Source organism: Phascolarctos cinereus, unplaced genomic scaffold (genome assembly GCF_003287225.1).
Source record: "Phascolarctos cinereus isolate Bilbo 61053 unplaced genomic scaffold, phaCin_HiC Scaffold_5;HRSCAF=322, whole genome shotgun sequence".
Taxonomy (NCBI): Eukaryota; Metazoa; Chordata; class Mammalia; order Diprotodontia; family Phascolarctidae; genus Phascolarctos; species Phascolarctos cinereus.
Genome location: NW_027555958.1, coordinates 145,017,989 through 145,162,167, shown reverse-complemented (window position 1 = coordinate 145,162,167; position 144,179 = coordinate 145,017,989). Strand labels below are relative to the sequence as shown.

General features: G+C 37.1%; 1 pseudogene; it reads left to right on the top strand.

Annotated features, from left to right (window-relative positions):
* The first annotated feature begins 111,646 nt into the window (after nt 1-111,646).
* On the top strand, nt 111,647-112,364 carry LOC110203456 (catechol O-methyltransferase domain-containing protein 1 pseudogene; annotated as a pseudogene).
* Nucleotides 112,365-144,179: the final 31,815 nt, after the last annotated feature.

Sequence of the window (144,179 nt, the reverse complement as noted above, 5' to 3'; positions counted from 1 at the left end):
TGCCTCTTAGGATGTCACCAGGCTGTCCACTTATGGGTATCCCTTATGCCAATTAACCAGCTGCCTCTACTTTTTGTTTGCTATTGAATCTTCCCTGATAATCTCCCTCATTCCCAATTACTAGGCTTTGGGTCCCCATCCTTAACTGTCCTTTTTTCCCTGCTGACCTAAGCCCTAATTCTGAGATCTGATGACCTAGACTATGGATTAATATGGCTCTTCAGAATTTTGAGGGAGGGTTGCCCTCTTGGAAACTTTATGAATTGCCTTATATTATGGAAATTCAACCACATTTCTTTATGGCCTATTTGGGAAAGCATGCCTCTAGTGTCTAGCAAAATATATCCAAATATTAAATGCTTAATAAGTGCTTATTGAATTAAATGGGGTAGGGCACTAGAGACAATAGGTCATAAAACTAACTGCTTTCTTCTTATTTTGGTGTGCAAATTAGTCTAGGAAATGGTAATGAAATATTACTGCCTTGTTACAGGTGCTGCCATCCTAACCCAATCCTGTTACATAATTTCAGCTAAAAAGTGTATAATGAATTGGGTGAGAAGAGGCAAAAGAAAAAAAATATAATACTCTTTTGAGATTAGAGCAAAATGACTTAGGTAGACATGTTGTTAGGCAAACATGTTTATGTAGACACACTTTTTAAAAGCAAGGACTATGTTGATTATATCTTTATATTTCCATGGCCTAGTACATAGTAAGTGATTACTAAACATATTTTGCTTAATTGGTTGGTAGAGTAGACATAAGTGGAGATATAATTTCAGGTCTTTGGAGATTGAGTTGCCATACAAAACAAGTTCATATCTGTCTTCTGCTTTCCCCTTTGGATTTGTTATTCTCAGGAATTCTTTAAGATATAGGGTTTGATCTGTTATGGCCTCTGATTTACTCACTCTGATCATTACTTGGACCATATTCTCTTTCTTCAAGTGGGTTCTGCTCTCAAGTCTGTTCTTGCCCACACTCCTCACAACTGTGTTTCAAAAACTAGGTTCTTGCTTTCTTCTTTGTTTATCAAAAACTTGTGCTGTTCCCCAGATCTCACAGCTGGGTACTCATCTAGCTCTGCTATGTTTGAATTAGCCACTATCTTGGTTCCCTGGCTGGTTACCCCTGTCTTCTGTGTCCTATTTTGTCCTCAATTATTTCAGGCAAAGGAGTGCCCCTACCTCCAACCTCCAAATGTCAGTCCACACAACTGGGCTTTCACTACAGATGGTTAGAGCCATACCATCATAGATTTTGACCTGAAAGGGATCTAAGCAGCCATGTAGTCTAACTCCTTTCACAAACAAAGAAACTGAGGATTAAAGAGCCTTTGTGAGTTATCCAAGGTCACCCAGGTAATTAGAGAGGAAGGGTTTGAACTTAGAGAGGAAGGATTTGACTCCAGAGAGGAAGGATTTGACTCCAGAGCAAAGACTATTTCAATCATACCACATTAATGATATTCTCCAGACTGTACTATTATCTATTACCAATTTTCAGGTGCCCTGATACTGTTTCCCTTGTTTGATGGCATATCTTCCTGTTGCTAATCCATACATGACTGTGACTGCCTGATTGCCTGGATTCCTCTCATTTCCCACTGCTAGGACCTCCCCCAGTTATCAGCTTTGCCCTTGTGTGCCTCTCTCTTCTCTAGATTCCAGACACTTTTTGTCAGAAATAAATTCACACTTAGGGTAAAAAGGAAGATGAGGATGTCTGGGACCTTAGGGTGTAACAAGAAGGGTCTTTCAGTAAGAAAGGAAGAGAGTTGAGAACTTGAAGCTGCAGGTTCCAAAAAGTAACCTCATCTCCTTCACAAATTTTCCTTGGGCAGATGCCCCTGATCTTTGACCACTTCTAAAATTTTCTCAGTTTGTTTTTAATCCAGTATGATTATTATTTTTTCTTGAAGGAAAAGAATTGATTTTTTGCACGATGTTGCTGGATTCCAGTTTAAATCATGACAGAATTTGCAAGGATGTGCTGAAGCTTCATCTACTTTCATGAGAACAATAGTTAGTAGATAATCATCCCTTTGTAGAAGTTCAAAGAAGTAATTGTGTTTTCTTATTAGAGTCACATACAGCTGCCTTGGATTAAGTTCAAACACAGAAAAATATTATAACAGAGTTTGTGGGGATCACATAATTCCTTGCCACCATAATCTTTGCTGGACTCATAAATACTCTCTCTGTCTCTCTGTCTCACTTTCTCTCCATATCAGTATGTCTGTCTGCCTGTCTCTCTTCTCCTACATGGTTATATTTATCTTTACATTTATATAAGGTGAGACTGAGGTATAAAAGAAAATCTCCCAAGCTACAAGAAACAATATTAAGGAAGTAACTTGAGGGAATTGCAAAATAGTCTATGATTTATCAGGATTTTTCAGTTCCAGATACCTGGTTTTACATTTTTTGCATTACTCAGTTATCACTCATCAATGATCCATTTTGGAAACCTCTACCACAGGATTTGGTAGCTTCATTTTTTTCAGGTGTAATGCAAAGAAAGAAGAGGAGAGATTACAGTCTGCTGACTATTACAGAAATGCTTGTTTTTTTCTTTTTTGCTTGGCTGCAACACTTCCAGGTTTCTTGACAAGAGAAAGTATGTTCTATTTTTCTGTTCTTACAAATGCCTATGGAAGAGAAAAAAGGTATTCCACCATCACACCTAATGCATTACAAATAGTTGTTTGTATATTACTTGCATTTGTTTTGGTCCATACAATTGAGACCTTATCCAGGTCAGATGCAATAGAACTTCAATGTAATGCTTTTATTTTATATGTCACCAGTATTCTAAAGGGCAGTGAACAGATATGTGGTGGATATTGTCGACTGACATTTAAATCCATTTAAAATCAACTTGAAGTCTACCTTTTCATATGTATAAGACTTTATTTCCCATTACATAAGCCTAGGTTCAGCCAAAATAGCCTACTTGCTATTTCTTACATAGGGAATTTCATCTTTCATCTCTGTTACATAGCTCTCATGTGTGAAATGTGTTCCCTCCTCATATGGATCTCTTAGAATCCCAGGCTTCCTGCAAGACTCAATGTAAGTCCTAATTCCTCCGTAAGGCCTTTTCTGATTCCCCTCTTCATCCCCCGTTGCTAGAGTTTTCCCCATGAAATTATTTTCAATTGACTTTGTATTTATTTCTTATTTACTTATATGTGCCAATTTTTTCTCAAAAGAATGTATATTCTTTAAAGGTAAAACAGTATTATTTTTGTCTTTGTATTCCTGGCACCTAGCACAGTGCCTGGTATACAACAGATGCTGGTTAATTTTTGTTAAATGATTGAATAATTGATTTGAGTGACTGCATTTTGCTAATAAAGGCTTCCATTTGAGAGCATAGGATCATGGGACCATAGATCAAGAGCTGAAAGGGGCTTCAGAGGATGACATGTTCATGTTTGTAGGTGAAGAAACTGAGGCCCAAAGTGGTAAGGTGATTTGCTTGAAGTCACACAGTTATTAAATGGGAGAATATGGATTCATACTCAGGTCCTCTGATTCCATAAGTGGATTTTCCAGTATGAAGTGTGAGGCAGAAATCTTGAGTGGTTGTGAACCTCATTTGGATCCTGTTTTGGGGTTTGGTACAATCAATACAGGGTCACCTGGCTATAAACAGAAGAATCTCTAAGACTTCACTAGCTGTAGAAAATGCATTCCATTTGAAATCCCATTGAACATTCTTTATGATAGTGGCAGGCACCTTTGACTTGCTTATGTCCTGTTTTGAAAAAAAAATGTAATTCTAACATCACCTTGATGTAGGATATATTTTAAGAATAGATTTTTGACTTACTAAGTAAAATGCTTTTTTTTTAATAGCAAACAGTATACACAGTAAGATGTAGTTTCTACAACTTTCAGTCAGCTGTGCAACTATAATCTGTGCTTTGCTAGAGTCATTTGCAAAGGTCTGCCTCTTCCCTTCTCATATTTTCATCAAAGATGTTCTCAATATGTATTAAAAAAAAATCAATCTTGTAAAGATGTTTTTTTTTTAATTTTTGTTTTGTTTTGGCTAGGCAATGGGGTTAAGTGACTTGCCCAGGGTCACACAGCTAGTAAATGTCATGTGTCTGAGGCCAGATTTGAACTCAGGTCCTCCTGAGTCCAAGGCCAGTGCTCTATCCACTGTAGCACCTAGCTGCCCCTAAAGATTTTTTTTTTAAAGATGAGAAAGTAAACATGTATTTTGGTAGATATCAATGTATGCCTTTTTACTCATCTCTTTTCAGCAGTAATATAATCCATGGTTTTTGACCATCATTTAGTATCTTTTTGCCTTTAAATATCTTCAGAATTAAACCCTCAATGTGCTCATGATGGTATGTATCACTTTTGACATGGATCTTTTTTATGCTTTCTAGCTCTGATGTAGCTGCTTTTCTTCATTTTCTTTGGTTCCTTTCTTGCATAGTAACAAAACCCACCTCCATATACCTTCCAATCCATTGATCCTGGTTCTCAGGTAGCCCCCCACCCCCATACCACACAAAGCATTTACTTCTTCCATGAGACTTCAAGTACTTTAAAACATTTATTCTATCTTCCCTAAATCTTTTCCTAAGCTAATTTTCCCTAGTTCCTTCAAATGTTCCTCAAATGACTTATGGTTTCCAGACCCCTCACCAATCTGCTTGCCCTTCATTGAACATATCACTCATCATACACACATGGCTCATTTTGAACTTGTCAACTAAAACCTCTGGATCTGTCATTTGAACTATTACTAAATGAATCATCCTAGGCCACCCTAAGATGCAATTTATTTTTTTAACCTAAATGTAAGGCTTTGTATTTTCCTCTCTTAAATTTTGTATTTACTTCTTTTAAATTTCATGCTTTAGTTGATCCCCTCAACATATCTCTGACTGCATTCTGTTGTCTAAAATATACAATGCCCCTTCCAGCTGTGTTATTTGCAAATTTCACAAGTATGTCTTTGATGTCTTCATCTGAGTTGTTGATGAAGTTGTTGAAGGAAAATGACTTTTGACTGGGGTCTCCTGAGAATACTGACTTTAATCCTATTTGGCTTTTTTCCTTCACTTTGCTGTTAACTTTGAATAATCTGTTTGTGATTATCAGCCAGAGAATCAGTGTTTGAGGGGCCCAGAGAACATTTAGTCAGAGGCATACCTAAGGAGAAGTAGAAAACCTCCCCAAATGGTCATCTAGCCTCTACTTATAGACTGTCAGTGACAGATAACTTTTGACCTTTCAATGAGGTTGCTTCTAGTCAGCTTGAATTATTATGATTTTTTTTGTTGTATCAATTGAAAATCTGCCTCTGATTTATACCCATTTCTTCTAGATCTTACCACATATCAACCAAATCTGAAAAAATCCACAGTGACAGTACTGATTTGAAATTTTGCTCCCTTTCTGTCTTTGGTTCTATGCTTTCTTTTCCTATCATAATTCTGAGAAATTATTGAAATCTTCTATGCTTGAGCTTACTTTAATTTCTGCTGCCTGAATTTAAGAGAATCGAAATGCTGGAATCAAACAACAAACATTGACTGAGTACCTCATTAGTGCCACACACTGTGCTAAGTGCTGGGGATACAAATAAAGGCAAAAAAAGGTTCCTGCCCTCAAGGAGCTCACATTCTAATGGAGAATGAAATGTACAAACACTGTGTACCAGCAAAAAAACATACAGGACAAAATGAAGAACATTTCAAAGAGGAGGCATAAGCATGAAGGAAGATTGAGGAAGACTTTTTGCATAAAAGTGGTTTTGGCTGTGACTTGAAGGAAGCCAGAAGCAAAGGGACACATTCCATTAAAAATGAACGATCTGAAGATGGAATGTCTAATTCAAGGAACGATGCTATAATGGAAGAGACCTTAGGGATTATTTAGTCTAACTCACTCCTTTTAAAGATGGGGAAACTGAGATTCAAAGTGAATTTTGGGCCTTGTCCAAATTCATACATCCAGGTATGAACTGAACTGGGGATTAAAGTCAAGTTGACTATCAGGTCCTCTTGTATTCATGACAGCTAAATCTGAGTCAAGGGGCAGAGCCAAGAGGGCAGAGTGAAAGCAGTGACTTGCTTGAGCTCTCCCCCAAACCCCTCCAAATACCTATAAAAATGACTCTAAACAAATTCTGAAGCAGCAGAACCCACAAAAAGACAGAGGGAAACAAATGTCCAGCCCAAGACAACCTGGATGATTTATCAGAAAGGTATATTTTGCTGGGCTGGGAGCAGAGCTCAGTGAGGCATGGGCACGCAGGCTGCAACAAACCTGGAGCAGGCCTCAGAGGACTGAATCTCAGGCAGCTGTGGTGGCTTCTGGGCTCCTCAATCCAAGAATGCCAAAGACAACTTGCAAGGTCAGTGGGAAAAGTCTGTTTCTGCAGTACTGAGAGAGGAGCATGGGGTCTCAGACTCAGTCCCTAAGCAAGTGTGGCCCTGGAGTGGTGGTTGTCTCCTGAGTTTCTGGCCCACAGACTGAGGGGGAATCCAGTGGCTGATCAGAGGGGAACTGCAGGGATCTCTTTGCCAGTGCTGAGGCAGGAATCTCTTGCTTTGCCTGTGCTTGAATCTGGGTCACAGTTCTGGGCGGCGGTCCTGGGGTGAGGAGGAGCACTGGCTTGGTGGAGCTTGTAGTGGCTGTCACTGACAGTCACAGGACAGAAAGCAGTACTTGTGGTCACTAATAGACCAGAGCACAGACCAGGAAAGGAGTAAGCATCTTGCCTCTTATCATAACACCTTGCAAGAACTGAAAATTTACAGATCCCTACAAGTATCTCTGAAAACAGCTGTACAAATCCCCGAAGCTTGGGACAGTACATTCTCCACATTGGAAGCAGACTCATACCTTAACAAAGAGTTTAAAACTCAAGTAACTGGCCAGGATCTTGAGCAAGCATCACAAAATGAGTCAGAGTATATTATCTTACTATGGTGAAAACAAAGATCAAAATATACAACCAGAAGAAGACCACAAAGTCAAAGGTCTTACATCCAAAGCCTCCACAAAAAAATATGAATCAGTCCCAGGCCTTGGAAGAGCTCAAAAGGGATTTTGAGAAGCAAGTAAGAGAAGTAGAGGAAAAACTGGGAAGAGAAATGAGAGTGATGCAAGAAAATCATGAAAAACAAGTCAACAGCTTGCTAAAGGAGACCCCAAAAAATACTGAAGAAAATAACACCTTAAAAAATAGCCTAACCCAAATGGCAAAAGAGGTCCAAAAAGCCAATGAGGAGAAAAATGTCCTAAAAAGAAAAATTGGCCAAATGGAAAAGGAAGTCCAAAAGATTACTGAAGAAAATACTTCCTTAAAAATTAGAATAGAGCAATTGGAAGCTAGTGACTTTATGAGAAATCAAGACACTGTAAAACAAATCCAAAAGAATGAAAAAATAGAAGACAATGTGAAATATCTCATGGAAAAACAACTGACCTGGAAAATAGATCTAGGAGAGAGAATTTAAAAATTATTGGACTATCTGGAAGCCACAATCCAAAAAAGAGCCTAGACATCATCTTTCAAGAAATTATCAAGGAAAACTGCCCTGATATATTAGAACCAGAGGGCAAAATAGAAATCGAAAGAATCCACCAATCTTCTCCTGAAAGAGATCCCCAAAGGAAAACTCCTAGGAATATTGTAGCCAAATTCCAGAGTTCCCAGGTCAAGGAGAAAATATTACAAGCTGCCAGAAAGAAACAATTCAAGTATTGTGGAAACACAATCAGGATAACACAAGATTTAGCAGCTTCTACATTAAAGGACCACAGGGCATGGAATATAATATTCTGGAGGGCAAAGGAGATAGGATTACACTCAAGAATCACCCACCCAGCAAAACTGAGTATAATCCTTCAGGGGAAAAAGTGGTTATTCAGTGAAATAGAAGACTTTCAAGCATTCTTGATGAAAAGACCAGAGCTGAATAGAAAATTTCACTTTCAAATACAAGACTCAGGTGGAACATGAAGAGGTAACAGGAAAGAGAAATCATAAGAGATTTATTAAGGTTGAACTGTTTACATTCCTGCATGGAAAGATGATATTTATAACTCATGAGACCTTTGTCAGTATTAGGGCAGTTGGAGGAAAAAATTATATGTATGTATGTAGATAGACAGATAGATATAGATAGATAGATAGATAGATAGATGGCACAGGGTGAGTTGAAGGTTAAGGGGTCATATCTGGACAATAAAATTAAGGGATGAGAGAGGATTATACTAGGAGAAGAAGAAAGGGAGAAGTAGAATGGGGTAAATTATCTCACAAAAAAACAAACAAAAAGGAAAGGCTCTTACAGTGGAGGGGAAATGGGGGAAGGTGAAAGCAAATAAGTGAATGTTATTCTCATAGGATTTGGCTTATGGAGGGAATAACATACACATTCAATGGGAGGGCAGGGTAGGATTAAGGGAAATAGAGTTAGTTTTTCACAACATGTCTACTATGGAAGTGTTTTGCAGAACTGCACATGTATAACCTATATTGAGTTGCTTGCCTTTTCAATGAGGGTGGGTGGGGAGGGAGGAAGGGAGAAAATTTGAAACCTAAAGTTTTAAAAGCATATGTTTAAAAAAAACGTTTTCACATGCTACTGGGAAATGAGAAATACAGGAAATGGGGTACAGAAGTCTGTCCTGCTCTACAGGAAAATAGAAAGGGAAGGGCATAAGAGAAGGTGGGGAGAGATAGAAGAGATGACAGACTAGGGGAAGCGATATTCAGAATGCATGCAATCTTGGAGTGGGGGGAGGGGTGAGATGGGGTGAAAATTTGGAGGTCAAAATCTTGTGGAAGTAAATATTGAAAACTAAAATAAATAAATTTATATTTAAAAAAAAATCTGAGTCAAATCCCTTCCAGTTCTGAAGTATAGGGTCATATTTCGTTTTCTATGTGAGGGACACATTTGGGCCCTAAGCAGGGTCATTCCTAGGTTATATCAAGAAGCTGTGTCAGCTACTCTAAACCCTGACTTAAGAGAGACTTTGCCAATCAAACACTAGAAGGTGCGTTAAGTGACAACATGCTATTAGCAGATTTTTGGTCATGTCATCAACAAGATGAAGGCCTAGACATTTTTTCTGATCCTCACAATGCCTCATAACCTCTCCCAAAAAGAAATTATGCACCAAAGGCAAAGCAACTTTGACTGTTTCGATGGTCTAGGACATCAGGAACTCAAAAGAAAGTTTAAACAAACAGAAAAAAACAAAAAAAAACCCATAAAAAACCCTTGATCTAACAGCCACCTTGAGTGCAGTCAGCAGTCCCTCCCCTACTGCACATTATGATTTTAACCCACAGACTTGCAACAAAACCCAAATCCTACACTTTGTCCCCACTCCTTTTAGCTATTGCCGCGATGGCAAAAAATCTCTGCAGGAAGATAGAGAAACAGAGAATATGGCAGACCACTCATTTTCTAACGGAGCTCAATTTCACACTCTGACCTCATCCTCCTTCTCCCAGAGCCAGAACCTCAGAGAGCTAAACCCTAAAAGACAGGAATCATCTCCAGTTGCAATAGTACCAACAGCTAAGTCAGAAAACTGGGGAACAGAGGGAACAGGATACTGTGTGTGCATCTGTTGTTGGGTAGGGGGAAAGAGGTAGGGGCAATCCTTTGAGCCTGAAGGAAGGAGTCTAGCACCCATTTAGGTGCAGTTTTGTTCCGTCAAAACCACTTTGGGCAGAAACTTGGATTAGTGAACCATAAATTGCTCCAGAGTGGTAGGAGGCTGAGATCCAGCCTCTGGGGAAATTAACATTAGAGGAGAGGAAGTCAGAAAGTGAGTAATTGGAGAGGATGGGTGGAGAAGAGTTAATTCATCAAAAACCTCAAGAAGAAGAAAACCCAAATCCCTTAAAATAAGCTAATATATCAACTGGATAAACAATAGAAAAAAGAAATATAGCCTCTAATATTTTGAACAAATTCAGACATCTATAAATAAATACTGCAAAACAAAGGAAAATGACTCAACACTTAAGACAGAAGACCCTGTGGAACTGAAGGAGAACATGGAACCACAATACCTTGTCCCTGAATGCATTAGAAGAGAAATGAGAATTATGAGAGCAGAATTTATGGGTTATATAGCAAAAATACTTGGTAGAAGAGAAAAACTTGAATCTGAAATAGCAAATCTCACCAAGAAACAGAAGAGAGGACAACTGATTGGGAACACAAAAACACAAAAATAAAGGGCAATCCAGAAGAAGAAAAGCCAAAAAAAAAAGCATTAATATTAAAAATGTTCTCAATTCAAGCAAAAAATATTGATCCTGAAGACAGGGTATCTAGAGACATTCTAAGGACCATAGATCTGCCAGAGAACATGACAAGTCAAAAAACCTCAACTCCATAATTCAAGAAATAATACAACTGCCTAGAACTTCAGATCACAGAAAATAAGCAATGATACTCATTGTAAGAATATATAGATTGCCTCTAGAAAACAAAACAAAGTAAAAGCCAAGGCTGCAAACTCAAGACATGTAATGCTTAAACTTAACAATTCAATTCAGAAACAACAAATTTTGTAAGGGAGTAGAAAGGTCTTCAAAGGCCTTCCCTGTCCTTCTCTGATGACCACCTTCCACATTCACTCACAAAGCAGATTTCTTTTCTCTTTCAGAGACTGCTGACCTTGATCTTAATTTTAAACCAATCTTGGCTGTTTGTCTATGTATCTATCTATTTATTTTTCAAAATATTTCTCTGATAAAGATCTCATACCCAATATATATATAAAGAACTTATTCAAACATATGTCATTCCCAAATATATACACTTATTTCTTCAAAACTTTTCCTTTAATTATTTCTTATATCATGATGATATTCTATTACATTCATATACCACAGTTTAGTCAGTCTTTGCCCAATTCATGGCAACTCCTTAATATCCTTTTTTTTTTTTGCTACTAAACATGAGCTTTCTCTCTCTCTCTGTCTTTGTATCTCTTTCTCTCTTTCTCTTTCTCTGTCTCTCTTTCTCATCTCTTTGTGAGTACATGGGCCTAGTAGGAATATCACAGAGTAAAAGGATGTAGACTAGTTTGTATATTTTTTTTGCTTTCCCAAACATCTAGATCAAGTCGCAGCTCCACCAATAGCACATTAATGTACCTTGACTAGGAAGTTTCCAAAGGAAGAAATCCAAGCTATCAATAACAATATGAAAAATGTTCCAAATCACTAACAACTAGAAAAAAATGCAAATTAAAGGAACTCTAGGGTACCACCACATACCTATCACTTTAGCAAAGATGACAAAAGAATAAAATGACAAATGTTAAAAGGACTTCACAACAACAGGTATAAAATGGTGAAATTTTGAAATGGTCTAGTCATTCTGGAAAGCAACTTGGAAGTGTCCTCAAAACATCATTAAGTTATGCATATTCTTTGACTCAATGATATCACTATTAGACCTATACCCCAGAGACCAAAGAAAAAGAAAAAGAACTAGATGTACAAAAGCACTTGGAATACAAAAAAAGGCAAAAAAGGGCCTGACCTCAAAGAGCTCACAATGTAATGGGGGAGATAACATACAAAAAAAAAATGTATAAAAAAGAGATTGAGGAATGTCATTGGGAAAGTTAGTAATACCTACTAAAATCATGAATTAATTCCCCTAATTTCCAATTGGATTCTGGGGAATCTTTGTTATATCATGATCGACCTGGGAAGAAGGGAAGAAGTGTCATTCGTTTCTGGATCTGTCCTGACTTAGAGAATCCCTAGGAAGACTTATCTACTTGGGAAGGCTGACAAATCAACCTAGCCTTGTGGTGTCCAAGACAAAAATCTCTTAGATGATCTTTGGAGTGGATCATAATATACATGCCTGCATTTTTGCATATCTTGGAGTACCTACAACAGAACAAGTATTCAGTAATGGGAGTATTCATGAACATGCCCTTCAACTAGCTACTTTCACTAGGTTGAAATAGCTGCATTATAAAGAAGATCTGAAATATGGACTATACATACAGTGGAAGTTGGATTAGACTTAAGAAAAAAAATCTTAATGTGAGGAGAGAAGAAACATAAAAATATTTTACCATTTGAATAGATCATATCTTTCTCCCAGAAAATCTTTTAAAATCTGATGAACATACAACAATAAACTGATAGTGATCTTTATTCTGCGGTTTGTATTAGTATAGACTGAATGTGGGAAGCTGGACTTGATGACCTCTGGAAATGCTAATTCTTTCATTGTGTAAGTCTACATGGTATTTCTTTCTTTCTTTTTCCCCAGATCAGTTCACTGCTATGGTGGGGAGTCAGAAATTTTCAGTATCATGGTATCCTAGAGGGCAGGGTTCAATCAATGGATTGTTTTTACATTTCTGTGTCTTTGCACATCAGGAGTTAGGTAAAAGGATGGGTTTTCTCTCTCTTAAGATTCTAAACATAACTAGTGGCTCATTGTAACACTGGTCCCTGGTACTCAGTGGTAGAGTAGATGAGCACTAGTCTTGGAGACAGGAAGATATGAATTCAAATCTTACCTCAGATATTAGTGTTGTGAATATGGGCAAGAGATAACCTCTCTCTCAGCCTCAGTTTCCTATTCTGTAAAATGATATTGAACTCCATGGCTTTTAAGGTTCTTTCTAGCTCTAAATATATGATCCTACTACCTACCCTATTTCATACACTTGTCATTTTATTATCACCAAAATGAAGTACTTTGGGTCTAGTTAATCTGGTCATTCTTACAATTTCATTCTTCCTCTCAAGACACTGCTTTTAAAAAGGTTTTATTTATTTATTTAATTTTTAATTTATGGAATAAAACAAGTATTTCCATAACATAGTACAATAAAAAAGATTACACATGAAATTGCAAATCTATTATATACAACTTGCTATTCCTTTTAAATATATAATAAAGTTATCATATAAATTTATTTTTTTCTTTCTTCCCCCCCCACCCTAGAGATGGTTACCATTTGTTGCAACCATATATGTATGTATGTATATGTGTGTATATATGTATAATCATTCTATACATACTTCTATTTATTAATTCTTTCTCTGGATGCAGATAGCATCTTCCTGTGTCCAATGAAGTATGTTTTGTGGCCAAAGATAATAGTTTGCCCCAACATTTTTATACTTCATGGATTCACTAGACAAAGAAATAGAGACCTAAGGGAATGAACTGCATACGATTTCCCCCCTTTATCTAGAATGTTTTCATTGTGGCCTAGTTTAATAATAACTTGCCCATCTTTTTTTTCTAATTGGTACATGGTATACATCTATGTTTATCATGAGAAATAAAGAAAATACTACTATGAGTGTAAATATATTCTAAAAACAGTTACAAAAAAGATTACAAATAAAAGTCTTCTTAAAAGTTTTCTTTATAACTTGGGTTATAAAAATTTTAGAAAACTGAGCACCTTACTATACATAGGACTATAATAATATAACTTTTCAAGAATCTAGAATATAGATTTTCTTCTTTGACATATTCTGGAATATTTCATAGAAAATCCCAAAATCTTCACTCGTCCAGGCTTTGCTTTAATGAGATGCTTCAGAGGTTCTTTTCTTTGGTGGCATGTGATTATCAGAACACTGGCAAAAGGGAAAGAAGAATTTACACATACATCAAATTGAACTTAGTATTAATTTTAAGAAAGTTATGAAAATAGATAAAGCAAGAAATAAAGCTCTTTACTAACAAAGTCAAAATTTAAGGTTTTAAGGGAAAGAATACAAAGTATTTTTCTTGTCAAATATTCTGTCAATTTTTCAATGCATTTATTAGTTTCTATACATGCACATATTCCTATATCAATAGACCTATGTAGCTGAGTATCAGATGGATTGAATAAAAAGGTTTGGTTCTAAAATATTAATTCAGCTTTAAACACTTTTAATACAATTTAGTTAATCAAATGCAGAGAATATATGAGAGCATAACATTTGTTAAATTAAGTTGAATTTCTTTTTTAGTGTTTTAAGCTTATAAGAACATAATAACATGTATTAAATGGATGTTATTATTTATCTTATGAAATGATTCTTCCTCATTTAATCAAACTATTGCTTTCTAACAATCACACCCTTTCCTCCACTGACCTAATGCTCAGCTATAACATTTATAGGTATATGTATGCATGTATAGAGAAAAATGCAGAGGCAAATATGTTTAACATTTTGCTCCTTTTTATTTTTTTTGAATTTTACTCCTGATCTTTTTTAAAAAAATTATTTATTTTTAGTTTTCAACATTCACTTCAATAAGCTTTTGAGTTTTCACTTTTCTTCCCTTTCCTCCCCTCCCCTTCCCCGAGACTGTGTGCAGTCTGATATAGGCTGTACATATACATTCGTATGAAATATATTTTCACATTAGTCAAGTTGTAAAAAAGTGTTAGAACCAATTATAGGAACCACAAAAAAAAGAAACAAAATAAAACAACAAAAGAAAAAAGAGAGATCAAACAGTATGCTTCAATCTGCATTCAGACTTCATAGTTCTTTTGCTGGATGTTAATAGCATTTTAGATCATTGGAATTGTCTTAGATCCTTGCATTGCTGAGAAGAGCTAAGTTTATGAAAGTTAGTCATTGCACACTGTGGCTGTTACTGTGTACAGTATTCTTCTGGTTCTCTTCACTTCACTCAGCATTAGTTCATGTAAGCCTTTCCAGGTTTTTCTGAAGTTTACCTGCTCATCATTTCTTATAGCACAGTAGTATTCCATTACCATATACCACAGCTTGTTCAGCCATTCCCTAATTGATGGGCATCCCCTCAATTTCCAATTTGTGGCCACCACAGAAAGAGCTGCTATAAATATTTTTGTACATGTGGGTCCTTTTCCTGTTTTTCTGATCTCTGGGATATAGACCTAGAAGTGGTATTGCTGGGTCAAAGGGTATGCAGTTTTGTAGCCCTTGTGGGTATAGTTTTAAATTGCTCTCCAGAATGGTTGGATCAGTTCATAACTCCACCAACAATGCATTGGTGTTCCAATTTTCCAACATTTCTCCAGCATTTCTCATTTTTGTGTTTTGTCATGTTAGCAATCTGATAGTTGTGATGTGGTACCTCAGAGCTGTTTTGATTTGCATTTCTCTAAGCAATAGTGATTTAGAGCATTTTTTATATGAGTAAGGACAGCTTTAATTTCTTCAACTGAAAACTGCCTGTTTATATCTTTTGAACATTTATCAATTGGGAAATGACTTGTAGTCTTATAAATTTGACTCAGTTCTCTATATATTTTAGAAATGATGCCTTTATCAGAGATGCTGGCTGTAAATTGTTCCCCAGCTTTCTGCTTCCCTTCTAATCTTGGTTGTGCTGGCTTTGTTTGTGGAAAAAAAACTTTTCAATTTAGTGTAATCAAAATCATCCATTTTGCATTTCACAATGTTCTCTATCTCTTGTTTGGTCATAAATTCTTCTGTTCTTCATAAATCTGACAAGTAAACTATTCTTTGCTTTCCTGGTTTGCTTATAGTGTCAGCCTTTTTATCTAAATCATGTACTCATTTTGACTTTATCTTGGGTGTGAGATGTTGGTCTATGCCTAGTTTCTGCCATTCTATTTTCCAATTTTCCCTGCAGCTTTTGTTAAATAGTGAATTCTTCTCCCAGAAGTTGGAATCTTTGTATTTATCAAACAGTAGATTACGATAGCCGTTGACTATTGTGTCTTGCATGCCTAACCTATTCCACTGATCTACCACTCTGTTCCTTAGCTAGTACCAAATAGTTTTGATGATTGCTGCTTTATACTACAATTTAATATCTGGTACAGCTAGGCCACCTTCTCTTGCATTTCTTTTCATTAGTTTCCTTGATATTCTGGCCCTTTTCTTCTTCCAGGTGAATTTTGCTATTATTTTTCTAGCTATATAAAATAATTTTTGGTAGTTTGGTATGGCACTGAATAAATAAATTAATTTAAGTAGAATTGTCATTTTTATTATATTAGCTCAGGGGCAGCTAGGTGGCACAGTGGATAGAGCACCAGCCCCGGATTCAGGAGGACCTGAGTTCAAATCTGGCCTCAGAGGTATAACACTTACTAGCTGTGTGACCCTGGGCAAGTCACTTAACCCCGTTGCCTAACCAAACAAAAAAAAAAAAGCAAAAAGAGTATATTATATTAGCTCAGCCTGCCCATGAGCAACTGGTATTTTTCCATTTATTTAGATCTGACTTTATTTGTGTGAAAAGTGTTTTATAATTGTGTTCGTATAGTTCCTGGGGGTTTTTTTGGCAGGTAGGCTCCCAAATATTTTATAATGTTGACAGTAACTTTAAATAGAATTTCTCTTTCTTCTCTTGCTGTTGGGCTTTGTTAGTAATATATAGAAATGCCACTGCTTTATGTGGTTTATTTTATATCCTGCAACTTTGCCAAATTTATTGTTCCCTTTTCTTGAAAACATAACATATGTATATAAATTCACTAGCAAGTATTTGTTAAGTGCCTACTATATACCAGGCAGTAGGCTAACCACTAAGGATACAAATGCAATTCATAAAACAATTTCCAGTAGCAAGGAGTTTATATTCTAATGGAGAAGACAAGTATATATATGTATGTATGTATGTATATATATATGTGTGTGTGTGTGTATGTGTGTGTATATATATATGTGTGTGTGTGTATATATATATATACACACACACACATATATATATAATATGCTGCATAAAATATAAATGTATTTTTGTGTATGCATATACATACAAATGCACACACATATATACACAAAGTAGTTAAATATAGGGTAGTTTGAGACCAAAGGCACTAGCAGTTGGAGATATCAGTAAAGTCTCTACGTACAAGATGGTTTCTGAGCTATACCTGAAATGAAGAAAAGGAATCTATGGAATGGATGTGAGAAGGCAGTGCATTCCAGACATTCAAGATGGCTTACACAAAGGCACAATATGGTAAGACTTAAGTAAAGGGGTTTATATTTTGTCCCACAGGCAATAGGAAGCCAGTGGAGTTGGTTGAGTAAGGGATTTACATAGTCAGATCTGTGCTCAGTGTGTGTGTGTGTGTGTGTGTGTGTGTGTGTGTGTGTGTGTGTGTGTGTGTACATACACATATATAGGCTAGAGGTTGATTGAATTAGTCAATCAACTCCACCAAAATGAAAATAACTAGCAATGCATGGGCCTTGATAACATTATCATGTGAGAACACCACTAATGAATGAATGCATCAATTAAAAGCATCATACTAGGTAAGAGATATCTTTGATCCATTTGGAAAGTGAAAGAGTTGGATGAAATGTCATAGGGTACATAGGAGGTATATTTAGGTTCAATGAAGAGACTTAATTTTACTCTGTGAATCTTGTATAAGAAAGAAAATTGATTAATAACTCAGCTTTTGAGGGTTGGGCCATCAATTCTAATCAACCAAGCCCCCAAGGGGGAATCACTTGGGGGAAAAAGGGAGAAAAGAGTCTCTGACTCCTCCACCCATTGACCAAAGGATGACCTGGTAAACTTTGAGGGATAATAGGATTTGCACTTCTCCTGGGCATCCTGGGAGTATTCCTTGAATAGTGGTAGCTAATGTCAATGTCTTTATCAAGATCTAAAGACAAACTAGACCCCTGAGGAGAGGCAACTGAGGAGATGCCACTTCGTGTCTTTACAAAGAACCTAGCAGTAAGCATGAACACAGCTAAGGGCAAATTCATGACCGCCTCATAAAGGGGAGAAAAGGACCTCCAGGATTTGTGAATTACTATTATTCCTTTTGCTGCATACGTTCCCTACACATGATCCTTTTTTCCCTCTGGACTGCATATGTACTTGTGGAAGGTGTGCCAAGCTTTTGTGAAGAATGCTTTCTGTATTTTCTTACATAAAAGCTCTTCCTATTTGTCCGGCTAATTGATATCAACTGATAAATCATAGGGCATCTGATGGGACTCATGAACTACAATATTAGAAAGCCAACCCCAACCTCTCAAGGAACTTTGAAGGGAGACATAGGTAGATTTTCTCAGGGAACCCAATCTGCCAGTGTGAATGGGGTTTTGTGATAGTAGTCCCAGGTTATGTATGACATTCATATCATACAATGTACACATATATATCTTACTTTTCTTTTCGTCCCCTACTCCATTGAAAGAAAAGAGGAGAAAAAAAAGCTTTGAAATAAATATGCATAGCCAAGCAAAACAAATTCCTCCATTGACCATATGTGAAAATATATGTCTCAATCTGTTTCTTGAGTCCACTGCTTCTCTGTCAGGAAGCGGATGACACATGTTTCATTGCTGGTACTCTGTTTTTAAGACATTCAACGTTATTTCTCCTTCTATCAATGTTGCTGTATAATAAATGGGTTGGATAGCATGTATATAAGTAGCAATATAATAGATATATACAAACAATGTAATAAGTATATACAAATTATCAAATCTACAAATAGACATAAATAATAATTAACCATGGGGGCATTAAGTATTGGGGTATTTAGGACATTCCTTAAAAATGAGGCATTTCCACCAATTGAGGAATGGCTGAACAAGTTGTGGTATATGATTGTGATAGAATACTACTGTGCTGTAAGAAATGACAAGCAAGATGGTTTCACAAAAAACCGAAATAAAACATGGTGAGTTTGTGCAAAGTGAACTGAGCAGAACCAGAACAGTGTACGCAGCAATAGCAATATTGTATGATAATCAACTGTGAATGTTTTTGCTATTCTCAGCAATGCAATGATCCAACACAATTCCAAAGGACTTATGATGAAAAATGCTATCCACCTTCAGAGGAAGAAATGATGGAGTCTGAATACAGATTGAAGCATACTTGTTTAAACTTTATTTTTCTTGCTTTTTTTGTGGAGGGGGGAGGGGCTGTGTTTACTTTTGCAACAATATGGAAATATGTTTTTATGGCTGCACATGTATAATCTAAGTCAAAGTGCTTGCCTGCTTAAAGAGTAATGGGAAGAAATGAGGGGAAAAATTTGGAATTCAAAATAAAAAAGAATGTTAAAATTGTTTTCATATGTAATTGAAAAAAATAAAAATTTAAAAAATAAATCAAATAATAGGGAACGAAAATGTGGCATTTGATTTAAATCTTGAAGGGGGCAGGGCTCCTGACATTCTGAGCTGGTTGCTCATTTTTCCCTCAATTGTAAGCCCAGATTCTCTTGAGCTAGTCTCCTTGGCATATTTCAACATTCCTATGCTACAACTATTGTTATCTTACTCTTAGGGTAGTGGAAAGAACATTGGATTTATAATTGTAAAACCTTCTCTGCTACTGATTACTTGTTTGTCTTCCTCTGTAAAATAAAGGTATTGTTTTAGATAATTTTGGATCCCTTTAAGCTTTGAAGCCTACAGTCCCACAGATTTCTTCTTTCTCACTGCTTCTCCTCACTCCTGTTCTTAGTTCTTCAGTTACCTACTGTTTGCCTTATCTCTAGGTAAGTGCTTTCCTTTTGACCTCTACCCCCAAGCTAACTGGGAATGGACTCAAAATAAATTAAAATAAAACTTAAAAATAAATAAACTTAAAATAAACCTTAAATAAAATGGGAGGGCAGCCAATTTGTACAAGTTTCATGCTAGGCATCTCCCTATCCATACACACATCCCTCTCTTTTAGTATTTCTGCTTCTCTGGAATAATGGAGAATGGTTGCATCAGACATGAGAGAAAGTGAAAAATTATAAGGCAATGAAACATATAATGGAAAAACAAAGTTTGGGAGAACAAAGTTGAGAAGGGGCCAAAAGGATCACTGGCAAAATTTTCTTGATAACGATGAAGAAAGTGGGAAGGACAAATGAGAGAGAAGTGGAAGGTAACTATGGGGGATGGTTGACCCAAGTTCTACTATTATATTCTATTCATCTTTTTAATGACACCATATCTTTATGGTGTCTAGCAAAGAAGGGTCACAATATGAATCAGCAAACATGCTGTGACTTGAGCTCACCATGACAACAGGTTTGGTCTCAATGATGTAATTATAGCATCATCTTTGAGAAGCTTAAATGCTCCTACTGCTCAGAAAATGCCTAGGGAAATGCTTGTTATACCCCAATGATCTTGCTCTGTCTGGTGGAAGTTTTTTTTGGGGGGGGACCTTAAATTATTTGACAGGGAAACAAGCAAAAATAACATTGAACAAAAAGGTATTTTTTTCTCATTTCTTTTCTTTATCGTACCCTGTGTTTTAAGGTTAAAACACTAGTATTATTTTGCTTTAACCAAAAGGGACCAATTCAGTGTTTTTATTGATTTGGAAATACCATGTTATATCAAATTTTAAATTCTCCGCTTTGAATGACTGACGGCGGGATTTTGCTGCAATACTCGTCCTTAATAACATTGTTTCTTTGCTGGGAAGTCAATAAAAACAGTGGGTCCCGTTTTATTGCAGGACAGCAATTACAGACTGGAAAGGGTTTTCTAAGTCAGGGTCTGTTTATTTTGCCTTTCTTCTTCCTTTCATTGAGATCCAGCAAAAGATAACAGGCTTTCCTTTTTTCCCTTCAAAAATATGTACAAAAGATAAAATAACCATGAAGTATTTTTTTTAAGAGGATATAGAAATTCCCTTGTGCATTGTAACATGGTTTTATTGTAACTTTTGTTTAAGCTTATGGATTTATTTCAAGTTTCTAATTGAGTGTTCAGCTCTATTGCTTCATTTCTTGTAAGAATCTGAACCACATCCCATTTGCTATGATAAACACATTTTCTTACCGACCTATTTTAAGAGGCTTAATCCAAATGTCTGAGGAAGAAAAGTGCATGTGGAACAGGACATTCATTCACTGAAGAGACATTTCAGTTGGAAGATTGTTCTTTGATCTGTAGATTCAGGTGACCTGATGTCCTGATATGTTCAGACCATAATGTTGTTTGTTTGTTTGTTTTTATCTATATTGGGCCAAGGAGTCAAAGGAAGCATTTCATTAAACTCTCAGGTGTTAAATACACCAATGGATCTGTGAGATCATCGATGATTATTCTCTTCAATGATGTAGATCAAACACCATTTCTGCCTACCTATACAGTGTAATTCTAGGCTCTTTCTGTAAGTTTGCCATAGGTGGCTGCCGGGAAAGGGAAAAGGGAACCATTTCTTCATTTTCTGTTAGCATTTCAAGAGTATGATTGGAGCTCCTGATCTGTCGTCAGTTGTTCTCACTCTTATAAAGTGGCCAGCCCTTTTACCTATTTCTTCACATGTTTCTTTGGTGATTTACATTCAGCCATAGTAATAATAATTTTAATATTCACATTCATTTAGTATTTAGGCAAACTAAAGTTCCCCATGTGCATTATCATAGCCAAAGAATCTTAGCTAAATTGGAGGTGTGATAGTTTATACAATCATTCATGTGCATTGCAGAGGCTAATTAATTGGTTTCCAGCTTACGAGACTAAGATTCCATAATGTCACCCTCTGTTCTATTTCCCATGCAACTGTGTTTGCTATAGGGATTTTGCCTGGGCTGTATGGTAAGGGGAGAGAAATTTGTTTCTCTTATCTTTTAACTCACCTGCCCCTGGTGCTGCCTACAAGGACTAGTTGGCTGGTTGTAAATAGGGTCTTTTTTAATATAGCTATTTTGATTTGTGATTAATTTTTGGCAAAAACATCAAAATGGATTTTGGTCACTTCCTTTTTAAATTCCAACCTGCTCATTTTGGAGTTATTTCAGAATGCTTATTACAGTTTAATCCCCATAAAGAGTCCCTTCTGAAATCCCCTTCCTTGGTTCTTTAAGAAATTATTTGTATCAATTACATTATAAATTACCAATTGATAAATGGTCATAGGATGTGAATAGGCAGTTTTTTCAATCAAGAAATCAAAGCAGTTTGAAGTCATATGAAAAAATGCTCGAAATCATTGAGTAGAAAAACGCAAATTAAAACAACCTTGAGATGTCATTTTACACCTATCATATTGGCTAAAATGATTGAAGGGGAAAGCAACAAATGTTGGAAGGGATATGGAAAAATTGGGACAATAATTCACTATTGGTGGAACTGTGAACTGATCCAACCATTTTGGAGAGCAATCTGGAATTATGCCCAAACAGTTATTAAGCTGCCTATACCATTTGACCCAGTGGTACCACTACTAGGTCTATTTCCAAAGATGATTAGGGAAAAAGGAAAAGAAACTATATGTTCTAAAATATTTATAGCAGTTCTATTTGTGGTAGCAAAGAACTAGAAATTACCAGAATGCCTGTCGATTGGGGAATGGCTGAACAAGTTGTGGTATATGATCATCATGGAATACTACTGTGCTGTAAGAAGTGATAAGTTCATTGATTTTGGAACAACATGGATAGACTTGCATGAAATAATGAAAAGCGAAATGGGCAGAACTAAGAGAACATTGTATACAGCAACAGCAATACTATTTTAACACCTTTGAGTGACTAAATAATTTTGGCTATTATAAATAACCAAGTTAACTACAAAGAACTTATGAAGATGCTAGCTATATCTAGGGGAAGAACTGATAAATGGATGTATAGAATGACTTGAAATATATATATATGTAATATATATATAGTATATATTATAATATATATACATATATATGCCTATATATGTGTATACCTATGTATGTTTGTATCTAATGGTAGTCATCTCTAGGGCAGGAGGGAGGGAAGAAGAAAAGGGAAAAAGAAAGTTACATGATAACTTCTTATAGATTTGAAAGAAACAACAATTTGTACATAATAGATTCACAGTATCATGTGTAATTATGTGTTTTTTAATTCCACTGTGTTATGGAAATGCTTGTTTCATTTCATAAATTAAAAATAAAATAATTACTTGTATCTATGTATCCCTTTATTTTTATCTCTGCAGTCAGTCTCTAGCACTTTCCATCTAGACTACTAGATTTTCATTCTACTCAGAAAAATTGATTCAGGCAGTGGCCTCCTCTATGATCTATCTTGCTCTAAAGCACATCTTTCTTACCTGATTGAGTGACCAACCACTCATTCCCTTCTTCAAAGCATTTGCATAGTTTCTCATTACACTATGTATTAAGAATAAACTTCCCTTTCTCCTCATATTTTCTATAGTAATAGTCTATCAGGCAGCATCAGATTACTTGTCTCCCTGTATGTACTCCCTGAAGTCTGTTTATTGAACATTCCTTATGCTAACTTGCCAATATTCACAGCATTTCAGTAGATTATTGGGTAACATGTGTACAGAGATACCCTAGTTCTCCAACTGGGTGTGTGATCTCATCAATGTACGTCTTATCTCCAACAATGTAGATAGAGTCTGAACACATTACTAGCTCTATTAAGTATTTTCTACTTTAACGATCCTTAGCCTTTTCTAAAAGAGAAATATATTTTTGTTTACTCAAAGTCTTATTGGCTACCAATATAAATTCTATTTAAATTTCTTAAAACAAGTACAATTCTCCACACACAAGTCCAACAATGAATGTCATCAGCTAGTTTGTTAAACTTTTATTGTGTATTTAGTGTGAATCATTCTTATTCAGTCATTCAGGAAGAAAAGGAAGAAAAAGGAAGGCCCCAGGTAGATGTAAATATAGAAGGTCAGGGGCAAAGAAAGGAGAGAGAGAGAGAGAAGAAGAAGAAGAAGAAGAAGAAGAAGAAGAAGAAGAAGAAGAAGAAGAAGAAGAGAAGAAGAAGAAGAAGAAGAAGAAGAAGAAGAAGAAGAAGAAGAAGAAGAAGAAGAAGGAGGAGGAGGAGGAGGAGGAGGAGGTGGAGGAGGAGGAGGAGGAGGAGGATTGCGATGATGCTGATGCTGATGCTGATGCTGATAGTCTGTCTGGTGCTTCAGATCCCAAGGGAAGGGGCAAAGTCCCTGCATCTTTGAGGTATGGATCCATGTCTAGAAGTCACCTTAGTAAATAAAACTGGAGGATGTATTAGTGGCTTATGATTAGGAAGTAAGGAACCCCCTTCCCCCAGCTCTATACTTTAAAGGCTTCCAAAGATCTTGCTGCTGCACATGCATCCTTGGGCACAAATCATGCAAGTTAAAAATGATGTTTTTCCATAAAGCTATCTCCACATATTTTCAAGCAAAATATAAGCAGGAAACCCATAATTTATGTATTTCTTAGTTTGAGATCTTGAGATTATATTTTTTAAAGTATAAAAATAATTATTCAGTTGTTATCTGATATTTGGATAAGGAATGGACATATGATTTCATTATTATGGGAATTTTTAGGTCAGTTAATTCCCTCTATCAATGTATGTCCACATGTTTTCAATAACTTATAGTCTTAGGGACTTTCCTAAACCCCTGAGAGGTCAAAGGATTTGCCCAGGATCATACAGCCAGTTTGTGTCAGAGGAACGACTTGAAGCCTGGCTTCAACGACACACACACACACACACACACACACACACACACACACACACGTAAATATGTTTGTATATATTGCTTCTATTATTGGATATTTGAATGAATTGAAATCTTGTAGAAATAGCAAAGGAATAGTGTTAGATTGAAAACTCATTGACTTTTAAAGTTTGTGGTATAAAGATTATCATCAGAGATAAAAGAAGTGGGTTGGTCATGCAGCAAAATCCAGGGAAGCCCAATGAAAGGTCTGAGTTCTTTATTGTTGTACACAGAGTGTCAAAAATCTAAAGGAAGCCCCATCCATGTTGGTTGTATAACTCATGATGGATTTGCCTGAGAACATGGGTAAGAGTTCCATAGGATAAGGATGAGTATTGATCTGCACTATTGAAAGGAGTACCTCCATAAAGTAAACTCAAAACAGCAAGTAATTTGTCATTCTTGGGAGTTTAGGCTGGTGGGGATTGTGATGGCAAGGAATGTTCCATCACTGCCTTATTATCACTCAAGAGTTTTTGCTTTCATTTCTCCAGCAGTGCTCAGCATATAGTAGGCACTTAACAGATACATATAGATTGATTAAATTTGCAAAGAATAATTTCTTACTCTTGAACATTGTTTCCTTTTCTTTGGTTTATATTTTTTGGGGAAAAGAACAAAAAATCCAGATAATAGGGAGACTCCTTCTCTGAAGGCAACATGAATTAATATTCAATGAATCAGAATTTTTACCTCACTGAAACATTCAGTTATTTCAATGTGCCAGAAGCAAATATTTTATAGTAATGAAAATTAAATATATGTTAGAATGCCTTCATACGTAGTTGTAAAACATTCTGGCAAGAAGCTGATATATTTACATTCTTCAAATTGACCTATTGATAGAGGTAGCCTAGGGAAAAAGAAAGATGACAAGCATCCAACGTCCACTCTGTACAGTGAGGCCTAAGTAAGTCTAAGGAACATTGAAGGTTCTGTTCTGATAAAGTTTATGATGTCCAATTTTCAACAAGAGCTTAAACTTGCTGTCTTCCTCCAGAACTGTTAAATTAAGATAGAAAATTACATTTCATTTAGGCAGTTTTTGAGGACACATTTAAGTAGGGTGACTTTGGGGAGGAGTGATTTTATTTTTTTTGCCAAGGGAGAGTTTCATTGCTCTTGAAAGTATGACTATGTTAACAAAATCAAGAGTTCAGCACAGAACATGCAGCTGTTATAGTCTATTATTAAGTTACAGATTCTTATGAAGCTCTGTCAGTGCCATATGATTTGTGACCTTGCCCTCTCCTTAGTGAAGACTACTGATGATGCAAATTATCTTGATGAATCAGTCATGGAAAGGCTCATTTCCTCTTTCAGTTGAGCAGAATTTGAACTAAGTTCTCTGGCTATAGAAAACAATGTTTTCTACTGTGCTCTTTTGTTTTTAAAGGATTTTCAGTTGCCCTATGCATCTATTCTTCTGTGTTATTACAGACACCTTGAGATTCATCTTATTTTTTTCTAGTACTTTGATGTAAAGTTGCATTTTGGGGAAAAATTTATTCTTCTGAGTCACTTATGACTATAGTAATCAAAACTAGACAATGGCTAAATAATCAAATAGAAGGTCGGTGACCTTAGTGCCTTTAACAGATTTTTTTTCCCTCCTCCTTTCTGCTCATGCTTGCCTCTTTCCTTTACCAGACTCCAGTATCTTCATATTACTTCCCAACTACTGAGACCTTCACTAAAAACTTTCTCATAATTCTATCCTTTCTGTAGAGTTATTTTGAGGAAAAGGATTATTTTTAAAGATAAGAAATGGCTATTCCAGTTCTGAGTTACACCAAAGCCTATAGTAACAGATCAAATCTTTGTAGGTACTAACCTTCATCCTCAGACCTCTCGTAATGCTTAGTCTATAACTCTCTAATGTACTTAAGTAGTTTTGTGATTTCATTAATATAGGGAGGTCCTGGTGAGGAACTTCCTTTGCCTAACTAGATCTGTCCCTTCTCTGTACCTAATAGCCTTATTTTCTGGGGACACTGAGGGTTTAAATGATTTTCCCAGCGTCACATAGCCCATCTGTGGCAAAGTCAGAAATTGAATGCAGATGTCCCTGGCTCTAAGTTCGGTTCTTTATCCACTATGACACACTGCTTATAATATTTCTGTAACATCGAGTATTATACCATGTGTTTGCATCATATCCTTCTATAACACAATTTTCTTGAGAGTATGGCCTTTCTTATTTAAACTTTGTATGTCTCCAGTGCCCACCAGAATATTCTGCACATGTGAGGGATTTATAAATGATTGTTATATACGTATGTAGCATATTATCACAACATAGTTCTCTTATGTTTACAATAAATTATTGTTGTTGTTCAGTCACATAGTTGCGTCTATGTGACCCCATATGTTTAGTCCATGAGGTTTTCTTGGCAAAGATACTGGCATGGTTTGCCATTTATTTCTCCAGTGTGTTCCCATTTTACAGATGAGGTAGTGAGGCAAATGGGATTAAGTGACTTGCCCAGGAGTATCTGAGGACAGATTTGTACTTAGATTTTCTTGACTGCAGACCTGGTTCTCTATCCACTGCACCACCTAGCTACTCCTGCAATAAATCATAACAACATAATTTTATTGTATTATTGTAATTTGTTCATTTTATTAGGGAATTCTTGGTTGAAAAGGATAGTGTCTGCATAATACCATAGCAACATGTGATTATCATGTTTAAACAAACTCCAAAACCTCAATGGATCTGTAATTTCATTGACGTGTATTCCCAAATTGAACCTAATCATGATAAACATATTGGTAAAAAGAAAAATGACATTTGAAATTATTTTCAAGTTCAATTAACATGGGTAGCAAGACTATAAATTCATTTCCCATAAAGAACATCTATGAGATTTTACATTTGAAATATTTCAGATATCTAAAGAGAAATATCTGGCGTTTTGTGTCATTCAAAATATATTAGTCATCCTAGATGCAAAATAGTTATAATGCCATGACAAAAGTTTTGATGGTAGGGTTAATGAATTTCTACTTTTTTTTTTTTACATAAAGAAGGAAATATGTACAGAAATTACTTGTAGCTTTTCCAGGGCTAGTGCTTTGATGGTCATGTATTTCTGAAGCTGCTGAAAGATGCCTTAAGTAAAACCAGGGAGTAGCTGAAGAGCTAAGAGAATCAACTTCAACATCTGTTAGCATACTATGTATACATGTATATGTGTGTATACATATATATATATATATATATATATATATGTATACACACATACACATATATATCATAATATATTTGTAGCATAGTATATATATATATGATGAGTGCTCAATAATAATTTATGAAGTACCTACTTCAAAAGCGTTTGGATTGATTTAGACTGTCTTAAAAGACAAAAAAATAATAGAGGGTAGAGTTACTCCTGTTTAGATTTTTTTTTTGAAATTCAGGAGATCTTGAACTGCCATGTTTTTTCAGGGTCCTTCTCCCCACTACCCTCTCATGACAAATCTATAGTTTAATATTTATTTTAGCTATTAAATATTTCAATAATCTTTATAATACCTCTTTAAAGAAGAACATGGGCATGAAAAAGAGTTCTGTGGGGTGAAGAGTGAATGGGTATTACCTGCTTCTTTGTATTAATAAATAGGAGGCATTATGGAAAAGTGGATAGAATATAACCTCTGAAATGAGAAGACTTGGTTTCAGATTCCATTTCTGACCCCACCTGCATGACCTTGAGTCAGTCTCTTAAGTGCCCTCAGCCTCAGTTTCCTTATATGTAAAATGAGGGGGTTGGACTAGATGACCTGTCAACCCTTTAATCCTCAAAAACTATGATTTTATAGTTTCAGAGACACTGAAGTATTTTTAAATCTATTAATTAAAACTGATTACAGGATCACAAATTTAAAGACTTTAGAACCAGAACAGATCTTTGCTATCATCTAGAACAACCCTCTCATTTCTGGAAAGAGGAATTGTGTCCCACAAAGGTTAAGCAACTTTCACAAAGCCCACATAAGGCTACATCATAATGTTCCATAAGAAAATGTCTCCCTTGCTTTTGCTCTGTTCAGTCCATCTAAATGTTACTCATCCTTCAAGGCCTAAATCAAGTTCCACTCTGCACACTTCAACCAATATTAACCCCTTTCCTTGATTACCACTGGTAGGCAGCACACCTAGTATTGACATCTTATCTTCCTAGGCTGATACAACTAGAGCTGGAAGAAACATTAGAGATCACCTAGTCCAGCTCCCTTATTTTGCTAGGGAGAGAACCAAGGTCCAAGAGGTTAACTGACTTGGCCAAAGTCATATACCAGCTAGCTCAAGTCAGGAGCTATCTCAATACAAACCTAGTGTTCTTTCCTCTTTATCGTATTGCTATCTAGTTATATTTAATTTGGCAGTGAATTACAGGCTGTCTTATGTTGTTCTCTGCTTTAGTTGAGCAACTCTTGTCTTCTCAACAAATTATAAAGTCCTTGAGACATGGACTTTACCATGTCATCTTTTTTTTTTGTTTGTTTTTGTTTTTTTGTTTAATCTCCTAGAACTTGGAGGGTATTCAAATGCTTGGTGGGCTAAATTGAAAGAAGTCCAAAGGTTTTATTTCTCAAGGATTTCTTCAATTGCACTAAAAGCATTTGTTAAACAAAAATCATATTATTACTAATGTTGCCATGATTCCTAAATCAGTATAACTCTCCGATCTCCCTTTCAATATGTAATGTAGAGAAAAATGCAGGACAAAGAACCATTTCCAAGCCAATTGCCTGGGTTGGGGGCTATATCGGTTCTTTAATTCTCCCTGCCCTTCCAGCCATTTCGTTGGTCATTAGCACCTTAATCAGTGTGTTGGCAGAGGAAGGGAAAAAATAAATAAAACTCAATCAGATAATTTTCTGTTTTTGTTAGCAGACTTGAAGTGAAAAAAATGTTGGTGATTGAAGGTGTTGGCTAAAATGAGATTTGGGCTTTTTCTATTTCAATTTTCCTCGCTCTTCTTATCTGCCCATTACTACAGATAATTAGAGTTGGTTTTCCTTCAGGAGGATGATTTGGTCCTTTGATTCTTTTGTGATTAGAAGAAAGTAGTTGTATTTAGCCAGAAAATATATATTGTGAAAGGCAGATGAATACAAGTTGAGTCTGCTCCTGCACTGTCTCAGGTTTTCTTGAACATTTTTGGTATTCTGATTGGAAGAAAAACATAATAAGGTGGAAATGTAGACAGATAATCTTCCATTTGAACCTTGTTTATAGGCAGCATGGTATAATGGATCAAGCAGTGGAGTAAGGAGGATTTAGGTTCAAATCTCATTCCAAATGCTTATGAACTATATGTCCCTGTGTAAATCACTTAAACTCTTTGAAACTCACTCTTCCTCCTCTGTAATTAGAGATAAGAATAGTACCTCCTTATCCAGAGTGTTGTGAATATCAAATGAGACAATCCATATAAACGGCTTTGAAAACTTTAATGTGCTATATTACTTGTTCAGTCATTCAATTGTGTCCAACTCTTTGTTACTCCACTGACAGCAGCATACCATTGCTGTTCATGGGTTTTCTTGGGTAAGATACTGGAATGGGTTTGCTATTTCCTTCTCCAGTGGACTAAGGCAATCAGAAGTTAAGTGACTTGCCCAGGGTTACGTAGTTAATAAGAGTCTGAGGCTGGATTTAAACTCAGGTCTTGCTAACTCCAGGCCCAGAATTCTATCCACTGAGCCATCTAGCTGCCTACTATTATTATGGCTGTGATTAAAATAAATCTTTCTTTTGATGTTTTTGTTGGAGTTCAGAGAGAAATAGTCCTAACACAAGTCACTATCTCACTATTTTTCTTTCATATTTAATATTCTGCAAACTTGTATCAGAGGATAAAATCATGATTATTTATAACTCAGTAAAAGTATGAGGATATCAGTTCACTTATAGCATCTTCCAGTAGTAGTCAGAACCATGGCAATGATTTACAGCTTATCCTGATAACATGTGGTTTTTATTTCTTCCTTTAGGTCTTTATATTTTGAAAGTTTTTTTTTTTATTCCATGTAGCTTAGAGACTAAAACAATTATAATTATAATGAAAATGTAAAAGTAAAATCAGAAACTTATATAATCACCCAGATAATGTAAACAGAGAATGCAGTTTGACTATGTGTATGTATGTACGTATGTGTGTATGTGTGTATGTGTGTATGTATGTATGTATGTATGTATGTATGTGTACAAACACATATTACACACTATACTTACACACATATGTGTATATACATACACACATATGTATGTGTGTATATATGTATGTGTGTATATATGTATATGTGTATATACATACATACATATATATACATATATATGTATATATGTATGTGTGTATATATGTATATGTGTATATACATACATACATATATATACATATATATATATATATATATATAGAGAGAGAGAGAGAGAAGAGAGAGAGAGAGAGAGAGAGAATTTTAAACAAAAGGCTATTTTGACCTAAAGTATTCAATGTAATTTTAAAAACATTCTTTAAGCAATTCCTACATGCTAAATTTTAGGCATATAAAAACAAAGATAGAACAATCCTTGCCCTCAAGGAATTTTCATTCTAATATGGGGAAAGAATACAGTGGCAAACCTATTAAAGCAAAATATATACAAAGGTAAAATATTACTTCCTTATTTCACTGTACTTATGGGCATAGCTTAGGTTTTGTTTCTAGAACTGGTTCTATTTCTTATTATAAAAAAATTATTTTATTCTTTGAAATTTAGAAGAATTTGTTTTCCAGACCTATAAACCATGGGTAGTCCAATGTCTTCATCTCTAAAGCGGTTAGGCCAGCTCTGATCTGATTTGAGTGTAAAGTGATAAACCATTTTATCAAGTACTGGCAATTTGGTCAAATGACATCTGCTACAGCTCAAAGAAAAATTGCTACACTGAAATGAATGCTTGTGCTTCCCTTCCAAGTTACTAATTTCATTAAGAAAATTAAATTTATCCAAGGCATAATTGACACAAAATTGTAATTCAGAGACTTGTCATTAAAAATTAAGCATATAGGAAAACAACAGGAAACAAACCTTGACTACCCATCCCTTGACTAAGTACATAGGGAGGAAATACCTACAAAGAAATAACAACCTGGAATGCTAAGAGGATTAGTAGATACAATATTATGAAACACTTTGTTCTTAAAGATAAATGTCACTGAATATTTCCCATTAATTTAAAAAAAAAGAGTTGCTTCTAATTATATAGTGTATTACATCTGGGTAGTCATATTTTTATTAAATGTGATGATCAGTAGATAAATCATGTGCTAGAATGCATTCACACAATGCCAAGCATATGGAGTGGACCCCTTTGAAGGATTTATAAGAAGACATGGACTAGAATGAGTGGGAATTGTTGGGTTGCAATTTGTAACCTTGGAGGGTATGCCCATAATAATATCATAGAGACACTGAAACACTAAATTATATTTACTTTTAAAGTACTATATGATTAATTTGGAGAGTGTCTGGAGAAGCAATCTCCAATTTTTTTATTGTATGTGAAATTATTTTTTATACATATCTCCCCTCCCCCACGCAGTTTATGCACAATTAGGGAAATTTGTTGGTATTGAACCTGTCATTTCATTGATATAGGAAATTCTTAGGTGCACTAATTTCCTCTACTAGTGAAGCTAATTAAAAATGATTGGTAACATTGAAGAAATAAGTTTCAAATGCATAAAGACTGAAGCTGAGAAATAAGTTAAATAAAGAAAATTTAATGAGAAAAATATGTATTAAAAGTGAAATGATTGTTCCGAGGTTAGATAGCTAGTTAGCAGCTGGCTAGATCTGATTTCTCGTTACTTAAGATACAAATTGTGGTTTACCAAATGTGACGATCATTTCCCCCTTTTAAAATTTCTACCAACCTTTTTATTTGCTTTTTATCTGCTCCCATCCCTCTGGAGTTCTCAAAGGTTTCATTCATTTACTTCACCAAACTTCTTTTTTTCCTATTCTTCTTTCCACACTTGGTACATGTAGTGATTGTTACTGTTTTTCCTTCTTCATGGCCTTGATTAGAATTCTCCATTACTGAACATGTTGTTCCAACAGTTACTCACATTCTCATCTCAAGCACATGTTTTATTTATAGGATGTAAGAAAACAAAATCACTGTTTTCAGAACTAAATAGCTTCATTCCAGAAGTGAAAGGTGAAGGTGAAGGACATCTGTAGTTCTGCTTTTTTTCAGGTTGCCTTTGGAACTATGTCTACAGAGGTACCCTGGAACCTTTCAAGACTGTTTTGGCTTTCATCAGTGGTTCTGTAACATGAATTTTATTTTGGGATTTTCTAAAAGGAGCTTTACCAAGTTGTGTATAATCACATATGAATGTGCCTCTAAACGTACGTATATCTCCTTACTTAAAAATTCAGCTTAAAAAGGAGAAAACATATATTGGTGGCTTTTGTCGCAGCGAAACAAAATCCTTGACCTAATGTTTTACATTCGTGGGTACAAAAACATGCTGCCCTGGCTTTGTTATAGTCAACTCTAAACACAATCAGCCTTAGTTTAAAAGTAGAATAATGCCATGAATTAATTTTACATTAAAGCATTTTTCTAAAGCTGTTTTTAAAGCAGGCATATCTTTCTTTTTCTTGCTTCTTTTCAAGTCCAATCTTATTACATAAGAATCCCTAACCTTTTTAAAAAAGTCATTACATTTTACTGTTATTTGCTTAATCTCTACTGAAGCCCCAATGTCAGCATAGTACAGTGGAAAGAACACTAGCCCTGAAGTCAGATGACCTTGATTTCAAATCCTATCTCTAAAACTAACTACCTGTGTGACCTTGGGAAAATCACTCAACCTCTCTGGGCCTGAGTTTCTTCATCTGTCAAACAAGGTCAGACTAAATGGCTTCTGAGCTGCCTTTTAACAATTAATATAATCTAGTATGATCTCATTGTGGCGTAGAGGTGACCTTGGTTTCTGGATGGCTCTGATGGTGCAGGACACATTCTGAAAGGCTTGACCAAGATAAGCCAGCTTCATGTTTGTCCTAGGCAATCTGACAGCTGACTTTGCTGAGTTTTAAAAAGCTCATAACCAGAGGATTCACTAGTAGGCAATGCTGATAAGGAAGAGAAGAAGAGGAAGAGGAGATGGAAGTATGGGGATGAGGATGGTTAAAGTAATTCCTAGACATCATCCACAATGAATCGATGTGGATGCAGCCAATATTAATGGAGGACTATGCTCACTAATGAAATCGAGGAACCTAGAAATATTGGAGAATTGCTTAACATCAACGAGATGCCCTCCCTCCAAAAAGTTCCATGTTGGCATCTGGTTCTGAAAAATCAAGTGAATTACGATGCACTTGGTTCGGGATTTTTGGGAAAATTTTGCAGCACACTTTGAGATGATTGGATATATTCTAGGCAGTTTCAAACCCAAGGATGAAGACTGTTTTTTCCTAAGCTACACTAGAGCCCCAGTCACAACAAAGGTAGCTTTGCACATAGCACCATTTTTATGTTATCTGTCTAGCTAATAATCGAAGTTTGTCTTTGGCATCCTTCTTGTCAGCCTTAGCCTTTCCCATGCCCTTCATGCCTCAAATGCAGCCCTCTCCAAAGTCCCTTTTCTCCATCAAGGACCTAATGCCCTCCTCCTCCTAAGCCTGTTTTATCTGTATCCTCAAACAGGAAAGGATAAAATTTCAGTCAGTTAAATTCATTTATTATGGATTTTAATATGTTAGCTGTCCAAGGCATTTGAATTTTAAATCTTTATCTTTCTACTTAAAGAAACAAATCTGGTTTCCATTATAAACATTTTAGGCATTAGTGAATTTTTTGAATAAGGAAAGATGTTTAAGGGAAAAGAGAGCTTTGGAGCTGAGTGCCACTTCAGAACTGTGATTAAAAAAAAAAATTCCACCACCTACCTGTGTGATTTTGGACTAGTCATTAAGCTTCTCTGTGCCTCAGCATCCTAATTTATAGAAAAAAAGGGGAAGGGGTATGTATGTGTACCAGAAGAACTCTAAGGTTCTTAAAAATCCCAATAGTTTGATTTATTGAAAGGATATGGAATTACACCAGCCTTAAATAGAATCCCTGTTTAGTTGGGTAATCAGGGATAGGAATTGTAGTGTCCTAAAGGATACTTTCATAATTTCCCAGACAGGTACCATGCTTGGTATAGTAATGAAATCACTAGATTTCAAGGCAAATGAGTCCTTGATTTGGAGTTTGAATCCTTTCTCCAGCAGTTACTCCTTAGGTGATCTTGGATTCTGGTCCTCAGTTTTCTCAACCATATGGTGAGGGAGTTGGATGGTATGACCTTTAAAATCTATTTTAGCTCCAAATTCCATGAGTTTTCTAGGTGCCCTAGCAAAGAGAAGAAAGTGCTTTACATGACTATAGCTGTTCTAAGCCTGTTCCCAGTAGTGAATATTTCTCACCGTATCATGGGTAATTTCTCCATTATTTTAAATATAATTTTCTAACCTTCTGTTGGGAAGCTAGGTGGCACAGTGGAGAGAGGAAGTCAGGAGTCAGGAAGACTCATCTTTCCAAGTCCAAATCTAGCCTCAAACACGTATTAGCTATGTGATGCTGGGCAAAGCACTTAACCCTGTTTGCCTCAGTTTCCTCATCTGTAAAATGAGCTGGAGAAGGAAATGGCAAACCACTCCAGTATCTCTCCCAAGAAAACCCCACATGGGATCACAAAGAGTTAGACAGAGCTAAAGTGACTAACCGACAACAACAAGAAACCTTTTGTACTCTTCCAGTGCACCTCTTGACCTAACTGAAACTTGGATTCTTCCCATAAGACATAATACCCCCAGTACTTTCCCTCCATTATTTAAATCTCACTTTCTTGCATATGTTCTCTTATATTGAATTATAGGATCACAGATTTAGAGCTGGAAGGGGCTTTAGAAGTCATCTAGTCCAATTTGTCCATTTAACAGGTAAAGAAACTGAGGCTCAAAGAGGTCCTCAGGGTAACAACGATGAAGTCTCTGAGGCAGAAGTTTAACCCAGACCATCCTGAGTCTAACTGCAGTTCTCTCTCTACTTCACTGTGCTGCCTCTTTCTCCCAATTAATAGAGAAGGGAGAGAATTGGGCCTTTTCCTCAGTCTCCAATATGGACTATCAACATTTGCTAAGCTCCTCGAAGCTCTTCATATCAGAAGTAGCATTTGAATCCACATCCTATGCTTCAAAATCCAGAACTCTTTTTATCCCCCTGTTGTTATTGTTTTGTCATTACTGAATCTTCATGACCTCAATTGGGGTTCTCTTGGCAAAGATACTGGAATGGTTTACCATTTCTTTCTCTAGCTCATTGTACAGATAAGGAAACTGAGGCAAACAGGGTTAAGTCACTTACCTGGGGTCCTATGACTAATAAGTGTCTGAGGCCAGATTTGGACTCAAGAAGGTGGGTCTTCCTGACTCCAGGCCCAGCACTCTATCCACTGTCCCACCTAGTTTGGTCTCTTTTCCCCTTATGCTTTGTTCATGTTGTACCTTCCATTTGAAGGGAAACCACCATGAAAGTACACTGGTTGTTTCAGGATGACATTCATTAATTAAAACAATGTATCCATAAATGAAGCATATTTCATCTACCTCTACCATCTTCTTCAAATAACAGCTGCTATTATCCATTTATTTTCCCCAACTCAGTTCCATGCTCCTAGAGAAGTTTATGCCATTGGCCTTTGTCCTCTCTCTTCATTCTGTCCTTCACTGTGGTCCTTAATTTAAATATTCTTTTAACTTTTTGTTTCTATAGATTAGAGTCACAGCAGAGGGAGAAACAAGAATGAAGTGCAAGCTGCATTATTGTAGGAATATATACATTTATGGGATCACAGATTCAGTGGAGTACTAATATATCAGAACTTTTGACTTGTCTTTTATTTCCAACTCAAATACAAATTCCTTAACCAATTCTTATATATCTCTTTGTTTCACCTTTCCCGCAGTGTTCAGAGTCAATGGCTTGTACATCATAGATACTTAATACATATATTCTAATTTGACTACAAGCAAAATAATAATAATAACAGTGAACAAATGTTGTGGGAAAGATAGGTAGAACTCTATCAAAATAGATTATCATTAACAGAATTACTGAAATCAAAAGCACACAAACATATTTCCACAAGAATAAGCAAGGGAAAAAAAAGTACAGAGTTGTTAAATCAATTGACTTCGTAAAGGTTCAGAACTTTGAAATCATTATTTCTAGGCAGTACATGTTGGTCTAAACAAATAATGATCCACCAGTCAACCAAAGATACAGACTCATCAATCTAATCTCCTTTCTCCTCCCTTTAATATTCATTTACTGATTTAGGCTGAGCCATTTGCCTGACATGCAAATGTCAGCCAAGGGGGTGAGCATTAGGATTTGAAAATATATGTGTCAGTTCAAAATTAGAAAAAAAGAAACAAGATCTTCCTGGTCAAGAGAGAGAAAAAAAGACTGTGGAAGATAATAAAGTTCATTGTAACCCAACAAGTCTTTTCTTGACTTTTTCTGAAAGTTGTACTTCATGAAGCCTGACACTATAAAAGCTCATTTTTAGCTCCTTTTATGATCCCAACACTACTACCTTAAATATAAATGGCATAGTTTGGAACCAAGTATCCCATAAAATGTTAAACACTGATAGGCTTAATAACAGAAGAGCTCATTTGAATATTTTTATTTCCAGCTGCTTCCATGGGAGCATTTAATAAATTCTTAGGGGGAGCTGACCCATGATTACATTTTCATAGTCACTCTTATGTTTTATATTTCATATTTCAATTAACTAATTCCATAGAGAAAAAATGCACATCCTTTTGAATTGGAAAGCTCAGCATAAATGAAGCATGGTATGTGACAAAAGAACAGTTGGTCTGGAATCATAGGATCTGGCTTCAAATTCTACCTCTAATACTACCCATGTGACTTTGGGTAAGTTATTTAACCTTTCAGGGCCTCATTTTCTTTATCTGGAAAATGAGGGGTTGGACTGGATAGCCTCTAAGGACCTTCTAGTTCTAAATAAATAATCCTAGAATTTGATGTGTGTTGGTCCCCACCAACACTAAGGTTGCCCAACATTGTTTAATTCTTGAAGTCCTTCTGGTAAAATACAGCTGGTGTTTCCAGGCAGTTTAATAAGACTGTGTGTTTTCTGATATAAAACAGAGTTGGTCATATCTGAGGATAAGAGTGTTGAATAATTTAGCAGCTTGTTATTACAGACCCTTTTTTTTTCTCTTAGAGAACAATCTCTTAGCTACTTTTTTTCCTCAGGCTTGTGATACGTACTATGTCTTCCTTTGTTGCCTGAATGGGTGACCTCTTCTTTAAAACTGACTTCTCTTTTCTGCCAGTATCTATCCTTGCTACTGAAAAACAGTTTGATGGTTATACACTATGGAAGGTGGACTCAGAGAAGTGTCACATTCTAATTGGGACACTACGTACAATCAATCAGCAAGCCTAAATTAAGTACTTGTTATATAACCAGGCATCTGCTAAGCACCTGAGATACGAAAGTGAATCAGTGCCTGCCTTTAATTAGCTTACAATCTAGTAGGGGAAGCATTGTGTACATTTATAGCTATTTTTTTTAATATAGAAGTAGAGACTGGAGCTATGATTTCATTGATACAGAGAATTCCTTCTACCAGGGCAGGTCATTACCTTACCTGCAACTTACAGTCTTAGGGAAGTTTTTTGACTTGCTCAGGGCCACAATGTGTCAGAGATAGAACTTGAATTCAGATCTACCATGGCTCTAGGGGTCACTCTCCACGTTGCCTCTCAGGTAAAATACACACACCTCCACACACATGCACACACACACAAATAATTTCATGAGACACTAACAAAAAAGACTCCACGTAGAAGGTAGTACCTCAGTTGATCATTGAAGGAAACTAAAGATTTTAAGAATCATGGATCAGGAGGCAGTGCAATCCAGGCATTGAGGTGGGGGGGGGGACAGCCAGTGCAAAAGCATAGACATAGGAGATAGAGAGTCTGGTGTAAGAAGTATAGTAAGAAGTTCAGATCAGTCACATTATAGTATATATTAAGGGAAATAATGTTTAATAAGATCAGAAATATGTATACTATTGTTATAATAGTTTTTATTTTATTCATATCAGAAGTAATATTTGAACCTACATTCTAACAATAATTGTTACTTTTAGTTTTTGAAAGATTTTCAAATATTCCCAGCAAGTAAGCAAACATCTTTTGATTTTGGCTTTAGCCCTTATTTCTCTAGGACAGATTCTAAGAAATGGAAATTGTCATTGCTAGGGGAATTGGGTGACTTTTTGTTTCCAATACATTGGATCTATATGTAGATTAAACTAGGAAAGCAGGATGTTTAAATATTTTTAATTAATAAATTCCCTTTCTGGGCTTTTGACAACAACATGGAATGCCATTTGTTGCTAGTTTTTCAAGTGATAAATTAAGTTGCTACAAATTTTCATTAAAGGTATTATTAATACCTCCGATTACTCCAAGCATCTGAGTGCTTCATTTATAACATTGCTGGCTGTTCTTTACTTACATTTTATCAGGATGACTTGCTAGAAAGATGGAGCATCTGATATGCAATAGAGATAAATGATAGCAGAAAAATGGATCCTGAATGCTGCATGAGTAACCACAACTCCCTTGCCTTCAGTGAGACCAGGGGACTAGCCATAGTTAATCACAGTTCACTTTTTCTGTCTCTTTCAGATGAGTGGCAAATAATGGAATTTTTACTCCTATTTGAAATCTCTGTTAAAATTATCCCCTTTCTCATTGCTAATGAGCAGTCAGTACTCTATTTCTACATAAAAGCATTCTATGATAATTTGTATAAAGGAATATCCACGAATTTGTTTTCTCTTATTTTTTTTTCATTCTAAATCATCAGCATCTCAGTAGTAACCATGGAGAAGAAAAAGTTAGCATTTGCCCCTGAAGAGCTTCCAGTTTAGTTATGGAGATGGGATGTGTTTTTATGGACATCGAGACAAGAACAAAGGTGAGACAACAGAACAGGGGCAAAATAAAACATAGTATCAAGAATTAAAGTTTCCCAGAATCAGAAAAGTTGGGGGTAATATTGTAAATATGAAAAGTGCACAATGAAAAAAATAAATAAATGACCAAAATATTATGTATTGTACTTTAATGAGTAAGAATTTTAAGTGGTGAATAGTCTTGACTAAAGTGCTCATTATGGATTTTATTCATTCCCAGAGGCTTTTCAAGGAGGCAGATTACTATCAAAGGGAAGGGATGGAAAGGAAGATGGCATAGACCAGAGAATTGTATTTTGAGTCAATAAGACCTGAATTCAAATTCAACTTCTTGTTAAATGTATGATAATGGGCAAGACACTCAAATCTTCTGTACTTCAATTTTCTAATCAATGAAATGGCACAGGCTCACAGAATACACTGCATGTAAAATATTTTGCAAACTTCAATGCAGTAAATGTCAGTTATTTTTGCTTCTTCCAAATAAGCTTGCATGTCAGAATAGGAAGCATCTTTAAGGTGCCAGGGTCAACTGGATAGCTTTAGATACTTTTTAAGAGAAGACTCAAGACATTATTATATAAATATTATTACTATGTTATAAGAAGCAATGACTATGAAGCATTCAGAGAAGTTTGGGAAGATTTATATAAGCTGATGCAAAGTGAAGTAATCAGACTCAGGGAAATATAGATTGACTATAAAAATGTAAATGGAAAACCAACAACAATAACAAATCTGAGCTTTGTGTGATTATAATGACCAAGTTTGTCCTCAGAGAAGAGATGAGAAAATGAAACTCCCTACCTTTTTTTTTTTTTTTTGCAGAGGTAGGGCTTATAGATATAGAACATGACATATGCATTCATACTTGGATGATATTTTGGTTAGTTTTGCTGAAGTATTTTTCTTGTTTCTCCTCTCCCCTTAACCCTCATCTCTCATTCTTTGTGTAAGGGATGATTCTCTTTGGAACAGCAAGGGGTGGGAGAGAAATATATTTGGAGGTGGAAATGATATGAAAACAGAAGAAATCAATAAACATTAAAAATAAAGGTCTGTTCTACTTAACAGAACAGCAAGTGTGTTCTGTGTAGCTATCTCCCACAGTATCTACTTTTGATTATCATAAGAATTTGTTTCTGCTTTTTGAGATCATTTTATTATTTGTTGACTTTTAGAGTTGACGCTGGTCTTAGATGTCTACATTATTGCCTTAATGATTTTTTTAACAAATAATTAAACCCAAGGGAGTCCAGGAGTACAAAACTATTGATAGAACTACTACGAGACTGCACTGTTTCCTGAACCTCAGGTTAGTGACTTTCATGACAGAATGCCTTTCTTTATCAAGATTTTCCCATGATCCAAGCACCTTGCCCTTGTGCCTGCTAGGGACAGGGTTCATTTGCAGATATTTGTTCTCTAAGGCTGTAGTTAACCTGCAGGCTCAACAATAGATAGCATAAAGCACACAGGAGATAGTAGAAAACAGCCTTCATTCTGCTCTTTTTTTCTTAATGACTTTGATGTTTCCTGTTTGCATGTAGTGATCTATAAGAGGTTTGAACTCTGTAACTTACATAAATTGTCCTTATCCTCTTTGAGTAATCATGATTCTGCCTCTTACCTGTTTGATCTATGATATTTTCCCTCTTGCCATGACTTCTCTAGTATTCAATGTCTTGCTTGCTGAACTTGGGTTAGATATACTCTAGGTAGTTGCCTAGTTGGAAGCAGCAACGTGTGTCAGGTAATAGAGCAGTGGGAGAGGAGTCAGGAAGACTGGAGTTCAAATCTGGCCTCTGACACTTAACTTCTGTTTGCCTTCTTCCAACGGAGAAGTAAATGGCAAACTGCTCTCATATCTTGACCAAGAAAACCCCATGGACAGTATGGTCCATGGGGACATGACCAAATAACAACAGCTGGCTAGTCCCATCAGACTGCCCAATACATTCCAATGCCCCTTTCATGACATTTTAATAGCCCCCAAATGGGGTTATAGAGCAAGAATATTTATCTGCCCAGGTGTTTATAATTGAATGCAGATCACATTGGAATGGGCAGGCATTTTAAAGGCAGACATGTTAAAGGCATATTAATCAAGTATTAAGTACCTATTACATGTTTAGCATGTGTTAAACATGAATACATCAAGGGTCTTATGAGAACTTCACCTTCCTCAGTCCTTAAATGCAGATCACAATACCACTGAAATTTAATCTTAGATAATTGCCTGAATTTCAAAGATAGCAAGTCATTTCCCTTGGTCACACAACTAGTAAGTATAAAAGGTGGGATATGAACCCAGGCCTTCTTTACTCCAAGTCTAGATATCTATCTATTATGCCATGATGCCTCTCAGTATTAGACACATAGGCAAATATCATTGTGATCAGTTAATGAATGATGTGAATTAATTGCATGAATAGTGATGACATTTATGAGCTGTATATTTCAATACTTTGAGGACTTATAGTTCAATGGGTATGAGTATTTCCTCCACTACTGAAGATTGCAACTCCTCTAAAAATTAGTGCATCTTATTTGAGAGTTGCTATGCTTCCCTTTTCCCCACCAAATCATCACTCTATGGTCAGCCAAGTGTTGAGCCTCTCCAAGTGTAGCTGGGCTGGTTTTTGGACAAAAGGCATGTGGAACTAAGTAGGGTCTCAACCTAGGGTCCTTCCAGCTCATCAGGATCTGCCAAAGTTGTCATTCTACTAGCATGATACTTGAGATGTGCTAATGTGACATTTTAAAAAAATGTGAACTTTTAAAAAAAATTTATTTTTATTTTTTAGGCAATTGGGGTTACATGACTTGCCCAGGGTCACATGGCTAGTGAGTGTCAAGTGTTTGGTCTGATTTGAACTCAGGTCTTCCTGACTTTAGGGCTGGTTTTCTATTCACTGTGCCACCTAGCTGCCCCCACCATGCCACCTAGCTGCCCTAGTGAACTTGTTACATAGAGGTTGTAAGTTATGGAGAATTTGCCACCTGTCCTTCATTTATTTGAAGATGTAAGCGATATGACCAGAGTTTTCCTAAAGTAGCTTCATTCACCCTCCCTGATTGGTCCCAGCTTCCCTGATGCAATTTCCTGGTCTGGGTGAACAAAAAGTCCCACTTACTTGTAGTCTAGACCTCTGAGACTTGGTGGGTATCTGAGACCCCATGAGTCAACATATCCTGATGACCTACTGACCAAACTAATTTTAAGATGGACCTGAGAGAGGCTGCATCCAGAGAAGCTAATTGTCACTCTATCTTTGTTGCATATTCTTACTGTGTTAGGGTAAAATAAACCTTCTTAGTTAAATGTTCAGTGAGTTGTGGGTGTCTCATTTTGCCCTAACATAAAGCCTGAACTAAAAAAATGCTGGCATCAGAGCCTCCTCCAACAAAGTATTCATGAAAGAGATAGATTTTAGGTACTGTTTAAATCACAAAAAGGTAGTAGATGTCTGAAACCTACCTGATTGTATATTTAATGCAGCAATATTTCAAATAGAGAGAATTTTCTGCCTCCCAGCTGCTTAATGAGTTTTCTCAGTGGCATCCAGACACAGTTCTGAGAGAAGGGGACACTTGCAGGAATCATGTTAGGAGATCAGAGAGGTGACTTTCCATCTGAAATAAGATGGAGTGTTTCTGATCCCATCCCAGCACATCACTTGTAAAGGAAAGTGTTACCCTGATACTGTAACCAGATATGGCATGGGCTGAAATGTGTATAGTTTTACCCCCTGAGTCCCGCCTCGCACCCAAGATTGGAAGAATAGCTGGAGAAGAGGTAAACTATAGATCTAGAGATTAAGAAGATGTTATACTGATGTAGAACACATAATCTTGATATTGAGAGCATTTTGCAGATTTTAGCCTGGAAGCATGCAAAGGCATGCAAGCTGGTAGATAGGAGTAGTTTTTCTCGTCTGCATACATATATTCTTTCTCTTTTGGAGTGGGGAGAGAGGGTAGCCAGAACAGTGGTGTGAGGCACGTAACTAGTGACCTAACCATTCTACAGGCTTCATGAAAGACCTTGAGTTCATGTTGATCTTGCAGTTCCAGCTCCTGACATATGAACTTTGGATTCTAGTGAGATATAACCCAGTCTTTCTTATAAGTACACTCTTGTGAGTGTACTTATAGCTAGGTGTTTAAGATGAGTATTAAACAATAAATTGTCCATCTATAGCAGCAATTTTGGTAAATGTGTCTATTAATATTAACTAAAATTTACTCTAAATAGTTAAAATACATTTTTCTCTTTATGATCTATAAGTATCCCATGTTTCACATATCTTTGTGTAAGGTACTATCTTTAATGACAAATGGACATTTTATTTACTTGAAGGGTCAGAAAAAGAACCTTTGTATGGGAAAGACAAAGAAAAGGTGCTTGGGGAGAAGCAAAGATATTTCTGAAAGGACTTGGAAGAAAGACAGACCCTCAGATAAAAGCACATATGTAAAGATAGATAATATGTTTTATAGGACCTGAGTTGAAGCAATCCCTTGGAGACAAAAGTGCTGGCTGATAGCAACAATGGTAAGTATTATATTGTTTACCAGCAGCTAACTTAATGGGTGGCTGTTTTTAGGACTGTGAAGTTCTTTGCTGGGAATTTCTGAATCAAGGAACTATTTGGGACTATGAGACAATTGCATATTGACAGTCATATCTGAAAGAAATGTGGTTTTGAGGTTTCTTCACCCACATGACCATATGTCACCATACACACACAGCAAAAAGCATTCTCTGGACTCATCCCTATGACATGGGGAAATTATAAGGAAAAAAATCTTGTATGGGATGACTTTCTATTTCTTATCCACCTATTTAAAGTCCTCTTCAACCTTTAATCTCAGCTTTCTTAGTCTTCTTTCAATTACCTTGAGTTCTGATCTTCCCTTCTTTGCACTCTCACACTTATTCCTGTTTTATTCCTTGCTGTTTACTTTAACCTGGGCCAAATATGAAAAAAAAATAAATGTTTAAGATATCCTGGCATTTAGGGATAATACGGTGATGACAGGTAATATGGAGTATGTATAGAGAGTTGACCTTGGAGTCAGAAAAACCAAGGATCGAGTAAGACCTGCCTCTGACCCATGGTGTCTCTGTGCCCCTGGGTGAGTCATTTAAACTCTTAACTTTACATAGGCAATTTTCTAAAACTATGTGTCACAAAGCAGTTGATGATATACGTTAGTAGTGAGAATTCATCACCTGGAACTCCTTATGCTGACCAGGTCTGGTAGCAAACAAAAAACAAACAAATAAACATGTTGATGTTAAGTAAACTCTATTTTACAGCTTCTGGCTTTTTCACTCCCTGAGTGTAGGCCTGTTTCATTCAAATGAGTGGGTGACTCAAAGTGAAGTAGATAGTATGTGGGTAGACTTAAATTGTACTCACTTTTAACAGCTGCAGAAGAAAAAAAAACAGATATTGAAATAAAGAGGAAAAAGACCAGTGATGAAAACAAAGCCATCTGGATCAGAGAGAACCTATCATTCTTGAGTACTTACTGAGAGGGAACACAAGATCGTAAGAAAAGATTGGCTTGGGGGAAATAATGACAAGTTCTAGAGAAAATGAGAAGTTTGAAGAAGAGAAATGAAGCATGAAAAGAAACCCAGAGCAGAAAAAAAGATGTGGGGGCATTGAGCAGAAATTAATTAGGCTGTCCTGGGGATAGAGATATACCCCATATAGAACCGAGCAAAACTGGGTGCCGAGGTAGAGTGTTGTCACTACTGGCACTGAACTACTTCTTTGTCTTTTCATACTCCAGGATGTTAAGCAATCCATCTAGTTGGAACAAACAAGTTTCATTGCTTCAGACTAATTTCCCCCAAACAACATTTTCTTCAAAGTGCTAAATGTTCCACAAGACATCAAAATATTTCTTAAGGCTTCAAATGTAATTCTACTGCGTAACAATTAGTAATGGGTACAATCCTGCAAAGATTTAGTTCTGATGAATGACTATAAGTCTAAAGCTCAGCTGAAACTAAATGGTTGATGTATTTCATTGGAGACATAAAAAAGACAATTTTCTGGGAGAATTATCAGTGCTTTTTGATTTCATCTGGATGACAAGAAAATGGTGGTTCCTGGTACTGAATGTAAAAGGGGACTTTAACCGTTGTCTTATCTCTTGGCACAGTGCCATCTGCCCTGTTACTTCCAAGGATGCAGAGCACTTAGAAGGGATAATGACTGATCCAAGGTGGAAGTACAGAGTTTTTGAATGAGGCAGAGACTGAAGGATGATGGTGAGAGGGTGTGAAGAGTAGGGGATGGCTAGTGCACCCTTAACAGTCCTCCTGCTATGGGATTCCAAATTGCATTAGCTTCCAAAAAACTTTTAAAGCAGTTACTTTCTGTGAGTGGAGGACTTCAATGACAGACAGGTACATGCATATGTGATCTCTGCATCCTGAAGGAGAATTCCTGGGCTCCTACAACTATCCTTTACACCTATGCAACAGAACATGAGAATCAGTAACAGTTTTCACAGTACTCTCTATTCTTGACATAGACAAACTATTTAGAAAATAAGCAAGTAGTCTTTGGTATTTGTGGATAAAAATTACTATGTGTTGCATAGTAGCATAATCCTTAAAATCTCTAACTTGTTCTTTTGGGAAGAATGATATACAAAGGATCAGAAACCTGAGTTTTGGTCTTGACTCTGCCATTAGCTAACTGAGAGACTTTAGACAAGTTACTTGCTACCTCTAAGCCTCAGTTTTCTCATTTGAAAAATGAGAGAATTGGGTAAGATGATGTTTTAGATCCTTTTTCGGCTCTGCTATCCTGCAACTATACATCACTAGCATGTTAGCCTAAATTAGTTCATTAGATGCTTTCTTCTTTGAGCTTTGGGCTTGGGTGGGAGCAGCAGGGAGGGAATGCTGGCTTTAGGGAATAGGATGTACAAAGAGTAGATAGGAAAATTCTCAAAACAAACTTCATTGAATTCAGTGTTTTTATTGCAGCCTTGGTAGAAACCTATGAAAATGACAACAAAAGGATTAATATTCCTTCAGACATGACAGATGGGAATAAAAAAATGCTTAAGATCTTTGGAGGATCATAGGATTATAGGATTTAGAACTGAAAGAGACAATAGAGATAATTTTGTCTAACCCCCTTATTTTGCATATGAGGATATGGCAGTCCAGTGCCCAAGGTTACACAGAAGGGTGAAGTAGGTGAAAGACTTGTATTACTTGAGATCCAGATAGAACAGATTATTTTTTAAAACTTTTACCTTTTATCTGCCTTTTACTCTGTAGGTATCTAGTATGCACCTATTTATTTACATTTTGTCTTTTCCATTAGAATATCAGTTCCTTAAAGTCAGGGATGGTTTTCATTTTCTTTTATATCCCCAGCACTTAGCACAATGCCTGTCACATAGTAAAAACATAATAACGCTTGGTGGTTGACTGATTTATACATTTATATATGACTAGGGAAGTAAAAGGATGGGAGTGGGGGAATTTCTTCAGGTCCATAATTATCAGTTGAATAAGGTACTCCATACAGTTCGGAAACAGAAAACTCAGAGAGAAATTCCATTCCTCAGTGCTAGGTGCCTTCAAATGCAACCAAATGCTAGAAATAAAAATTCAGGAAGGCTGAGACATGGAAATCTACTAGCTAAATCTATAGCAATAGAATTTCAATTGAGGCTAATTGAAGCAAAATAGTCAATCATGGAGGATGAGGGAACTAAGTAAGGGTAGATCTAGTTCCCCAGAGATGGCACATAGGACTTGACCAATCCCTAAGAACATTTGCAATTCATATATCTTCACTTTTTTTTTCTTTGTTATTGCTTGGTCTTTCTTCCTTTGTATTTTACCTCTGAAGAGAGATTTGTATGGTATGGCAAAAACAAACAAAAAATTGGATCTGAACTCAAAGGACCTTGATTCAAAATCTAATTTTTCCTTTTGTTAACTATATGACATTATTATTCAAATCACTTGATCTCAGTTTACCTCATATATAAAATGAGAAAGTAGGACTAATTGACTTCTGCATTTCTTTCCAGCTCTAAAGCTATGCTACTTTTATCCGTTTTGTGTCTTCCTTTATTAATTGACTCTAATAGTGTTGTATGGTTTTGGGGAGGAGGGGAAAAGTGGGGAGAAGGATCAGAAAACTTGTGATTCTTCCCAATTTCTTTCCTGATGGCATCTGGCCTTGAAGAAATCCAGAAAGTCTAGGGGGAAATTATGCCAATAAAAGAGAACTAGTATATCTTGATGTCAAGCTGGGGACAGGCCACAAATATAGACTCTGTAATCTGAGGCAGAAAATATTGGGAAGGTTTCAGTGATATCCAGAAGAGGCTGGTGGCCCTACTGCTACTTAATTCAACAGGAGAAATGGACTCTTTGGTCTAATGCTCTCCGCTTTGTATTTGAGGGCCAAGCAATAGCAATTCTGTGTTACTGATGCTGGGCTAACCATTCTTGGGCTTCCATATCCTGCCCAGGATTCAGGGAGTGGTTTACAAGCATTTTAAGGAGTCTTTGTCTACTCTCTCCGCCCCCCCCCCAACTGTGGTACCTGATTAGAGAGATAAATTCTTGCTCCTTGAATGACCCTTGTCGATTCCAATGGAACCCACCTGCAGTTCCTTTATCTCCATTTTAACGTACCATTCCATTGGCTGCTCCACAGAAAAGATGGAAAACAATTCATCAAACTGTGGTGTCAATACTCTACATGCTGTTAAGGATGGTGATACCGGCTATTTGCACAAATAATGAGCATGCAGAGCAGACACAAATTCTCCTCAAGAACTGCATAATCTAATCTAATCATTATATATAAAATGCATTGAGAGGTTCTAAAATCAGTTTAAAGTAACTTACAAAATGAAACGCCCACCATGTGCTCCTCAGTACTCACCTCCTTAAGCTATGTTAAGAAAAAGCAATTTTTTAAAATTCCCATTCAATTCCTTCTCCCCTAGGGTCCTGCTCCTTGCACCTTTTTCTCAATATCAAGTATCTTTTCTTCCTTTGTGATTTTATCCTGCTAAATTCTGGCATTTAACATAGTGCCTAGTGCAGAGTAGGAACTTAACAAGTGTTTATTGACTGACTGAAATACTAATGTATGTGTGGAGGAATGGAGTTGCCATTCAGAAGAACCCAAGTACACACTTCTGTTTGTCCAAAACAGGGTCATAACTACGAATTTTTCTACTCTTGAGTTAGTGTTGGGAACTTGCCTTCAGTTGGTAGAATATCTTCTCATGGTGGAGGATAATCAGAAACTCTAGGGTATCAGATGGATAAAAGGGTAGGGTAGGGTAGGATCAAGGATGTCTCAATCCAGTCCATCATCAGGTAGCTTCTTATTTGAAACTATTCTTTCTAATTAGGTTCTGAGAGCTATTATGCTGTTAAGGATTGAAAGTGCTATCTGTAGCCTTAAAAATTTGATGCCTTGGAACAAAGCCCTGGTTTACTCACCCTAGTTATAGTTCTATGTCTGGGAAATAGCATATTATATGGAGGACAGAGCACTGGCTCTGGAATCAGACACCTTGGGTTTAAATTCCATCTCTAATACTATTAATACCTGTATGATCTTTGGCAAGCCACTTAACTTAAAAAGGTAGGTGGTGCAGTGGGTAGAGAACTTGGAGTTAAAAAGACCTGAGTTTGAATCCCACCATGGAAACTAGCTGTAAGACCCTGGACAAGTCATTTAACTTGTCTCAGTCTCAGTTTTCTCATCTGAAAAATGAGAATAATAATAGCATCTATCTCATTGGGGCTATTATAAAGATCAAATGAGGTAACAGATTGTGAGCTCCTTGAGGGCAGGGACTGTCTTTTGTCTTCTTTGAATCCCCAGAGCTTATGACTGTGCCTGACACATAGTAGGTGCATAATAAATGCTTATTGACTAACATATATAAAAGCATTTTGCAAAATTTAAAGTGTTACATGGATGGTTAGTTGGTTGTCCTTTGTCCTTGAAGAGAACCAAAATGCAATCATTACGTTGGGGTCGAGCTGCAGTGTGTCTGACTGGGTGATCAGACCAATATGAGTTTGGAAGGCTTTACCATGGGTTGGGCACAAATAGTCCATATGAATATTTGTGCATGTCACATTTCTTTTGAGCTACTGCATTTCTGCTTCAATCACAGAGTACATCACTTTCTTTGGTACAGGCATTCCACACTGTGCAGTCTGCTGCCAGTGTCTCCCATGTCTCACAGTCGATTACAAAACTCTTCAGAGAGATCTTGAGAGTGTTCTTATATAATTTTTTTTGACCTGTATGTAAGTACTTGCTTTGGAGGAGTTCTCCATAAAATAGTCTTTCAAGCAAACAAACTTTTGGCATTTGAGCAATGTGGCCAACCCATTTGGAGTTACGTTCTCTGTAGTAGAGTTTGTATGCTTGGAAGTTTGGCTGGAGAAAAGATCTCAGTGTCTGGTACCTTATTTTGCCAGGTGATCATCAGAACCTTTTTAAAACTATTCAAATGGAAGTGATTCAGTTTCCTGTCATGGCGCTGGTATGTTATCCAGGTTTTATAGGCATACTCCAGCACAACAAGTGTGTAGACCTTCAGTTTGTTAGGCAGTCAAATACCTTTTCTTTCCCACACTTTCTTTTGGAGCCTCCCAAACACTGAGCTAGCTCTGGCAATGTGTGTGTCCAACTTCACTATCTATGTGTACATCCCTGGAAAGTATACTGCCAAGGGAAGTGAACTTATCTGCAACATTCAATGTTTCTCTGTTTGCTGTAACTTAACTGATAGTTCCATGTATGGATGGTGTGGTGCTGACTGGTGGAGAACCTCTGTTTTCTTGGTGTTAAGTTTTGTGACAAAATTAGCATAAACAGCAGAGAATTGATCCATGCTTTGTTGCATCTCGGCCACAGAAGCTGCATTGAATAAACAATCATCTATGAACACAAAGTTGCACATCAACTCTCCCTATACTTTAGTCTTGGCTTGTAGCCTTTTCAAGTTGAATAAGTTACTTCAGTTTAGTAGCTGACCTTGATGCAGTTTTCATCTTCATTTAATTATAATTATTAACTTTTGGGGACCTCAGTTTCTTTATCTGTAAAATGAGAGAGATGAACTAGATTACCTGGTGGTCTCTGCTAGTTCTAAATCTGTCATTCTATGAACACACACCTAAGTTATATTTTCCAGCGCCATGAAAGGGCTTGACTTTGTTAGGCAAGTTATTTAACTTCTCTCATCCTCACTTTACCTCGTATGTAAAACGAGAAGGTTCTCTTCCAGCTCTCTAATCAGAAAAATAAAAAGAGAATAATAAATACTTGTTCCTGGTTTGAGAGAGACTAAATATAAAGCTCATGGGTTGGATATCTTTTCTATATGCTTTATTTTCTTGGAAGAAGCCTGTCCTGCTACGCTGGTGGGTACCTTCACAGGTGGAGCCAGCAATTAAAGGAACCATTTAAATAATGAATAAGTGAGCCATGTTGAATCCATATGTACATTCTTTTCTTGACTGATTCATTTGCCCAAGGCCCTGTTGAATGAATGGAATCCAATGAACTTTCCAATAATGTCTCCTGCCAAAGATTGGAAGACCCTTAGAGATGAAACCTAAATTTTTCATTTTACAAATGAAACAGAGTGAGGTGCTGAAAAATTGTGATTTGCTTAAGGTCACAGATCTAGTTAGTCATAGAACCAGTACTAGGGGCAGCTAGGTAGCATAGTGGATAGAGGGTTAGTCCTGGAGTCAGGAGGACCTGAGTTCAAATCTGACCTCAAACACTTACTAGCTGTGTCACACTTGTTTGACTCAGTTTCCTCATTTGTAAAATGAGGTAGAGGAGGAAATGGCAAATCACTCCAGTATCCTCAATAAGAAAACCACAAATGGGATCAGGAAGAGACAGACTTGACTAATTGACTGAACAACAACAGAACCAGTACTAACCAAGGTTTCTTGACTGCTTCTTCAGTGAAGCTTCTTGATTTGATAACTATCCCCCAAGACGATTAATCTCCCCGTCTATGCTTTTGTTAAGACCATTTCATTTTGCTAGAATATCTTCTTCATTCACCTAATTGTTTATAACCCTAGAATCATAAGATTTTGAGCCGGAAGGGACGTTAGAGATTATATAATCCAGTTCCTTCCTTATGTAGGTGTGGAAGCTGATGCTCAGAGAGTAGAAGTGACATATTGATCAGATAGTGCAATTAGATGCAAGCAGCAATTAGAACCCTTGATTCCTGACTCTAAATCTAATGCTATTTCCCTGAGACCATAGGGCCCCTTCAGTTCTCTACCCTCCCCACTTTCAAAACAAAACTTTTGATTTTGAAAATGAAATATTTTATTTTAAAAAGATTGATTATGCTGCCATTTGTTCCTCTATATTATTGCTCTCTTTGGGGCCCCAGGATCTCTGACTTCGAAGACTCTATGTGCTATTCTTAAAGGCATCTTATAGCTCTGACGTCTGTGGTTCACCTCCCGGAATCTCTGTGCTTTGTTTCTGTAGCCCAGCTCCACTGTCAATTCTTCATTTCTGCCATTTTCTAACATATGATAATTCCTCTCACAAGAGGGACCAACTTTCTACCAGATGGCCCATGAAGAGCAACAGCACTGTCTCAGACAGATATGCTCGTAGCTCATTCCACCTCCAGACCACAGGAAATCTGTTCTTTTGAAACTTATTTATGTAAACCTAGGACACAGAGCCCCTGTCTGCCCTGCCAAGGGACTCTTTGGATCCTATGGAAACCCTCCCCACTTGCATTTCTTGAATCAATTTTTATTTTCCACTTCTGTCTACTTAGTATGAGACAGTACTGTTTGCATCCTTTCCACCCTTCCCCCAGCACTGTAGCTATTTGTCTCACTTGTTCATTATGTTCAATAGTGTTGAGTTCAAAGTCACAATTATTCTTTCCATTCTCATCTTTATCTTCTTTGGGACAGCTATACTGGGTAATTCATATTATCTCAAAAGCAATTTCTTGAAAGATTTCTAAAAGGGGAAAGGGAAAAGGGAAAGCTCATGGCTCCCAACATGGGTGCCTATTCAGAAGGCAAATATGCATATCCAGTCCTGTAATCATCATATTATGTTACTTATGCATGCATTCTTCCCCCCAAGCCATCACTCAAGCACAGACTACACTCTTCTTTCTGTATCTTGACCCAATTCAGCACTACACTACTTTGTACTCTTGAATGTCCTTTTGCTAATCAAGCCTTACCAAAGCCCAGCTCTGCGTGACTCATACTCTCCACATCATTCACTTTCTATTCATGTGCTACTGAACTGAGCTAGAGGAAATCACAAAACCATGCGAATTAGGTCTACTCTAATTTTGTTATCTAATATCAATTGGACCATCGCCATAGTGACATAATCATTTTATTCCTTCTCAGTTGATTCACTATTCCACCCCCTAAAAGGCAATTCCAAACCTACTCAAGCTTCTTAGAGCAGTCCTTCTCTTGACCTTCTCAAAAACTAGGGTCAACTGAAAGCACCTCTGTTTGGTATTTAAAGCTCTTCATGACCTAACCACTCCATTCCTTTCCAGTCTTCTTATTACTTTTTCTCCTCTTTACTATCTCCATGATGTACTTCTGCTGGCCTGAATGTTGTTTCTTGCACATGTCAATCTAACTCCCGTCTTTGAACCTTTATACCACCTATCTTCCATGACCAGAATGTTCTTCCTTCTCACTTCTGTTGTCTCCTACCTTCCCTAGATTTGTCCCAATCTCATATCAAATTCTACCTTTTGCAGAAGACCTTTACTGGTCCCTACCAGCTTTTAGTACTTTCCCATATGAGATAATCTTCCATCTCCTCTGTGTCTGTCCTGTATATTCCATTTTTTTCTCTTTCATTAGAATGTGAGCTTAATAAAGGCAGAAACTCTTTTTATGTTTGTTTCTCCAGCACTTAGTAAAGTGCCCTTGCATGCAGTAAGCACATAATAAATTCTTAATTGATTGTCTCACTATATTCTAAGTTCTTTGAGGATATGGATGTAATCTTATAGTTAAATATGTCCCTGTATATATTATATATGTGTGTGTACATATACATGTGCACATGCAAACATGTGTGTATATACACACATATATTCCACAGTTATAGCTCAGTGACACCATATAAAGCACTGTTATACATGTGTATATTACATGTGTATGTATACACACACACAGAGATACACACATACATGTATGCATGTATAGACATGTATATGTTTATGTATGCATGTATAGATGTGTGTATGTGTGTATACCTGTATATTACATGTGTATGTATACACACATACATGTATGCATGTATAGACATGTGTATGTGTGTATATACAAGTATGCCTACTTATGTATATATATGTATATATGTGTGTATGTATGTATATATATGTATATATGTATATATATATGTGTATATATATATATATGTGTGTATATATATATATATATACCTACATATGTGTATGTATATATACACAAGTATACTTACACACACACACATATACCTATATATGTATGTATACATATATGCACAGGTATGTAGATGTATACACATACACACATATACACATATATACACACATGCATATATGTATATATACATAGACATATCTTTTGTTCATATTTTTATTCCCTATGCTTAGCACAGTGCCTGACACATAGTAAGTGCTTGGTAAATTGTTCACTGTTGACTAATGACCTTTCAGGAATGAACTCTTAGCCAGATGACAGATTATAATTTATCAATACTTGAAGGATCTGAGGTTTCATCAGTGCTATTTATTATCTGTGTGTGTGTGTGTGTGTGTGTGTGTGTGTGTGTGTGTGTATCTAGGTGTCTAACCCAGTGCCTTGTATGCTATCATTGTGCTATCATTGTGGACTAGTTGGACCATCGGCTCACTTAGTTTAACATCATTTTGCAGATGAGAAAACAAGGGCGGAGACATTTAGTGAGTTACCTAAGGGGATTAAGATATCAAATCATAAAACTCAGATCAGAAACCAATTCTTCTGATATCAGAACTGATGTCTGATGTCACCTGACATCAGTTAATGCTGCTTCCCTTTCCATGAAATGGCTAAAGGTCTACTTTTTCTAGGAAGAAACTTGTGCCCTGAATTTTGCTGATTCCCTTGCTCCATCAAAATCTTTCTTTTTGTTCATATTTTTATTCCCTACGCTTAGCACAGGGCCTGACACACAGTAAGTGCTTGGTAAATTGTTTGTTTACTGTTGACTAATGACCTTTCAAGAATGAACTCTTAGCCAGATGACAGATTATGCTTTATCAATACTTGAAGGATCTGAGGTTTCATCAGTGTGGGTTCTCCTTCCATTAATGAATATCATAACTCATCCTCATCCCCCTCGTGACTTAGTAGCTGGTCTTCAAAAGTTGCTGGCATCAAAAACTTTATAACCTGATAGAGAGGTTTTTATCCTTTTGAGGGTATCATGTACTCCCTTTGGCAGTCTGGTGACGTATATGGACCTCTTCTCCAAATAATATTTTTAAATAATTAAAGAAGTGGTGATTTTTAGCTAGAGGTCAGTGAAATTAAAGAAATTAAAACATATTGTTTTTCCCCATGCAAGTTCACATACCCCTTGAAATCTATACCACCAGATAAAGAACCTTATACAACAGATGACACAGTGATGTTTTCTTAGCGTAGTTAGACTTGTCCTCAGATGACAGACGGCTACAATCTGTGATTGGTCTCATATTCAAAGCCTTTACAGCTTAGTAGGCTCTGTCAGCTGGATGGTATAGTGGGTAGAATGCTGGGCCTAGAATCAGGGAAGACCTCAGTTCAAATCTAGCCTCAGACACTTACCAATTTTGTGACCCCAGGCAAGTCATTTAACTCTGCCTCAGTTTCTTCATCTGTAAAAAAAAAGCCAGAGAAGAAAATGGCAAACCACTCCAGTATCTTTGCTAAGAAGACCCTAAATGGGGTCACAAAGAGTTGGACATGACTGAAATGACTGAACAACAACAAAAGCCTGTGTCAGAGCAGATGTTGTATTTTATAATCTCCCAGAACCCAGGGTCACTACTACATCAAATGAGGCATTGAACTAGGACATGAGTAGAGAAGATAATAGCTAGATAAAATAAATCTTTTAAATACATCCATGCTGACATTTTGGAGCTGCTGAGTTCATGGTGTTCCCCACAATCAACATAGTTTTATTTTAACAGAAGTCTTTGGAAGATAAAGCACAGCCAATAGATGGGAATTTCAGGTAATACAGTAGACTGGTGAGGAGATATCTTTGGATAGACTTTTCAACTCATAACACATAAACATGTAACAAACTGTGCATACACATGGCCCTGGCAGGCAGAGATTAGACCTTTTCCCATCTGATTCACAGAAAAGTATATGGACAGAGGGAGAAAGCCTGAAATGTTCCTCTTACTACAAAAGGGGACCCGGACCCATGTTTGAGTCAGAAAGAGCTTAAAAGATAATGTATCACTGTATATTCAGCAACAGCTGTTCTCAGCTCAGCTCACAGAGAAAACTGTTTTAGTTTAAAATTTTAAACCATTTTCTACAAGTAATCTCATAAAGTCAACTGTTAGATGTGTAAGTGGGACGCTGTGAATATCAGACAGAAAGTTTTAACAAATGTACCTCTATCCTTGGTTAACTTTGACATAAAGTTACCTCCAACCCTGTTGAAATAAAGGCATGAGAATTATGCACATCCATGTAGAGAGAGAAATAGACAGCCAACAGGGATTGACTCACTTACTTTGACCCTAGCATGCTCTCTATTTCTTTTTACACTATTCCTATGCAGCCCAGAACCATGCAAGCAATTGATACTCTGCAAGAAAAGTAATTTATCTTCACAGAGCAGGTGCTTTCTTTAAACATAGAGGGTTTAACTGACCTAAGTATCATAACTGCTGACATTCTACTAAACCAGTTTTTAGTTTACAAAACCCTTTCTCTCCATTATACTGTTTGATCTACCCTGTCACTTGGTGAGTATAGCAGTGCATAATTATCTCTGTTTTACAGATGAGGAAACTGAGGAACAGAGAGTGATTCGGCCAAGATTTCACAACTTCCTGCAAGAGCAGGATTTAATCCTAGGTACCCGGCCTCTAAATGCTGTATTTCTTCCATTATCCCATAGGCATGTTTGAGTAGAGTGCTTTTTAGAGGTACCAAAGTCTCCAGATGAATTTACAGCATGTTCAAGTAGAGTGATTCAGGTCCCACCATCAGTCACTCAAAAATAACTTCTGGGTTGTTTGGGGGGACCTCTTTCAGACTCCATATTTTTAAGCTATGAAGAAGCAGTTTAAGTTTTTCCCTCTGAGATACCCTAAAATTGATGATGTATGTATCTTTTCTGGACCTAATTGCTTGCGCATGTTATCTCCCCCATTAGAATTTATGCCCTTTGAGGTTAGGGATTATTTTGGCCTTTCTTTGTAGCCCCACTGCTTAGCACAATGCCTGGCACATAGCGAGTACTTAATGAAGTCCTCTGACATTCAAAGCTCTTCATATAGTGTTCCTTCCTATCTTTTCAGTCTTCTGTTACCTTATACTCCCCTGTGTACTCTGTGATCCAATAACATTAACTTCCTTGCTGTTCTTCACACACACACACACACACACACACACACACACACACACACACTACCTTCTGATTTGCACATTTTTACTGTCTGTCATCAATTTCTGGAATTCTCTTTCCCATTTTCTCATCATCTCCTGCCTTCTTTCAGTGCCATCTAAGATCTTGACTTCAACACAATGGTTTCCCTTATCCCTTTGAATTCTAACATTATTCTTCCCTCTGTTGCTTATCTCCAATTTATTCTGCATATAGCTTCTTTTGTACATAGTCATATGCATATTGTCTCCCTGATTCTACTGTGAACTCCCTGAGAGCTGAGACTTTCTTTTTTTCTTTTCTTAGTATTCCTAGCTCTTAGCACAATGTCTGGTGTATAGTTGTTGTTGTTATGCGTCCTTTGTTCTCAAAGAGGACCAATGACATCAGGAGGGTGATGTCCTGACTTGCAAGTGGATTGGATTTAAATGAGGCGGGGCTGTTCAGAGTCTTCAGCCTCACCCTCTCCTCCAGAGTCATCAGAGTTCAGTGGCAAGACATAGGTCAGGACAACTGGCGATGATCCCACTTGCAGTGGGATACCTTGGCCTTTCTAAGTTAAGATCTTTCTCAGGTCTTAGTTTGTCTGAGGCAATGCCCATTCAGCAGTTAAGAACTGAAGCAAATGATGGCCTAGTTTGCCTTCACAGAAGAATCATCTGGGATGGAAAGACCCTCAGAGTTTCTGGTCACAACAGAAACAATTGCTGTTTACCCTAGGACATAGTACTTAATAAATGCTTATCAATTTTTGACTGTGGTTGACTTAACTTCACTTAAGTAGTAGCTGTCCTTATACTAGCCATACCTAACCTATGAAGAAAATGAGTGTTGAAGAAGATAATATGTTATTTTCTTTTTCCAGGTCCTAAGAGATCTCATTTGATAGACCCAGAACCTGTGTAGTGACAACCTAATGAGGATCAATAATATATTGTTAGGAAACATTATAAATTTGTAAGAAAATTGAGAAGTAACGAGCCCTGTTCCCCTCATAGCACCTTCCCCCTGACACTGGCATGAATATATGGCCTGATTTTGAGGCATAACATGAGGGATTAAGATTTACTTTCATTTCTCTACCAAAGGACAAGTAGGTAGCATCAAGTATCCTTGAACCCTATAATATGGAAACTGAACATGGACCAACATGTATTAGGTGTGAAGTATAACTCTCTTCAACCTGGTTTCTCTGTATAGCTCCTGAAAAATCTCCTGTCCAGCCAATCAACATAGATTTATTAAATATATTTAATATATAACATTTTATATTTTTAATATTTAATATAATATATAACATATATATATAATGCTATACATAATAAATATATTTAAATATATATTAAATATATAAACAGATGCTACAAAGGCAAAAGTAAAAGCCCCACAATCAAGGAGTTTATACTCTAATGGCGAAACCAATAATGCAGATATAAGAACATACCATATATTCTCTGATTCTGTTTCTTGCCTGTCATTTTTGAAGAGGACCAACATGACATCACTATGTTAGAGTCAAGTTACAATGTGTCTGACTATGGCTGATCAGACCAATACATGCTTGGAATGCTCTACCACGGGTTAGGCACAAATAGTCCGTGTGAACATTTGGGGGGATTCTCTAAATTTGTGCATTTCATGTTTTCTCTTGAGCTATTTCAATTCTGTCTTGCCGATACAGACGGCGCCTTCTCTGATAAGGGCATGCCACGCTGAGCTGTCCTATGCCAGCGTCTCCTATGTCTCACAATCAATTCCAAAGTTCTTAAGAGTGACCTTGAGACTGTCCTTGTATCACTTCTTCTGACCACCAGGTGAGCACTTGCCCTGGGTGAATTCTCCATAAAAGTCTTTTGGGCAAGCATATGTTTGGCATTTGAGCAACATGAGCAGCCCATCATAGTCACTCTGTGCAGTAGAGTTTGAATGCTTGGCAGTTAGTTTGAGAAAGGACCTCAATGTCTGGTATCTTATCCTACCAGGTGATCTTCAGAATCTTTCCATTCTCTGGTGTCCACCTCATCCACCTAACTCTCACTTATGGCTTCGAGAAATAGTATGAACAGCAGCCACACTCTGGTAAAAACTACATATGCACAAAATTAATACAAAGTAGTTTTGGGAGGAAGGACATTATCAGCTTTGTGTGGATTGGTGGGTCAGGAAAAGTCTCACATAGAAGGTGCCACTTGAGCAGATACTTGAAGGAAGCCAGGAATTTCAAGGGGCAAAAGTTAGAAGAAAAGAATTCCAGGCATAGTGTATAGACAGTACAAAGAAGATGAACATGGGAGATGGGAAATGGAGTGTTTTGTGTGAGAAATAGCAGTTAGGCTAGCATGGCTGCCCTATAAAATGTGTGGAGAAGACAGGAAAGGTAGGAAAGGTCATAGAGTGTTATAAAGTGATATAAATGCCATAAGGAAAAGTTTATATATGATCCCAGTAGTGGTAAGGAGACCCTGGAGTCTATTTGGTGTGTGTTGAGAAGTTACATGGTCAAATTTTCATTTTAGAAAAACCACTTTGGTGGATATGAGGAGGCTATATTGGACTGGAAAGAGACTTGAGGTGAGTGGACCAAACGGGAGTGACAGGGGATGAGAGCCTAAACAAGGTGGTGGCTGTATAAATGAAGAATATAAAGATATCTGAAAAAATGTAGAGAAAGAAATAGAAAAGATAGAATAGGTAGACTGACTGAGAGTGAGGAATTGATGGTGACACCATGGTGGCAAACACAGGGGACTAGAAAGATGGTTTTGTCCTTAATAGTAATTGAAAAATTGGGGCAGCTAGGTGGCACAGTGGATGGAGCACTGGCTCTGGACTCAGGAAGATCTGAGTTCAAATCCAGTGTCAGATACCTGACACTTTTTAGCTGTGTGACCCTGGGTAAGTCACTTAACCCCAATTGCCTTACCAGGAAAAAAAATAGTAATTGAGAAGTTAAAAAGAAAGGGAGCTTTGTGAGTAAAGATGACAATTCTTGTTTTGGTCATGTCAAATTTGAGATGACTACAGAATAGCTAGCATATAATGTCCTATAGGTAGTTGTTGATGTGAAACTGGAACTCAAGGGAGAGACAAGGGTTGAATGTACAGATCCAGGTTTCATTTTCACAGATATGATAATTGAACCCAATGAGATCACAGTAAGAAAGTGGGGGGGGGAAGGACTTAAAAATGAGCCTTGGATTACATCAATAGTTAAGTGGGTATGACTGAGATATTGATCCAGCAAAGGAAACTGAGGAGTAATGGTCAGACAAGTAGGAGTAGAACCAGGAGACAGCAGTGACATGGAAACCTAGAAAGAATAGATTATCCAGGAAGAGAGGCTGTTCAACATGTCAAATGCTGCTGAGAGCTCTGAAAGAGAGCCCATCCAGTGGGATAATCAAGAGATTGTTGGCCATTTCGGAGAAAACAGTTTCAAAAGAGTGAGGAAGTTGGAAGGCAGATTTCAGAGGCTGTAGAAGAGAGGGAGAGGGAGGAAGTGAGTCATGGAGTGTAGATGGCTTTTTCAATGAATTTGGCTCTAAAAGGGACCGATTATATATAGTTAGGAAGCAGGATGTTAGCTAGATCCAGAGAGGGTGTTTTACAAATGTGGGGGTTTAGGTACTTTTGTACGAAATGAAAAAAGAACCAGTAGATACAGAGAGACTGAAGATTAGACAGGGAGAGAGGGAATGGTAATGGGACAATCTTTGGGTGTGTGTGTGATATTAAGGGTGTAAGTTAAAGGGTTTGCCTTGGTGAGAAGTGCCTTGTCTTTATCAGAGATTTCAATCAATCAGCTACTCTTTATTAAGCACCTACTATGTGCCAGACAGTACACTAAGCCTTAGGGATACCAAAAAAAGTGAAAAGAGACCCTATCATCAAAGACTTTATATTTTATGGGGGATACAACATATGTATGTGTGTACACACACACACACACACATATATATACACAAAAACCACATAAATGCACATATATACATATGTACACACACGCACATACATATATACATAAATACATATAGATGCTACACATATCTATACACATATATACCTATGCATGCACACATGCATGTATGTATATGTGTGTATATGCATGTGTGTTGATATAGGAGAACTGAATGAGGAAAATTTCCCTCTACTCATGTAGTTCAGCACTTTCTCTACAATCTAAAGACTCCAATTTGCCCAGAGCACTGAAAAATCATGACTTGCTCAGGGTCACACAGCCTGCCATGTGTTAAAAATAGAAGGCAAATCCCATTCTTCATGGCTCTAAGACCAGCTTTCTATCCACTAAGGCCAGTCTCTCTTACTTATATAGTATAAGCTACTTTTGCTCATATAGCTTTGCTCTATAAAGGGAATCTAATACGTACTTACTTGGTAGATACCCCATGCATATCAATTACACTTAAAAAGTACATAGAGGGTAAATTTAAAGGGGAAGACATTAACAGTTTGGGAGTATAAGGAAAGATCTGAAGATGTCACTTGAACTGAGTCTCAAAGGAATATTTCTAAGAGGTAGAGGTCAGGATGGAGAAAATTCCAGGCATTAGTGACAGATAGTGAAAAGGAATTTTAGTAATTGGAGCTACGTATATTAAGAACATTGGAGTTTAGGAGGGAATAGTAGGGGATGATGTCAAGGGTTTGTCAGATGAGAAGGAGGGGCTGTAAAATAAGGAGAAAAAGGGAAGAGATCTCACAGTAAGTGGCTTTGATTTTCTTAGTGAAGTACGAGGTAAGGTTCTGAATTGATATGGTAGAAGAAGGAAGAGCCATGGGAAGACAAATTAGAAGTCATTGAATCCAATTCCCTTGTTTGACAGATGAAGTAATTGAGGCTTAATGAGTTACCCAGGGTCACACATCTAGAGTCTGATGTGGGATTCTAACCTAAATCTTCCTTACTTTCAGCAGCTAGGTGGCACAGTGGCTCCAGGTCTAGAGTCAGGAAGCCTCATCTTTGTGAGTTAAAATCTGACCTCAGACACTTAATAGCTGTGTGACTCTGGGCAAGTCACTTCAACTTGTTTGCCTGTTTCCTCATCTAAACTGAATTGGAGAAGGAAATGGCAAACTACTCCATCATCTTTACCAAGAACATCCCAAATGGGGTCATGGAGAGTCAGACATGACAGAAACAACTGAACAACAACCACAACAACCACAACCACAACAACAACTTCCTTACTTCACATCCAATACTCCAAGCCTTACTGTCTCTCTTTCTTTCTACTGGCAGCATGCCTAAGCAGTTCATGACATTTTTTCATCTGAAGTTGTATTCAAAATAAATAACACTTTCACTCAAAATGTCGATTTGCAGAAAAATTCAAAGCCAACTGCTGACTACAATGCTGTTGGTTTTGTTCATAGGTCCTCATGCTCCTGTTAGGAGGACAGCTCCCAAGATCACTTAAGATCTCATTAAAAAAGTATTTGTGATTTTCACAAGCTAAAACATAACACAGATGTCAGCTTCACATTATCCCCTCTTTTCAGAAGAAGGACTAACCCCATTGCACTTATTGAACAAATTGTCAGAGATTCCTTTCCCCTTCTTATTTCTCTGAAATCTACTGGATCACTAACCTGTTTTCTCTTGTTTTCCTCTGTTTCCACCTGCTGCCCTTAATACACATATGTGTATACACATATGTGTACACACACACACACACACACAGAGTATAGAAGTCATTCAAATTAATTCCGTGGATCTGTTTTCCCATGGATTACTCTTTATGAAAGGAGAATACATATATTTGTTATAACTTCAGTGGATATTGGGTCAAGGTATCCTCCTCATAATGTAATATGTTATTGGTTAAATATGTTTTCTCTAGATGCTGTAATTCAGATATTGCACTTAATAATGTAAATTGGATTAAGAGAATCAATACTTAGGGAAGTTATAAAAGAAGGCTTTCTAGCATAGTAATTCCTTCTACTAGAGCGTAGTGATTAGGTTTTCCTAATGCATCATCTAACTCTAGGGCAATATCATAAAAGGTTCTGTGGTTTTCTGTTTTCAGAAAGAAAAAAAAGAGAAACAAACCTAATCCTTTGTATGGATTTTTATATCAGATCTGTGATTTTATTGATATAGGGACTCTCATTGTGAAAACACTCTCCATTAGTGCAGATCAACAACTCAGGTGTAACTTATAGTCTTAGAAACTTATCTGCACTCTTTAAGATTGTGATTTGCCTATCTTCCTGTAGCTAGAATGGGCCATAGACAGAACTTGAATCCTGGCCTTCTTGACTCCAACCTGACATTCTATCTACTATGTCATATTACATCTCCATACGTATTAATTCATGTTGAAAATACTCACCTTATTTTGAACACTTTAAACAAATAGTGTGGTGATTTGCAAAGAAGAGAAATTTAATGAATGTTTATTGAATTGCATTGATATAAGTGTTATACATTGATTCTTGCAAAATTATGTCCCGATCTGGAGTCTTTTCCTTTTTTGATGAAAATACTTAAAATTCTCTGATCATATTTTAAATGATTATGCAGTAAATTCTCAGTAATTCCAACTAATTGATAAAGGCTAGTGTGCAACAGTGAAGAACACTTTTGCTTACATATGTATATACATATACCTGCCTACCTATATATACATATGTATCTATGTTTGTATTCCTCAATACATAATTGAACTTGCTACGTATTGGTAAGTAAGGATATTATCAGCTCTGTTTTAATCATCTGTAATGATGACATTGTTTATATTCAAATCAAATTATTATTTCAAATTACAGTCAAATCAAATGCTACTAAAATGTTAAAAATGATGAAGTGGATTAACATCCCTTTTACTCTATCTTCATATTGTTAATCTTCCTATTAAATCATTATTATAGATAGTTAAAAAATGGTCTTTGTTTTCTTTTTCTTTTTTTCTTTTAAGTGAGGCAATTGAGATTAAGTGACTTGCCCAGAGTCATGCAGCTAGGAAGTATTATGTGTCTGAGGTCGGATTTGAACTCAGGTCCCCCTGACTCCAGGACCAGTGCTCTATTCACTAAGCGACCTAGCTGCCCCTGGTCTTCTTTGTTTTAAGGCGTTTAGTGAGATTCCGTGACACTGCCACTGTTCTAGTACAGGTCCCCAACATCTGACACCTTGATTGTTGTAATAGCCTACTGCCTCAAATCTCTCCCCACTCCAATCCATTCTCCATTCAGTCACTAAAATGATTTTTCTAAAAATGCAGGTCCAACCATGTGACCTCCTTATTCAAAAAATTCCAATAGCTTCCTTTTGCCTCCAGGAGCAAATACAAAATGCTCTATTTGGCATCCAAAGCCTTTTGTAACCTAGTCCTCTCCTTTCAGTCTTCTTACATCTCATTCCTCAACACATACTCTTTAATTCAGTAACACTGGTATCCTGGCTGTTTCACAAATAAGATATTCCATTTCTTGGTTCTGTGCATTTTTGCTGGCTCTCCCTCATTCCTGGAATGCTATCCCTTTTCAATTATGATTATTGACCTCCCTAGCTTCAAGTCCAACTAAAATTCCACTGCTACAGGAAGCCTTCTCCAAAGCCCCTTAACTCCAGTGTTTTTCTTCTTTGAATTTTTTCCTATGTATCCTGCATATAGTTTACTTTGTTTGTGTTTGCCTATTATCTCCTCCATTTTACTGAAAGCTGTGTGAGGGCAGGGACTGTCCTTTGCCTTTTTATGTATCCAAAGTGTTTAGTACAGTACCTGGCACATAATAGGCTCAATAAATATTTATTGATTGATTGAATTTACAGATATGTTGTTAATTGGTCCCAGGAAAACATTTCTTTTATGTAAATAATATTTCATTTTTCCAATTACATGGAAAGATAATTTTCAACATTCATTTTTATGAGATCTTGAGTTCCAATTTTTTCTCCATCCCTTTCTCCCCCAAGATGGCAAGCAATCTGATAATTATACACGTACAATCATGTTAAACATATATGTACATTAGTCTTGTTGTGAATGAAGAAACGGAACAAAAGGGAAAAACCACCAAAAAAAGTTAAAATAGTATGCTTTGATTTGCATTCAAATTCCATACTTCTTCCTCTGGGTATTGCTAGCATTTTCCATCATGAATCTTTTAGAATGTCTTAGATTGTTGTACTGCTGAGAAGAGTCAAGTCTATCATAATTGATTATTGAACAATGTTGTTGTTGCTATTTATAATGTCCTCCTGGTTCTGCTTACTTCACTCAGCATGAGTTCGTGTAATTCTTTCCAGGTTTTTTCTGAAATCTGCCTGCTCCTCATTTCTTATGGAATAATAGTATTCCATTACATTCATATACCCCAGCATGTTCCCTAATTCTTTAATTGTTGGGTATTTCCTCAGTTTCCAATTCTTTGCCATCACAAAAAGATTTGCTATAAATATTTTTGTACATGTAGGTCCATTTCCCTTTTTTATGATCTCTTTGGGATATAGCCCTAGAAGTGCTATTGTTGGGTCAAAGGGTATGCAAAGGAAAACATGATTTCAGAAAAAAAACAGTATTGCCAGGACAGTTTTAGGCAAAGTATCATTAAATTTTATTTATTGAATATCAGAGAACTATATTCTTTTTTAGCACAACAATAAGAGAGCATATCATCAACCCTTGAGTTTTGGGAACAATAATTTAAACTTATTTCAATATCCATGGAATAAGAGTATATATGGAAATAAAAATTTGGGATTTGGAAATTCCAGAATTAAGGAAATGAGGAGTTTGCCACTTACTTTTACCCTTGAGACTTTGATCAAGTCATTTGCCATCTCTTGGCCTGTTTTCCCTACCATGAACATAAATTTAAATGTTGCTCTTGAAATTCAGACATAATCTGCTATGTCTTTAAAATGAGGCAGTTAGACTTGACAATCACTGGAAGATTTTCCATTCCCAAGATTTTACAGCTATATCTAGAGTTTGGGAAACCCTTTAGGTTGTTGAGAATCTTGTTTCCGGCATGTGTTTGCTTTTCAGCCTGAGCAGTTTGTTTGCCTTTAGAAAGTTACAGTTTCTTTATTCAGCTGGAAGAAATTTTGGAGCAATGTTTTCTCCTCACATTCACTTGCCTTTTGCTTTGTTACATTTAATTATATCCTCCCTTAAGGCAGATGGAAGGGGAAAAAACCAAGCAAACATGTTCCACTTCAGAACTTGCTCTGCCCCCAAAAGGTATAATTGTAACTTAATAAACAGAACCACATTGTGATTTAATTAACAAGTCACAGTAACAAATAAAACAGTAAATCTGTGATTTATTTTAATATAATGGAAATGGTTGGTCTCTTTTAGATAGAAATTCAAAATGATGGGAAATCAAATTTAGCTCTGCAGTCATCCTAGAACAACATAGCATCTCCAGAATATAAAGTACTGACACACTCACACAGTGCACTCTGAAAATAAGGGAATCTCAATGGAATAGATACCCTTTTGATAAGCATCCTGATTTAGCTGTCATTCCCAGAAGCTAAGCTTTGGGTTAATTATGTGCCTCGGGAAAAAAAAATAAACAATCTTAACATAAAGATTTTTAATCCTACAGCTGGTGATTCACTTAATCCAAAAATCTCTATATAACAAAATTCCAGTACAACAAGGGACTTAAGTTTGCAGTATGATATAATAATCAATCTCTAAAGTATTATTTTAAGAATGGAACTTACAATCTAAGAAAGGATATGAAAGCACAATAAACATTATTAGGCTATGCCTCTGAAATGTTTGCTCAGGGGAAGGAGAGATGAATAGATTGTAAGCTCTTTGAGGGAAAGGACTCTCTTTTGTCTCTTTTTGTATCTCCAGGGTTTAGCAATACCTGGCATATAGTAGGCACCTAATAAATCTTTAAGTATTGATTTATTATTGATCATGATCCTTCAGGCACACACACACACACACACACACCCAAACACACACATATATAGTTGCTACAGTCTGCTTATCTGTGAAGGTCCCATGTCCCCAATTTCAATTTATATATGAGTAAGACTAAAGAAGGTAATCAGCCTTTCCTCTAAATTGGTACTATGAAGTTTGCAATTGGATTTGAATTTACTGTGATATTATCTACCCACTCGGTGAGATGCACAAATTTGGAGGCATCTGCTGTCCAAATGGACTATTTGTGCCTGACCTGTGGTAGAGCCTTCCAAGCTCATATTGGTCAGATTGTACCAATGTACCTTTCAGTAAAATGTACCTATCAGACACACAATACCTTTACCATAACATAGTGATGTCATTTTGGTCTTCCTTAGGAACCAAGGACAGCATCCCACTTACCTACTCACTTAGCCTGAGAAAGGAAGTAAAATCAACACTGAAGAAGTCTTGAAAGAGGATTGAGAGTTGTGGGCATTCTAGTGACATAGTAGATTAACTTTGCCTATTTCCCAACTTTACCGAGGGCTTGATGTATCTGTTGCAATGGCCTCGTTTTATTCTATAGCAAATGGGTTCCCTTGACAACGAATGACCTTGACTTCTAGAGTACAGGGAACTAAAACATCTTGAGAGACTAAACCAATTTCACCTTTCTTATCCTATCAATATCCCACAGTCCTATGCAAGTCTGCTGCATGAGAAGAGAAACAAGGGACATGAACACACACACACACACACACACACACACACACACAGAGTTCTGATTCTTTCTAGCTGGTGAGGATGTTAACAAAAGCTGCTACCAGATGGTGTGTAGTAGAGCCCTGGAGAGAACTGGGGGAGGGTGTATTGTTTCCTACTCCCTTCTCTCCTTCTTAATGCCCAGCAGGGAATGAACACATTTCCTTAGATCTTTGCCCTATCCAAAGAACCAGCCTTAGAAACAGTATATTTGTAGCAGTTTTTTTTTTCTTTTTCTGTGTTCCCAAGACTTCTTGTTTACTGGGCACACCTAAGACTGACTGCTGGTCTCTCAAGTTCTGTCTTCTATGAGAACAGGAGAAGGAAGGGAGGGAGGAGAGGTCACACGACTGGTCCACCTATGAAATGGCTAGTTCTGTGTTTCACACATCAAAGGGGTGGAGGGTAGGGAAGAAGCAGTGTAACACATAGTCTTTGACATTCAGAACTTTACAAGAAAGGTGGAAATATTAGAAATATGTGAAAAAAATATGTAAAATAAAATTCAGAATATTTCTTTTTTCATTTGGGCACCCAAGTTCAAAACTAAGCCTCAATGAGTATCTGAGGGATCTTTCTAATGACAGTTGTGCTACCATTATGACTCGTAGGGTCATGTCAACTTTTTTGGGCCTATCCTTGTGATTCTATCATTTTTCAGGAGTGTAATAGAACTCCATATGAAATTTCTCTCTCTCTCTCTCTCTCTCTCTCTCTCTCTCTCTCTCTCTTCTCTCTCTCTCTGTGTGTGTGTGTGTGTGTGTGTGTGTGTGTCTGCCCTCTCCTTTTTTCTTTTTATCGCTGGCATGAGGAAACTCTTTCTGTGGCTATTCCTTTACCCATGGATCCCTGTAACTCCTCTGTAACTTATAGTTGTAGAGTCACTAGAATACTGTGAAGTTAAAATGGCTTGTGAAGAATCAACCATTATGTTTCAGAAGTAAGACTTGAACCCAGACCTTCATGTCTCTAAGGCCACTACTCTCTGCCCTATACCATAGTGCTTCTCAAATATTATTGGAAAAAAAAAGTGGGCCAGACCTGTGATCTCATTGGTCTAGGGAACCCTGAGGAATGTTATAAGGAGCCATGGAACTTCTTGTCAACTCAGAAAAGTACTTTCTTGGCAATGTATAACCTTAGAAAGCAGCCTAGGTACAATGACACATTTTGGGATTTGCCCAGGGACACACAACCACTATGTGTCAGAAGCAGGACTATAATCTGGGTCTAAATTTGAGAGTAAATTTCTGTCTACCATGTCACATGGGCTCTTAAGTGTCACCTACAGTAGGAGAATAATAATCTGAAAAGGTAAGGAAGTGGAGACTTCTATTGGTGTCTGTAAATTTGCCTCTTGACATTTAATTATATAACAGACATTATTTTCCTTCATAAGTTCTACAGATTTCCAGGCCCTCTTTAAAGCTATGTGCTTTCCTAACATCTATGGAAACAATTCTACATTTGATGTATTCAAAGTGGTATGACTTTGACCTTCATAACGCTGATGTCTTGTTTTGTGAATGCACAGGCACAGTTTATGCTATAGACAAAAAAGAGGGAGAAAGGTAATTTCAGATCCTATTAATTCATAATTTCTGCTGTGCTAGAAGATTCTTTGCATTATCCTTGAACTGATTTTTTTTTTATTTTTAAAGGGAGAATTGTGCACGTACAATGTATTTTTCAAGCATGGAGTTTTTTATTCTCTGAACTAGCAAGGGCCATGAAATGAAGGAGTTTGTTGAAAAGTTTCAGTCAAAGCCCAGAGGTGGATAAACACCATTTGAAGAGTACCTGCGACCCAAGGTCAGAATGAAGAGAAAAAATCCCAACAACTACTATTCACTTGATCTGTTAGTAATTGGAGGGATTCTTCAAGTTTGGCTTTCTGGGTCACAAAAAGAATGGAAGTTTACACCTTGACTGTAAGTTAACTCCCATATGTACTTCATATTTTTGTTTTTTATCATTTTTAAATGAACACTCATCAAGATCTTCAGGTATTTGTCATTCTATATAACAAACAAGAAGAATTTTGTTGGTCTAAGACCATTAAACCTATGCCATTAATCTTGTCTTGATTAAGTTAGATGATAACATGTTTGTGGTATAGAGCATATGGGGTTCATACTTTATTTATTAACTTTTAACATCCTAAAATAGCAGTGACATTTATTTTGACATGAGAATTCATTTTTATTTCTGCATATTGATTTTAGGACTATAACCAACAAATAACTGCTTTTTAAATTATTTGTACTGAATCAAGCAAAAGAAGGTGAAGAATGTCCTGTTAATAGAATTTAACAGAATTTTTCTTTACCCTTTAGCCTTTCTGCTCATCATAGAAAAGAGTCTATATTTACCTGTGAAAGTATCCATTTTTTACTTTGTAAGTTTTATAGAAATGCTTTTTCAGTTTCTTCTTGGTCTATTTTTATTGAGAGTTGACAATTATCCTATGTGACTGGTAGCACTTACAAAATGTTGGTGGGTACTACTAATGATAATTTGCTCTTGAGCTAATTAAAAAGATAATATAATTATGGAAGTTTTAGTTTGAAGGGAACTCTCAAGACTGTGTAATTGATAGCTTTCACCCTTAAGGAATGATAAGCCACCTATAGAAAGATAGATTCTAAGAATTGAAAGGGTTTTATGGGATTAGTCCAATATTCTACATGATTCAGGAACCAACCTCCCTACCCCAAATATCTTTGCCAACTGGTCATCAAACCTCTGTTTGAATGCGTACATGGATGGGAGACAAGCTACCACACAGAGAAGCCCATTCCATTTTTTGAGCTAGTTATTGTTAGAAAGCTCTTTGCCATATGGTGATGAAATATGTCTCCCTGTCATTTCTACCCTTTAGTCCTACTTATGCCTTCTGGGTTCAAACAATACCCATGACAACTCTTCAAAGATTTAAATACAGTAATCCTGTACCTTGCACTTAATAGAATCTTAATAAATGATGATTGGATTGGATGCATATTCTCCCCAACTTTTTATCATTCTGGTTGCTCTCCTCCAGAAACACTCCAGTTTTTAAGTTTCCATTGCGTAACCCATTAGTTAAGATCACCCTATTTAGAGGCCCCCTTCACATTGATGCCTATCATAATAATTATACCTTTTTAAAGTATCTTACTGTCTTACTTTTACTCAGTCTCCCTGGACCTCTATTTCCTGATTGGAAGAATTGGAAATGAGACCAAATAAGGATTCTTGTTTAGTCTATAAGAGTGTATAAGGAAACTTCTAAGTCTATGACCCCATGAGGCCATTGTATCAATGGAGTCAAACTACAGGCTTAAAAGTAGAACCTAGTCAGGCATCTTTCCTATCCACATAGCTCAGTGGGAAGGACATTTTATTGGAAGTAACTTGCATTACCATAGGAGACAGGGCATTACAGGTTACCTAGTATTCCAACCTCCTCACTTATGGATGCTCTGCCATTTATCAGTTGTGTGATTTTGGAAGATCCACTTGGCCTCAGTTTCCTCATCTGTAACATGATCATGATCATACATGTATTATCTCTCTCATGATATTTATGTAGATTGAATGAGAATGAAATAATGCATAAGGATGTCATGTGAGGAGAAAACAATGTATACAAAAGTTTCTTGACAGCCACAAAATGTGATAGAAATTGGAATTTTCATTACTTCTTGTATTGCTAATGTTCTAAAACTACATCTTAAGCTAGATATCTATAAAGCAGAATAGCAACAAAGGATTGAGTGACAATGCTAAGCAAACAACCAGGTATTCCTTTTGGACTTTGTCTATAAGTGCCTCCAGGCTATGAACTTGTTTTGATATGCACAGCTTAGTAAAGTTGATAATAGCTGGAGAAAGTCTTCAAGTTTAATCTATCCTTGTTACAGACATTCTGTCATGATTTAGAGTGTGTATGGAGGGGGACAAAAGTTAGAGGAGAAGGTGTAGAAATTCCCTGGTGACATTCACATTTAATATTTTCTCAGGCTTGTCTCAGCTGTTATCTGAGTTTCGTATAAGGGAAAATCAATTTGGCTTCTAGTAAGTATGTCTATGTGTACATATTTTAAAGGTGCTTGTTGGAAAGAAAGATCCCACACACACCACCATATTCATAGCTGCATATTTTTGCTTTTGAAATCAAAGAACTGGAAACAAAGTAGATGCCCATCCGGTGACAAATGACTAAACAAGTTGTAGTATATGAATGTTATGGAACATTTCTGTGCCATAAGAAATGACTATGAATAATTTGAAGAAACATATGAAGTAATGCAGAGTGAAGAAAACAGAACAAAGAAAAAATATACAGATTGACTGCAGCAATGTAAACAGAAAAAAAAAAACAAAATAAAAATGAAACTCAATATTGTTAATGACCAAGCTTTGTTCTAGAAAATAGGAAAATTTAACTCCTTCATTTCTTTGAAGGGATGTGGAACCATGGCCATAAAATAATGCTTCTGCTGTGGCTGAATAAATTTATTTTATTAATTATTGAATGTCTTATGAGTATCTTATTTAATTCTAATATCAAACATGAAGTACCAGGGAATTAGCCTTAGGTAGCTCCAGCCCAAACACTATCAGACATCGTGTGTATATTGGCAGGTTTTGCCAAACTGTTTTAAAAATATGTGCACTTATAGAACAATAGATATGGAGTTGCAAAAGGCCTTGGGGGACATTGAATCCAATTGTCTCATTTTATATATGTAGAAATTGAGGACCACAGAGGTTAAACAATTTTCCCAGGGTCATATAAATAATATCTAAAGTATGATTTAAATTCAGTTCTTCTTGATTCCAGGTTGAGGACTCTATCTATTTCACTAATGGTGTTAAACAAATAAAAGTGGAGGTCACTAAACATACGTAAGATGTATTGACTCAGAAAACCATGTATTAATATTACTTATGTTCTATTGTATTTTTGTTTATTGTGTTAAATATTTCCCAATGATATTTTAATCTGGTTCTGTGGTGTTTGGAGCCACACTGTTCCTGTGTTGGACACCTCTTTACTACATCATGCTTCCTCTCTTTTTTACTCTTTGGTTCTTGATAGAAAGGGAGAGATGTATCCAAAATTTAAGGTGACATAAGAAAACAGATATTAATAAAAATGTAAAAGCTGTCTGTTCTTCTTTCTGACTCATTTTGCATTATAGAGTGTGCTCAAAGTTCTGCAGGCCCATTTATCAGACTAAGAGGAGACATGGGACCTGGAATATACATAATCTTACATATACTTTTGGTCTGAGGCTGGTAGCAGCCAGAGCTATGATACCAGGTTATAAATATGATCATTTCTGGTGTGATTATATAATTCCCAACCACATGAAAATGAATTTCCATTACCTTCATTTATATTAAGACTTATTTTTACCATTACCGATGTGTGACTTCCAAGGACAGTCTTATAATGAGGTTGTTATGAGGAATGGGGACATCAATCCTGTATAGATTCTGTCATTAAACCTTTCCTAGTGCATAATGTGAGCTGAATATCTTAACTAAAAAATTACTCACTCATGCTTTCCGTTGCTATCCCTACCTCACCCATCTCCAGAAAGTACACATTTTGGAAAAATCCTCTTTAGTTTATCTAGATTCAAATTATTCTATTCACATGTAAATTTTTTCTTCCCTTAAAATATGAAGAATGGGATCTTGTAGCCACTCACTTGGACCAATACAAAAAATAATGTATAAAACCTCTGTGCATGGATTATGCAGGAGGTTAGAGGCAACTGGCATTTTGGAGTTCTTCACATTACAAAACACTGGCTAGGCTGGATAGCAATGATGATGGACAATGGATGGTTTCTCAATATATTAACACCTAATATACTGGTACCCTGGAGACCATGAAGGGCTGATAAGGAGGCCCCAAACTCAAAGGGGTAAGCCAAGTGTTCTATTTGGACAAAGGCGGAAATAGTGAGGGTAAAATAACTGATTCTGTAATTCGGAGGATCTGTACTAACATTGACATGTAATGATGGGTTAGAATATGTATGAATGAATATGACAAATGTAACTGCATTAAAAATACAGTAGCACTTCATGTATCTGGCATCATCAGGGAATGAAGTGTTTCATACAAATAATTTTTCAGATAACTGAAACTATAAGAGCCTAAGCTGAAAACAATCTTCATTATTTTGATTAAAATATTAAATGATTCCTAGCTTTCTTAAACAATGTATACTAAAATAATTTAGCTATTTATTGATGTCTGAGGTACTTTGCCATGAAAATCAATCATACTAGTCTATGTTAAAATGATGTCAGCAGGGGCTATTGATGTGTTTTGGGCTATTTGTATAGAAAATAACTGCTATGCTTTTATAGAGCTCTTGCCTACTTTTTATAGGATGTGTGTGTGTGTGTGTGTGTGTGTGTGTGTTTCTCCTACTGCTGTCAGAGATGTCACTTCGCTATACTTCTAATCCTTTACCTTATTTTATATTCAGTCATTTGAGTGGTTCTCTCCCCTATAGAACCAAATGTATGAACTTCATGACCACTATTTCTCTTTTCATATAACATATTTCATATGTTACAGATGTTGAACTTGTTAAAAGTCTTGTCTCTGAGTAAATCAGAAGCTACTTCATGTATTTTGGCCATTTAATACAATCATAGAATCATAATTTAGGGAATGAAAGAACTGTGGAAAGTGATCTAAATGACTATTTTTAACCCTACCCTTCTGGGCAGAAAGGAACTTAAATCACCCTCGGCAGACAAGAGGTTTACCCTCAAAGAAGGGAATCCTATGGCATGCTAACTCGTTTTTGAATTTCAACAACTCAGTGTCAGGAAATTTTCTCTTAAACTTAAAATTTTCATATTTCCATTTAGCTTATAAATTCGGTCTCCATTTAGATTAAAATGACACCTGGAGCTGCAGAAGGTTGTTTTGGAAATGAAGAAAATTAGTTTTAAAGTTACTTTTATGAATATTTCCCAGAGCAAACATTCTTAAAGGGATATATCCCTGTGTATGTGAGAGAGACAGAGAGACAGAGACAGAGAGATATATAGACACACAGAGACAGAGAGTTTGCATTAAACCTGCCATCCTTTCTCTTCTATGACATCATTACACATTTCATAAGTCCAGTGAATAAGGATAGGGATATCATTTCTGGCTATGAAATAATTATATGACAGGAAAAAAGTGAAAATAGTACAAAAAATGCTTTATAAGACTTAAAAGACCTAGGTTCTTGCCCTAGTTCTACTATTTTGATCTGTGTCAGTCAAGCATTTAGTAAACACTTACTATGCCATCCAATTTTTGTGTCTACCTGTCACCCAACTCTCACCTTGCCTCCAAGAAGCTGTAGCATGTGCATCAACCACACCCTGGTGAACCATCTCAGTAGTTGGGTTAAACCAGATTGAGAGCAGCCAACAGGCTTTGAACCTGTTGGTGAGTTAGAGGGATGCCTACTCACAAGCATGTGAAGGCTCCTCCCATTGGAATGGGTGGACAAGAACAGTTTGTTCAATTGGCCATTAAGGCCACTAAAACAAGAGCTATGGAGTGCTTAGAGCTTAGTAAGACATCACATTCCAAAATCATCCACTGAATCTAGTCATCCTGACTTTTGTTGTCACTGGACTTTGATGACTCTGGAAGAGGGAGTGAGGCTGATGATTTGTGCATCTCCACCTCACTGAAATCCAATTCACGTGCACATCAAGACATCCCTCATTCTTGATGTAATTGGTCTTCTTCAAAAATGAAGGACCAAAAAAAAAACCACGCAACTATGCTGCTTAACTTATCTCAGTCTTCATTTGCTTCATCTGTAAAATGTGAATAATACCTGTCTCATAGGGATGTTCTTTTGTTTCTAGACTTTGATTCCCTCAAATGTGGATGTATGCACAAAGGAAAAGTTAATCTACTGTTAATTATACACACATAAGTTTCAGATCTTTCCCCAAAGGTGAGTTTGATAAGGGATGGGTGGGGGCTGATTAAAAGAACAAGAGAACCCTTTAGGGGGCTGAAGGCACCAAAGACAACCACCTGTTGTACAGTTTGTCCAAGAGTTAATTCTGAGTGTCATTCATAACCCCTTTCATGAGAGCCACAAAAAATTCTATGACTTGTTATATGGATAGTCTTATTGCAAGACTATTTATGTTAAATATAAGGATAAATAAGATTGAGGTTAATCTGAAAGGATTACTACAAAGGTTTATTATCCAGACACCAAAGGATATGAAAATCTACCACTAGAGATTCATTTGTTTGTCTTCTTCTTGCAAGCTGTGTCATCTTTTAAAATGTAAGTATTCTAGGAAATGGCAACACAATAAAACATAATATTTATCAGATTGCTTTTCCTTTTCACAGGAGGGTCCTGGTATAGCCCTGAACACAAGACATTATGGAAGGTAGATAGGGAACTACAAGGGGGGAAAAAGTGGATGGTAGGGAAAGTTAAGGGTTAAATGCTAAAGAAAGAAGAAAAAGACTAAAGTTTTGTTAAGGTCTATCACTGTTCTCAAAGGATTCTAAGTGTAATATAGTGGAAAGAATTGGTTATAGTCAGAAGACCTTGGTTCAAATACTGACTCTATTATATACTACTTGTCTGACCTTGGATAAATCACTTAACATCTCTGGGCTTCTGTTTCCTCATTGATAAAATGAGAGGGCTGGATTGAAATAAGCCCTAGGATTCCTTTTTATATGATCTATCTGGGAATTGCTACTTCATGTGTTGAAGTGACGATATTGCGTGTGATGTTGAGTGAAGGTAGATTTCACCTATGATAGAACATGTATGCAAAAAATTCTGTTCTTACCTCAGTCAGAGAATTCTATAATTTTAGGGGTTGAGAAGTATTTCAAAATATTTCTACTCTGCAGTCATTGACTCTGTAAGGAATATTATGATAAGCCAGACAAACAAGGAAATTGGTCCGTTTTGCCTCATTCTTTTTTAGGGGTAGCTTTTTTTTGCCCCAATTAATTTTTCCTGTTTATCAAGTCCCATTCAACTATTCATCCAGTGTCCCTGCATTTCCTTTGTATTAATTTCCTCCTGTTCAGTGCTTTATTTTCCTTTAGTGTTTATCATGATTGCCAGCTGTCAATGAAAAGAGAAAGTTGAGGAGGGTGAGGGGTAATTCTTAAAATTGGTGTAGTTCTCTCTCTGTATGTGTTTATTTACATTTAAGGTAAGCTATCAGTCCTATAGAATACCAATGGTTTTGGTTTTTGTTGGGGGGGGGTACAAAGTGGGGGAGAGTGGGAGAGGGACAAGGAAACCCAGAATCCTGATGGAGTACTAAACAGCAAGTAATTTGCATATTCACTAGACAGAACTTGAACTTGCTATCCAGTCATGTTCAACTATTCGTCAACAGTCTCTTCGTTTCCAATGCATTCATTTTCTCCCTGTTCAGCACGTCTTCACTTCACATTAATCGTGATTGCTGGCTATCAACTAAATGGGAAATTTTGGAGAGGCTCTAGTACATATTTTGAGGGCTTAAAGCAACTGCTTAAGTAGCAACATAGTGTATTGGTAGGCAGGAGACCTGAGTCTGGTTCAGTCTCTATCATTAATTAGCTATGTGACTCTGGATTGGTCACGTCATTTTCTAGACCTTAGCTTTCTCAGCTGCAAAATGAGGGAGTTATCCTAGGTAATTTGTGAGTTAGTCTGTGAAAATAAGGTAGTTAAGGTTTCATTAAGTGAATTTTACAGATGAGGAAACTGACACTCAGAGCAACTTGACCAAGATCACATAGCTAGTAAATAGCATAGCTAGAATTCAAACCCAGAACCTCTGATGGCCAAAATCAAAGGTACTTTCCATAACATCATAATGCCTCAAAGTCCTTTCCAACTCTAAGATTCCATCCTATAATGTATGAGTATGCAGGTCCTTCTTGGAATTGTTTTATCCTCTTCTATTCTTCCTCTTTTCTTCTCCCTTCTCTCTCCTTCTCAAATCCATAAACTAATGCTGCTTTACCTTGTTGATGTTACTTGTAGTTCCTACTTCTTTCCTTTCCCATATTGATGTTGTTTTATGTATGATTTTTTCCTCTTAATTTAGAATTATATTTTTCTTTGTTTCCCATTCTATTTAAACTCTTCAAATTCTATCACAAGAGCTAAATCCTGTTAAAGTTCCTGCTGATTTGTTATATTTTATTTCCTTCATGTAGCTCTCATATTAAACAAATGCTGGCTTCAGGATCAAGGGAAGAGAGATCACACAGCACTGAGGCTACACACACAAATGCACTATTATATTCTTATTGATGTCAACTTGTGACTAATTATTGAAAAAGCTAGATTTTCTCCCCTCCCTCTTAACTTTCACCCAACCTAACAAGGTATCCTATCTTGACAACTTTTGGACTTGCTGAATGCCATGAAATAGATGCTTAAGGCAGTATCAGAACTTACTCTCCTACTTCGTACTCAACATAAAAAAAAAGCTGAATATGACTTTTTGACATTTTAAATATGTGTGGAGAGTACCAGTATAGGGATGACTGTCTAATGAAAAATTTGTTTTCAAACTGAGTATGGATTTTTCAATAGAATTAAGAGGAAATGTAATAATAAAAAGCTACAAAGCAATAGCAGTATAATCAATCTCTATTTCTTGCTTTCTGCAGGCTTTTTTTTTAATGATAAAGAAAACACACTAGATGCCATAAACCCAACTAAAAATTGGATTTCAATTCAGAAAGGTAAGATTCACATCTTAGAAAAAAAGCAAATCATGTGCTTTTAAAAAAATGCATAATTGGAAATACTGTCCATGTACCAGGGTTACTGATATTTGAATAATGCAGGATTCATTGGGTTCAATCCTTCCTGCCATTATGATTTATTTAGAGTCTCAGTTATGAGATTTAGGGGATAGGTGGGCAAACCTTTTGATTGCATATATAGTAGAGCCATAGGAAAGGACTTTGTGGTAGTGGGATTACCAGAAACAATTATAGAACAATTTTTAAAAATGTAAATGACTTCACCAGCCAAGTGAGGCAAGGGATCTCTAGATTGTATCTAAATTGACTGAACCCAACATGCTTTGTGTTCTTCTGCCTTTATACTATTTTTTTATACTCTCTCTAATTCTGGAAAGGTCTCCCTCCCTCTTTCTGCATGTCTGATTATGTCACTCCCCTGCTCAAGAAGTTTGTGTCTAGGATAAAATATAAACCCATGTGTCATTTATATGGCATTTAAAGCACTTTACAATTTATTCCAACCTATCTTTCTAGATTTATTTTACACTGTACCCTTTCATGTGTTCCAGACAAACTGGTCCACCAACTATTTACCATATGTGTCATCTCATTTCTTAGCCTTTGCAGGAGTTGTTATCCTTCTTATGACTTCCCTTGCCCCACCTTAGAATGCTCAAAACTCACCTCCTACATGGAGTCTTTCCTGATCCCTTCAGTTGTTTATCCTCCAACCAAAAATTACTTTGAATTTATTTGGTAAACATTTTGCCTTTACTTATCTCAGCAGAATGTAAGCTCCTTGAGGGCAAGGACTGTTTTGATTTTTTTTTCTTTGTATCCTCAAAGTCCTTGATACAGGGGAGGTGGCTAGTAAATACTTGATTGATTCATTGATTCATTGATACAAGGGAAATGTAAGAGGTGGTCCTTGCTCACCAAACCCACTGTATACTTGGAGAAAGAAAAATAAAACACTAGAAACAAAGAGAATAACCAAGGCTAAATTACATCACCCTGACTCTTAGTGAGAGCTCAGAGAAAAAGCAGAACCATTGTATGCCAGAAGGCTTAATACAGAAGGTGGGAATTTATCAGAACCTTGAAGAAGACAGAGGCTAATGGTAGCTGGAGGAAAGGAAAATATTCTGGTGTTTGGGGTAGGGGTGATGCCATTAGCAAAAAGGCCAGAGGCAGAAATGAGCATGGCATAAAGGCCATATCTTAGTGGCTCATTTATTCTTTGATGGATCTGTGATCTTATTAATGAGACTTGAATAGTGTAGATTACAACCCAGTCACGCCTTCAGTTTTTATGTAATTCTTGTCTATGTCTTCCAATAAATTCTCCATAAAGGACCTACTTACTGGTCTGGAAGACTTCTTCTAGGTCAATCCATCAACCAATCAATAAATGTTTATCAAGTGCCTACTATGTAAGCATAGGTATGTTTAGGGAAGACTAGCACCTCTGGTGTGAGGTCTGCTGGGCCTTTTTTCAGGGCTGCTTTCCACCTTTGCTGTCTACCTGCTTCACCCAAGTCTCACCTGTGGCTCCAAGAAGGTGTAGCCTGTGCAGTGACCACACCCCAGTAAACTGTTTTGGCAGACAGGCTAAAACAGGTTGAGGGTAACTGAGGGGTCTCAAACCCTTGGGTGAGTTGGGGGTGGGGTGTCTATTTCAAGCACATGAAGACTTCCCCCAGTAGAATGTGTGAATAACAATTTGTTCAAATAGCCATGAAGGCGGCTGCAGAAGGCACTGTGGAGCACTAAGAACTTAGTTAGACATTGAAGATGCCAAGGTCATCCACTGCATCTTGAGCCATCATTAGTTGTCTTGATTTTTTTCTTGCCACTGGACTCCAATGACTCTGGAAGAGAGAGTGAGGCCTGGGACTTTGTGCAACTCTGCCTCACTTCAATCTAATTTATGGACAAATGAAGATATCACCCATATTATTCCATTTTTAACCATGTACCAGGCACTTTGCTAAGTGTTAAGGATATAAAAAGAAGCAAAAATGCCCCTGCCTTCAAGGAGCTTACAATGTAGTGGGGGAGACAACATGCAAACAAATATATACAAAGCAACCTATATTCAGGATAAATGGGAAATAATCAAAGGAAGGCACTAGAATTCAGAGGGGCTGGCAAAGGCTTCCTGAAGAAGGTACGTACATATAGTGAGGTTGCTGTGCTTTAAGAAATTAATAAATATAAAGAATACAAATAACTATAGAATTATATGAACTGATGTAAACAGAAACATGAAAACAACATATGAATTGATTACAACAATGTAAATTGACAGAACAGCAGATCAGACTAAATGCTATGTAATTTTAATCATCAACCTTGATTCCAGAAAAGACATGTGATAATATTCTTCCCTCTCTTCCTTGCAGGGACGCTAGAGTATGAAACATTGCAAGTCCCATCAAACTTGGCTAATATATTGATTTTGCAGAACTGTTCCCCACCCCTTCTCTTTTTTGTATTTTTTATTTACAAGGAATAGTATGTGCTTAATAAATGCTTGTTGACTGATAGACTGGATAGGGGAGGGAGAAAGAATGCATTTGCAAATTAAAGTAATGTAAAAATAAAATATAGCAATAAAAATATCCAGTTGCTATCAGTACAGAATTCCATCTAGCTACCTGTTATCCCTGACTTTTGCTACATGACAAACCTTTCCTTCTTTTCATCTATTTCCTTGATTTTTGGTTTTGTTTCTCTATAGATCTGTGGTTTTTATAGGTGGATGAAACTTTCTGTGAATTAACTCCATCTGCAAATGCAACTCAGTAAATATTTTGACACCTAAATCTTAGAAAGTTGCTTTGGGTTCTGAGAGGTTACTTTTCTTGTCCAAGTTCATACAGCAGGTATATGTCAGAAGCAGATCTTTCTGACCCTGAGGTCAGAAAGTTTTATCCACTAAGCAACACTGCTTCTCATTTCCTGGATAATGTCTTTTATACTAGTTCTTGCTTGCAAGATATCACTGGTGATATGTTCCAGTCTTTTTATGTTAACATGAATCTCCAAATTTGCACTTAGTGTTGCTATATGTTGACTAAACAAATACAAATCAAACAATATTGTTCCTGTCCTCAAGGAACTTGCATGCAAAACACATAAAGACAGCACATGGAGGGGAGCAAGAATTTGGAAGGCTTCCCATGATGGGGCAAGGAGGTTGCAAGGGGAGGAAAAGAAATCTGGAGAATGGAGTTAGGAATTATATGGAGCTTTGCCAGGTCCCCTTCTGAAATAGTGGTCTAGGCAGTTAATGGCCAATCAGGAAAGCAAGTCCCTTGGGTGTATGTGCTGAAACAGTTGTTGAGTTGATTGAAATTTTGATCATAGGTGACTGGAATGATGGTGTTATCATCAAAAACAGGATCATCTGACAGATGGTCCAAATTGTTGTATCTTCCTACAATTTCTCTCTTCATTCTCTGCAACAGATAGAGGGACATATGTTGTAATCACCTTCATGGTAGTCATTTTCTTGTGTTCATCATGAGCATTGCAAAGCAAGATGACTAAGTACCCTGTGACATAATATTTCTTATTTCCTTTGGGTACGTGATGAAACTGACTATTCCAGTTCCTTCATTGTCTTCTCTGTAGAGAATCCATGAACTGTACTTTCATTTAAATTTTATTTATTTATGTCTTCTCATTTCATTTATAGACTGCTAAAACAATTTGGTTTAGTTCCTCCTCTAGTATAGCAAATCATTCAGCATTGGACAGTGTCTTCATATTTGTAGTACAGCTACTTAAATCAATGTCTATAGATGGTCTGTAAACCGTGTGATTGTTAGTATATGCCCTCTCCATTACTGTTACTGGAGAATTAAAGGAGGCTACAAAGGATTGAGGTCTATATTGCATTTTTTTTTTCATTTTAATGGCTTACTCTGATCCAAGAATTTATCACCTGCTTCTAATAACCTTACTATACTAGAATTCAGGTTAACCAACATAGCATGTTATCAAGACCACACCTGAAGTCTTTCCAATTTTGTCGAGCCTGCCAGTGCTTGTACTTTGTTGATAACATCTTCAAGAACTTATCTCCACTTCTGAGTCATCTCCATTAAATGATGAAGTAGCAAAGTAGGGCTTTTGTTGATTTTTTTTATGGAATACTAGTAGAAAATTAATTTTATCTCCTTGATCAATTTATCTACTTCTCTAATTTATATAGATTTCTGATCTTGGTTGGGAAAAAGAGGTATTTTGGATTATCTGACATTCCAGTTAGGTCTTGTGGAAAGAAGAGGACTTATTAATTTTTTTTCCCCTATTAATGTTATTTTCTTCACCTCCCTCCTTTTTTTCCTAAGGCTTTTCCTTGTTCTCCCTCTTAATTCTCTATCTCTCAGATCTCTGGTAGATTTAGGGGTGATTTATTTTTAGGGACTGAAGACTGCTAAACACAATTTAATCAATAAATAGAATATACTATTTTTATACGACCATATTGTGTGCCGGGTACAGTGCTAGGCACTGAGTATGCAAAGATAACAAAGATGTAGTTCAACCAGGTGTTGAACTAGAAAAAGAGTGTCAGTATGTATAGCTGACACACTTTTCTTTATCTACTCAACAAACTAGTGGTCTGTGACATGAAAATAAACAAAACTAGTAAAGAAAACTAACAAAACTAGAAACCAGAATATTTGGGTTGGTTGGTTGGTTGTCCTTCATTCTGGAAGAGGACCAAGATGGCATCACTATGTTGGAGTCAAGGCACTGTGTGTCTGACTGGCCAATCAGAACAATACACATTCAGAAGACTCTACCACAGGTTGGACAGAAATAGTCTGCTTGAAAATTTGAAGTGGAGATGTCTCTAAATTTGTGCATCTCATGTTTCTTTTGAGCTACTGCAATTCTGTTTCAATCACAGAGCATAGCATCTTCCTTAATGTAGGTATGCCATGCTAGGTGTTCCTTTGTCAATGTCTCCCATGCCACACACTAAATTCCAAAGTTCTTCAGAGAGACCTTGAGGGTATTATTGTATCACTTCTTCTGACCTTTTTGTGAATGCTTACCTTGTGTGAATCCTCCATAAAATAGTCTTTTGAGCAAACATGCATTTGGAATTCCAACACGTGGCCAGCACATCAGAATTGTGCTCTGTGCAGTAGAGTTTGAATGCTTGGCAGTTTAGCTGGAGAAAGGACCTCGGTGTCTGGTACCTTATCTTGCCAGGTGATCTTCAGAATCTCCCTAAGACAATTCAAATGGAAGGTGTCCTGGTTTCACAGACATACAGGAATGAGGTCAGCCTGATGGCCCTGTACACCTTTCGTTTGGCAGGCAGTGTAATCCCTCTTCTCTCCCACAGTTTTCTTTAAAGCCTCTCAAACACTGAGCTAGCTTTGGCAATGTGTACATCAACCTCATCATCTACGTGTACATTCCTGGAAAGTATACCACCAATGTAAGTGAACTTATCCACAGCATTCAATATTTCTCCATCTGCTGTCACTTGATGGTTCCACATATGGATGGTATGGTGCTGGCTGGTGGAGAACCTCTTTCCTTGGTGTCAATTGGTAGGCCAAAATTAGCATAAGCAGCAGATAATTGATCCATGCTTTCTTGTAACTCAGGCTCAGAGGCTGCATTGAGTGCATAATCAATTTGGATAGCAATATTGGAGAAGAAGTAGGACAGCGAGATAATGGGAACACTAAGAGAACAATGAAATCAAACATTTTAGGGAGAAAGGAGCCTAAAAGGAATCTCAGATGTTCAGCTACCTCATCATACTGTGTTGGTTCTGAAACACTCTGTATTTATTAGGAGGTGGGAAAAACACAAGTACTCATTCTGTACAAAGTAGAAATGCTTCAGGGTATAGTGTGAGTAATAAGAATGTTCACTCAAACAAAATAAATGTAAATAGTACACACACCACATCTTTCCATTAAAGATGTCTCAAATGGCTCCACACTCTTTGCTACCAAAACCTAAATTCCTCACTGTGAGTAGCAAACCACTGAATAGAACATTCTATTTTGATATTGGGAGATAATGGTATACTATGAAGAATATATTGGCTTTAGAGTCAAAGGACCTGTGTTCATATCTTGGTTCTGCTCCTTATAATGCTTGTGTGACCATGGGTAAGTCACTTAGCTCCTCTGGGCCTCAGTTTCCACATTGGTAAAATGAAGAGGCCTCTGTCAATTCTTGTTCTAAGTTCCTATGATTTTGTCCAATAACCTTTTTCATGGAATGTTCATTTTAGGGTTTGCCATGAGAGGATTTAGCACCATGCCTAGCACATAATATTCTATTCTCTGTCTCTCTGTCTCCCTCCCTCCATCTTCAATTTATCCTCTATTTATCAACTTATCTGTGAATAGAGAATGTTTACAACTTTTTACATATTCAAAAATATTTACGCTTCATATGCATGTGCACCATTCATTTAGAGGAAAATCAACAGAGCCCAAACTACCCTAGCTCACTGTGGATTTCATTCCACTGAAGAAGCAGGGACATAAGCCTTTCACTTCTGTCTTTCTGGTCTGAATGGAATAGATCATCAAGCAATAGGTTATGACTCATAATAAAAGGAAGAGTCTAGAATGTTGAGATACTTCAATGAATCAATTACATCCCTTGGCAAAAATATTTCACGTATATTCAATTCATGAGTCTTAATTGATCTCAGGTGGAATTTTCCATTTGAATAAGAAATAGAAAATGGATATGCCTTGAAATTAAAAAAAACACAAAACCAACAATGATAAATAAAATAAGTCAGTTAAATTGGGTTGGACAAATTACGGAATTCCTATGAAGAACACAGCTTGACCCCTGGTTTTACCTAATCATTTTCTTTTTAGCTACGCTTTAATGTTATTTCATTTGAATTGGTGTTTCTATTTTATTTTTTCTTTCTGATTCCAAATTCTCTGCATTTTATCTTATCTTTTCAGATTTTGGTACTATAGGTTTATAGTCCATTCATTTGTCAGGTGAGGAAACTGAGACCCGTGAAGCTTAAGTTACTTGCCTAAAGTCACACCAATAAGGAGTAGAGTCAGGATTTGCACCCAGGTCTTCTATGTCCAATACACTTCACTGAATTCCAAGGCTAACTGTCACACTAATACTGAATAGAAGTGGTCTACAAATCCTGAGTCCATCCTCTCCATGTAGACTTTATTCTTTTAGTGGGCTATAGTTCAGTTTTTCCAAGTGGCAAATTTATATCTATTTCAACCAGTGGTATTAAGTACTTACTATGTCCCAGGCATTGGACTAAGTGCTGGGAATACAAATACAAGTAGAAAGAAAGATAGTCCCTGTCCTTAAAAAATTTACATTGGAATGAAAGGAAAATAACATATAAAAGTGAGCTGAAAATGTTCGGGGGCAGCAATATGATGAAAGTACCTGATGCAGGGACATGGTAGGCAAAAGTCCTGTGGAGATGAGTCAGAAGTCTAACCTGAATAAATAGGGGAATAAAAATATGTTTCATCTAGGCCTCCTCCTTAAAGTAGATATCATGAGATGAGCAAGGCAATCAGAGGGAGATACCCTCAGGACGGAAGGTGCTTCCAAAGTAAGTAGTCCAGGGGTGCAACGAGCTTCCAGGGTGAAGACATTTCTACAGCATACTAGACAAATTCCTATGGAGATGAGACAGGAGTGAATCCTGGAGAGGAATGGAAGTGACTAATTCAATGACTGTATTAAATTTCTACTGATTTCTTCTCACAATATGACTCTATTTTAGATATTCTCCTATACCTACTTTCTAAATTGAATCTATGATCCTTCTGTAGGTCTCTGGCAAGTACACATTGAAATGCTTTATTTTTCTTCTAGGTTTTATTTTCACAATGATTATCAAGTTCAAGTTATCATCTCTAAGTAGTATTCTTTCCATACAGCATTACTTTTCTTGATGACTTTATTAGTGAATTTTATTGCCAATTTGTGGCCATCTGTGGTATAAAGATGTGTGCATAATTGAAGCCCTGGAACTATAACAAGTTAGTTTTGTCCCTTTAATATTTCCTTTATACATCATGTTGAAAATTGCATGGTTTTATAGAAAGCATTTGCAGTTTGGGGTTGGAAAACATGTCCTGGAATCTCATAACTGCCACTAACTAGAGTGTGATTTTGGACAAATTGATCCATTGCTTCGACTTTGTTTTCTTCATATGTAAGATGAACAGGCCAGACTACCCTATTTCTGAAGTCTCTTCGAGCTCTAAATCTATGGTATTTCTTCCCAAACCCATTCCCCATTTCTATTGAAGACACCATCATTTCATAGTCAATTAGGCTGACAGACTTTGAAATCATTCTTGACTCTTCCTTATCATTAATTCCATATATTTAATCAGTTGCCAATTGTGGTGAATAAAATTGCAACAGATGCACAGTTTAATCCATGGCAAAATATAATTTTAAATAAGAGTGGTGTGGTACTATTAATGAAAATGAATGAAGCTGGCACCTCAAAATGCCAGGGACCAGTAAGCATGATCAATTAATTGTTAGGCTAGCCTTAATCAAGAAATTGGGTCAATGGCCTCTTTAGATGACCAAAGATTCCTGTTGAGGGTTGACAGGGCCTTTGAAACCTAGACCTTTTAAACCTTCTTTCTGACTGGCCTAACAGTACATCACTTGGACCTTCCTTGGCAAAAGTAAAGCAATCCTAATTGGTAAGTGGGTTGATCAAGTGGATAAACACACCCTTTTCTAGCAATTAAAGAATGTTAATTACTTGATGGGCATCAACTGCCTCTAGTAATCTTGGCTAGAAAAAATAAAACAAAACAAAAACACCCCAATAAGGATCTTCCCAGTTTAGTCATCCCCTTGGAGATCCACTCACTCCTGATTTTGAAAAAAAGGGAAGCAAGGACAGTAAAGTCATCCCTTGGGTGACCAAGGTGGTTCTTTGTTTACAGTGTAAACAGAAGGGAGGGGTGCCCCACTTTAAACTGGTTAACCAGCAGATTCCCTGGGTTCTAGCAGTGATCACATTCTTCAATGCCTTTTTAGTTCCACTGGGAGAGATTCTTGAGTTAGGTTAAGTGAGGGGGTTTTGACAAAATTGGGGAAAAGGATGTATTACAGAGTAATATTAATTATCAAATGATACATCATATTAGTTTTTCTCACAACGTTTTCAGTTCTACTTTTATAACATCTCTCATGTTCATCTCTATTCACACAGCCTCCACCCTAATTTAGCCTCTTACCTGAACTGTTACAATAGTATCTTAATTATTCTCCCTATCATTCTCGTTCCAATCCAACCTATGCAAAGTTGCTAAATTAATATTCCTAAAACACTGATCTAGCCATGTCATCTATTCCTGCCTTTCCTCTATATTCAATGGCTTCCAATTTGCATCTAGAATACAAACAACATCCCCAGCCTGGCATGTGAAGTCCTGAACAATTTGTCTTCCAAAAACAATTTTTATTATGCATTACTCCCAGTTACCCACTCTTTAGTCTCATGAAACTATTCTGCAAACTATTTCCCAGACATGGCAGTCCATGACCCATCTTTATGCCTTTTCATAAGACTTTCCTATATCTAGGATCTTACTCTACCTTGCATCTGCTGCCCTGGGACAAGATGCCCTTTGGCCAGGTACCCCTTGGTGTCTCATCTCTTCCCCTCTCCCCTTCCTATCTTCTTTTGTATGTGGTTTCCATTGTTGAAGGCATCTTTTTATTAATTGTGTCCCCAGGACTTAGCACAATGCCTGACATATCATAGGCATTTATTAATGTTGATTGGATTGGATTAGATAAACTCTGTTCTTCTGTTCCCTAGATTCCCTAGCTTCCTTCAAAGGCCAGCTCAGGTCTCACCTCCTAGGGATGGCCTTTCCTAATCACCTTTCTTGTTAGCACTATTTCTTTCTCTTGAAATTATTTTGCATATACAGAAAGGATGTCTCCAAAATCTTCATTCAGATTTAAGCTATAAGAACTCAGATGGATAGATAGATAGATAGATTAATAAATAGATATATGGATACACACATATGCATACAAAACACACACATATATACACACACACACATGCATATACATACACATATACATATATACACATGTGCATACATACACATACATACATACATTTTATATCTATATCTATATCTATAGCCATGTAGATATATGAAGACTTTTGGGGTGCCTTATACTTTTTTATTTACATACTAATTGTATATGTTGTATCACTTCAGTATAATTAATTTGGGCTACTTGAGGCTAGGGATTATTTCCTTTTTCTTGTTGTATACTTAGTGAATAGCATAGTCCCTGGCACACAAAGGAGTAGTTCTTTAATAATGAACATGAATGAATCTGTCCTAAGAAAGCCAGAGCTTTATACAGACATGGAGAAGGAAGAACACTAAAAGGAGGAACTGAGAAACTTAAATCAGGTTCTAGACTTTACTTTACCACTAAGGAGCTCTATGATTTTGAATGTCACCTAATGTCTCTGTTTTTTTTTTTCTTATCTATAAATACAAGTAGACTAGATGATTTCTAAGGTTCTTTCCAAATTGAACATTCTATGAATATATGAAAAGCCTGACTGAAGCTCATTTGCCTGTTTTAGTGGTCTTAAAATGGCAGTTAAGTGGTATAGCAGATAAAGCAATGGGCCTGAAGTCAGGAAGACTTCAGTTCAAATCTGAGTTCAGTTGTTTATGAGTTGTGTAATTCTTGGCAAGTCTCTTAACCTTTTTCTTTCTGAATTTCCTCATCTATAAAATGAGGGTGACAATAGCACCTTCCTCCCAGGATCACTGTAAAGATAAAATGAAATAATCTTTGTCAAATGTTTTACAAACCTTAAAGCACTATAAAAATGCTAGTTATAATTATTAATCAGTTGGATCAACAGTAGGGCAATGTAATTATACTCTACTATCAATGGAAAAATTGTAAACCTTAAAGCATTATGTAAGCATCAGTTATTGTTATTATTGTTGTTATCCACCTATTCTTTTCACTGTGTTCATATGACCAAAAGGCAGCTCAAAGTATATAATCAATTGAAATACTCAAACATCTACTGTAATTTGTGAAATTGTTTTTTATATGTCAAAAAGAAAGCACTGATATTGGGGTGGCACTTTCTATGTGTCATAATAGAATTGATTGATCAGAATTTACTGCCTGTAAGAATCATCTTGCCAAAATTTGATTAGTGTTTGTCAAAGATCTCTACATCAAAATTAGAAGAAAAAAAAAGAAAGAAAAAAATCATCACAAAATATAACACTTTTCCCAGAAACTGGTAATGATATATAAGATCATGTGTGGGCTGCTGGAAAATATGCAGGCTTTACAGGATGGGAGAAATCAGGCCTGAATAAGATGGAAGGTAGGATATGTAATCAAGGACAGATGTAAAAGAATAGTGCCAACCTATAAGAAGACAGTAAAGGATGGATAAGGTCCAGAATGAGCTCAGATTTATGAAAAAAACTGGGGGGGAGGGGTGGCAAGTGGTTTTACTATTATTATTGTGTCATTTCCTTCTAGGTGGCATAGTAGATAGAATGATGGATCTGGAATTAAGAAGACTCATCTTCCCAAGTTCACATCTGGCCTCAGACATTTACTAGCTGTGTGATCCTGGGCAAGTCATTTAACCCTATTTGCTTCAGTTACTTCATCTGTCAGATGAGCTGGAGAAGGAAATGGCAAATCACTCCAGTATCTTTGCCAAGACAACCTCAAATGGGGTCATGGAGAGTTGGATGTGACTGAAATGACTGAACAACATTTCCTTTTCCACTTCCTGCTCTGGACTCATGCAGGTTGTTACATTGGTTCAGTCCTAAGGAACCAGGCCTCTAATAAATAAGAAGTGAGCTAGTATCCTCATACTTTGGCTTATTAAACCCTCACCCCAGCATCCATTATAGCTTAGGTTATGCTTAATGGTCTATGGTTTCCCCAACAGAGGGAAGTAGAAAGGCACTCCATGTATAATGTCAGTAAGATGTGGAAAAGTTATTTATTTTCCATAGGCAGAAAGCAATGCTAAATATAAATGACTCTCTCAAGCATTAAGAAAAATCAAACTGATGAATTGTCCAGTGTCATACAACTAGTAGGTTACTACTAGTAGTAGATAATTCTCCATCTACTACACTAGGGTGCCTCTAGCTGCATATGCTATTGTTTAAACACCTGTACCAAGGAGTGTTGATTAATGAACTCGTCAACCCAGTAGAAGATCTATAGCAGAATATAGCCAGGCTCAGTCCTTGGCTCTTTTGGGTTCAACTGTTTTGTCAATGACTTGAATGAAAATATAGATGGCATACTTATGAAATATGTGGATAACACAAAGCAAAAAGAGATAGATAATATGTTGGATGACAGAATCAGCATTCACAAGAATTTTTACTTGCTGGACCAATGGATAAATGCAGCAAAATAAAATTTAATAGAGATGGGCAAGGCCATAGACTTATGTTAAATAACAACAACAACTACAACTACAACAACGCAAGTAGAGGATGGAGGAAATCAGACTTAAGAACAATTCTATGAAAAAAACTTTAAAGTTTTAGGGGATTGTGAGCTCAATATGAATCAACAGCGTGAAGTGGCAGGCAAAGTACTTGAGAAAGAAAGGGAAGGGAATAAGAGTTTATATAGTGCTTATTATATGTCAAGGTCTATAAAATGTTACCTCGTTTGATTCTTACAACAGCTCTAAGAGGTATTATCTCCATTTCACATTTGAGGAAACTAAGGTAAACTGGTTAAGTGACTTGCTGAAGGTCACAAAACTAGGAAATGTCTGAAGCTGGATTTGAATTAAGCTATTCCTGACTCCAGGCTCAGCACTTTATATTCTGTGCCACCTGACTACCTATATATAATTAGCCTCCAAATCGCACATATAATAATGCCATTGTTTTTAGTATGGTTTGGTAACATCTGGAGTACTATGTTTAGTCTTTGGTACTTCATTTTGAGAGGATAATTATTAAAAAAAAAACCACCAAGTTCCCTAGGATGTCATCAGGTTATCGTATGAAGATTTTTTTGAAGGAACCAGAAACGTTTGTTCTGGAGAAGGAAAGACCCAGGGGTTGGATTAGTTTTGGGGTGGAGGAACAAAATTGTACTCCTCACCTATTTTAAGAGCTTTCCTTTGGAAGATACATTAGAGTTGGCTTGCTTGTTTCCAGCAGGATGAGATAGGACTAATAGGTGAAAGTTGGAAGGGAGGCAGATTTCAGCTTGTAACAACAACAACAACAACAACAACAACAATAAAATGTCAATAATTAGAACCATCTCAAAATGTAATGATACCTTTAAGTTTGTGGCTTTCCCAGGGATAATGCACCAAGTATCTCTACATGGATTTAGAAGGATTATCTGGCCATATGAAGTCACCCAACTTCTTGGGGCTAGTTTCCTCATCTGTAAAATGAGGAAGCAGTACTAAATGACTTCTCTGGTACCATTGAGTTCTAATGATTACATATGAATGAATGAATGAATACAAAATTATTAAACATTTTATTAAATGCTAAGTATTGGGATACACATAAAAAAGTAAGTTAGACCCTGCTCTCAAGTAAATCATTTTAATTGAGGGAAATAGAGTTCAGCTGAAGGCCCAGAAGTTCTTAGGGTACATTTGTCAGTTATATCATAGGTCCCTAGGTTCTCAAAGCCACAGAGACTGGGCAGATGGTTAGGCTCAGTGTACTTTGGGAGACAGTGCCAGATCATATGATAAGAACTGGTGATCCTCTGAATGGAATATTTAGAATTCTTGACTCCCATCTTATCCTAATTGTGTGAGCAGTTATTTCACTCTTTTGTGCTGCCTGCCTTGATGGGGTCTGGACAGCCAAAGTGTTGGGTAAGGGCAAAAGGGAAGGACAGTAGAGGTTGTTCTAATGCTGCGTCTCATTGACTGCTCTGCCTTGGATGGGGGTCTCTGATGTACAAAGACCCTTTTAATTAAAAAAATCACAATTTTAAGCAAATAACTGTTCTATGGCATGACATCAAAAGATAGATATACTTGGGCTGGTCTTTAAAGTTAATTCTAGATTTTAAAAGAAACTGATAAATTGGAGGGAATTTAGAAGGTCAAAAGATAGAGGATAAAGGACATAGGGAGGACAGTTTAATGAAGAAGCTATATTAACTTGGTCAGATAATGACTGCAGGAAGGGGATCATTGTCCTGGCAATGCACCTCGGTAAAGGCTGAAGTCATTCTCCTCACCCTGTGCAGAAGCACAGCTCTCAAAACTAACCACTCTAATTCAGACTCTCATCACCTCTTTCCCTGATTACTGTAATAGCTTTCTGACTGTTCTTTCTCCTCCTCAGTCCATTCTTTACATAGTCACCAGAATTGTTTTTATAACTCTCAGGTCTACTTCTGTTATTTCTCTGTTCAAACAACTTGATAGCACTTTGTAAACTCCTTAACCTGGCACTGAAGTATCTTAGCAATAAAACTCCAAACTACCTCCCTAGCTTCAGTTGTCCTCTTCATCTCACAGTTTACTCCCTGCCTCCCTCAGCCCCACACCACAAATATTTAACAATCAGTTATTTTTCAGGCTCTAACTGCACTATCTAATTTGCATTTATTTAGGCTGTTGTAACCCCTCCCCAACTTGCTTCACTCACCCCCCTACACCTGAAACATACTTCCTTTTCACCTCGATTACCTGAAATCGTGATTTTTCTGAAGACTAAGTTCAGGTACCACCTCCTCCATGAAACTTTCCCTAATAATTCCCTTAAAAATAAGGTTGCCTTCCTTCCTTTGAATACTTTGTCTATAGCTCTCCTTTGCCTGTTGCCATTCCACATAAATTTTACAAATTAGCAACCCAGATGGCCCCAACAGATAAATTCCTTGATATAGAGACTCTGTCTCTGTCTCTCTCTTGGTCACTGTCTCGTCTCTTTTGCTGTGTCTTGCCCTTAGTGTCTCTGTTTCTCTGTTTTCATTCCTGTGGCTTTAAAGCCTAGTAAAGTACTTTGCACATAGCAATTAAAAAATTCAATCCAACCAGCATTTATTACCTACTGTATTCAAGCACTCTGAAGTGCTAGCTAGAGATATGAAAACAAATGAAAAATAAAAAAGTCCTTGCCCTCAAAGAGTTTACATTCTACTAGAAAGACATAAGATTTGTCTGGATAAAATCAGGGCTTTTATAGTCCCTCCTCCACACAACCACCATAGTGATATTCCCAGAGGACAGGTTTGGTCACATCACTGGCCTGCTCAAAAACTTCTGGGGACTTCTTATTTCCAAGAAAATAACATAGACACTCCTTTGTTTGGCATTTAAAACCTTTCATCACTTGGGTTCAGCCCTTACCTTTCCAGTTTATTATATATTACTGGGTGACATGTGTTCCACAGAAAAGCCGCATTCACAAACAGGTAAAAGTTTATCTTCATTTCCATGATTTTGCACAAGCTGTCCTCTTGCCTAAGACATTCTTCCTCCCCACAAATTTCTAGCTAGCTTTAAACCTCCCTTCAAGTGTCACCAACTACACAGGGCTCGCTCTCTCTCTCTCTCTCTCTCTCTCTCTCTCTCTCTCTCTCTCTCTCTCTCTCTTCTCTCTCTCTCTCTCTTCTCTCTCTCTCTCTCTCTCTCTCTCTCCCCCCATCTATGTATGAGTCTCCCTCCAAGTAGGCTACACACTCCTTGAGGGTAAGGATAGGCCCATTTTTGTGTTCCCAGTGCTTACTACAATAGTACAATGCCTGACACTTGGAAGATGCTTAATGAATTGTTCTTGATTGATTGATGAGTAAACCAAATCCAATTTGAGGAAGGTGGGAGCAATAATAGCCAGTGGTTTTAGGAAAAACATGCTAAACAGAGCCTTGAAAAAAAGCTAGTGAGTCAATGTTGAATTGAAGGATGTTAAAACTAATAGATTCTATTTATTCCAATGGACTGTGATATCAAGGTCTATAGTATCAAAGCAAAACATCAAATGGCTTCAGTTGCTGTTGCTATTCTGTTGCATCTGACTCTATGTGACCTCATTTAGGGTTTTCTTGGGAAAGATACTGGAGTGGTTTGCTATTTTTTCTCTAGCTCATTTTTACAGATGAGGGAACTAAGGCAAATAGGGTGAAGTGACTTGCCCAGGGTTACATAGCAAGTAAATGTCTGAGGCCAGATTTGAATTGAGGAAGATAAGTCTCTCGAACTCCAGCCCCAGTACTCTGTCCACTGTGCCACCTAGCTACCCCCAATGACTTCAGTAAATTTCAAATGATGCCATATTCTAAGTCATTAGAGACAGTGTAGGTCAGAAGAAGGGTCTTTGATTGGAGGGTCAGAGGAACTAAGTTCAAATCCCATTTCTATTACTTACAGCCTTAAACGCTTTGGTCCTCAGATTACTCATCTGTAAAATGAGGGTTCATTTTGGCCAAGGAATGACTTCTAAGGTCCATTTAAGCTCTAGATCTGTGTTCCATAGCTGTCCTTTCAACTCCCAGTAGTTATTTTAACTGGAGTTAAATTCTTGGATATATACACATATCACACATGTATACACATATGCATCGACAATGGTAGTACAAATGCTTCAGTCTTATAAAGCATAGTTTATTGCCTTATATCAGTATGGTCAGATTTTACTCATTGCTGACCTGAGCTTGCATATGTTAGTTCCAAAGGTTTGCCTTGGACCAGAAGGAAAATATTTGGGGACAATAAATATGATAATAGCTTCTAATCAATCAATGTGAATTCCTCCATGACGTGATGAATCAACACTATGTCGCTGTGATGAGTAATGTGGTAAAAACAATTACGGCTGCCAACTTATCATTTCATTATCAAGTAGAGAATGAAAAATGGACCCTGTATTCCCAGCTGGTTTCTATATGAGCAGAATAACAAGTTAAACAGGGCCATGATTCTTCCGTAAAATGAGAGACAGTTCAAGATAAGGATAAATAAAGGTGTCTTTTCAGGCATTTAATAGTACTGCATGAGAGCAGCTGCCTACAGCACCCATTATGCTTCAAGATGAGTCCCTGACCAGAACATTGATATTTCCTTTGAAAAAACATATGATCATAGCAGTATTTCCTACCATGAGTTTCAAGCATTGGGACCAAGTCTATATCCTAAAGTTATCTCAGAAATTAAAAAATTATATATGTAATGAGTATAATTCCTATTGAATGCAGGCTAAAAAGCTAATTAAAAACAGGTGTTAGAATCCCTAGGGAGTGATTTTACAGAACAAGGATTAGGTAGCCCTACTTACTTATATCTCACTGTCCTTCTCCTATGAATGTGGCCAGTGTAGGTCTGTATAACCCCTTGGCTTTTGTATAACTAGATAGGTATCCCCAAGGAGGGATGAAAGGGAAGAAAGAAAAGGTTGGGATGAACAACACTTTCCTAAAGTGATGGACACTCTTATTAGCTTTATGTACTTCTTGAGGGTGGTAGCAAGGAACAAACACTTTAAGTGACTACAGCTGCTTTCTCTCTAGATGGAATTAAATGAGTGAGCCTGGTTGAAATGATGGTCCCATGATTCCGTGGCACAATAAACTCAGAGAATACAAGAGGCATGCACTTCCTCTTTATAGCAAGTGATGTGTCCCCAGGGCAGTGTGGTTGACCTCTTTGGAAAAAAAAGCCTTGAATTTAGAATAACTGGACTTGAATTCATCTCTTGAGTCTGCTATTTAATATCTGTATGACTTTTTTCAAGACACTGGCTCTGAGTCTCGGTCTTCTCACCTGTAAAATGAGAGGTAATAATACTTAGGATAATAATATATTACATGTTACCACAAGTAATTATATTTTACTTGTGTAATTATATATTACTTATTACCATAAGTTTTATTAGCACCCACTTTACAGTGTATTTCATCTCTTTGGTGTAAGGGAATAGAAGAAAAGTTTTGGAAGTTAGGAAGATATAGGTTCATATCCTGCCCCAGGTGTGTGTGCCTACTGCCAGAAAAATCTCGGAGCTGAAGGAATGAGAAGACTGTACCCTAGCTGTGAAGACATCTGGACCTTGTAAACTATTCAGGGAGTACAGATCTCAGGTAAATGAAGAAATTTCTGTCCAAGAGTCCCCCAAAGTCCCACAAATTTTCCAAAGGAATATGAGTATAATGAGCTAGTTGTTTGCTTTATGCTTCCTATATTTGTTCTTTAAATAGTTTGCATCTTAAACATTTTTGTGTTAGGTCCTATATTCATATTATGCATTATTTTCTCTAGGGGGGACCCCTTAACTCACATGTTGGGGTGACTTAACTGTTGTTTTACAAATTTTCCTGGAATTTCTCTGGAGTGAGAGTAAAGCCAGAAAATGAAGCTTACCACTCCACCCCTACCACCTTTGTGATAACCCCATGATTTTCCCTCTCACGATGCATCTGGATTTGTGTGAACTCACAGTGTCTTTCCTTTGCACATTTCGGGACTTGACTTCATTTTCATTTTTGTACACTCAGCATTTATAACAATGTGGCACATAGTAGGTGCTTAATAATGTAAAAGCTTGTTGATTGATTGATTGACAATTAACCTCTCAGTGCCCCCCTGGCAATTCTTTCAACTATAAATTACAGATGAATTGAGGATCTGCATTAGTGTAGAGTGTTTCCATAAGAGGATTCCAAATGAAAATTAAATTCCAGGTCTAGACTAAGCCCTACTATTGCCCCTGTCCCATGGGGAGGAAAATCCACCTCAGAGCCATTCTGAGAATCAGATGAGATAATGTATGTAAAGCATTTTGTAAACTGTGAGGTACTGTGGAAATGTGAGTCACTAAAGGAAAGTTCCCTAGGATCACTTGGGTCTCAAGTTTTGACAAATTTAAGGCTCAGGAAGGAAGTTATAAGCAAGATCTTCTGCAATCAGAGGCAGGGTTAGGGACTTAATCTACCCAGCACTTGTTTCTCTCCCAGATCTGCAGTTGATTCTTTCTCTCTGTGTGTGGAAGGAGGAGGTGGCAGTTTTCAGTACAGACAAGCCTAGCATCATTACTGGAAAATTGGTCCTGCTGATATTTGCCATCTGATTCCCATTGCTTGTTCTGCCAGTCCTGGACTCTGATGCAGATCTCTGATTTGCATTAGGCACTACTTATTGCTGTGGTTTTACATGCTAGCCTAGCTTATCTCTCCCTCTTTGCCATCATGAACTTTGGCCAAGATCTCTGTTATTCATATCTGCAAAATATGTATGCATATAGGTATATGTGTATATACACATCTATATATACAATAGATTTAATATGCACACATAAATACATCATATATAAATATATATGTATATATAAAATACATTTTGTCTTCCTCCTGCCATTTTATCAAGGAATGCTACCAACAAATTTCCTTAGCTGCTGACGGAAAAAAACAAAAATCTTTGTAATTTCACATATATGTACTGAGACTCTCTTCCTGTATGCAAAGGACTGTGTGTTGTGTGTATGTATATGTATGTATTTGTGTGCATGTATGTGGAAGAAACAAAAGAAAAAGCATTAGAGGGGACCATATGATAGAGGTAAAGTAAAATTTGATAACAGATCAAAAGGGTAACAGTTTTTCAACTTGCAAAGACTTTAACTACCTCTTTCCCAGCTTCCTTCAACCTGGTCTTGGCCTTGCTTGACAGTGAATTCATTTTGGTTGTCTTACTATACATTTGACTGTCCTAGGCTACTGGTTCATGGAATTTGTTTTTATATGACTTAATTTAGAGGTGCAGGAAACTGGGGCTTACATAGACAAGGATTTTCTTAATAGAGAACCTTGGTCATCTTGATTACTGCATTTTCTTTCTTTTCTTCTTTTCTTTTATTTCCTTTTCCTTTCCTTTCCTTTTATTTTATTTTCTTTCTCTTTTCTTTTTCCTTTTTTGTTTCTCTTGTTTTCTTTTCCTTTGTTTCCCCTCCCTCTTTTCTTCTAGTCTGAAAACTGGATATTTTTTTTTATTATTTCCCTAATTTAGGGTATAAATCACTGAAGGCCTGTAGCCCTATTCTTCCAATAAGTGGATTTTGAAGTGATGATTTCACTGCTTACAATAATCAAAAGCCCAGGGACATTCAGCAGTATCAACATATTCTTCCTATCCTTCGTGTTTTCTCTAAGAATCAGGCAGCGACATTTTATTACAATTTGGGAATATTTTGAACTGGGAGTCAGGAAACATTAACTTCTGGTCCATATTCTACCACTGTGTGACCCTGAGCAAGTCACTTAACTCATCTTCTGTAAAATTAGTTTTCTCATCTCTAAAATGAGAAAATTTGATCAGATAATCTAAGTGTCTACCACTTTGAAAATTTTGTATCTGTCACTCTCTTCTCAGTAAGTACCTGAAAAGGTACAGAAATTGCTCTAAAGATTAAATATAGTTCATGGTGTTTTTAGGTTATGTATTTGGTTCTATATTTGGCAGCTAAATTAGAGTGCTGCACTTGGTGTCAAAAAAGACTTGAGTTTAAACTACCTCAGATACTGGTAATGTGATCCCTGACAAATCATGTAACTTCTAAGCCTTAGTTTGCTCATCTGAAAAATAGGGATAATAAAAGTACCTGCCTCCCAGGGTTGTTATGGGGGTTAAATATATATACAAAGTGCCTTGTAAATCTTAAAATGCTATGTACAAGTTCATTGTTATTGTTATTATCATCCTTATTATGATGTCAGTATATTATTTAGAAGGATTTTCTATCCTCCCTACACTTCATAATCAAAGAAATAGATGTAAGTTACCTTTTGATAATAAAAAATATTTAATTTTATAGTAAAACTATGTAGATTTTATCATGAAAGCATCCATAATGAATTTTTAAACTATAATTTTAAACTATAATTAGTTAGAACAACTTGAGAGTAGAAATTTATAAATATAGTCTCCTTTTCATTTAAGATGGGTAAAAAGTGGAGGGGAAAGAATACTAAAGTTGGAGGCAAAAGGTTTAATATGAACTTTGTTCCTGTCCCTCTTAGGACTTCTGTGATCTTGGGAAAATCCCTTCAACTAACTGGGCCTCATTTTCCTCATGTGTCAAATGACAAGGAGAGATTAGTTGGACACAATGGTCCCTTCTAGCTATAATATAATCTTATGATAATAATACAGGGTCTTGATTATATCAAAGCATTGCATGGATATTTGCCAAATGGTCCATGAAATAAATTTGGAGAGTGTAGTATAGTGGATAGGGCATTAGACTTGCAATTAGGAAGACCTGAGTTCCAATCCCATTTTAGAAAATTATTAGCTGTATGACCCTAAGCAAGTCTATTGGCCTCTCACTGCCTCAGTTTCCTCATCTGTAAAATAAGGGAGGTTGGACTAAATTATCTCTTCTGTCCCTTCTACCTCTAAATTTATGACCTTATAAAAATAAGTAGCATTTCCCCAGCTGCAGCTGCCTTAAGCTCTAAGGTTTTGTGGGCATATGCCTGAGCTATAGACCAGTGATGTTTATTCAATGGATGTTCAGAGTCAACTCGCAGTTGTTCCCACATTTTTGGAGTAATGGAATGCATGGGCAGCATTCATGGGCTGAGAATCATTGAAAGTGATATGAATTGTGGGGACTGTATTGCTCTGTTGTGAGAACACTGAGTGCCAATCAGACTCCAGAGCAGAAAATTATTTGGAAGCTAAGAAGAAACTTAATTCCTAGAGCTTTTGTGTTCCCTCACCCCAAACTGGGGCACCACGCAATTATGTTAATGAAATGAATTCTCGTAGGGCAGACACTCATAATGCCTGGAAACTTTAGGCCTACCTAGGCTAGAGCTACTGAAGCTGAGGACTGAAGGCAATAGGAAAATCAGTGAAAGCCTGAACAGACACATGGCTTGGCTCGAATACCACATGCCAGATCTAATTGTGAACCAGTTACCCTGTGAAGGAATAATGTGACTGGCATCTGCACAAAGTAGGAGTTCAATTAACTGATTTTCCCCAATACTCTGCGTGCTTTGGTGTCTGTCACTGTTTAATTGAGTTTGCACTGCAGCAAGGGAATCTTGGGCTCCTTTTCCCATGTCTTGGCATTATTAGAGGCAAAGTCATATAACAATGAAAGGAGACAAAGAGTTCTCTTCAATTGCCTTTGAAGTGTGGAAAAATGTCTGCTCTCACTCTCGACCCCCCAGCACCTTCTACTATCAGATTCAAAGTAAATTTTCTAAAAACAAAGTCACCCAGACCACAGTGGCTTCCTTTTTTTTTTTTGAAACCCAATCAATCGAACACATGAAAAATTGTCCCTCAAATAGGTTTTTCTCGGAGTTAGGCTAATGTGATTGCTGAGGGGGTCACTGAGAGAACAATATATTATGACTTATAAAAAACTTTGACTTTCATTTCTCTGGCATGATGTCATGACTATGCAATTTGTTCAGGGGATTCTGAGACTTGAATGCCAAGATAACTAGCCCTTAGTGTGGAGCACCATTAAGGCACTTAAAAATCTGAGAAAATGATTGTGAACACCCTTATGAATTTAGTGTAAAGTACTTGATTCGTGCAAAAAATTATATCACTTGAAACTCAATTCATCTTTAGGTGATAATTTTGTATGTGTCTATGTTTCAGGGTGAGAAAAATTTAATTTGTATATGAAATCTAGTCAGCATTTCCATTTTTAAAAGTTTTATTGATACTTGTCAAAAAACATCACAGTCATTTCCTAATATCCCGTTGTCTCAACCCTGAATCCTCCCTTTTACAAAGAAAAATAGTTGTGCAAAATTGGCTTACAAAATGACCGTGTTTGGACATTCCCTCCCCAAATCCCTGAGCTCTCTACTGGGAGGAGGGATGGATGATCATTCAATTTCCAGAACCAAGGTTCTCAGCTCTCAGTTCTATATTGAGGCTGAAAATTAACTTTTTAATTGTTAGAAAACTGTCTTTTGGGTTAAAGTGTCTATCTAGGCCAGATTCTTTAATGGGTTATTGGTATGAGTAATCTAAAAATTATTAGATTGCCTTTATTAACATTGTGCAGCTAGGTAGCTCAGTGGATAGAGTGCTGGGCCTGGAGCCAGAAAGTTTCATCTTCATCAGTTAAAATTTGGCCTCAGACACTTACTAGCTATGTGACGCCTGAGCAAGTCACTTAAACCTGTTTACCTCAGTTCCCTCATCTGTAAAATGAGTTGCAGAAGGAAATGGCAAACCATTCTAGTATCTTTGCCAAGAAAACCCGAAATGGGGTCACAAAGAGGTGGACATGACTGAAAAAGACTAACAGCTTTATTAACATTTCCTTTCTCAACCTAATGTTTTATTTAACTCGTGACTGATGGGCTCTATACAACAGCCTGAGCATGGCCACAATTGAGTGAGTGTCTTTCTGCGCTTAAAAATTCTTAAACTGAATTAATTTTTTCCAGTTAAATTTGTTTCCTAATATATAATGTGACTCACTAAGTATGTAGAGAAACTCAAGTTGAGGAATAGAAAGGAATCTTTTCTGATAGTCCTTTTAAAATCACCCGTGCATTGTTTTTTTAAAATGTGGAAATTATTTGTTTACTTTTGTTACTGTTTGTTTACTTTTATTTTGGAGGCAGATCTAGTACTTAGAATGGCAAAATATCCTAGCTTAGTCAGTGGCTAAGTGTTTCAAAAGATCAGTTGGTAATTACTCTTCGGTGCATTTTGTATGCTTCTGTTTGGGGGGAAATTAGGGAATCTAAAAAGAGGCACCACAGAAACAAATTCATGTTCAAAGTAGTTTTACAGGGAACATGAGACTAGCTTTGGTTAAGGTTTTATCAGGATGTCTAAAGGATCAGTTGAGCAAGGAATATTTGAAAAAATAAATCTTGGAGAAAAGCTTACTTCTGTGGTAAAAAACCCTGTGAACGAAGTGAACAAAAGCATTTTGGAAGAAAATAAATTTCTAACATTTTTGTGGATAGGACCTAAATTTCTCTTTGAATTGCAAAAAGCCTTGTAATTCTTATATTTTGTGATTTGTTTTGAAAATGACTACTGAATGGTAAATGTAAAGATTTTCACTTATTTTAATGAGCATGGCTATCTTCTTCCAATATCCAGCTCAAATGTTAAAAGTACTATGTTACATCCATGTTAAAAAAAAAAAAAGATCATTTGGTAGCAGTGATTTAATAAAGCCAATCCAAGTACCTTTAATATATAAAATAGATTAAATGAAAAAGATAATTTTTGATGAAACTAGACCAGGGGTGGGGAACCTTCAGCCTGGAGGCCACATCTGGCTCAAAGTCTTCAAGCGTAGCTTTTTGATTGAATCTAAACTTCACAGAATAAATCTTCTTAAATAAAAGGATTTGTTCTGGAAAGCTTGGATGCAAAGACTGCTCTCAAGGAACTAGAAGGCCACATGTGGCCTCAAGGCTGTAGGTTCCCTACCCCTGAACTAGACACTTGATAAGTGTAATGACCAAAACTGACCACAGCAGAGAGTGATGAGAAAATGTTCTTCCCTCCCTTCTTTGTAAAAGCGGGACACTATGGGTGTGGAACATTGTACATACTGTCAGATTTAATTAGGATATTAATTAATTTTATTAAACTGACTGGCGCTCCCTACCTTGTCATTTTTGTTCCAAAGGATGATTTTCTTAGTAAGGAAAGTAAGAGTGATACATTCAGAAATGAAGTTACAGCAAAGACAAAATAGATAAAAATTAAAATTAAATAAAAAAAATTTTAATATTTTATATCAGGAGAACTAATAAATGTTAAGCAAACAGTGAATCTATTTAGTAGGTTAAAATAAAGGGACCATATTGTCCATGTGAATAATTAAAATTATTTTAAGAAATTTTCATTTAAATAATCAACTTATTTTTGTTGCAAGGGTGGGAGTCAGCATAGATAATTACTCCACCTGACTTTTAAAAAAGTGACAATGTGTATATCCTGATACATTCATCAGGTGAGAATCCATCTTGATTGTTCAGTAGATGTCAACATGGCCTTAATGCTTCCCGAGGTGCAACCAGAAGTTTGTTTAGATTGCCTGAAGTACTTGGTCAAGTCTTCTGGGTTGTGTTTAAGGCCATCAAGCTTGTTGGTATCAGAGATTTCAAACAAAGAGCAAGCCAGGAGAGAGCTCTAGCCAAACCTTTGAAGAGGAATGACTTAGAGGGGAAAGAGAAAGCCTTGGCTTCAACCTAGTTCTCCCTATGCTTCCCTCTCCCACCTGAGGGAGGACTTTGTGAGCTTCAGAGAGCCTGAAAGATTTTTAACTTCTTAACTTCCTATGAGCACCCTAACACTAACCTGGGAATAGCTGACAGCAATATTGGCATACAGTGCCAACAACATATCGCAAATTAGCAAATCGAGAATTTACCCAGAAAAATAAACCTGTATTTGGGGTGAAATTGAGAGTTAGAGTTTTATGTTTATCCCTAATTTTAATGTCTTTCCCCCTTGACTTTATTTTATTTTGGACAAGGAAGAATTGCAAGAAAACGATATTTATCCTGGATGTAGATTCAAGGCGCTACAAAGAGCTCAGAAGAAAAATTATACCATGCCGCATACACCCACACACCCACACCCACACACCCACACCCACACATATATTCACATATACATACATATATATACTTATACATATATGTACATACACACACATACACATATATGATTATAGCAAAACCAGGAGCTCTAAGTTACCTTTGTCATGTATGCTTTCTTTCTTTTAAAAAATTTATTTTTAGTTTTCAACATTCACTACCCTAAGATTTTGAGTTTTTAATTTTCTCCCCTCCCTCTTCTCCCTCCTCTCCAAGATGACATGCAATCTGACATAGGTTCTACTTAGACATTTATATTAAACATATTTTCACATTAGTTGTGATGTAAAGAAGAGTTAGAACTAATGGAAAGAATCACTAGAAAGAAGGAACAAAACAAAACAACAGAAGAAAAGGAGAGCAAATAGCATGCTTCCATCTGCATTCAGATTCCAAAGTTCTTTCTCTGGATGTGGATAGCATTTTTCATCTTGAGTCTTTTGGAGTTGTCTAAGTTCCTTGCATTGCTGAGAAGAGCTAGCTCTATCAAAGTCAGTCATGGAGCAATGTGGCTGTTACTGTATACAATGTTCTTCTGATTCTGCTCATTTAACTCAGCATCAGTTAATATAAGTCTTTCCAGGTTTTTAAATAACATATCGTAGGATTATGGTTCTTAATCCACTCTGTTATCTGCTTCCCTTTTATGGAAGAGTTCATCCCATTCACATTCAAAGTTAAGATTATTACTTGGGTTTTTCTCTCCATCCTATTCCTCCCCTTTCTCCCCTCTCCTTTCTCCCTTTCCTCCTCACCAGAGTTTTACTTTCAACCACCCCCTCCCTTAGTCTGTCATCCCTTCCATCAGCCCTGTCCCTTTTATTCCCCTTTACCCTTACTAGTCCTTCCCTCCCTTCTATCCACTCCCTCCCTTTTCTTTCCCCTTTCCTCTCCTACTTCCTATAGAATAAGTTAGATTTCTATACTTGACTGATTATGTTATTCTCTCTTTGAGCCAAATATGATTAGAATAAGGTTTTTGTGCCTTGTCATGTGATGTAATTTATCCTTGTCTGCCTCTTCCTTTCCTCTTCTTCCAGAACAATCCCTTTTCTGCTGCTTAATTTGATTTTTTTATCATCATGTCAAAGTCAACTTATACCCACACCCTCTGTATATGTATATCCCTTTTAAATGTTGTAATAATGATATAGTTCTCAAAAGTTACAAGTGTTATCTTCCCTTGTTAGGGATGTAAACAGTTTGCCCTTATTAATAACATGTTGATTTTGTCCTTGCTGTTTACCTTTTTATGCCTCTCTTGAGTCTTGTATTTGAAGATCAAACTTTCTGTTCAGCTCTGGTCTTCATCAGGAAGGTTTGGAAGTCCCCTATTTTGTTGAATGTCCATCAGCTCCCCTAAAAGATTGTGCTTAATTTTGCTGGGTAGCTGATCCTTGGTTGTAACACCAGCTCTTTTGCCCTATGGAATATCATATTCCATTCCCTCTGATCTTTTAATGTAGAAGCTGCAAGGTAATCCTGACTGTGGTTCCATGACATTTAAATTGCTTATTTCTGGCTGCTTGCAGCATTTCTCTTTGACTTGGTAATTTTGAAATTTGGTTACAATATTCCTTGGCATTTTCAATTTGGGATCTCCTTCAGGAGGTGGTAGGTGGATTCTTTGGATAACTATTTTACCTTCTGGTTCTATGACCTCAGGGTAGTTTTCTTTGATGATTTCCTGAAAAATGCTGTTCAGGCTCTTTATTTCATCATGGTTTCAGGTAGACCAATGATTTTTAAATTGTCTCACCTAGATCTATTTCCAGGTCAGTTGTTTTACCAATGAGAATTTTACATTTTCTTTTATTTTTTCATTCTTTTGTTTCTGTTTGACTGATTCTTGATATCTCATAGAGTCATTAGCTTCCACTTGCCCAATTCTAATTTTTATTGAATTGTTTCCTTGTACCTTCTTTTCCATTTGGCCCATTTTACTTTTCAAGGACTTGTCTTCGATGAGTTTTTGTGCCTCCTTTTCCATTTGGCCAATTTTACTTTTTAAGGAGTTGATTTCTTAAGTGTACTTTTTTTTTTCCCATTTTGCCAATTGTATGTTTTTAAGAACTTGTTTTCTTCAGTGTACTTTTTCCCCCCATTTAATCAATTGTATTTTTTAAGGACTTGTTTTCTACAATTTTTGTCTTTCATTTTCCAAGCTATTGACTCTGTCTTGCATACATCTCATTTCCTTTCCTAATTTTTCTTTCGCCTCTCTTATTTGACTTTTAAAATACTTCTTGAGCTCTTCCAAAAAGGCTTTTTGGGCATGAGACCAATTCATATTCCCCCTTTGAGGTTTGGGAGTGGGTATATTGACAATGTTGTCCTCTTCCGAATTTGTATTTTGACCTTCCCTGTCCCCATAATAAGGATCTATGGTCATTGTCCATTTCTGCTTTTTGCTCATGGTGTTTGCCTATTTCCTGGCTTTTAAAGTTGAGCTCTCCTACTACAGTGCAGGGAGCACTAACCCAAGATTCTTGTGCTGGGAGCCTGGGACCTGGTCACTAGCTTTATGTACTTAGGTCTCAGGTGCTGGCAGCTGGAGGCTGTGGGGGTCTGGCAGCTTACCTGGTGGTGGGCAGGGGTCACCAGCACTGGAACTCTGCAGTCAGGGTGGGGAATGTGGCCCCTTGAGGATGCCTACTCACCTGGGCTTCTTTAAAGCACTTGAATATTTGTCCCCTGGAGGATATCTGACAGCCTGGAGTTGTGCTGAAGCACCAGGAGGTTTGGCTGCTTGGAGAATGCTGGTACACATGGTAATTTTCTGAGCTAGAGTTTATTGGTTCTCTTAGCTATGCTGAAGCACTTGGGGGGTGAGGGGTCCTGGTGTTGGTGCTTGCCTGCTCCACCACCCTGGGGCATAGGACCTCCCACTGGTTTGCCGAGGTGGGTCTTGCTGCTGGCTTGCTGGGATGCCTCCCATCCTGTACTGCTCCCCTTTTCCCCAAGCAAGAGGGACCTTTCCAATTAATCCCTCAAGTTTCCTGGACTACAACACTGCTGTACCCCATGTTTCTGCTGGCTCAGCTGTTCCAGAGTTTTTCCTGGGGCAGTATTTTCTGAACTTTCAGAGGTCAACAAGGGAGGATGAGAGCAACTTACTTCTTACTCCACCATCTTGGCTCCCAGAAATCCATCATGTATGCCTTCTAAGCTTGAGGTCACTTTCTCCTAGACTTTGGTATGTATCACAAAGTATATTACAGAATACTTTTTCATGAGGAGGTGGGGTGGGGTATTTTGTACCAACTTTTCTTACTACATCACCTCAGTAAATGCCCTTTTATAACAATTAAATCTGACTAATTGAAATCAACTGATAACAATGGGAGGGGAAGGCAGGGAAGTACAAAAGGATTCATGAGTTATGGTTTTGGAAAGATAACCTTCAACTCCTTGGGGTTACCCTCAGAACCAGGAGGGGAAGATGTATCTAAACTCTAGGGATCCAGCTCATTAGTGAGAATAGAATTTAAGAGAGTTTCCCAAGAGGATACAGTAGACTGTTCAACAAATATTTTTAAATTTTTTTGCTATGTGCCTGGAACTAAGTTAACTATGAGAATGACAGGAAAAAAAAAAAGAGGCTTCTCATATGGACAAAAGGAAGAGTATGAGAGACTGATGAGGAAAGCGGCAATCTGGTCCTATATTTAGCAGAGAGGGAAGTATATTGCTTTATCTCCATGCACCTGGCCTTGCCAATATTAGTGTTGTTACTATTATTATCATCCTAGAAATGGTAATGAATAAGTATTAATGCTAGAGCTTCCTGAGAGTTCATTTTTTTTTGAGAAAACATGTCTCTCTAGATCAGAATATAAAAATATACAATTCCATGTCTTGTTTTAACCCTGTAAGTCACTGAGAATAAAAAATGACCATCTCCGCTGAAATGTATGCAGCCACTTTCCAATGCTGGTTCAATTATCTTGAAAGAACATAACTCCCAACTCGCCTACAGTCATCAACACAACTTGTGATTAGGTTTACTGTGTTTATGGTAACTTGGTAACACTTAACAAATGCTAAGGGCAAATGAACATCTACTTTCTAATTAGCAAAATGTAAATTTAGTCAGAAAAATGAAACTGTATTTGGGATGAAATTGAGGGTGAAGGTTATATGTTTAATTCTAATTTTAGTTTTTCTCAGACTTTTTTTTTGACATTGAAGAATTGCAAGAAAACAACATCTTTGCAGTAAAGCAGCCAAAAATCAGTTGCTTCATGAAATAATTATTACCACCAAAATACATATTGTGCAACCACACATCTTGCAGAAATCGGGCCTGCTGTGAGTTTGAAGAGGTAGCCAGACTCCATTATTCTGTCAGTTTTTTAAATTTTTTTTAAATTTTTAAATTTTTAAATTTTTTGCTTTTTTAGGCAATTGGGGTTAAGTGACTTGCCCAGGGTCGCACAGCTAGTAAGTGTCAAGTGTTTGCTGAGGCCAGATTTGAACTCAGGTCCTCCTGACTTCAAGGCTGGTTCTCTATCCATTGAGCCACCTAGCTGCCCCTGTCAGTTTTGACTTTTCCAAAAATTTGATGTTAAGATAGATAGATAGATAGATAAAGAATTTATTAAGTACTTAATTTGGGCTTGACATCGTGGTAGGTGCTAAAGCTGGGGAAAAAAAAACACTGAGAAATAAATATGGTCTCTGTTCTCGAGGAGTTTATATTTTAATAAGGAAAGGCAATGCATAAAGGGGAGCTGAAAATGGCCCAGGATGAGGGAATGGGGGAAGAGTACCAATGAGTAAGCCAATTGGTGTCTAAAGGGAGCAGTCAGGAAAGAGAGCTAGAAAGGATGTTAGAAGCATGGCAGAGACTCAGATGAGATGGCTGGTCTAGGCAAGAACTCAGAAATCACGAATTCAAGTTCTGGGTAGAGTCAGCTTCAGAGGGTACTGAAGAAATGTGTATGCCATCTAAGAGAGGGAAAATTTTTTTGAAAGTTTTTTTTTTTGCAAGTGTCTTAAACATATTACCTTTATTGGGAAGGTGAGCAAAATATTAATATAGTTATGATGGCATTGGTACTATATAGAAAGCCACAGGGATCATTTCTTACATTCACTTAGCAGTCATATCATATAACACATAACAAGGGAACCAAAATTTAGTTTGCTCATTCATAAAGGGAGAATTTTTTTTGGTCTGAACCTATGATTTCATCCATGAAGATGTTACTCCCATCCATCAAAATGCACATTCATACATATCCATACACATATCCATATATATCCGTATGTGTATATATGTATATGTAATACACACATATAAGTGTATATATGTGTATGTGTGTGTGTGTGTATATATATGTGTATATATATATATATATATATATATATAATATGGAGGGAGAGAGGTAGACAGGATATTAATGAATGATAAACTAATTTCAATAAGTATATGTTCTGAATGTTGTTGATCATTTTTCAGTCGAGTCCACTTCTTCATTTCCCCATTTGGGATTTTCTTGGCAAAGATACTGGTGTGGTTTGCCATTTCCTTCTGCAGCTCATTTTACAGATGAGGAACTGGGGCAAATAGAGTTAAGTGATTTGCCCAGTTATAGCTAGTAACTGTGTGAGGCCAGATTTGAGCTCACAAAGATAAGTCTTCCTAACTCCAGGTGCAGCACTCTATCCACTAAAGCACCTAGCTGCTCTATATGTTCTGAATATTTTTTCCATTTAAATGAATTTGCACACTAATAGTCTAAATTTACTTTTTTAAAAAAATTGAATTTTGTGCAATTTTTGACAGCAGCATTTAGAAATAGCCATTGTGTTAAGCACCAGGGACATGAAGAAAAGCAAATATAGTCTCTGCTGTCAAGTGTACAAACTATATATACACATAATTTAGATATAGATAAAGGTATACATATATAGATATGCATACACATATATAGATATACATATATAGTTACACACATGTATATGATAAATTGGATATAATCTCAGAGGGAAAGCACATTATTAAAGAGGAATGGGAAAAGCTTCTTGGAGAAGGCAGTCAGTGAAGACTTGAAGAAATCTAAAAGGTAGCTATAAGCAGGGAGAGAGGGATAGAGTTCCAGCTGTGGGGTACAGCTAGTGAAAATATTCAGTCAAAAGATGGAGTGTTTTGTTTGAGGAACAGTGAGGCAATTTTACTGAATTAAAGCACATGGATGGGTCCCAGCTTAGCTTTAAAAACAAAACACAGATTTTCTATTTGATCTGAGAGGTAATAGGAGCCACTGGAATATATTGAATGGGACTAGGGGGTGGATTTTTTTGATAGAGTCAAGACCTCTGTATAAGGAAGCACAATTTAACATCGGAGTGGAGGGTAGATTAGAATGGGGAGAAACTTGTGGCAAGGAGACCAACCATTAGGATCTTGCAGTAGTCCAGGCATGAGATAATGAAGGCCTGCACTAAGCTGGTGACAGTGTCAAAACAGAGAAGGGTCAAAATACAAGAAATGTTTCAAAAGGAGGAATAAGATTTTGCAGTTGACTGGATATAGGGGTGGTGAGAAAGAGTGAGGATTGGAGAATGATACCTAAGTTGTGAGCTTGAATGACTGGAAGGATGGCGGTACCCTCAACAGTGTTAAGGAAGTTACGGAGAGGAGAGGGTTTTGGGGAACAGATAGTGAATTCAGTGTTGAACATGTTGACTTTGGGATATTTACCAGACATTTCATTCAACATGTCTAATAAGCAGTTGCAGACATGAGACTAGAGATCAGGAGAGAGATGAGGCTTTAAAAAGCAAATAGAATATTTTATATTTGGCTAAATAGTAGATAAGTAGATCTAAGAATTAGCAGAGAGATGATAGTTGAATCCATGTGAACTGAATGGCAAAAGAATATAGAGGATAGGGCCCATAATAGAGCTTTGGGGGACACTCATGTTTAGCAGACATGACTTTGGTGGAAGAACCAGCCTTAAAAAAAGAGAGTGAGAAAAATATAGATCACATCATGAATTTGCATATTGTGCTTTAAGACTTGCAAATATTGTGTAAGAGTTCTCCATATCTCTTCTCAGTGTCATCTAGAAATTGCAATTCTCTCCTCTGAAGGTCTGACAAAAAACACAAAAACACACACACACAAAACCCCAAACCCAAAACAAACAAATAAACTAGAGGGTGGGAGAGATGGGAAGCAAGAGTTTTACCTGAAAAGATCATAGTAAGCCCTCCAGAGCTGCTCGTGCCTGGAGCCATGGTCCTGCTGCGGCTCTCCCTGCCCACTGAGCTGGCCATGGGCAATGCTGTGCTGGGGCGGGCTTCGTTGACTGGAGTCTCCCTTGGGAGAAGGGTATCCAGAAGATGACCCTTTATGGAAGTACGTGCTGAGTCGCTCCACGTGGGAACACCTGGCGCTGCGGAGCATTTGGAAGCTCACCCTGGAGCAGCCACAGGTGCATTCCATGATGGCTTGTGAGCAGGCACAGCTGCTGGCCAACCTGTCCTGGCTCTTCAAAGCACAAAAGGCTCTGGATATTGGATCCTTTCTAGGCTATACTGCCTTGAGTTTGGCCCTGGCATTGCCTGCTGCTGGACGGGTGGTAGCCTGTGAAATTGATGCTGCTCCCACTGAGCTGGGAAGGGCCTTCTGGAGAGAGGCAGGTGAGGAGCCCAAGATTGACCTTTAGGTGAGGCCAGCTCTGCAAACCCTTGATCAACTGCTAACTGAAGGGGCAGCTGGCACCTTTGACATGGTGGTCATTGATGCTGACAAAGAGTTGTAGCACCTATTATGAGAAGTGTCTGAAGCTTGTTCGATCTGGTGGGATTAGTGTCCTATGGAACACAAGCCATAGAAGGGAGATGTGGCTACTCAGTGTGTCCGAGATCTCAATGAGTGAATCCTGAGGGATTCCTGGGTGCACATCAGCCTCCTACTCCCAGATGGCCTCACTTTGGCCTTCAAGATCTAGGAGACCCGACCAGAATGTCAGGGCAGGAAGAGACAAGTGGTGACAGTGCTGTATGTTGGGAGGGGAAGAGTTTGGGGGCCTGAGCTCATTCATGGGCACATTTTTAAAAGGACAATTAAGATGAGGAATTGGAACCTGGGGGAAAAAAAAGAAAAGAAAAGATCATAGTAAGAGTTATGAAATGAGGAACAATACCCACATCACCTCTCCTTTTTGACCCATGACCTTAATTGGGTACAGTAGTCTAAATCACTGAAGCATAGGAACTCTAGTAGAAACTGGACACATGGTTTCACTCCTATGGAGAACTCCCAAGCAAGAAAACACTCTCCATCAGGGCAGGTCTACCCTTTCTTATAGTCTTAGAGAATTGTTTGGAGCAATGAGAGTTTAGGTGACTTTCCCTGGGTCACACAGCAAACATGTGTCACAACTTGAATGTGAGACATGAATGTAGACTATCCTGACTCTGAGGTTAGCTCTGTATCCACTGTTCATACTGGTTCTGACATTAATCAAAAATATTCAAGAGTTCCAAGCAGGGAATCCTGGGGAAAATGCCTTTTTTTGTCCCCTGGGCAGAATATTAAACCTTGTGCATACACCTGATCGTACCATGAGTTGAACACAATTTTATTTTCATTTCTAGAGCTCAAAACCTCAATCAAACAGCTATGGATTTTGCCTCTTTACTTGGGGGGGTCATTCCCCTTAGACAATCAGGCAGATTTTATCTATTGATTCTCTGGGCATGCCACTCTGTCTTGGAGGAAATTAGATCAGCCCTATGAGATTTATTCCTTCTAGAAGACATGCATTTTTTTCTTTTTTCTTTTTTTTAATTCAATCCTCCATATGCTTGTAAACTAATGCTTTGAAGATGAGGTTTGGCATTTTCTGAATGCCAAAGTTGCTAGGGTTACACCCCTTTCTTCTCTAAAACAACAGTATATTTACATAAACATGAAAACACATATATACATGTGCAAAGATACATGTAAATTAAAATCCTAAATCTCTTTTATCTTCCCTCCTTTCCCACATCTCTACCCTCATCCTTCCTCCATAGAACTCATTTGTTTTTCATGTTAATTTCTCTCCTGGTACCATGGGTACCCAGGAGAGAACTCAGAGCATGCTATAGCTATACACATAGAGAGTGCTGTTAGTTTCTTTAAAAAGGCCTTTTTTCTCCCCCAAGGGACAGGAGCAGGGTGGTATCAGCTGGCTGGCTGGTACTGTACAAAGCAAAGACCCCCAATTTTTTTTTTCTCAGATGAACAGGGTGAGCACCTGCCTGTGGAAGCCATAATTAATGATACACCTCCCTGAATCTAGCTCTCTTCCTTAGGCTAAATCCCTTATGTGAGTGTCTCCAGTGGATTTGTTCTCTTGCAATAGCAAATTCCAATTTGCAACACATTTCTTTAGCGGGCAAGAAGCACACAAGCTAGTATTTGTCTTCCATAAGGCTCCTATTGTGAAGAAGCAAGCAGATTGTTTTTTGGTCTCAATACGGGGTAGTGGGGGACCTTAGGAAGGATCTATTTGGCTCCCCTCCACTTGTAGGGAAGCACATAAATGGACCGCAGTCAATTAGAACAAATGGACATCTTGGTAACATCTAATTCAACTACGTTTGTGCAGAAAAGACAATAGCAATAGTCCAGGGCTGTAGACATTTGGCTCCAAATGAGTCTCTTCTCTGTATTCTCTGTCTACATGCAGTTAGAGAAAATGGGACACACAGGAGGAAGATGATGATGATGATGGGACTCTGATGGGAAAATGGAAATTCTTTTTAATGCCAGAAAATTCCTCCAAAAATAAAAGAAACATTGATAAAGAAAGCACAAAACAAAGGAGAATTAAAAGGCAGAACTTGTTTAGGCATGATGGCCCCTAGGTCTAGCCACTTATGTACAAATACATTTTGGCCAACATGCTTGTAAGCCTTCACGTCAAGCTGTGTTAAAAGAACTGATACTAATTTTGAAAGGTCGTCATTTTGTTCCTGGGAAAGTTAGTAAAACAATGTGCTGGCATAGCCCTTTCCCACTGATTTTTATCAGGAACTGGATTTTTGTATGAACTGGAGTTCCTATGCTATTAAAGCTGTCTTTATGTTTTTGCCTTTATCCTGTGATATGATATTACTGGATAGGCAGGAAACTAAGGTAGGAATTGTTGCCACCCATTTTACAGATAGGTAAAGTGAGAAAAAGAAATAATTTGTCCAGGGCACTAAGATAGTTCCTAAAATGTTAAGCTGAAGAGGAAGTTAAAAGTCATCTGGTTCAGAGGTGTAAAAGTCATAGCCCACAAAATTCCTGAGTGTAGCCTGGACCAGATTACAATGTAATTGGGAAATATTTAACAAAATAGAAAATACAACAAAGCATAGATAACATTAATTTGTAGTTTTCTAAGCCAATGTGCCATAGCAGGAATCCATCTTTAATTGAACTTGACACTGATCTAGTCCAACTTCCTCATTTTATAGATGAAGAAACTGAGGCCTGGAGAAGTTAATTGGCTTATCTAAGTCACAACAGTAGTAAATGGCTGAGATAGGATTTGAACCAAGGTCCTGTGACAGCTAACCCAGCATTCTCACCACTGTACTATTATGCATCTAGTCCAACTACCTTGTTTTGCAGCTGAGGAAAATGGCCCCAAAATTGTCACAGGTCACATAAGAAATTAGTGGCATAGCCAGTCCTGTAGCCTATATCTTCTTGAATTTTAGTCAGTCTAATGCTTGAAGTTTTTGGCCTCCTGGTAGTAGAACTGAGATTGTGCAACCCATATCTTTTGACTCCTAGGTCAAGGATCTCCACTAAAATTGACTATGCTCCACTGTGCTCGTTTGTATAGTACCCTCTCATTCTCCTCTACAGTCAAAATTAAGAAGTGTTCAGGAGTGAGCTTCAGTAGACTACGTCTTTGATATGCATGATGGGAGTTGCCAAAGAAGAGGAAGAGATATGCTACACTTCCCCTAAGAGGGATTAGGTTGTCATCAATCACCAGACCCAATACCACTGTCATCTTCCCCTTTTCAATTCTGTACTTTTTGTATGACATTATGCCAAGCACCAGTGATGCCTCCAGAAAGACTACTATCATCCTGTTAGTTGGCTACTCTTTCATCCTGAAATGCCTCAGGCCCCATCCATTTTCAAGTGGATGTGCCAATGGATGTAAATCTTTCACCTGCTTGTGTTCTCTTATTATCCTGTGTTTCTTTACTTTCTTTAAAAAAAAAATTGGGAAGTTCCCAAGCTGTGTTCGATATTTTATGTGCCAGAAAGGTTAGTGGGCTAAGGCCAAAGCCTCACGTCTGGGCAGCATCTTCTCTTTTGTGGAGTTCCTGCTGATCCTGTTATTCAGTGATGGATGTTTATGATATTTCCTAGTGTCTCCTGTGATGCGGTGTTACAGGATAGGCAGGAATTCATTGCTATAAACCCAGTTAGGATTGCATAATCTGTCAACCTCAGTCTCAGAGAGATCAAATCATAACCCATGGGCCTTCCAGATTAGAAGGGCTCTGATTGGCAAGGAAATCACAGTGACAGGTGATGGAATTTGCATGGCAGAGTACATGCCGCAGTCCCAGATACACAAGTGAATGACGATGCTGGGACACAAATGACACTTCAGCATATGCCAGGACCACGAGGAATTTTATATTAGAGAAAGTATTCCCTTCACCTGAAAGGGAAGAAAGAACAGAAATAGCTACATGGATGCAAAAATAAGTTTTCTTAATTTCTATATGGAATGTGATTTTGAATTACTCCTTCCTATTGTTGTACATTTGATCATAGGATTATATCCTGAGAGATGAGATAGGACCTAGAGGTCATCTAGTCCAAAACCCTCACTGTTTAGAGAAAAAGAAGATGCTCAGAGAAATGATTTCCCCAGGGTTACATACATAGTAAATATCAGAGTTGTGTCTCAAACTTCCCTGCCTTTTTTTTTTTAAACAATAGAAATGAAAGATAAGAAACATAATCATTGATGTAAGTTATATACTATATTGTGCCGGGTGCTGGGAGTGCCAAAAGGAAGACTGATTTATTTCTGCCAGTTGGCTACTTGTTCACCTGAAGTGCCTTGGGCAGACCCCACCTACTTTTATAAGCTCTGCAGCACCACCATTCATAAATTCTTCACCTTCTGTTCCTGTTCCTTTATTACCTTGCTTATTCCATCTGTCCTTTGTGGAATTAATGTGTTAACGAATGAATGCTATGATAGGGACTCTAATGAATTGGAGCACAAAAGCAGTCCTTGCTCTGGGGTAAGTCTCTGTTCAGAAGCTACTAGAAGTAGTACGAGAGTATTCCTGGCCTGCTACCATATTACAAGAACTTTGATACATCTCCCAAGGATAACTGTAATTCTAAGTAGAATCCTGATGATTTTGTTCCTTTTTAAGGTGGTCATAGAATGTGCCAAGGGCAGAGAGTTCCTAGGGATATTCTATGTTCTCTTGCCCCTCAAAAAATCAGTATGCTAAGTGAAGAGCAATATAAAGTACTTACCAACTGAAGGACATAGACAATAGGCAGGCAAGACTCATAATCACATAATTGGGAAGGGTTGAGATAGAGAATGGCCTTCCATTCCCCCAAACTAGAAGCTTTAGGTAGAAGGCAATGAGTAGTCAAGAAGCAAGACCATGGAGAGCCTGAGACAGAGGAACATCTTTTGTGGGTTATAGATAACTTTGGGAATCTACACTGGGGGATCGTTGGTGCTAATAGTCACTTATTTAGCTTTTTTCCCTCCTTCCCTCCTTCCCTCCTTCCCTCCTTCCTTCTTTTATTTTCTGTTAAGATGGTGCTTCCAAATGGGAAGTAGATCTCATATTTCCCCAGTTTTCCTTGGTGGGGTATCAAAGCCAAGAGAAGCGAGAAACTTTGGAAATACTTTGATTACAATAAAGGAGTCAGTGTGGTATAGTGTGAAGATTATTGGCTTCAATCTAGTCTCTGCTACTTACTACCTGTATGACTTTGGGCAAATCACTTAATTCTTTAGGTCTCAATTTCCTTACCTCTAAAATGAAGGAATTCAGCTAGATGTATTCAACATTCCCTCTAGACTTATATTTACTAATTTTTCTTTTATTGGATTAGATGTTGAAATTGTAGCTTACTGCCATGCTCGTTTTGTACAGGTTTTTTTTTTTCCTTCTAAGGGCTAAGGTTCCTTTCAATTCTAAATCTAGGACTTTATGAAATTTTGGTATTCATTTTTACTGAAAAAAATCAAGTCTAATGAAAGAGTAAATTATCCTCTTGGATGATATATCTATCAGTCAACAAACATTCAGTGTTGCTATGCAGTAAAATTCATATATGAAACATGAATGAAATGGTTACAAATCCATTTTGGAAGGGAAAAAATCTATCATAATGTTTTATTTTTTATATAAGGCATTTAAATACACACATATAGATCCACACATATATCATCTATGTAATGCATGTATTTCTGTCTTTCTCCGTCTCTCCTTTTTTCCGCACCTTTTTCTCATTGCAGAGGTAAAGAGAAAAGAAAACATCTCTTTCTCCTATGCACACAGACCTGTTGAGAAGAGGAATAATCTGTTTGAACTCATGGCATAAAATAAAATTTAATGCTACCTATGTGTCACATACCCAGTCAGTGAAATGAAATGTCAATTAAGCAGCAAACGGAGAACACACACTGGATGGATAGGCAGAGAGCTCTTGCAGCCTTTTCATAGAAGATGTGCACTGCAGGTGAAACCCAAGTGATTCCCAGAAGCAGGGCACCAATTATGAGATGTTTTACCTGCCTTTTTGAAGTTGAAAAGCAGGGAAGGACAAAAGATACAGGCAAGTGCAGGTAGATGCTTTTAAGATGATGATAACTGGCAAAAACAAAACAAAACAATCAAAAAAACAAAAAAAAAATTTGGGCATTGTGGACCTTAGACAATGACTCTTTGCCTTGTCATCAATGTAACCATTAGAGAAGGAGAATTCATGTCCATAGTGCAAAAAAGAGAAATATACTGGAATGTCTGTATAACATTTGCTATTGAAGACAGTTTTGGCTGAAGAATAATCTTTGGGCCCATTTGCATAAATTAGCCACTGAAGGATTTCATCATGTGATGTTCTCAGCTATAGGTGCTATGGAATGCAATTATTGGATATCATCACAGCAAAACTCTGATGTCTGTAATTTACTCATAGTTGGCAGCTTCATTGGGAGCAGAGAGCACTTAGTTGGCCACCATTACTCATTTCACAAAGCTAGATGGTGACAAATTTTCCTGGCTATCATTGCTCATGGAGTGCTTCATAGGATGATAAGAGTCAGGACTACAAGGAACCTTAAGAAATCATTTAGTCCAAGCCCCACATGGAAACTGAATCTGAGGAAGGTTACGTGGCTTCCTAAAAGTCACATAGGTACTAGGTGGCTCAGTCAAGTCTTTTGACTTTAAATTTAGTACATTATCCATGACTACATGCTGCTATCCTACCTTAAAATAGTAAAAGAATAACAAAGAAAGAAATGAAGAATATGAAAAGAAAAGCAAAAATATAGAGAACAAAAATTTATTTTCATACAGGATCCAATTATTTAATTGCAAAATGAAGTTCCCTATAATGTAAATAAATTTTGTTTTAATGAGAAAAGATGAATAATACCAAAAGGATAATATCGTACAGTGAAAATGGCACTGACTTTGGAGTCAAAGGACCTGGGTTCAAGTTGACTTTGCATAAATCACTTACCTTTCCTGGGACTCAGTTTCCTGATCTATGAAATGATACAGTTGAATTAGAATGCTTGTGAGTCACTTGTAGCTCAAGATCTGTGATAACGTTATTGTATGCATACAAACCCCCACCCACAACTTAGAAACAGATTGTGTTCCAAAACAATGCATTTATAAGTGATTCATTTGGAAATCAGAATTTCCCATGGGGGGAAAATATGATGAGCAGTACTAAGTTTGTAGTAATGAGTTCATAGTCTTACCCACAAATGCTCCCTTTAACTCATAACACAGCATTGCTGTATCAATAACAGCTGCAGAGAGCATAGACCACTGCAAAAGGAAAAGGACAATTGGAAGGGGAGGAAGAGAAGGTGTTATCTCCCTTTTCCTGGGCATAGGGCTGATCTCAGGCAAAATTTGACAGTAGGTGAAATTTATCCTTCCTATTCTCCCACCTCCTTTTGTCACCTTCCCTTTCTCACCTTCCAGGGCCACTTTCGCCAGATCCTTAGTTCCTAGAGCCACACCATCCTAGCTCCGTATTCTAGCATTATCTCCCTTCTCCCACTCAACCTCTTCAATCAAGCCTCCTGTTCCTCAGTGTATATGATTTTGATTTCAGCTAGATGTTAGAAAGCAAGCCAGATGACTGAATTCACACAAATATGTCAATATGTATCTTGGACAATTGATGATGAGCTAAGTCCAGAAATGAATAGGAGGAGGACAACAGACTGGTGTGCATATGGGAAACTGAACAGTCTTTTCAATATTCCTAAACTCATCACCAAGGCAAAAATCCATCTTTTTAATAACATTTTCCCCCAGAGATGCTATATGGATGTTAATCAGGTAATAATACCTATTTGAAAGAATTAAAATGAGAAACAATTCAATAAATCCAGATGTGTGCCAGGCACTTTGCTAAGAAACATTTCCTGTCCACAAGAAGCTGACATTCTTTTGAGTGAGACAGCAGATACATACATACATACATACATACATACATACATACATACATATATGCACGCACACACACACACACACATATATATATATACCCATTCATACATACATATATGCATGTACATATGTGTACTTGAATATATAGTGAAAGATACAGATGCATACATAGATTTAGGATGCATTCTTATATATTTATATATACATATACATGTATGTTGTATCAACCAAAGCTATAGAATATTTCTCTCTCTATCTCTCTCTCTTCAAGGGATAGTTGGCAAGTCCAGACTTCTTTAAACTATAGCTCAAAAGCCCTCACTGGTATATTTAACAGAAGACACAATTGGCTCAAAATAAAGGTATTTCTTTCAATGGCCTAGTGACAGCAAAATGTTCCCTCATAAAGCTGGGGCATACTCCATCACAAATACACACATTGTCCGTGGGAAGAGTAGGCAAAACTCTAGAAAGCAGGTAGTGGGGACCCTTTTTAGGAAACACATGTAGCCAAGACAGTTTCTATTCTTGTGACTTCAGGGTTCTGATGTCCTTTTCTCCTCTTAGGGAATCCTCACACTATTGTATCCTGTCTGCTGTGTCTTTGTTGAGTGGGTTGCTGTGCTAGATTCCCTACATCTGTTCCTTTCTGCAACTCAACTGCCAGCTTCTAACTCTGATTCTTCTTTAGTTACTTCTCTTCTCTGCTTCCATGGCTCATGCTCCTTAAAACAACTTCCTTGTTTAATGTTTCTTTCTTTCTTTCTCAAAGTCTGAAAAATGTATATTGGCTTGACTCCTCTCAAAAGTCCCTGATGCATGTCTCTTATAGAGTGATTTCTTTTTTTTTAATATAAATCTATTTATTTTTAGTTTTCAATATTCACTTCCACAAGTTTTTGAGTTCCAAATTTCTCACCCCTCCGCCCACCCCAAGATGGCATGCATTCTGAATACCACTTCCCCTGGTCTGCCTTCTCTTCTATCTCTCCCCCCTCCCTTCTCTTATCCCCTTCCCCTTCTATTTTCCTGTAGAGTAGGATAGACTTCTGTACCCCATTTCCTGTATTTCTTATTTCCCAGTAGCATGTGAAAACATTTTTTTAAAACATGTGTTTTTAAAACTTTGAGTTCTAAATTTTCTCCCTTCCTCCCTCCCCACCCACCTTCATTGAAAAGGCAAGCAACTCAATATAGGTTGTACATGTGCAGTTACGCAAAACACTTCCTTAGTAGACATGTTGTGAAAAACTAACTCTATTTCCCCTAATCCTATCCTGCCCTCCCATTTATTCTATTCTTTCTTTTGACCCTGTCCCTCCTCAGAAGTATTTGCTTCTGATTACCCTCTTTCCCAATCTGCCCTCCTCTCTATCACCCCCTGCTCTCTTGTCCCCTTCTCCCCCTATTTTCCTGTAGGGTAAGACAGATTTCCATACCCAATTGAATGTGTATGTTATTCTCCCCTTAAGCCAAATCCTATGAGAATAAGATTCCCTCATTCCCTCTCACCTTCCCCTGTTTCCCCTCCACTGTGAGAGACTTTTCTTTTCTGTTTTTTTTGTGAGATAATTTACCCCATTCTACCTCTCCCTTTCTTCTCCGAGTATCATCCTCTCTCATCCCTTAATTTTATTCTCCAGATATGACCCCTTAATCTTTAACTCACCCTGTGCCCTCTATCTACCTATATATATACATACAATTTTTTTCCTTCAACTACCCTAATACTGACAAAGTTCTCATGAGTTACAAATATCATCTTTCCATGCAGGAATGTAAACAGTTCAATCTTAATAAGTCTCTTATGATTTCTCTTTCCTGTTTACCTCTTCATGTTCCACTGGAGTCCTGTATTTGAAAGTCAAATTTTCTGTTTAGCTCTGGTCTTTTCATCAGGAATGCTTGAAAGTCCTCTATTTCACTGAATGACCATTTTTCCCCTGAAGGATTATACTCAGTTTTGCTGGGTAGGTGATTCTTGGTTGTAATCCTATCTCCTTTGCCCTCGGAATATTATATTCCATGCCCTGGTCCTTTAATGTAGAAGCTGCTAAATCTTGTGTTACCCTGATTGTGTTTCCACAGTACTTGAATTGTTTCCTTCTGGCAGCTTGTAATATTTTCTCCTTGACCTGGGAACTCTCGAATTTGGCTACAATATTCCTAGGAGTTTTCCTTTGGGGATCTCTTTCAGGAGGAGATCTGGATTCTTTCAATTTCTATTTTGCCCTCTGGTTCTAAATATCAGGGCAGTTTTCCTTGATAATTTCTTGAAAGATGATGTCTAGGCTCTTTTTTTGATCATGGCTTTCAGATAGTCCAATAATTTTTAAATTCTCTCTCCTGGATCTATGTTCCAGGTCACTTGTTTTTCCAATGAGATATTTCACATTGTTTTCTAATTTTTCATTCTTTTGGATTTGTTTTACAGTGTCTTGATTTCTCATAAAGTCACTAGCTTCCAATTGCTCTATTCTAATTTTTAAGGAAGTATTTTCTTCAGTAATCTTTTGGACTTCCTTTTCCATTTGGCCAATTTTTCTTTTTAGGGCATTTTTTTCCTCATTGGCTGTTTGGACCTCTTCTGCCATTTGGGTTAGGCTATTTTTTAAGGTGTTATTTTCTTCAGTATTCTTTTTGGGTCTCCTTTAGCAAGCTGTTGACTTGTTTTTCATGATTTTCTTGCATCACTCTCATTTCTCTTCCAGTTTTTCCTCTACTTCCCTTACTTGCTTCTCAAAATCCCTTTTGAGCTCTTCCAAGGCCTGGGACTGATTCATATTTTTCTTGGAGGCTTTGGATGTAGGAGCTTTGATTTTGTTGTCTTCTTCTGGTTGTATATTTTGATCTTCTTTTTCACCAAAGTAAGATAATATAGTCTGACTCTTTTTGCTGCTTGCTCATGATCCAGCCAATTACTTGAGTTTTAAACTCTTGTTAAGGTAAGAGTCTGCTTCCAATGTGGAGAGTGTACTGTTCCAAGCTTCAGGGGTTTGTGTAGCTGTTTTCAGAGACACTTGTAGGGACCTGTAAGTTTTCAGTTCTTCCAAGGTGGTATGATAAGGGGCGAGGTGTTTACTCCTCTCCTGGCCTGTGACCACAAGTATTCCTTTCTGTCCCGTAACTGTGAAGAGGGGTTTCTCTCTACAGCCACTACAAGCTCCACCATGCCAGTGCTCCTCCTCACCCCAGCACTGCCTCCCAGAACTGTGACCCAGATCCACACACGGGCAAAGCAAGAGATTCCCGCCTCAGCACTGGCAAAGAGATCCCTACAGTCCCTCTCTGATCAGCCACTGGATTGCCCCTCAGTCTGTGAGTCAGAGGCTCGGGAAGCAGCTGCACCTCCCAGGGCCAGGCTCTTGGGGAATGGAGCTGAGACCCCGCCTTCTGACCACTGACAGAAACAGACTTTTCACATTGACCTTCTAAGTTGTCTTTGGCATTTGTGGATTGAGGAGTCTGGAAACCTCCACAGCTGCCCATGATTCAGTCTTCTGAGGCCTGCTCCAGGTTCGCTGGGGCCTGCATGCCCACGCTGCTGCACGGCGCTCCCTGACCGGCGCAATATACCTTTCTGATCAATTATCCAGCTTGTCTTGGGCTGGAAATTTGTTTCACTCCGTCTTTTTGTGGGTTCTGCTGCTTCAGAATTTGTTTAGAGCCATTTTAATGAGTATTTGGAGGGGTTTGGGGGAGAGCTCAAGCAAGTCACTACTTTCACTCCACCGTCTTGGCTCTGCCCCTAGAGTAATTTCTTGTTGTTCAGTCATTTTCTGTCATGTCTAATACTTCATGACCCCTTTTGGGGTTTTCATAACAAAGATACTAGAATAGTTTACCATTTTCTTCTGCTCATTTTACAGATAAGGAAACTGAAGCAAACAGGGGTAAGTGACTTGCCCAGGGTCACACAGCTAGTAAGTGTCTGAAGCCAGATTTCAACTCAGGAAGATGAGTCTTTCTGACTTCAGGCCCATCAATCTCCCATAGAATGAGGGAATCAATAAAAAGAGGTTATGGCAGGTGGGGGAAGTTGAGAAAAAAATCCCTGCCCTAGGCCATCATTGACCTCCAGCCAGAGTACAGGGTTCATACTCCACAAAATCGCTCCATTATCCCTGCTTTCAAACTTTCTAACTGTTTAGCAGTTTACAGAGTATGGTAGGCTTAACTTTTTAAATCTGTCTGGGTGCATGACCAGTCTTCAATCAATAAATGGACAACTGGTGTTCCAGCTCAGAGAATTCCTTGGTATTTCATAAAGTTATAACTGTGTCTTTGCACTTTATTAGAACATTAATATCTGGCTACCTGTATTAGTTTCCCACTTCTAGCAGGCTCAAGATTCCCATATCTGATTAACCACACTAGCTATTATCCTACATCTCTTTTTCCTTTCTCAGGTAAACTCCTTGAGAGGCCAGTGCTCACTGGTGCCTCCACTTTTCACACTTTCTTCTACACCCTTTGTAATCTGGCTTCTAATTTCATCCTTCAATTCAAACTGTTTGCACCAATGATCTCTTAATTTCCAGATATAATGGTCTTTTCTCAAGCCTCATCCTTGACTTTTCTACAACTTTGGTATTTTAAGTTACCTTCTCCTCCTTTGTATTCTATCATCTCTAGTTTTTTTTTTGTCATTTAGCTTTCTCCTGATTCTCTTGTCTGACTGATTCTTCTATTTTTTTCTTTGCTGCTTCTTCATCCGTGTCATGCCCACTAATCATGAGTTTGACTTTATACTGTCTCACTTGGTGATCTCATCAGCTTCTGTAGGTTATCATGTTTGTGGCAATTGCCAAATCTTTATTTCAAGCCTGTTCTCCCTCCTAAGCTGCAGTTCCACATCATCAGATCCCTTTTGGGCATCTCTAATTGGGTGTCCTTAGGTCATCTGAAACACCACATCAAAAACAGAATTATTATTCCAACCTCTCTAACTCTCCTGTTTGTCCAAATTTCTTATTACTATTGTGGGTACTACCCTCCTCCTGCTTATCCTGGCTCACAGCCATGGCATCATCCTTGACTTCTCACTTGAATTCACCCCATATATCCAATCTATTGTCTTTTTTTTTTTTTGGCAATTGGGGTTAAGTAACTTGCCCAGGGTCACACAGCTAGTAAGTGTCAAATGTTTGTTCTGAGGTCACATTTGAACTCAGGTCTTTCTGACTTCAGGGCCGGTGCTCTATCCACAGCGCCACCTAGCTGTTCCCAACCTATTGTCAAAACTCATTTCTACCTTTACAAAATATTTAAGTCCCCTTCTTTTCACTCACATAGTCATTACCCTAGTTCAGGCCCTTATCACCTCTAATCCAGATTATTGTAAAGGCCTTCTAATTGTTCTTGTTGTGTCATGTTTCTCCCCACTCTACTCCATCTTTCATTAAGCTGCTAAAGTGAATTTCTTAAAGCACAGGTCAGACCATGCAAAATACTCCGTCTGGGATTTAAAGTCATTCATCACCTGGCCTAGTCCCTCTTTCCCAGTCTTTTCATTCCTTAAAATTTGCTACTTGGACCTCCTTGTTACTCCTCACCCATTTCCATACCTTTACAATGGCTGTCCTTTCTTGCTGAGATCTTCCCCATCTTTGCCTGCAGCTTGTACCTTTCCTAGTTCCCTTCAAGCCTGCTTAATTCCCTGTGTGGTTCATGAGGAAAAAAAAAAAACCCTTCCAAATCTGAATTAGTTTTACAAAAAAAATTTCTTAGGTGGTTTGGTAGAGGAAAACAAGCTGAAAAAGGAGGTATGGCTCCCTCCCATCCAGGCTCTTGAAGATTTACATTATATTGAATTTAGACAAGGGTTCTCACACACAGTCCACATGTACATGGTTGAGCAAAGTTGCCAAGAGGGCACCTTGAAAGTGAGATAAATTTATATGTAGATATATAAAACTTTCATCCTGTTAGGTTTTTTGAAGCCTAAAATTCTCATACTAGTTAAAGAATAGTTACAGAAGCATTAAAGTACGAAAGAGAGTTCACTAAAACAACTTGAATCAGCATGTCTTCCTTATTTTCCATCTTGTCTATAGTTTGATATAATTCATTTAAAAAGGTAGGGACCAGCCTGGTGACAAACTTTTCCTGGTGTCTCAAGTTGGAGGAATCAATTTGAATAAACATTAACGTCTATAAGTTAGGACACTTAAACCTATACTAGGAAAGATGTGCACTTGACCATGAGTATTACAGAAAATCATAATCCCATGTTTCCTTCAATGTCATAAAAGATGAACAAATTTAGTTTAATGGATCCATTGTCTTATATATCCCTTAAATAGACAAACCTCATTAAACAGACTCTATAAGAGAACTAAATGAGGTTATAGATTAAACTACTTTTAGAGGGTTCACAATGGACTGAGTTGAGAGGGTAGATTTGCATATCACCAAGGTAACAGAAAACTCAATGTCAGGGAAATCCTCTTATGCAATTAACTAGGGTAATAACTAAGCCATTTTGGGGGACTTCAAGCTTCTCTTTGGCTTGCACCTGAGGGATGTTAAACAATTAACATCATTATTCCATAAGTCAAGTTTTGATCAGGTGAGAGTAGTAAAACAGAAAAGAGGTGTTCAGTTGACCAAGAACTGCTAAAGGAATGATCAAGAACCTGGAACAGTAAAAGGAATTAGGGCATTCCTTTCTTTCAGGCAAACATAAACACCATGAAACAAACAAAGAAACAAATAAAAACAAAGTAATATAATAATGATCATTAATGCTAAATAACATCAATTCTCCTAATAACCCACTCTCAATGTCTGTTTAAACAGCATATTTCATCTTGAGTCCCAGATGTGCAATGTAGTTGTTCAGTCCTTAGAAGCATCATCCCTTGAAAATTCTGAAATGGGCCTCATTCTCAGAATATTTCTTTCTAGCGAGCTACTCCTAGAAGAGTCACTTTCCTTGTTCCAAGTCACTTGCAGAGATTTCCTAGGTAATTCTTCTAAAACCTACCAGTAACAAGACTCAATACAATTTAGTACAACCTCCTAAACTAAATAACTGGTTCATGTGGTGAAAACTCATTCAAACCTTATGAAGCTAATCTTGTTAATGATAGAACTATAAGAAAAACATCAACTTAGGATATGTAATTTACGTGAAACTTTAGAGAATTTCAGTTTTCACATACTGTTCGTTCTTTCTAGCTCTGCTTGAACATTGTACCTGATGTAGACAGTGCCATAAATAGGTTGAAGGGAGAATCATTATAAAAAGGATCCACGAGGACTTTGGGCCCTTTTGTCTCAATATTATAAGAGAGAGACTTCAAAACAGGAAAAAGTTATTTAAAAATTCTTTACAATTATTAGCACAATTTTGTGTGTAAAATCCTTAGTCCAACTTATTACTAAAGTATACCAAAAGCTTGAAGGGGATGTATAGGGTGTTTAGGGAAAGCCCATTGCCTAGACAAAAGCATATTGAATCCTTCCAGGTTATACGGCGAGAAGAGGTTATCTCCCAGGAATTCAAGGATGCCTCCGTTGTCCATCTCTACAAAGGTAAAAGAAATAGACTGTCTTGTGACAATCATGGGGAGAGTCTCTCTCAGTGATTGCCACAGGATTCTTGCCGGAGTTCTCCTTAATAGGCTGATCCTTCATGTGGAAGATGGTCATCTACTTGAGAGCTAATGTGGCTTCAGAACGGGCCAAGGAATGGTGTTTGCTGCCTGGTAACTCCAGGAGAAATGCCAGGAGCAGAACAGAGTTCTGTATATAACATTTGTACCTCTGACCATGGCCCTTGATACTGTCAGTTGTGAGACCTTGTGGAAAACTGTGTCAAAATTTGGTTGCCCAGAGAAGTTCATCAGTATGTCATGTCAATTTTATGAGGGCATACTTGCCTGTATTCTGGATAATGCACAACGGTCTCTTGCTTTCTCAGCTGCCAATGAAATAAAGCAAGGCTGTGTGCTTGCTCCCATGCTTTTTAGCATGATGTTTTCAGCAAAGTTGTTAGATGCCTTCAACAATGACGAAAATGGCATCAAGGTCAGATACCAGTTGGGAGAGGGAGAGATTTTTTTGTTTGTGGATGAGCAATGCAGCCTCTGAGGCCAAAATGCAACAAAGTACGGGTCAATTATTTGCTGCTTGTGCTAATTTTGGCCTAACAATTAACAGTAAGAAAACAAAAGTTCTCTACCAGACAGCACCACACCATCCATGTATGGCACCATTGGTTTTAGCAAATGGAGAAATATTGACTGCTGTGGATAAATCTACTTCCCTTTGCAATATCCTTTTCAGGGATTCATACATAGATGATAAGGCTAATGCGCACTTTTGCCAAATCTAGCTCAGTGTTTGGGAGGCTCTGAAGAAAAGTGTGTGACAGAAGAGGTATGGGCTGCCTACCAAACTGAAGGTCTACAGAGCCATTGTGATGAACTGATTATTGTATACCTGTGAAACCTGAACAGTATAATAATGCCATGCCAGGAAACTGAATTGTTTCCTTTTGAATTGTCTTACGAAGATTTTGAAAATCACTTTTCAAGATAAGGTACTGGACACTGAGGTCCTTTCTCTATCTAAATTGTAAAGCATTTAAACTCTGCTGTAAAGAGTATAACTTTGATGGGCTGGCCACATTGTTTGACTGCCAAATGTACATTTGCCTAAGGGGCTATTTTACAGAGAACGTATGCAAGGCAGGTGCTCACATGGTGGTCAGAAGAAGTGATATGAGGATATTCTCAAGATCTCTCTGAAGAACTTTGGAATTGATTGTGAGATGTGAGAGACACTGTCACAGGACTGCAGAGCATGACATGCCTACATCAAAAAAGATGCAGCACTCTATGAACAAAGCAGAATCACTCAAAAAGAAACACGAAAACCACAAATTTGGAGAAGTCTCCACTCCAAATATTCATATGGAATATTTGTGCCTAGCTTGTGGTAGAGCCTTCTGAGATCATGTTGGTCTGATCAACTACAGTTGAACACACTGTAACTTAACTCCAAAATTGTGATGTCATGTTGGCCTTCTTAGAGAACAAAAGACAACAACCAACCAACCAGCCTTGTATATGACAAGTGCTTCAAATACTTGTTGACTGATTCTTGTCAATGTCAACCGACTGCCACATTTGTACTCCAACATCACAGATCCTAGTGGGCTACAAAAGGAAATAGAAATGACACTAAGGAAAACAGTTGGAGTAGATAAGTATACACAAAGAAACAGGCACAGTTTTGGAGGTATCAAAGGATCAATTCTTAAGATATTTGAAGAAGATACGGAAAACAAAAAAAGAAAAAAGTCAACAACTCATGGATATTATTACTAAGAAAATTTAAGTGATTAAGACTATCAATGATTATTGATCCATCTATTTGCTCTCTCTTCTCTAAAAAATCTTCATGGGAATACATGTATGGAGAACATCCTTATTATAGGCATGTGAAGGGGGTAGGGAGACTTTTTCAAGTGATAGTTTCCAAAAGAACACATGTATATAATCACAAGATTGACTGACAAGTACAGAGAAGCAAGATTCCAGTGCGTTTATTATTCACTTAGTATTAAAAAAATACGAGGGTGGGGCAGCTAGGTGGCACAGAGGATAGGGCTCCAGCCTTGGAGTCAGGAGGGCCTGAGTTCAAATCTGGCCTCAGACACTTGACACTTAACTAGCTGTGTGACCCTGGGCAAGTCACTTAACCCCAATTGCCTCACCAAAAAATAAAAATTAAATTAAATTAAAAAATATGAGGTTTAATAGGACACAATAATGCTTTAGAGGGTATGCTTCAGCCAGGTGCTTACTATATTAAAATGATGTAAGATTCCTTGAAAAATGAACTAAAAAGTATTTTAGTTTTATTTGAATTTTCTTCTTTTAGAATTTTGTTCATACATCTTTATTTCATTTCCCAGTTAACATGAAAAAAAATTCTTTTAAATTTGGTGTTCCAAATTTTCTCCCTCCCTTTAGAAATTAACAGTTTGATATTGATTATATGTGTGAAGTCACGCAAAACATTTCTATGTTAGCCATGTTGCAAAAGAAAACACAGACAAAAAAAAAGAAAAATACAGAAAAAACATCTTCAATTTGTGTTAAGAGTTCATCAAATTTCCCTCTGGAAGATGTTAGCATTTTTCATCATGGCTCCTTTATAACCGCCTTGGATAATTTTCTTGATTGGTATAGCTAAGATTTTCACAGTTGATCATCTTTACAATATTGCTTTTACTATGTATAGTGTTCTTCTGGTTCTCCTCACTTCATTTTGCATGAATTCATGTGTTTCCAGGTTTTTCTGAAACCATTCTGCTAGTCGTTTCTTATAACACAATACTATTTCATCAAAATCATATTTCACAACTTGTTCAGCCATTTCCCAATTGGTGGGCATCCCCTCGATTTCCAATCTTTGCCACCACAAAAAAGAGCTACTATGAATATTTTTGCACAAGTAGCTCCTTTCCCCTTTTTATTAACCTCTTTGGGATGCAGTTCTAATAGTGTGATATTGCTGGGTCAAAGGATGTATACACTTCCCTTTGGGAATAGTTTCAAATTGTTGGCCAGAATGGTTGGACTAATTTACAATTCCATCAACAATGCATTAGTGTCCCAATTTTTCACATCCTCTTCAACATTTGTCATTTCCCTTTTTTTGTCATGTTGCCCATTCTGGTAGGTATGGGGTGGTATCTCAGTTATTTTAACTTGTATTTCTCTAATCAGTTATTCAGATAACTTTTTTCATGAGACTATAGATAGCATTGGTTTCTTCTGAAAATTGCTCATTTATATCTTTTGACCATTTATCAACTGGGAAATGGCTCTTATTTTTATAAGTTTGGCTCAGCCCCCTTTATATTTGAGAAATAAAGCCTTTGTTACAGAAACTTGCTGTATATTTTTTCCCAGCTTCATTCTAATTTTGGCTGTATTAGTTTTGTTTATGAAAACGTTTTGCAATCTCATGCTAAAATTGTCCATTTTACTTCCCCTGATTCTCTTCATATCTTGTTTGGTCAAAACTCTTCTCTTATCCATAGGTCTGATAGGTACATTTTTTCCATGCTCCTCTACTTTACTTATGATAACATCCTTTATATCTAAATCACTTATCCATTTTGATCTTATCTTGGTATGCAGTGTGGGATGTTGATCAATCCTGGTTTCTGCCAAACTTTTTTCCAGTTTCCCCACCAATTTTTATCTCTTTTAGAAATTCCTAATTTCATAAGTATGAAAAAAATTTCTGCATACAAAGTAGAGCAAAAAAAAAGATTATATATGAAACTTGAGTATTTTAAAGCAAACAACAAATTCACTATTTTACTTTCAAATCTGCCCTTATTTTTGTTTCCTGCTAAGTCTCCCTCTGCATTCTTATACGAAAAATAATTCAGTAACTCTTTTTTTTGTAGTGCTGCAAGGTCCTTGCTCTCCATCAAATCACCTCCAATTACAAAGAAGAAAAAGAAAAACCCTTGTAATCAATAAACATAATCAATTAAAACAAATCTGCACACTGGCCATTTCAGAAAATGTATAATTCATTTTAAGCATCTTGAGATGAGAGGAAATTTTGATGACATTACAAATATGCATAGTTTTATAGCTCTTTGGGCATAGTTCCAAATTGTTTTTCACAATGGTTGGACTATTTCATACTCACTAACAGTGTAGTTGTGTACCTATTTTTCCACATCCCCTCCAGCATTTGTCATTTTCCTTTTTTTGTCACATTAGACAATCTGATGGGTATGTGGTAATATCTCAGAGGTTTTTTTTGTTGTTGTTGTTGTTATTGTTGTTGTTTTTGTTTTCAGTGAGGTAATCGGGGTTAAGTGACTTGCCCAGAGTCACACAGCTAGTGAGTGTTATGTGTCTGAGGCTGGATTTGGACTCAGGTCCCCCTGACTCCAGGGCTGGTGCTCTATCCACTGCACCACCTAGCTGCCCCTCAGAGTTGTTTTTATTTGCATTTCTCTAATCAGTAGTGATTTAGAACATTTTTTCCATATGACTGTTGATAACTTTGATTTCTTCTTCTGAAAACTGCTCTATTCCTATCCTTTGACTATGGCAAGTGAGGCATAAAACAGGTAGACAAGTTTCACTAAAAGATGTTTGCTACCATCATGAAGGATGTCTAGTGAGGAGTCAAAGTGCGAAAGAACTTTCCTACATCTATAGATATTCCTGTGTTCAGGTGTTGTACTAATTGCACTAAGGTTTGAAACATGTAAAGCCTCCTAAATTATGTACATAATTATGTGAAAGAGTTAACCACAGCTATATATGGGGAAAAAACCACATGAGAATGAAGAATGTTTGTTGTCTAAACTATGACGCCCAGTTGAGTGGTCTGGGTACAGTTCTAGTCCATCAGCACAAATATCTTAGACACTTGGAATGGATTGGGCTCATAATTAAATGGGAAAAAGAGTGTACACTAGTTTGCTTTTGGGAAATTGTACAATGCTTTCAGTTACCTCGTTTCCATTTTTAAAACATAAATGTCCTTCCACAGTTATACAGCTGTAAAACATGGAATTCTAGCATTTCTAGAGAAAATGAAGTTGTAAATTGCCCAAAGGGCAATGGAGGGATGTATGGCGGGAATGAATGGATTGCAGAAGAAAAGAGTATAAAAGACATTATCAGGGAAATCTTCTACCAGTAAAGAAAATTGGTGGGTAATATAGTAAGGCAAAGAGCAAGCTGAGAGCCACATGCTACATTGATACCCATATAATGAATGTCCTAAAGGACATCTCTGGGGCAGCTAGGTGGTGAAGTGGATACAGAACTGGCCCTAAAGTCAGAGGATGTGAGTTCAAATTCGGCCTCAGACCAAATTCCTGACACTTATTAGCTGTGTGACCCTGGGCAAATCACTTAATCCCAATTGCCTAAAAAGTAAAAAAAAAAGTGGAATAATAGAATGATGGCTTCAAACCAAGATGAAATTGAATAAATCAACAAAAAAGGACATCTCACATCTAATCTTTTTTTGTTCTACTTTGTATGCAGAAATATTTTTTTCATACTTGTAAAATTAAAAATTTCTAAAAGAGATAAATAATGTTTGGCAGAAACCAGGATTGACCAACATTCCACACTGTATACCAAGAAAAGGTCAAAATGGGTAAATGATTTAGATGTAAAAGGTGATATAATAAGTAAATTAGGGGAGCATGGAACAAATGGCCCCCTATGATAGATTTGTGAGATTACATGGACAAAAGTCACACAAGATGGGAGGACATGAATGGGTGATGATCTGTACTCTTGGAGGAAATTATTTGTTATTATCGTTGCTGCTGTTTGTTTCTGTTTGAAGAGGAACAATGACAACTCAGGCTTATGAATTGGATTTAAATGAAACAGAGTTGCACAAATCCAGCAGCCTCAGAGTGAGGCTTCCAGTGTCATTAAAGTCCAGTGCCAAGACAAAAGTCAAAATAACTGGCAATCTCCTGGGATGCAGTGGATGACCTTGGCATCTTGGCTATATTTATGGCAGCTAGATAGCTCAGTGACTAGAGAACTAGGCCTGGAGTCAGAAAGATCTCAGTTTAAATCTAGCCTCAGATACTTACTAGTTGTATGACCTTGGGCAAATCACTTGACTTCTGTTCGTCCAGGAGGCAGCTAGGTGGCTCGGTGGATAGAGTGCTGGGCCTGAAGTCAGGAAGACTTAAGTTCATATCTGGCCTTAGACATATACTAGTTTGTGGCCCTGGATAAGTTGCTTAACCTCTGTTTGCCTTAAGCTGCTGGAGAAAGAAACAGCGAGCCACTTCAGTATTTTTGCCAAGAAAACCCCACAGACAGTTTGGATGTTTGCATTGATGAGATCATAGATGCATGAAAATAATAATGATACTGATAATAACAATTATTATAGCTAACATTATATAGCCCCTAGTACATGTCGGGAGCTATGCAAAGTGTTTTACAAATATTACCTCATTTGATCTTCAAAACAACCCTGGGAGGTAGGTAAAGATAAATTTGCTAAAGATAGGCAAAAAGACAAGTTCCTAAAAAAGACCATTTCTGTGTAAGGGTCATTTCTAAGTCAAAAATTTGGAAGGTGGGGATTGTCTGTATTTATAGTATGTATTAGTCAGTGGATGTGAGAGGAAGCAAAAAGAAATAGCAGTCTTTTATCTAGACATTTGGCAACCTAATTTTCAGACCTGCTCTCAGTCAATCAGCCTTATTTCAAGTTCTCTTCACTTAGTGGTCTCATGAATCTCTCTAGGTTTCCCTGTGCCCAGTCTACTGAGAACTTTAGTCTACTAATTCATAAATGAGTTTTATATAATCCCTTTTAGACTTATCAGTTATTCTCATAACACTATAACTGAGTGCTTAATACTTTCACAGCCTCATTAATGAACCCAGCTAAGGGCTAAGCCTCTTCTAGCATGTCCATTTTTACCAGGCCCAGGCAGACACTAAGAAAGTAGCTGACCCAGTAAATTGAAGTCAAAACCAGGACAGGAAACTTGGAATCTGCTGACAAACAATTCTTTGGGTCCTTACAGAGAAAAAATGACTAGATTAGTTTGATTTATTTCTCTTTAGTTATATATTACAATTTTATAGTGTTAACTTTAAAAGACAATGAAATCATATTCCATTTGCCATTGTGTGTTGATGTTTAAAAATAGGAATGGGACAATCCTGCCTTGGATAATTTCTGAAACAAAATATTTTAAGGTAAAAGATAGACTACATGGTTTCTACTTGGGGAGTCAAATCTCCCAGGCTGAGGCTGAAAGTCATTTGAAAGCTAACAATTTGAAGGAATAGAATCCTTAGATCATCAGAGAAGCTTTAGAAAGCAGACATGCCGAAATTCAAAGTAAATTAAAAATAGTGTTCATTCAAACCAATTTCACTGATCTTCTTAGCAGTAGCAGTCTCCCACCACACATGGTTTTCTCAGAAGAGAGTCCAAAAGTTGGCTTTCACTAACCCAAAAAGAGAGGAAAGCAAAACTTAATTACCAAGCCATCTTTATTTTTAAAAATATATTTTATTGATATATTTTGCTTTTACATCATCTCTGTTGCCCACCATTCTGTATAGCTTTTTTTTTCTTTTCTCTTTTAGGCAATTGGTGTTAAGTGACTTGCCCAGGGTCACACAGCTAGTAAGTGTCAAGTGTTTGGTCTGAATCCGGATTTGAACTCAGGTCCTCCTGACTTCAGGGCCAGTGCTCTATCCACTGTGCCACTGAGCTGCCCCTGTATAGCATTTTTTAAAAAGAAAAATCCTTGTGGCCTTTTATCTTGTTACCAGCCCTTCAGAAGGATGCATTGTAAAGGAGAAGAGGGAGAGGGAGAACAAGAGGAAAGGGGAAAGGTGAGGGGACGGGAAGAGGCAGAGGGAATAATCTGACAATATATACAACATTCCACAGCTGTCAGTGCTCCCTCCCTACCCCCATACCTCTTCAAAGGAATGTGGGGAGGTGTTTTCTCATATCTCTCCATTAGGGCCAAATGATATTCTTTGTAATTTTGAAACATTCATTTTTCTATTGTTCTTGGTTGGTTTTTGCCATCTACATTATTGTAGTCATTATGTATTTTGTTTTTTAGGATCTGCTCATTTCACTTTATCAATTCATGTAAGTCTTTTTTTTTTAATTGAACTTTTTCAAGAGCAACAATCTTCCTTTTCACTTTCCAGCCCCACCCCCAATTGAAAAAGAAACAAAATGAAAACTCTGTTACAAACATGTATAGCCAAGAAAAAATCAATTTCCGCATTGTCCATGTCAAAAAACAGACTCATTCTGCGCCCTAACTTTACACATCTGTCAAGAGATGAGTAACACGTTTCATCACTGGGCCTCTGAGTTTCTAAGTTTTTCAAAGTTGCTTGTCTTTACAATATTGTTGGCATTCTAGAAATATTCTCTTGATAACTGTTTATTTCACTTTGTATCAGTTCAATGCAAGTCTTCCCAGGTTTCTCTGAAACTATCTTCTCCAGCATTTCTTAAAGCACAATAGTATTCAATCATATTTATTTACTTCAACTTATTCGAGTATTCCTTAATTGATGCACACCCCCTCAATTTCCAATTTTTACACCCCCCAAAGAAATAATTACACTTATGTGTGTGTGTGTGTGTGTGTGTGTGTGTGTGTATGTGTGTGTATGCGTGTGCATCCTTAGAGGTTTTTTTTTTGGGGGGGGATTGTGTTTTTCTTTTCTCCTAGGACTAATCCCTTCCTTAATCTGTGTTCCCTCTAATTCTCCCTTCTCCTTTCTCCTCTTCCCCTCCTATTTCTCTGTTGAATGAAATATATTTCTGTGTATTTCTCTACATTCCTTTTTGGTGGTGGCTGCTTAATCATTTGCAATCCCAACAGTATCTCCTCAGTACTTATTCTTTTTTTCTGACTACTTGTATTATCTTTATTTGAATTAAAAGCTGTGGATTTTGGTCATAGTATTTCTGGGCGTATTATTTTTTTTTTCAGGAGGTGACCAATGCATTTTATATCCACTTTGCCTTCTTGTTCCAAGAGATCTTGGCAGTTTAATTCAATATTTTTTGAACTATGATCTCTCTAGACTCGTTTTGGTCATGACTTTCAGGTAGCCAAGTGGTTCTTAGATTCTCTCTCTTCAATCTGTTTTCTAGGAAATGTTTTTGGCTGTGCAATACTTTGTATTTTCTTTTATTTTTTCAGCCTTGACGTTGTTGTTATTTCTTATTGCTTCATGGAATGATTAGCTCCTATTTGGTCCATTCTAATTTTCTGCAATTTTATTTCTTGGGGAAGGTTTTTTACCTCTTATTCTGAGCTGTTATCATCTAAGTTGTTCTTTTAAGGTTCAGACTCATCTCTTGGGTCATTCTAGAATATTAGGCTATGTTCCCACGTGCTCTTGGGAAATCAGAGAGGTGTTCAATGATTTGTCATGTGTTGGTTAAATATCCTCTGTCTTGATGCTCTTTATAGCACTTTCCTAACTCTGGTATCCGAGGTCTGCCATGATTCTCCTCCCTTCTTGTTCATTTTCAAATCATAGCAAAACCTCACCATGCCTAGACTACTAGAACTTGGATTTCTCTGCCTAGCCTCTTTTTTCTTGAAATTCTTATTACTGTCTGACAACCTATGAGTTACCCCAACTGAAAATTCCTTAAATTCAGGCTTTGGTTTCTATAAAAAGAATTAATTCACTAACTAATAAATTCCACATGGTCTATAATTCTGGAAAAACACTTCCCCCCTTCAACTATATGCAGTGGTAATCACTAAAAATGAAGTTATTTTCATAAGTATAAATAGAATACCTACAGCATTTATGAATAAAGTCTCATTAATTGACTTTATTTAGAGGGAAGAGCTAATTACCTCAGGTCTGAATTCTCTAGGACCTTGCTTCTTCAGCTCAGTCATGTTGGGCCCTTCTACTGTTGCTGCTACTGCAGCTTCACCCTCCAAATGGGCTCTGTAGAGACCACTTCCAGCAGGTGCTACGTCCTCAGAAGCTCAGGATCCGGAGACCATGCTTCTATTTTAGCTTCTTGTTTAACAACTGTAATCAATCAGCACTGCCATTGCTTCTGGAAAGGATATGCCAATCTATGATCCAATTGTGCCACTCACTATCGTGTAACTCCCCAGGATGAAACACCCCTCTTTGACCACCACTCTTCTATGTGTGCTATCTTCTACATTATACTGTAAGATCCTTGAGAGAAAGGAAAGTCTTTCTTTTGTATTTGTATTCCCAACACTTAGCACAGTGCTTGGCACATAATAAACACTAAATAAATACTTTTTGTTCTTTCATTGAATGTGAAATTCATTCAACTCATTCATTCAATAGAAATGTGAAAATAATAAACACAGTTAGCATAGATACTGTGAAAGAGGACAGACATGTCTCCACAATTCTGTAGCTCTTCATTCACATAGATGAGTGAGAAAAAATGATAATGATGATGATGATAATGATTACAATAACAATAATAATGGTGTTACAATGATATCTAGCATTCATATAATGCTTTAAGGTTTTCTCAGCACTTTTTCTGTTATCTCATTGGAGTTATATAAATGCTAAGGGAAAATGGATGTCAAATAAACTAAGTTTTAGTGTGTGTATGCAATGCCTTGGATAGTGTGGAAATGAATGGCAGGTGTAAGCTTTTGAGGATTGTAAAAGTTACTCATCCATGGGAGCTCAGTGATCTTTCACATTCTTCTCTGTTATTGCATATGATATCTGGCTCCCAATTCCATTCCACCCCCTACCCCTAGAGGCAACCCCTAGAGGCAAGAAGGAATCTGCATGTCTTGTCTGCCTTCCCCCAGGTATCTGGTATGTGGGTTTGTGGCTAGGTCCTCTGGTTTTCCAGACTCCAGGCTCTGAGTATATAAAAAAGGTTATCTGAGTGATGGTGACATGCATCATGGACTCACCCCAGAAATACACATCTGAGCCTTAACGGCTGAGCTCAATCCTTTATCCTAGAGAAGTATGTAATATTGCACATTGGGATGTAACAGAGAGGACCTTGGCCAGATTTATTCTCAGACATTCTGAGAGTCCTTGCCTAAATCCTTTTCCCTCTTTATGAGTATCAGTTCCATCCTTTAAAAAAAAAGGCTATATGTGGGTAGAGGGGAGAAGAGAAATAAAAATGCTATTTATCATCTACCTTGTGAGGAGGAGGCAAGAATCTGTTCAATAATGAGATCTGCCCTGTGGTTGCTTCTCATATACACAGCAATCCATAAGGCTTCTTGTGGAGAAACAGACCACTGTCAATATCACCAAAATTTCTTTTTAATGATGATGGTGAACATGAAAGATAGCTCAGAATTATTTATAAAAGAGATTTCATGTAAATCCCAAATATCTCTATTATTTTATGATAAGGCTCTCTAATGTTCTCTCAGAAGGGTAGTCACCCTGGTAAAATTATAATCTTCTGAGTCATCTAGGTTGGGGTTCTCCTCCAAATCAATTCTCAATTCAAAACAAAAAAGTGTAGTTCTGAAGATGCCCTCTCCTTGCTTTAACTTTGTGCCTGGAGCAAGGCCAATAAGGTTTTGAAATGCTCTAGCTTAGCCACTTGCCAGTTTTTATCCCTCTCCCCTTTAAAGAGAGTCATTTATACCTAGAAACCTGATGCAGCTGAATTATAGTGTGCTGAAAATGAAGATTTATAAATGCATAGTAAAGATGTAATGCCATAATAGGAATCATAAAATAGCATTATGAAGAGTGGTTGGTGGGTATGCTTGGAAGTGATTTTTCAAGTATTAAATACTGCCTTTTAGTTATTTCAAAATCAAAACATGCTTTAAAAATAGCCATGTGCCAGAGGTCACATTCTGAACCATTTATAAATTGTAATCTTTATGGGACTCTTACCTGAAAGCAGAATAAGAAAGGAAGGTTTAATAAGGGTTGCAAAAAAAGGCACCTTAAGCTCATGAACAGCATTTAAACATATTTGGATAAAGTCACAACCCTTTTCAAAGTATTTTTGTAAACTTAGAGTTTGAATCTTTTGGTGTCTATTTATATTCCAATTCTTCCAAGCACTTCCTCTAAGATGCTTGTTGTAGACATGGCAATTCCCTGAACATCTAGGGCAGTGTTGACAGATTTCAGACTGTAGGGAACTGCTTACTTCTCTAAAATGTCTATAAGCTATTAGTTAATGCACCATCAAAAAAGCCAGCTCTTTGCTTTTAAATGGCCGAGTAGTCAAGAAATCACTGCCCCTCGCGTTGTCTGTTATCATTGTTTAAGATATAAAGACGAACATAGTCAATGTTACATTCCTCCATATCTTCCTCCCACATAAAGTTTAGTCTTTTAACAATTAGCTATCCATTTGCTCTGGCCCATTCTTTGAATGATATAAAGTTTTCTTTATTGTTTATAGAGAACATTGGGTTTACCCTTTGGGCTTGTCATGACGGGGAGGCGGTAAAGTAGAGTAATGCTCTAAGACCATTTGTTCTTAATGAAAGCGATTTGTTATGAGCCAAGGGAAAGTGTCCTTTGTCCTTCTGCCAAAACTGCCTTGCTCTGTCGTCTGCATTTGCTGAGGTTGTACAGATTAATGGGACTACTGCAAGATGCATTAAGACAAACAGCATTAGTAGAGAGACACAAAACCTTCTTCTAAAACAATGCCAAATACCGGTGAACTAGCGTGTCTTGTTTAGAGACATCAATTATGGAACCTGCCTAAAATTATGCTCATTATTCCTAATTGCCTTCCTCAAAATGGTGCCTATCTTGCCCTGTTATCCATTCCATGATAAAATATTCTGTGTTTTGATTTCATTGAGTAGGGAGGCAGAGGGCGTTGAATAAGAATACTGGCATGCATAAGGACCACACAGTTTGAAAATTGTGTCCAGTTTATTTTATATAGAATAAGCTTAGAACATATAATTTCATTTTATATTTAATGATCCCTTTGAGTTTAGTGGTAGGACCACTTTGGGAAACAAATAAACAAATAAACAAACAACCTTAAGCATCCTCTGAGAGTAGCAGGTGTTACAAAAAAACAAGCACTGAAAATATAAAAGAAGGTTATAAACAATCTTGGCAAGGTCATAAGAGATACAGTAAAGATTTTCACATCATATAATTGCCAGACAGTCAGAGAAGCCTGCATTTAGAGAAGGTTGCTGTTTAGTTTACAATATATGCTCTATTTTGGGGGGGTGGGGGTGGGGAGGTATGGGAGAGAGCCCTATATTTTTCAATGACTACTCTGGACATTTAGATTCAGAAATATCAGAGGGAATATCTCTCTCTTTCCTTCTTTTGAATTATATTTGGTAGCTATTTCAGATACCTTTTCTTCCCTTTCTTTAAATTTTGTAAGTTCAACCTTGTTTCTTTTCCTAACCCCTTTTATAAATACTTGGTGAATGGTATTCTTGTATTCAGAGAACAGAGGGAATGGCAAATTTGAATTTGGGGTTTTAACAAAGAAAACTCTGTTACTTTTTTTTAACCTCCCTTTGCCAGCATGGTTTCATGTGGTGATGGTTATATATGCTGAAGAAAATATTAATCTTGGAAAATAAACAATGAAATGATTTCTGCCTAAGGGGGACTTGTCTGACTCAAAGTGGACTGTGAGTGAACCACTGAGGGCAGGGATATCCCAGGTTTTCAACTGCTATCTTCATCATCTCATTTCAGAGGAATGCTTTTTCATTTTATTTTCATGGCAGCAATGATTCATCTAACTCTCTTAAGTTCTGACTGGTTTTGGCCTTGATATTTATAGCCCCATGATCAGAGAGCTCTCCCTCCACTCCAACACCAATCACGGATGTAAGGGAGAGGTGGGAATAGTTCATAATTTTATACCAGAATATTGCTTTAGGCTAAACTATATTGTGGAAGTTGACTTCTGTGAACTCAAAACACAAATTTTATCAAGTATCAGTATAATCTGTAGATGTGATCAGGGTGATTCAACATTGGTGTTTTTAGCTACCTTCTTGTTTATTCCTTCACCAAAGGTTTGTTGCCTACAATATTTCCCTTTGTGTTTTATAACAGTGTCTGTAATAACTAATTTAATGTTTTCTCTAAGTAGACATACTAGTGGTTAAAAAGTCTTGGTTTATCGGGACCAGAGAAATGATTTCTTTGTCATCATGGGGTCATTGTTTTGCTGCCATAATATGCATGACATATTTAAATCCCATTCTAGAAGGAGTACTACTAGAGGTAGAAAGGGAGGGAATTCATCATTTTTAGTCACTGCCTCTTTAATTATAGGCCTCTTTGCTGAGGTCATTCACTTGGGCGCCAATTAGTATCACTTGTGATGGTGCATTAGCTGCCTGGACACATGTCAATGAAGCATAGCACCTCGACTGTCGACTCTCCAAATTGCCATCTGAAGTAGGGATGTTTGGTAACTACGCACCAGATAAAAGGAAGAATCTGGTTAGTAACCTAGAGACTGAGATCTAATTTATAATGGGTTGTGATTCAACAGACCACCAAATAATTTGTTTCTCAGTGTTTTCGTTTGTGACATGCCAGGCAAATATAAATGTCTACACAAAACTGTGAGGAATTATTAAAATGTTTAAAAAGGGGAAAGAGGGGACCAACATGACTTTGCTAAATCTTCATAGACTTCTTAGATTGTTTACATTGGCTACCTAGATGAAACTAGGTGGGACAGTGGATAGAACACTGGACCTGGAATCAGGAAGACCTGGGTTCAAATCCAGCCTTAAAAACTTGTTAGTTTTATGACCCTGGGCAAGTAATTGAACCTCTGCCTCATTTTTATAACTGTAAAATAACGATAATGATGACATTTACCCCATAGGCTTGTTATAAGCATGACATGAGATGTTTGTAAACCATAGTACCTAGCATTTAATTGTTGATTGCTTCTCCTTCCCTAATGTCCTCTCTTCTTTCTTTCTCTCTGTTCCTCTTCCTTTCCTTTGCCTTCTTTCCTCTTCCCTTCTTTTCTTAGTAATGACTAAAGCAATAACCATAGAAGTCAGCTAATAAGACCATCAGATAGATATTTAGAAGACGCACTTCCTTAGCATCTGTGTTTATAACAACAGGTAGAATAGCCTTATGGAGAACAAATATTACCATCAAATATAAATTAATAAATGAAATATGATTTTTACTGGAGATGAGAGATGAATTATAAGATATATAGAGACCAAATAACAGCCACAATAGTAATAGCTTGTAGTTTCATAGTACTTTAGAATTTATACTGTGCTATCTTGTAAGTAGGTAAGTAAAGTATTATGAGTATTCACTTCTTGTAGGTGAAGGAGCTGAGGTTCAGAATGGCTAGATGCTATACCTGAGATAGCCAATTAGTGATAGTGTCAAGACTGGAACCCAGATTTCCTGATTATATATTCAGTCTTCTTCCAGTTCTTACAGGATGATTCCTTTCTGTAACAACAGATGAAACAAAATGGTGTCCAACTTATTTTTAAATAGTTGAGTTTATTGTTGCTTTCACCCTAAATTGGAAAATCTCATAAACATAAGTATGAAATTCTAGGAAGTAGGCTGAAGTCAATGGAGTTTTATGGGAAACCCAAGCAAATCCATTTTGGACATACTAACTTGGTGATTATACAAGTTGGAAAGTGAAAACTCCCAAGTGGTAGATTTTCACAATGCCAAATACTTAAGATCATATTTAGGACTAGAAGAAGCCTTAATGATAATCTAGTGTAGGAGTTCTTAACCTTTTTGTATATCTTAGATGCCTTAGGCAGTCTGCAAAAGCCTATGGACCCCTTCTCAGAATAATATTTTTAAATCCCAAAAATAAGTAAGATTACAAAGGAAACCAAGTACATTGAAATAGAGATGTAATTTTTTCGTCTCCAACTTTATGGATCCTATGGAATCTTTTCATTGACCCTCTAAGACCTGCTAATCTAGTCTAATTTCTTCATTTGACAAATGAGAGACATTAGATGACACACCTAATTTTAGCAGAGCTAGGATTCAAACCCAGGCCCACTGACTCCAAACCTGATTCTCTTTCCACTGTACCACTCTGACCATCATGATTTAAAAAAAAAATAAATTTTCCATTATCTTTGCTTAATCAAATGAGATGTTTGTAAAATGCTTTACACATAGTAGGTGATTCTTTCTCTTTCCCCTTAATTGCTTGCCTGCTTTGATGCTATATTTTTGACATAAAATGTCAAGGGTAAATGAATTTAATAAATTAAAATATAATTTATGTTTTAATATGGTTGATTAAAAACACTGAGGTAAATTTAACAAACTATTTTAAATGTGGCCCCTTTAAAATTTGTTTTTCCTATTATATTTTGCTTTTCTTGTTTTTAACTCCAAGTATACTTTCAAGTACAGAACCTCAAGTGAGCTGTGATTGGACCTAGAAGGGGAACAGAGACTGAGAGAATTCTATAGACCCCTAGACTAGAAACAAAGTCTTATCCAGTCACAAAATTTTATACTTGGAAAGGACCTCAGAGGCTTTCT